At 39.3% G+C, this 144,179-nt stretch overlaps 4 protein-coding genes and 1 long non-coding RNA gene across 14 annotated transcripts; 2 read left to right on the top strand and 3 right to left on the bottom strand.

Moving 5' to 3' along the window:
* Positions 1-2,604: 2,604 nt before the first annotated feature.
* Positions 2,605-5,444, bottom strand: LOC133539278 (uncharacterized). Its single transcript, XR_009803289.1, has 3 exons — positions 5,420-5,444; positions 3,906-3,963; positions 2,605-3,839 (listed from the first exon to the last, which is right to left on the bottom strand). It is a non-coding gene; the product is annotated as an uncharacterized LOC133539278 (long non-coding RNA).
* Positions 5,445-29,214: 23,770 nt separating this feature from the next.
* tacr3l (tachykinin receptor 3-like) lies at positions 29,215-41,417 on the top strand. The gene is made up of 5 exons (XM_061911980.1): positions 29,215-29,621; positions 33,986-34,174; positions 34,244-34,394; positions 39,916-40,112; positions 40,209-41,417. Exons 1-5 carry the CDS (start codon positions 29,254-29,256, stop codon positions 40,429-40,431), a joined length of 1,128 nt encoding a protein of 375 aa, XP_061767964.1. The 5' UTR covers positions 29,215-29,253; the 3' UTR covers positions 40,432-41,417.
* A 9,236-nt stretch (positions 41,418-50,653) lies between these two features.
* Positions 50,654-55,226, bottom strand: si:ch211-145b13.6 (GPI-linked NAD(P)(+)--arginine ADP-ribosyltransferase 1). Of its 2 annotated transcripts, none has more exons than XM_061911969.1 (4): positions 55,069-55,226; positions 54,752-54,848; positions 52,540-53,210; positions 50,654-52,468 (listed from the first exon to the last, which is right to left on the bottom strand). In XM_061911969.1, exons 2-4 carry the CDS (start codon positions 54,809-54,811, stop codon positions 52,363-52,365), a joined length of 837 nt encoding a protein of 278 aa, XP_061767953.1. In that variant the 5' UTR covers positions 54,812-54,848; positions 55,069-55,226; the 3' UTR covers positions 50,654-52,362. The 2 variants fall into 2 exon arrangements, with proteins under 2 accessions (XP_061767953.1, XP_061767947.1); XM_061911963.1 differs by lacking the exon at positions 55,069-55,226 and adding an exon at positions 54,950-55,029.
* Positions 55,227-61,856: 6,630 nt separating this feature from the next.
* primpol (primase and polymerase (DNA-directed)) lies at positions 61,857-74,330 on the top strand. 4 transcript variants are annotated; one of them, XM_061911943.1, is made up of 14 exons: positions 61,857-62,046; positions 63,386-63,492; positions 64,729-64,989; positions 65,082-65,176; positions 67,163-67,301; positions 68,793-68,940; positions 69,027-69,299; positions 69,390-69,552; positions 69,627-69,724; positions 69,791-69,877; positions 69,985-70,093; positions 70,167-70,243; positions 70,388-70,434; positions 73,505-74,330. In XM_061911943.1, the coding sequence occupies exons 3-14, from the start codon at positions 64,816-64,818 to the stop codon at positions 73,733-73,735; spliced, it is 1,641 nt and encodes a 546-aa protein (XP_061767927.1). In that variant the 5' UTR covers positions 61,857-62,046; positions 63,386-63,492; positions 64,729-64,815; the 3' UTR covers positions 73,736-74,330. The 4 variants fall into 4 exon arrangements, with proteins under 4 accessions (XP_061767927.1, XP_061767919.1, XP_061767934.1 ...); XM_061911950.1 differs by lacking the exon at positions 63,386-63,492 and having other exon boundaries at positions 61,858-62,046; positions 64,745-64,989; positions 69,027-69,093; positions 69,175-69,299; XM_061911935.1 differs by lacking the exon at positions 63,386-63,492.
* On the bottom strand, positions 73,743-130,398 carry acsl1a (acyl-CoA synthetase long chain family member 1a). 6 transcript variants are annotated; one of them, XM_061911923.1, is made up of 21 exons: positions 130,295-130,398; positions 100,048-100,260; positions 96,253-96,367; positions 96,118-96,182; positions 95,932-96,033; positions 91,653-91,752; positions 91,400-91,575; positions 90,919-90,951; positions 88,521-88,572; positions 86,844-86,917; positions 86,626-86,703; positions 83,289-83,423; positions 83,073-83,207; positions 79,999-80,094; positions 79,825-79,897; positions 79,650-79,738; positions 75,315-75,431; positions 75,074-75,217; positions 74,881-74,982; positions 74,735-74,806; positions 73,743-74,543 (listed from the first exon to the last, which is right to left on the bottom strand). In XM_061911923.1, exons 2-21 carry the CDS (start codon positions 100,240-100,242, stop codon positions 74,403-74,405), a joined length of 2,094 nt encoding a protein of 697 aa, XP_061767907.1. In that variant the 5' UTR covers positions 100,243-100,260; positions 130,295-130,398; the 3' UTR covers positions 73,743-74,402. The 6 variants fall into 6 exon arrangements, with proteins under 6 accessions (XP_061767907.1, XP_061767896.1, XP_061767901.1 ...); XM_061911912.1 differs by lacking the exon at positions 130,295-130,398 and adding an exon at positions 112,066-112,199; XM_061911917.1 differs by lacking the exon at positions 130,295-130,398 and adding an exon at positions 110,904-111,055.
* Positions 130,399-144,179: the final 13,781 nt, after the last annotated feature.

The following is a 144,179-nucleotide window of genomic DNA, read 5'->3' as shown; positions in this document are numbered from 1 at the left end:
CCCTTTTCCGCTTGCTGCGGCTCCAAACAACAAACAAAACGCCAGACGCTCCTCTTCATTTTGTATAGTTTACTTATCAACTTCATCCATCCATTTTCTACCGCTTGTCCCTTTCGGGGTTGCGGGAGGTGGTTTGCTGGAGCCTATCCCAGCTGCACAAGGGCGGAAGGCAGGGTAAACCCTGGTCCAGTCGCCACCTCATCGCAGGGCCAACACAGATGGACAGACAACATTCACACTCACTTTCATTCACAAGGGCAGATTTAGTTTTGCCAATGCTAACATTACATTTTAACATCATGCTAGGTTTACTGGTTTAAATATTCAAAAACAGTGTGACTGTTCAAACTGTGTGAAATGTTAGTGGCCAAATAACATAAACATGTTAAATAAAACGTTTGCCTTGTTTGTAATGAATACTTAGTCTTATTATGCTACTGTATTTCATTATAGGTCATTATTATGTTTTTTTTCTGAGGTGGTACTTAGTGAAAGAAAAAGTTACAATATTGTCTTATTGAATATAAAGTAAGTATATTTAATTTCTATCCATTTCAAAAACGTAAAGCAATAACGATGTGGGAACAAATGAATGGCAAAATAAAGCTAGTTTGTTACAGTAACAAGGAGTTAGAAAAAGTAAGAGTGAGGTCAAAAAACTGTGTGGCTCAATTCCACCGCACCTGACTACTATTACCCATAACACCTTGCGTCCAAAACCATCTTACCACACAGATCCTTCCGCAAAATATGCAATTAAAACAGTTACGTCATCAAATTATTTAGACAAATGTAATAATCACAAATAATGTGAGCTTTATAATTACTCTTAAGCATTCAATATATACATTTTCGTATTATGCAAAGAAAAGAAAATAGTCCCCTTTTGGCTGAGTAAACATAAAGCCCTTCCATAAAATGTAAATTAACTTAAACAAAATTTAGGCTCCTACAATTATTATTTCTTATTTCTGGCGGGCATGGTGGCACCCTACCCTGTTCAGCGAACCTTGAACGCACCGTGAAAACTGTCAAGTTGTGTTGGTGACGAACCCCAAGATGCAGAGATGACGGCAGGTATTGAGCAGGAAAACATCATTTAATGTTAAAAATTTAGGGCAAAAACAAACCAGGAACTCGGAGACAGGAAACAGGATGGCAGGAACAGGAACTAGAAGACGAGGAACAAAAATGACAGCACACCTCAAACAGGTTCAGGTACAAACAGTCGGAGCTACAAGCCGTAATGATAAATAATCCAGCCCAGAGTGGAGGAAGAAGCAGGTCTAAATAGCAGCTGGCTGATTGACACCAGGTGTGGCCCCGTGCCAATCAGCCACAGCTGAGGGGAAAAAACACTCAGGGATAATAGCAGGAAATGAAGACAAAATAAGAGTGCTGACAGGAAATAAGACAAACACAGAGGAAAAACTAAAACATGACCAAACTGTCAGGTACAAACCTGACAAAAACACCTCTGTCTTGTTTTATAGAATGATCACTCAGTTCTAAGAAAGCACAGCTCGTAGGATCTTTTTTTTTTTCTTTTTTTTTTTTGTCATGAAAATGGAGGTTTTTGTGGTTAAAAAAAAAAAAAAATATATATGTATATATATATATATATATATAGATATATATTTTTTTTTTTAAATAAAAATTCTTCTGCGGCCCAGTACCAATCGGGCTTCTTCACAGCAGCTCAGACAAGGCACCAAGCAGTGAGGGTGGGGAACGTTTCCACAGACGCGGAAGGAGATTTTCACAACAAAGTTCTAAAGCTTAGTGAAGTGAAGTGAAGTGAAGTGAATTATATTTATATAGCGCTTTTCTCTAGTGACTCAAAGTGCTTTACATAGTGAAACCCAATATCTAAGTTACATTTAAACCAGTGTGGGTGGCACTGGGAGCAGGTGGGTAAAGTGTCTTGCCCAAGGACACAACGGCAGTGACTAGGATGGCAGAAGCGGGAATCGAACCTGCAACCCTCAAGTTGTTGGCACGGCCGCTCTACCAACCGAGCTATGCTTAGTGATACATAGAATAGAATAGAAAGTACTTTATTGATTCCTGGGGGAAATTCAGCAAATATCAGATGTATCAGATTGTAGGTGGGTTTATAGATGGATAGGTAGTACTTTATTGATTCCTTCAGGAAAATTAAAATGATTGTGTATATATTTCACTGTTTATTGCAGTTTTGTTGTGTTTCACTTGATTGTAAAATATGTCAATCGAAAGCGGGTGTGACATACATATTTTGTCAATATTCAGTGGTTTATCGTTCATATAAAAATGTAAAAATTCCATTCTGTTTTTTTTAAGGCGATCTTTCATAATGTTTTTAGCATTCAATCAGACTTTATTGTGAGGTTTTGTATTAGTGTTCCTAAAAATAGATATACCGGCCCCCAGACACATTTTTTTTCTCTAAATGTGGCCCCCAAGTCAAAAATAATTGCCCAGGCCTGGTTTAGAGAAACTACAAAGTGATTAAAAAAAAAAACATTTTTTACATTTCAGTGCCGTTGTGTATTTTCTTGTATATGGACGTTTAATTCTTATATCCTTGAATAAGTTATTAATACCAATGTTGAGGATGTTTGAAATGAACATAATCGAGGCACAAATGCTATACTTATTGTGAACTACCGCGATTTATTATTCTTGTCTACTTATTAGTGACTAACAAAACATACACATGATGTATGTTATGTGTATTAAACCAACATTGTATAATATATTTTATTGTTAACTACAAATGAAAGACCGGCCGGAATGTGCTGGCGTCATGTCACGAATTACAAGAGTCTCATTTGAGATACGTTCTGACAATTATTAAACGGGTATGTTTTTATTTTTATCTTATGCTTTAAACATGTTGATTATTTTAGCTTCTATATCTTTGATTAATTTGCTTGTCGGTGTAAACAGTCCCCAACCCCACCCCACTTGTAACTACTTGTTTTTTTGTTTGTTTTTTAATCTAAAGAAAAGGCCAAAGTCACAAGTGGAGTTTGCTTTAGGTCAGTGTTGTTTCAACTATTTCTAAAAACCGTACTTAAAAATGGAAGGATATGGGGCCACTTTATTATTAAAAATGCTAAAACCAATCCAATCCAACATGTTATCGTATTTGCGTTATAGGTGACCAATATAATTACTGTAGTGTAACATCTATTCATGTTTCTCATTAATAATGTTTTCATTACTATTATGTAGGACAAGCTCACAAAAGTCCACTTCAATTTCCGGTACTTTTTTTTCTTTTCCACGTTCTTTTTAAAGGCCTACTGAAATGAGATTTTCTTATTTAAACGAGGATAGCTGGTCCATTCTATGTGTCATACTTGATCTTTTTGCGTTATTGCAATATTTTTGCTGAAAGGATTTAGTAGAGAACATCGACGATAAAGTTCGCAAGTTTTGGTCGCTAACAGAAAAGCCCTGCCTTTACCGGAAGTCGCAGACTATGACGTCACCCGTTGAGGGCTCCTCACGTCCTCACATTGTTTTTAATGGGAGCCTCCAACGAAAAGAGCTATTCGGACCGAGAAAACGACAATTTCCCCATTAATTTGAGCGAGGAAGAAAGATTCGTGTTTGAGGATATTGATAAAGAAGGGCTAGAAAAAATAAAAATCAAGTAAAAAAAAAAAAAAAAGGCGATTGCATTGGGACAGATTCAGATGTTTTTAGACACATTTACTAGGATAATTCTGGGAAATCCCTTATCTTTCTATTGTGTTGCTAGTGTTTTAGTGAGTTTAATAGTACCTGATAGTCGAAGGGGTTTGTCCACGGGTGTCTCGAGGCCAGTGTCTGAGGGATGTCGAAGGCAGCTGTATGGACGGCATGAGCTCAGCTGATCTCCGGTAAATGGCGACTTTTTGGCACAATTTTCTCACCGAAAACTGCTGGATCCATGTTTGCTTGACCGCTCTGATCCATTGCAAAATTTCACCTCTGGGAATTTCAAACAAGGAATCGCCATGTGTTTGTGTGGCTAAAGGCTAAAGCTTCCCAACTCCACCTTTCTACTTTGACTTTTCCATTATTAATTGAACAAATTGCAAAAGATTCAGCAACAAAGATGTCCAAAATACTGTGTAATTATGCGGTTAAAGCAGACGACTTTTAGATGTGTGTGTGCGCAGCGCTCATATTTCCTAACAGCCTGTGACGTCACGCGTACACGCCATCATTACGCAACGTTTTCAACAAGAAACTCCCGGGAAATTTAAAATTGCAATTTAGTAAACTAAAAAGGCAGTATTGGCATGTGTTGCAATGTTAATATTTCATCATTGATATATAAGCTATCAGACTGCGTGGTCGGTAGTAGTGGGTTTCAGTAGGCCTTTAAAAGCCAATTATTTTGGTCTATCTCGAATAAATATCCCCGTGATGATCTAGAAAGGTTGATGTTAAATATGTAATCTATTACCTAATCTATTACTTTCAACAGCCTCATGTCGTACTCTGGCTGTCCAAAGTCTGAAGCTCTGTTTAGTCATGTAATGACTAAACAGAGCCCCTACATAGGGGCGGCATGGCGTAGTGGGTAGAGCGGCCGTGCCAGAAACCTAAGGGTTGCAGGTTCGCTTCCCACCTATTGACATCAAAGTCGCTGCCGTTGTGTCCTTGGGCAGGACACTTCACCCTTTGCCCCCGGTGCCGCTCACACTGGTGAATGAATGATAGGAGGTGGTCGGAGGGGCCGTAGGCGCAAACTGGCAGCCACGCTTCCATCAGTCTACCCCAGGGCAGCTGTGGCTACAGATGTAGCTTACCACCACCAGGTGTGAATGAATGATGGGTTCCCACTTCTCTGTGAGCGCTTTGAATATATAACAATAGAAAAGCGCGATATCAATTTAATCCATTATTATTATTATTATTATTATTATTATTATTCCTCTTGGCTCAATCACTTGGCTGTAATCTGCTTGCTTCCACACTTTGTCTTAGTTTGAATTCATTTTATAGCTTACTTTATTACTACCTACATACATTTCCATAAATAAAAGTACATTAGAATATACCCGGAAAGCTTGAATATGTTTTTTGGGCTTTTCTCTAGGCTTTCACTATTTAGTTGAATTGTTCACCTTTGACCGGCAACTAAATATAGACTACTTGTGTCATTGTATTTATTTATATAGCACTTTTCATACACATGCATGTTGCAACAAAAAATGCTTTACACCAGAAAAGAAGAAAGAAAAAATTAGAAGACGCACTGAGCACACAGCATCAACCTCGCTAAAGAATTTCACTCCCTGCATGTCTGATTAGCACCTGGTTGCAGTTGCCAATCAGGCTGCTATTAAGGCCGGCCTCGCCCTGATTTTTTAGCAGCATGCTTTGTTCATAACTGCTCCTCCTGTGTTGAAGACAATTAAGGTAAGACTTGTCTTACCTGTACATCGTCCACCTGTCTCCTGCATAATGGGGTCACAACTACCGCAGCTATGCGACTCCCTGACAGGTTTCTCCTACACTGCCATGATACCTGTGGCGGTGGGGGCGTGGTCACAATGACGGCATCAAGTAATTTGCTATGATGATATGATTTTCTTTTAAAGGGGAACATTATCACCAGACCTATGTAAGCGTCAATATATACCTTGATGTTGCAGAAAAAAGACCATATATTTTTTTAACCGATTTCCGAACTATAAATGGGTGAATTTTGGCGAATTAAACGCCTTTCTGTTTATGCCTCTCCGAGCGACGACGTCAGAACGGGACATCACATCGGTACTCAACGCCATTTTTCCCTACACATCACACGCATCGAGTCAAATCAGCTCTGTTATTTTCCGTTTTTTCGACTATTTTCCGATACCTTGGAGACATCATGCCTCGTCGGTGTGTTGTCGGAGGGTGTAACAACGCGATCAGGGACGGATTCAAGTTGATTTACGTAGAATGTGCATCGATTAGCACGGCATGCTAATCGATGCTAACATGCTATTTAGGCGAGCTGTGTGTACATATTGCAGCATTATGCCTCATTTGTAGCTATATTTACATCTTGCCTTTCCCTCCATCCACATTTAATGCCAAACAAACACTTAGCAATCGACGGATTTAAGTTGCTCCAGTGTCAAGAGATGCAAAAGTCCCCCGTTTGGTTTTTACCGGCGATGCTACGACAGAGATGGCACAGTGATGGCAAAAATGTGTGGATATCCTGCGACACTCAAAGCAGATGCATTCCCAACGATAAAGTCAACGAAATCACAAAGGTTAGTTTTGTTGATGTTATTGACTTACAGTATGTGCTAATCAGACATATTTGGTCGCGGCATGACTGCCAGCTAATCGATGCTAACATGCTATTTAGGCTAGATGTATGTACATTTGAAACTATATTTGCATCCAGCGTTTCTTTCCACCCACATTTAATGCGAAATAAACACTTACCAATCGACGGATTTAAGTTGATCCAGTGTCAATGCGAAAGTCCTGATAGGTTGGTCTGCACATTTTACCGGCAATGCTAACGCAAAGATGGCCGAATAGCGTCAATAGCTATTCGCTTAATAGTTTCAGTTTCTTCTTCAATTTCGTTTTCGCTATCTGCCTCCATACTCCAACCATCTGTTTCAATACATGCGTAATCTGTTGAATCGCTTAAGCCGCTGAAATCCGAGTCTGAATCCGAGCTAATGTCGCTATATCTTGCTGTGCTATTCGCCATTGTTTGTATTGGAATCGCTATGTGACGTCACAGGAAAATGGACAGTGGCTTAGGCAATTAGCGAAAATCAAGCCCTTTAAAGCTTTTTTTAGGGATATTCCGGGACAGGTAAAATTTTGAAAAAAAAATTGAAAAATAAAATAAGCCACTGGGAACTGATTTTTATTGGTTTTAACCCTTCTGAAAATTGTGATAATGTCCCCCTTTAAAAAAAAAAGGCCAAATATATATTTACATACATTTAAAACAAATCTGTAATCATACATTAGTGTTAACATAAGTTCTTTTTTATCATTTGGCCATATTTTCATATGTTGCTGCTTTTTGTACAAGTTACTTTGTTGACATTTGTAATGACTTTTTAAAGGCCTACTGAAACCCACTACTACCAACCACGGTCTGATAGTTTATATATCAATGATGAAATATTAACATTGCAACACATGGCAATACGGCCGGTTTAGTTTACTAAATTGCAATTTTAAATTTCCCGCGAAGTGTCCTGTTGAAAACGTCGCGGAATGATGACGCTTATGTTGACGCGTGCTTGTGACGTTATTGGTTGGAGCGGACATTTTATCCCAGCACCGCTCACGGCGAAAAGTCATCCGATTTAATCGCATAATTACACAGTATTTTGGACATCTGTGTTGCTGAATATTTTGCAATTTGTTCAATTAATAATGGAGCCGTCAAAGAAGAATGCTGTTGGTGGAAAGCGGTGGATTGCAGCCAAAACACAGCCGGTGTTTCTTTGTTTGTTGTGAAGCTTTAATATGGAACAGAGCGGTCAAGCGCACATGTCTTTCTACCGCATGTCGACCGGCAGGTTACGGAGAGAAAATTGTGGTAATAAGTCGGCTCTTTTCGGAGACATGAGTGGAGCTTGCGTCCTCCTGCAGCTGTCAAAGAGGCAGCTGCGACTTTCTTGGCTCCTCCATGGCTTCCATCAGAGACACTGGCGGTCACCACACCCCTCCGACTTTGAGGTATGACTGTATAATCTCACTAAAACACTAGTAACACAATAAGCAGATAAGGGATTTTCCAGAATTATCCTAGTAAATGTGTCTAATAACATCTGAATCGCTCCCACTGCCGTCGGCTTTTTTTATTATTATTATTTTTTTTTTTTAGTGCTTCACTCTAACTTTCCTCATCCACAAATCTTTCATCCTCACTCAAATTAATGGGGAATTTGAGGCTTTCTCGGTCCGAATCGCTCTTGCTGCTGGTGGCTATACTTATAAACAATGTGAGGATGTAAGGAGCTCTACAACCCGTGACGTCACGCGCACATCGTCTGCTACTTTTTTATTAGCGACCAAAAGTTGCGAACTTTATCGTCGATGTTCTCTACTAAATCCTTTCAGCAAAAATATGGTAATATCGCGAAAGAGCAGGGGTCTCAAACTCAATTTACCTGGGGGCCACTGGATGCAGAGTCTGGGTGAGGCTGGGCCGCAAGAAAAGATTACTTAAAAAATATATTTGTGAATTATATTTATATAGAGATTTTCTCTAGTGACTCAAAGCGCTTTACATAGTGAAAACCAATATGTAAGTTACATTTAAACCAGTGTGGGTGTCACTGGGAGCAGTGACTAGAATGGCGGAAGCGGGAATCGAACCTACAACCCTCAAGTTGCTGGCACGGCCACTCTACCAACCGAGCTATGCCTATGCCTAAATGTCTTTTTTTTAATTTTCAACACAGAATAAAATCAAAATATAAATGAAACAAAATGCGAATTAAGTAATGTGAAACAAAGCAAATTAAACAATAAAAACAAAAACAAATAACGGTTTGAATTGGTCCGGGTTATCGGGGACTGTTATTACTGACGGACAGGTGTCGCGGTGTGACTGCGGCCAGGCACGTAAGAAAACCCTCGTCTCCATGGCAACGTTTCTGTCGCATTCACTCATTTGCCGATTTTCCACTAACGCAGGGGTAGGCAACCCAGAATGTTAAAAAAGCCATATTAGACCCAAATAACAAAAATTGTCTCGATCTGGAGCCAACGGGGGGTTTTCGCCGTGGAGTTTACGGTTACGTTAGCACATTTAGACCCAAACGGCCTAACATCACGACTAACGTGTTACATGTCCCGATTCGCCCAGCGACTCTCTGTCGGAGTATCAGCACTGAGGTCCAATGCACCACAGTTTTGTATTGTCACTCGTTCCTTCGGCGGAGTGCTTCGGAAGCTACCGGTCCGCTCATCTCCCCGGCGCCAAGATGGCGCTGCTGTAGTGGCTGCTGTTGGCAGGAGCTCTGTGCTCTTCTGTCATCCTTTTGTGTTTCCCTCTTGTTTTCATGTGTTATATTTTTTTGCCTTTTGGTCCGGGACCCTTTGGGACTGTGTGACAAGGTGTGGCATTTCCATGACCTCTGTGGTGCTTTTTTGTGGACTTCTGGATCTGCCTCCCGGGAGCCTTTTGGCCATGGAGACCAGCTGCTGGGTGTCTGCCACACCGTAGTCGGTTTGGAGGGACTGGAGGAGATGCGGATGAGGGGACAGGGCTGCAGAGCTAGCACTGAGCGCTGGGACGGAGAGGTTTCGCGGTGTCTTGGCTGGGTGAGCAGGTGTCGGACACCTCAGTCACCTTGGACGTATCCTCGCTCATCCATTCGGACTGGACATTGGCCGAGAGTGGAGTCGGCTGTCTTGGTTGCTTTGTTGGGTCTGCTCCTGTCTCTGGCCATGCTCCCTCCACCCCAGCGGACGATGGCGTGGAACACCCCAGAGGCCACCACAGTGTATATGTTTCTTTTACTTTTTATTCATAGCTGAATGTAGAAGTGTCTGGTTGTATCTGCTGCTTTAATGTCTTCTGTATTCTTTGATGTTTGATGTTTCCCTCTTACACACAGGTAAGAGGGATGTGTACTATGGCTATGAGTTGTTTTTATCCCTTGGCCTCACTCTGCACCCCCTCTCCAGGGCCCAGGCTAAGACCGATTTTTTAAATTTTATTTTAATCTTAAATTTTTTTCTCCCATTACCCCCCCTTGTTTACCTGTATCTCATCTTTTTTGTAAGGGGCGCTGGAAGCCGGCAGACCCGTCAGCGATCCTGTTTTGTCTCCCTGTAATGTTTGTCCGATCTTGAATGGGATTGTGCTGAAAATTTTAATTTTCCTGAAGGAACACTTCTGACGGAATAAATAAAGTACTATCTAATCTAATCTAATCTAAGAGAGAGACACACACATACAGTGACAGAGAGAGAGAGAGCAGGCGGGCGAGGGAGGGACGGAGGGAGGAAGAGCGCATGTGGCTCTAGTGGAGAAGCGGCAAAACGTTTCTCTGCTTGCATGACACAAGTGACGTCAATGTTCGGCCCTCGAGAGCCACATACCACACTGTGATTGGTAGATTCCTTCAGCTCCGCACACAATTATTCAATTATTGTGCAGAAATATGGGGAAATACATATCACAGCAACATAATGCCTTTATTTCTTTCACAGTAAAGAGCAATTTGTATCATTTTTACAGTGGGATGTAGAGACCACACAAATCCACTCTTTATTAGGTCAGGATTATTAAAACTAAAAGACATCGTAGAATTGCATAATCTATTAGTGATGTTCAACGCTAGAAATAAAGTTCTTCTAAAGGACTTGCAAAAGTTATTTGTGTTCACATCTGAAGATGAGAACCACAGAAGGCCGTACGACTTTAAACATCCAAGAGCGCGAATAAATTTGAAACAAATGTGCTTGTCTGTTGCTGGTGTGAATGCATGGAATTCTCTAAACCAGTGGTCCCCAACCTTTTTGTATCCGCGGACCGTTCAACGCTTAATAATTTGTCCTGGGGGGTTTCTTTTTTTTTTCTTTTTTCTTTTTTTCTTCTTTGTCATAAAAAAGGGACGTTTTGTCATGAAAAAGGGAGGTTTTTGCACTAATTGTAAGTGTATATTGTGTTGTTTATGTTGATTTAATTAATAAATAAATATATATATATATATACATATATATATATATATATGTAGGTGTGGGAAAAATCACAAGACTACTTCATCTCTACAGAACTGTTTCATGAGGGGTTCCCTCAATCATCAGGAGATTTTAATGGAAGCATTCACATACAATGGTTTATATAGGGCACAGAGTGGGTGGGTACAGGCAGGCGTAGGGACGTGGTGATTGGCTCATGTGTTACCTAGGAGGTGTTTCCGTCTGTGGCGGCATTTTGAAATGATTTCACTGCGCTTGTTGAGGGATGATAGATCTGGATGATATATAATAAACAGTTTCTCTTTTAAGCATAGGTTGCATCTTTTATTACCACTGTTGTAAGGTGTGCTGGATGCAAGAATTTGCCATGTTATTGAATATTCAACATTATTGTCTTTGAGGTTCCAAATGTGTTTGCTGAGTTCTGTAGAATTCCGCGAAGTCTGGTTTCTAAAGGAGGCGTTGTGATTATTCCATCTTGTTTTGAACGCTCCTTCGGTTAATCCTACGTACGTGTCGGATGTGTTAATGTCCTTGCGTGTTACCTTTGCTTGGTAAACGACTGATGTCTGTAAGCACCCTCCGTTGAGAGGGCAATCAGGTTTCTTGCGACAGTTACATTCATTATTGGTTTCAGAGTCGTTTAGTCTGGGGGTGGGCAGTCCTTTTGCAATTGCTTTGTTGTGGTTTGAAATGATTTGTTGTATATATATATATATATATATATATATATATATATATAATTTTTTTTAAATAAAACATTCTTCTGCGGCCCGGTGGTTGGGGACCACTGCTCTAAACAAAGACTTAAAAAGTTGTAAGAATATCTATGAATTTAAAAAGAGTTACAAAAAGAGAAAACTGGAATAATATCAATCTGAATTTTGATTTAGATTGGACGTGTCATTGTGAAAATGCTTAAACAAAAATTAAAAAGATTGTTGGAGTTCGGGTGTTGGTGGAAGGAACAGTTATGAAGTCATCTAAAACCGTGGTTCTCAAATGGGGGTATGCGTACCCTTGGGAGTACTTGAAGGTATGCCAAGGGGTACGTGAGATTTTTAAAAAATATTATAAAAATAGCAACAACTCAAAAATCCTTTAAAAATATATTTATTGAATAATACTTCAACAAAAGACATGCACCTGGGGATAGGTTGATTGGCAACACTAAATGGACCATAGTGTGTGAATGTGAGTGTGAATGTTGTCTGTCTATCTGTGTTGGCCCTGTGATGGGGTGGCGACTTGTCCAGGGTGTACGCCGCCTTCCGCCCGATTGTAGCTGAGATAGGCACCAGCGCCCCCCGCGACCCCAAAGGAATAAGCAGTAGAAAATGGATGGATGGATGGATAGACTTTAACAAAATATGAATGTAAGTTCATAAACTGTGAAAAGAAATGCAACAATGCAATATTCAGTGTTGACAGCTAGATTTTTTTGTGGACATGTTCCATAAATATTGATGTTAAAGATTTCTTTTTTTGTGAAGAAATGTTTAGAATTAAGTTCATGAATCCAGATGGATCTCTATTACAATCCCAAAAGAGGGCTGTGAACGGCTTCCTGCCGCCATCGTGTGGGTTGCATGGACATGTTTGACTCTTTATTCTGCAATAAAGCTGCTCGCAGTGTCGGTCGGTCGGTCGCTCTTTCAGCTCCTCCTTCGCTGCTCGCGCCGGTCTCCTTTTCAGTCGTCCGCGTCTTCTTGGGATGGTCTTCGTCGCTTTGTGGCTCTCGGTGGTTCTCGCTCGTTTTGTTCTCCTGCCGGTTCTCCTACTCCTTCTCCTCGATTGCTCCTCCTTCTCCCCTTTTATAGAGCAGGAGGAGATGCACAGATTGAGAGCCGGTGTGTGTGTTATGCACCTGGTTCTGATCACTGCAGTGTCGCTCCAGGCGGGCCCCGCCTCTCTGTTCTGCTGTATAATCCGCCTCCTGGCCACCATCTTGAGTAGGACCATGGTTTGCCCTACCCTGCTGTCGGTACGTCGGCTTCGTCTCTCCACAAGGGCAGTTTAAGTTGATGATTACTTCTATGTGTAGAAATCTTTATTTATAATTGAATTACTTGTTTATTTTTCAACAAGTTTTTAGTTATCTTTAAATATTTATTTCCAAATAGTTCAAGAAAGACCACTACAAATGAGCAATATTTTGCACTGTTATACAATTTAATAAATCAGAAACTGATGACATAGTGCTGTAATTTACTTCTTTATCTCTTTTTTTCAACCAAAAATGCTTTGCTCTGATTAGGGGGTACTTGAATTAAAAAAATGTTCACAGGGGGTACATCACTGAAAAAAGGTTGAGAACCACTGATCTTAAATAATTTCTGTTAAAAAGGGGGCAGATAAATATAAGAATAGTATTCTTCCATCTGCTCCTTTCTGATCATGGAAATGTATAACAAACAAAAAAACCATGAAAGTGTCAACTGCATATGTCTTGTATATATGCATTTTCATGATAAAAAAAAAAGATGAAGCGCCATTCATATAAAACTCGCGGGCCGCACTAACATTAAACTTTCATATTACGGTGGGGGCCGCGTGTCTGAGACCCCTGGGCTAGAGCTTCCAACCCCATTGTCGCATCCACGTCAGACACAAAGAAGAACAGAGGAGATTTTGCGTTTGTCCGCAAGGCAAAAAGATTTACGGCTACCCGGCCGTAAATGCACCATATTTCCTCCACCACCTGTGGATGCTGAGAACTGAAACATGAGTTGCCCTGAGAATGCCTGTGTAAGTATAGTTTGTGAGTGACACCCTCGCGATTGACATACACAACACAGTCGTGTTGCTTATTTTTACCAGGACATAGCGGCCTCTGAGAAACAGCTGTACAATTCCTAAAAACACTGGAGCGCTTGTGTGGAATAGAAGAACTTAGAACAGTGCAAGCACATTGGCAGATCCTTACACTTAGACCTAGACTTAGACTTAGACTTGGACTTCCTTTTTATTGTCATTCAAATTTGAACTTTACAGTACAGATAAGAAGGAAATTTAGTTGCATTAGCTCATTGTAGTGCAGGATAAAAAAAGAACTAAGTTGCATTGCCATATTCACCATCTATAGCAGGCCTGAGCAATTATTTTGACTCGGGGGGGGGGGGGGGGGGGGGGCACATTTAGAGAAAAAAATGTGTCTGGGGGCCGGTATATCTATGTTTTTAGGAACACTTTAAACCATGGGTGTCAAACTCTGGCCCGTGGGCCAAATTTGGCCCGCTGTGTAATTTCATTTGGCCCTTGAGGCAATATCAATTTAACATTCGAACTGGCCCGCTGCTGAAACACCACAAATTCTCATACTTTCCAACCCTCTCCTTTTTCCCGGTATACTCCCGAAGTTCAGTGCCCCTCCTGAAAATCTCCCGAGCCATCCATTTTCCCCAATTTCTCCCGATTTCCAACCTGTCGTCCACGTCCGCTTTTCCTCCATACAAACAGCGTGCCGGCCCAGTCACATAATATATGCGGCTTTTACACACAGACACAGGTAAATGCAAGGCATACTTGGTCAACAGCCGAGGGTGGCCGTATAACAACTTTAACACTGTTACAAATATGCACCACACTCTGAACCCACACCAAACAAGAATGACAAATACATTTTAGGAGAATATCCGAAACACCGTAACACAGGATAAACACAACAGAACAAATAACCATATCCCCTTGCAGCACTAACTCTTCCGGGGCGCAACAATATACACCTCCCCACCACCCAACCCCGACCACCTCAACCCCCCATGCACTTTCTCTTGCCACTTCAAGGCTTGAATGTTTGATTCATTCCTTACTGTTATTTCATTTTCAAATGTATTAGCCTGTTGAAAAAGTTTAATTTGATAATTACCTCAGAAGGCTGCAAATACAAAAGAGGCATTGAATTTTTATATGCCATTGATATTTTTGTATTATTATTATTATTATTAATATTGGAAACTTGATTTTGCATGTCACTTTAAAGTTATATAAGCCTTGCTTGTTCAATATTCAATGCAAAACTTGTTTGGGTCCCTATTAAAAGGTTCATTTGTTCAACCTTGGCCCGCGACTTTGTTCAGTTTTAAATTTTGGCCCACTCTGTTTTTGAGTTTGACACCCCTGCTTTAAACAAAACCTTACAATAATGTCTGATTGAATGCTAAAAACGTTACGACAGACCGCCTTAAAAACATAGTAGAATTTTAAATTTTTCTACGAACGATAAAACACTGAATATTGACAAAATATGAAAGTCACTCCCCCTTTCGATCGACATATTTTACAATCAAGTGAAACGCAACAACAATGCAACAAACAGTGAAATAGGAATGTGAAGGGTATAAAATGAAACAACCTACAATCTGATACATCACTAAGCTTTAGAACTTTCTTGTGAAAATCTCCTTTCTCGTGGAAATGCTTCCCGCCCACACTGTGTGGTGCCTCGTCTGAGCTGCTTTGACGTACATGACCATAGTAACTAATTGGATGACCATAGTAACTAATTAGATTACCATAGTAACTGGTATAACATAGAATGCTTTGTATAGTAGAAGACTTACGGTCATTAGAAAACATCACTGCACATCATAACGGCAGCTACTCTTTCCATCTTAAACATCCCCCAAAAATATTTGACAATGTCCCACGGGCCAGATTCAAAAGCTTAACGGGCCGCATGTGGCCCCCGGGCCTTAATTTGCCCAGGTCTGATCTATAGGCTATTTTGTCCTGAAATGTGTAACGCGGATAAAAGAAATAGCCCAAAAACAGGAGTTCACTATAATAGTAACGGGAGAAGTCTTGTTCTCAGGCCAAACTGTGGCCCCTACAGCAATTGAATCCTGCTATAGAGCAAGAAAAGCAGCCCAAAGCTCCGATATATTTATGCGAAACAGAGCCAGTTTTGGACGCGAAACACTATTCATCTACACTATTTTGCCAAAAGCATTTGGCCATCTGCCATCACTCACATATGAACTTGAAGATCTATCCCATGGAATTGTCCAAAATGTTTTGGTATTCTGGAGCATTCCAAGTTCCTTTCACTGGAACTAAGGGGCCAAGCCCAACTCCTGAAAAACAACCCCAGACCATAATTCCTCTTCCACCAAATTTCACACTCGGCACAATGCAGTCTGAAATGTAGCGTTTTCCTGGCAACCATCCATCCAATTTCTACTGCTTATTCCCTTTGGGGTCGTGGGGGGCGCTGGTGCCTATCTCAGCTACAATCGGTCGGAATCTCCTGGCAAACTCCATACCCAAACTGGTCCATCAGATTGCCAGATGGAAAAGCGTGATTCTAGAGTCCAGTGGCGACGTGCTTTACACCACTGCATCCAACGCTTTGCATTGGAATTGGTGATGTAAAGCTTAGACATAGCTGCTCGGCCATGGAAACCCATTCCATGAAGCTCTCTGCGCACTGTACGTGGGCTAATTGGAAGGTCACATGAAGTTTAGAGCTCTGTAGCAACTGACTGTGCAGAAAGTCTTTGCACTATGCGTTTCAGCATCCCCAGACCCCTCTCTGTCACTTTACCTGGCCTACCACTTGGTGACTGACTTGCTGTTGTTCCCAAACTCCTCACTCTTCTTATAATAAAGGTGACTTTGGAATATTTAGGAGCGAGGAAATTTCACAACTGGATTTGTTGCACAGGTGGCATCCATGCTGTAAATCACTGAGAGCAGCAAATGTTTGTAGAAAATGGAAAAAGATCGGGGAAAAATACATTTGTTTTTTTAATATGGTTTCTTTAGGAGGACAAACATGACACAAACATTCCTAATTGTTAGAAAGCCCACTGTTTAATGTTTGTGTTTATGCTTCACTGATGACAGTATTTGGGTCAGCCCCGTTTTGTCCTACTAATTTTGGCGGCCCTTTAACTCACCGTAGTTGGTTTATGTGCCACAGAAAGACGTGTTTTATGCCACTGCTTTTGTATAATTTTGTCCACCAAATGTTTTATGCTGTGCGTGAATGCACAAAAGTGAGCTTTGTTGATAATGTTCCATGGTAACGTGCTATTTAGGCTAGCTGTGTGTACATACTGCATCATTATGCCTCGTCTCTAGGTATATTTGAGTTAATTTAATTTCCTTTACTTGTGTCCTCTGTGTATTTAATTTATATTTGCATGTCTCATGACACATGATCTGTATGTAATATTGGCTGCGTATCTGATTGCGTGCCACGTTGCGCCAGACCACAGCAAACATTACCATGTGGTTCCAGACCACGGCAAACGGGTTGCATAACCCTGGCTCAGCCCCAAATCACCCATCTTGTGACTCTCCGACTTTGAGCAGCACTTTGTGGGCTTGTCCCGTAGCCACTCCTTTCCCTGATGTTTCGAGGGGGTCAGTATTAGCTTCATCATCTGCATCCTCATCTACCTCGAGGAGGTCCTTGAAGATTGGGGGCATTCCCCAGAGATCATCGTCCATCATATCCGCCCAGCTCTTAGTAGCTCGCAGAGGATGTGCGGCGGCTGTGGTTGTAGGAGGGAGGAGCCACTCTGAGCCTTCTTTCCAGTAGCTTTTCTGGCAGTAATGCACACTTAGGACATGACTGGCAGTCCGCCAGCAATGTCTGGTCATGTTAAGTGCCTACGTAGGCTATGCACACTGTTCTTGCGTAAGATGTAAGGACAAAGGCGGGATGCAGACTCTTAAGCCTTCGTGTCCGGTCCTTTGGCGGGGACCAAAACCGCAGACATGACGTCGGAAAATGGGCTTATTGGCTACTGCGGGGTGGTAGCCCGAGTTCGCTGAGCACATGTGTGTGGGGCATTAAAATTGCTCCACACACGTGTCTGGTTAGCAAGCAAATGCTTACTGGACCGACAAGGCCGCCTCGACACGAAACCTTCCGGGTGTAACGTTACTCTTGGCTTGGCTGGACCGATTATTGAATACAAAGTAGCTAAAAGGAGACAGCTCGTCACGACACGGTTCAAAACTAGTGAACAACACAACAACAATAATTGGTTGTCCATAACTAAAGTAGATAACTAAGTTTGTGATTGTCGGGAGGCGTGGCCGGAAGACCGACAGCGAGGCGGGCTACGCCGGGGCCGACTCCGAGATGGCGGCGAGGAGGCTTGGCCGGAGGACCAGCGGCGAGGCAGGGCGCGCCGGAATGAATGTCAGGTGCGTGGATCGCCCAGCTGGGCACAATTGTGTAATCCCCTCTCAATGCGTAAAAGGGCAGCAGTGAAGGAGGACAAGGGAGCAGAAGGAGGCGGAAGACTGTCACATTTGGCGCCCAACGTGGGTGGACCACTGGAGGCGGGGGAGTAAGATCCCCTGTGCGCTCTCGTAGGTGCTCTCGCCGGCCTCACAGCAAGCAGCCGACATCAGTGCCATCTCCTGCAGGTGTTGGCAGACCAGGCGGCAAGTGGCCCCCCACAGAAAAAGATGTGAAAGAAGAAAAAGACAAAGAAGATGAAGAGGAAGAAAAAGAAGAACAGGTGAAAAAGGAGGAGAAGACCGGGGGCAAAGGTGGACATGGCGGTTTTCACTTCCCACTCCCTCAAGGGTCTAGGGGGGAGTAGGTTTAATCGGTCGGAGTCCCGGCTTGCGTCTGACGGTGGAGGACTCTGGGGAGGCGTGGCCGGCGAGTGGCCCCTCACAAGAAGATGTGGATGAAAAAAAAGACAAACAAAAAGACAAAAAAGAAGATGAAGAGTAAGAAAAAGAAGAACAGGTGAAAAAGAAGAAGAAGACTGGGGGAACAGGTGGACGTGGCCGTCTTCACTTTCCGGTCCCTTAAAGGAGGAGGGGGTGTGTATGCTCAGCCGGTCGGAGTCCCGGCTTGCGTCTGGCGGTGGAGGACTGTGGGGAGGCATGGGCGGCAGACCGACAGCGAGGCGGGGTACGCCAGGGCCGACTCCGAGATGGCGGCGAGGAGAGGTGGCCGGCAGACCAGCGGCGAGGCTGGGCGTGCCGGGATCGGCGCCGTAATGAACGTCATGTTTGTGGATCGCCCGGCTGGGCACAATTGTGTAATCCCCTCTCGATGTTTAAAAGGGCAGCAGCGGAGAAGGACGAGACATCAGAAGGCGGAAGAAAACCAAAGCATGCAGAACAAGAGCGCACAACAGGCAAAGACAGACGACGTGGTGCCGAAAAACGAGCAGGTGAAGACGGTGATGAAAAGCGACCCAACGCAAGACATCGACGAAGGTTTATTGAAATCGTAAAAGGAAGTCACAAACCTGCTCGACGTTATGTCCCTATTTGGTGGTCAGTGGAGCCTGGACAGGGCGAGTCTGTCACAGTGACTTCACCTCAACATCTTGTCTTTGAACAATCCACTGTTAGCTGGCACCATGCAGCTCAAGGGGCTTAGTGTAGTTCCCCTACGGAAAGAAAGCGAGAGAGGGGTCACCTGTGTTATCAGGAGCGGGTCATCTTGACAGAAGTTGTGTCATTGGTGCTTACGGACCTAATGATTTGACGCTATGGCTTTGTTTAAAAGTTAGCATGGAATTGATCTACCGGTCTTTCTAAACAATTGTCAAAATTTTCTTGACGAGAAGCTAGGGTTTGGGAGTTTGCTCTTGGAAACAAGATGGACGCATAGGTGAAGTGTTGTGTGCCTGGCTATTTCTTTCCGTTGAAGACCTTGAGGTCACTCTGATAACAAGGCATCTGCCGATTACATCGAGCGTTGCCTTGGTGTATCGAAATATTCGGAAGACAAAGTAAGCCGGTAAAGGTACCCAGCAGATGGCTGTCACGATTGATGTGACGGACAGGGCTCTAGGCCCTCAGATCGTGGTGATTTCTGAACTAAATTCCAAAGTCGGAAACATCTCAGAGAAGCTTTCCGCTCTGCAATGCAAAAATTAAGATCGATTTAAAGATCGTGAACGAATAAATATAGTAGACCATGAATTGCTTAACGTGGACCCCGACTTAAACAAGTTGAAAAACTTATTGGGGTGTTACCATTTAGTGGTCAATTGTACGGAATATGTACTGTACTGTGCAATCTACTAATAAAAGTTTCAATCAATCAAAGACATGAGTTGGAATATATCTACTCTTCCTAACCTGAGCATCCTAATCTGCATTTTGCCTTTGAACTCATTTGGAGAAATAAAACTCCTTAAAGGCCTACTGAAACCCACTATAGGATAGAATAGAATAGAATACCACTGACCACGCAGTCTGACAGTTTATATATCAATGATGAAATCTTAACATTGCAACACATGCCAATACGGCCTTTTTAGTTTACTAAATTGCAATTTTAAATTTCGCGCGGAAGTATCATGCTAAAATATCGCGGTATGATGACGCGTGCACGTGACGTCATGCATTGTAGAGGATATTTTGGTCCAGCACCGTTAACAGCTATAAGTCGTCTCTTTTCATCGCATAATTCCACAGTATTCTGGACATCTGTGTTGCTGAATCTTTTGCAATATGTTAAATTAATAATGGAGACGTCAACGAAGAAAGATGTAGGTGGGAAGGAGTGTGTTGCGGCCGCCTTTAGCAACACAAACACAGCCGGTGTTTTGTTGTTTACATTCCCGAAAGATGACGGTGAAGCTTTACCATGGAACAAAGCGGTCAAGCGAACATGTTTCCCTACCACATGTCAACCGGCAGGTTTCGGTGAAAAAATGGTAATACGTCGGCTCTTACCGTAGACATGAGCAGAGAGCTTGTGTCGTTCCTCCTGCACCTGTCAAAGAGGCAGCTGCGGACTCTCTTGCCTCCTCCCACCGGCTGCCCCCGACCGTCGGATGCTTCCAACGTGGAGGAAGCATTGGCTGCCTTCGTCTTGTCGAGAAATGTGGCATCCCTCGGAGACACTGGCGGTCACCACACCCGTGGCCACACCCCTCCGACCTTCAGGTTGTACAAGTACAACCATATAATCTCACTAAAACACTAGTAACACAATAAGCAGATAAGGGATTTTCCAGAATTATCCTAGTAAATGTGTCTAATAACATCTGAATCACTCTGATGTCTAGATTTTTTGTTTTTTTTTCTAGTCCTTCACTCTCACTTTCCTCATCCACAAATCTTTCATCCTCACTCAAATTAATGGGGAAATCATCACTTTCTCGGTCCGAATCGCTCCTGCTGCCCGGTGGCCATGATTATAAACAATGTGAGGATGTGAGGAGTTCCACAACCCGTGACGTCACGCGCACATCGTCTGCTACTTCCGGTACAGGCAAGGCTTTTTTATTAGCGACCAAAAGTTGCGAACTTTATCGTCGATGTTCTCTACTAAATCCTTTCAGCAAAAATATGGCAATATCGCAAAATGATCAAGTATGACACATAGAATGGAGCTGTTATCCCCGTTTAAATAAGAAAATCTCATTTCAGTACGCCTTTGAATAAAAAGGAGAAACATGCTGAAAGTACATAGAGACGGCAGACTAAAGGTGACAGATTTTGATTGTTTGAATTAAATTGGTTAAAATCAAAGACCAAAAATGTGGACTCCTTTCAGTACCCAACAAAATATTGTAAAGGAGAACTCCAATTTTGACTGTAGTTCATGCAGAGGAGTTTGAAGTGCTCAGCCCGACTCGAATCAGCTGCTAACTACTCTGACTTTGTTGGATAAATGTGGGGGGGAAAGGAGGCAGTACACAAGTGGAACGAAGGTAAATAACATAAAATATTACTTATTTACTTTATGACATGTTGTAAAAGTAGTCAGTGACACTCCATTTGTATTAGCTTCAACCTGAGTGAACAGGGTGCTAATGCTAAGAAGCTAACACTAAATCTGATGTGTCCGTGTTGTCGGCGTGAGATAAAAGCTGACATTTATTATTTATGTATATAATATATTATTTATAGAGGAAATAGACCACAAAGAACCGCCTGACCCTGATAGATCTTCATTTACTGAGTGAACAACTTTCTGACTGTTGGACATTGTGGACAAAAGCCTGACTTGTTATGAGCAATTCAGGACATTTTATTTTTTTCAATCATATCGTTTTGTATATTTTTGCTTTGTGTTTAATTTACTTACATTTTAGTAAAATAAAGCTGACCTAAAAAACACACACTTCTACAGGGCCTGTTAAGTATTTTTTTCCGTTTGACACCCATAAAAATGACCACAAGATGGCGCCATAAACACCCTAATTTCCCAAAGGAATATTTAAACGAGTGGCAGTAAAAGAAAGTCAATAAATAAAATCCAAAACATTTTCTCTATCAGCCAGACCGAAATATTAGGCACAAACCAATGCGTTTCAATAATAGACTTAGATTTAGACGAACTTTATTGATCCACAAGCAAAATTTTTCCACACAGTAGCTCAGTTACAAAGGATGGAAAGGATAATGCAGGTATAAGTAGACAAAAAAATGTACCATAGTAGCAATATAAAATATAACATGCATGTAACATTTACATATTATATATACAATATATAATATATGCTATATTACATACAGTATATGTATATACATATATATATATACATACAGGACTGTCTCAGAAAATTAGAATATTGTGATAAAGTCCTTCATTTTCTAAACATGAAAATGTCATACATTTTGGATTTACTACACATCAACTGAAAATATTGCAAGCCTTTTATTGTTTGAATATTGCTGATTATGGCATACAGCTTAAGAAAACTCAAAAATCCTATCTCAAAAAATTTAAATATTTCCTCAGAGCAAGTAACAAAAGCTGTATGCCATAATCAGCAATATTAAAATAATAAAAGGCTTGCAATATTTCAGTTGATGTGTAATGAATCCAGAATGTATGACATTTTCATGTTTTTAGTTGCATTACAGAAAATAAAGGACTTTATCACAACATTCTAATTTTCTGAGACAGTCCTGTATATATATATATATTTTTTTATTTTTATTTTTTTATTTTATTTATTTATTTTTTTTAAATTTTTTTTAAGGAAATTAAAATAATGAAAAACATTGACATTACCTATATGTTCATTATTGATATGCATCATACTGAGAGTTGTTTCTAATATTCTGGCCACTTTAACATATTGGAAAGGATTCACTGTATTAATAACGAATACCTCCTCCCACCGCAGCCCCCGTCTGATTAAAGCACTCCTGAATGATTGATGTGAAATTAAGGAAGAATTAGGAATGTTGGTACTAAACTTCAGAGGCCGCGACCTTTTTAGAGGGCTTGGATTTGAACACTGACATTTGAGATGGGGAGTGGCCAAAAAGAAGTAATGAGATGCCGCCGCATGAGAGGAAACACACTGTATGGCCTTTGACTTTGTGCGTGTGTGTGTGTGTGTGTGTGCGTGCGTGTGTGTGTGTGTGTGTGTGTGTGTCTCAAGTATTACATGCTTATAATTACAGATGTCTGATAATATCCGACTGCCGATATTATCAGCCAAAAAATGCTTTAAAATGTAATATCGGAAATTATCGGTATCGGTTTCAAAAAGTAAAATGTATGACTTTTTAATACGCCGCTGTACGGAGTGGTACACGGACATAGGGAGAAGTACAGAGCGCCAATAAACCTTAAAAGCACTGCATTTGCGTGCCGGCCCAATCACATAATATCTACGGCTTCTCTCACACACAAGTGAATGCAACGCATACTTGGTCAACAGCCATACAGGTCACACTGAGGGTGGCCGTATAAACAACTTTAACACTGTTACAAATATGCGCCACACTGTGAACCCACACCAAACAAGAATGACAAACACATTTCGGGAGAACATCCGCATCGTAACACAACATAAACACAACAGAACAAATATCCAGAGACCCTTGCAGCACTAACTCTAACGGGACAGTACAATATACAATCCCCCTACCCCCAGCTCAACCTCCTCATGCTCTCTCAGGGAGAGCATGTCCCAAATTCCAAGTTGCTGTTTTGAGGCATGTTAAAAAAAAATAAGGCACATTGTGACTTCAATAATAAATATGGCAGTGCCATGTTGGCATTTTTTTCCATAACTTGAGTTAATTTATTTTGGAAAACCTTGTTACATTGTTTAATGCATCCAGCGGGGCATCACAACAAAATTAGGCATAATAAAGTGTTAATTCCACGACTGTATATATCGGTATCGGTTGATATCGGAATCAGTAATTAGGAGTTGGACGATATTGGAAAATCCATCCATCCATCATCTTCCGCTTATCCGAGGTCGGGTCGCGGGGGCAACAGCCTAAGCAGGGAAGCCCAGACTTCCCTATCTCCAGCCACTTCGTCTAGCTCTTCCCGGGGGATCCCGGGGCGTTCCCAGGCCAGCCGGGAGACATAGTCTTCCCAACGTGTCCTGGGTCTTCCCCGTGGCCTCCTACCAGCTGGACGTGCCCTAAACACCTCCCTAGGGAGGCGTTCGGGTGGCATCCTGACCAGATGCCCGAACCACCTCATCTGGCTCCTCTCGATGTGGCGGAGCAGCGGCTTTACGTTGAGCTCCTCCCGGATGACAGAGTTTCTCACCCTATCACTAAGGGAGAGCCCCACCACCCGGCGGAGGAAACTCATTTCGGCCGCTTGTACCCGTGATCTTATCCTTTCGGTCATGACCCAAAGCTCATGACCATAGGTGAGGATGGGAACGTAGATCGACCGGTAAATTGAGAGCTTTGCCTTCCGGCTCAGCTCCTTCTTCACCACAACGGATCGATACAACGTCCGCATTACTGAAGACGCCGCACCGATCCGCCTGTCGATCTCACGATCCACTCTTCCCCCACTCGTGAACAAGACTCCTAGGTACTTGAACTCCTCCACTTGGGGCAGGGTCTCCTCCCCAACCCGGAGATGGCACTCCACCCTTTTCCGGGCGAGAACCATGGACTTGGACTTGGAGGTGCTGATTCTCATTCCGGTCGCTTCACACTCGGCTGCGAACCGATCCAGTGAGAGCTGAAGATCCCGGCCAGATGAAGCCATCAGGACTACATCATCTGCAAAAAGCAGAGACCTAATCCCGTGGCCACCAAACCGGATCCCCTCAACGCCTTGACTGCGCCTAGAAATTCTGTCCATAAAAGTTATGAACAGAATGGGTGACAAAGGACAGCCTTGGCTATTGGAAAATCAGATATCGGCAAAAAAGCCATTATCAGATATATCTACTTATAGTCATAGTGTATTATCCTGAATTCAGCATTTATTATATTTATTACATATGGTGTCATCATCTTTTTGGGAAAATTAGAAAAATGAGATATCATATTCACTTGATTTTCCCGCTAATAATGATATTGGATACAGCCCTCTCTATATGCCGATCACATGCTGTATGTAGGGCCCCCGCGATCTGTAGGGGACCCCGTTTTGCGCGATGAAGCGCAAGTAAAACGTCAATTAATTAATGACAGAGCGCTTCATGTGAAATTTTACCGGTTTTGGAGTCCAAGCCCCTTCCTGCTCCGTCACTGATAAAAACATGATGGCACTGTTCCATCTCAAGTTAGTTGGGGCGGTATGGCTCGGTTGGTAGAGTGGCCGTGCCAGCAACTTGAGGGTTGCAGGTTCGATCCCCGCTTCCGCCATCCTAGTCACTGCCGTTGTGTCCTTGGGCAAGACACTTTACCCACCTGCTCCCAGTGCCACCCACACTGGTTTGAATGTAAAAATTAGATATTGGGTTTCACTATGTAAAGCGCTTTGAGTCACTAGAGAAAAAGCGCTATATAAATATAATTCACTTCCCAGTTGAAATTAAGTTTATTAAGATTCCTGTTGGCTGGAGCAGACATATTATCAGGCATTTCAAAATAAAACACAACAACAAGCATCATATTAGCTCAGTGTTCAACACACCAGTTTGTCTTAATTTAAATAGTAAATGGGTTATACTTGTTTAACGCTTTTTCTACCTTTTTTAAGGAACTCAAAGCACTTTGACACTATTTCCACCTTCACACACACACATTCACACACTGATGGCGGGAGCTGCCATGCAAGGCGCTAGCCAGGACTCATCAGGAGCAAGGGTGAAGTGTCTTGCTCAAGAACACAACGGCGGTGACTAGGATGGTAGAAGGTGGGTATTGAACCAGGAACCCTCAGGTTGCTGGCAGAGCCGCTCTCCCAACCGCGCCATGCCGTTACATATGCATACCGTATTTTCCGGACTATAGGGCGCACCGGATTATAAGGCGCACGGTGGTCGTCATGGGCCGACAATCTATCAAGCGGTGTGGCTTCAAAGTCGTACTAAAGCATTTTGACAGATGTTTGAGTGCCGTGTGTAATGTTCTTTATTTTCAATCGAACATTTAAGGTTTTGGTGTTTACAGACGTCAGCTTTCAGTCTACACGCATTGCTTATGTGTGACTGCCATCTACTGGTCACACTTATCATTACACCATGTACCAAATAAAATTGCTTCGAGGTCGGTAAGCACAACCAGGATTATTCCGTACATTAAGCGCAGCGGGTTATAAGGCGCACTGTCGATTTTTGAGAATATGAAAGGATTTTAAGAGCGCCTTATAGTCCGAAAAATATGGTACATACAAACCCCGTTTCCATATGAGTTGGGGAAATTGTGTTAGAAGTAAATATAAACGGAATAAAATGATTTGCAAATAATTTTTAACCCATATTCAGTTGAATGCACTACAAAGACAAGATATTTGATATTCAAACTCATGAACTCAATTTTTTTTTTGCAAATAATAATTAACTTAGAATTCGTGCCAAATTAATTGGGAAAGGGCATGTTCACCACTGTGTTACATCACCTTTTCTTTTAACAACACTCAATAAACGTTTGGGAACTGAGGAAACTAATTGTTGAAGCTTTGAAAGTGGAGTTCTTTCCCATTTTTGTTTTATGTAGAGCTTCATTTGTTCAACAGTCCAGGGACTACGCTGTCGTATTTTACGCTTCATAATGCGCCACATATTCGATGACAAACAGGTCTGCACTGCAGGCGGGCCAGGGAAGTACCCGTACTCTTTTTTTACGAAGCCACGCTGTTGTAACACATGCTGAATAGGGCTTGGCATTGTCTTGCTGAAATAAGCAGGGGCATCCATGAAAAAGACGGTGCTTTGATGGCAGCGTATGTTGTTCCAAAACCTGTATGTACCTTTCAGCATTAATGGTGCCTTCACAAATGTGTAAGTTACTAATGCACCCCCATACCATCACAGATGCTGGCTTTTAAACTTTACGTCGATACCCGTCTGGATGGTTCGCTTCCCCTTTGGTCCGGATGACACAATGTGGAATATTTCCAAAAACAATTTGAAATGTGGACTTGTCAGACCACAGAACACATTTTCCACTTTGCATCAGTCCATCTTAGATGATCTCGGGCCCAGAGATGCCGGCGGCGTTTCTGGATGTTGTTGATAAATGGCTTTCGCTTTGCATAGTAGAGCTTTAACTTGCGCTTACAAATGTAGCGACAAACTATATTTAGTGACATTGGTTTTCTGAAGTGTTCCTGAGCCCATTGTGGTGATATCCTTTGGAGATTGATGTCGGTTTTTGATACAGTGCCGTCTGATGGATCCAAGGTCACGGTCATTCAACGTTGGTTTCTGGCCATGCCGCTTATGTGGAGTGATTTCTCCAGATTGAAAATGATTTGCAAATCATTGTATTCTGTATATATTTACATCTAACACAATTTCCCAACTCATATGGAAACGGGGTTTGTATATCCATATATATTAACATTACTATATATACATACGTACATGTATACATTGTCAATATTTTATCAAATATAAAAGTTGTGTCAGGAAAGTTTGCAAATGTTTGCTTTATTGATATTGAATTAGTTTTTTTGCGCTGAAAACATAAATTATCGAACAATTTATTTCCCATGAATTTTGTTTTAGTAAACAGTAAGTTAAATTTAATTTTGATTTAAAAAAATATAAAAGTCGTTTCACATACAGTCAGTTGTCCCTCGCCACACTGCGCTCCAAATATTGTGGTTTTACTTTGTCGATTTGAAAAAAAAAATACATATATTCTACATATTTTTGTCCTAAATTAAATTTAATTTATGTCTTGTATGTATTACAGTGTGGTATTTTGGTCTTATTTTCACTGAGTGGGACAATGCTAACAACACGGAGGCTTATCATGGGTGCTGAGTGTACATCAATGAGAAATAAAATGTACTTTTTAGCCCCCGTGACCCAACTTCGGATAAGAAGATAGATGGATGGATGGAATTTAGCAAATGGCTGCCATGAATCCATCCATCCATCATCTTCCGCTTATCCGAGGTCGGGTCGCGGGGGCAACAGCCTAAGCAGGGAAACCCAGACTTCCCTCTCCCCAGCCACTTCGTCTAGCTCTTCCCGGGGGATCCCGAGGCGTTCCCAGGCCAGCCGGGAGACATAGTCTTCCCAACGTGTCCTGGGTCTTCCCCGTGGCCTCCTACCGGTTGGACGTGCCCTAAACACCTCCCTAGGGAGGCGTTCGGGTGGCATCCTGACCAGAATCAAAGAGGGCAAATTTTAAAGATACTCAGTACCCACTATACATATATATATATATATATATATATATATATATATATATATATATATATATATACTGTATGTATATGTATATACCATATATGTATATATATGTTTATACATGTGTGTATTATATATACGTATATATATACATATCTATATGTATACTGTATATAATATGTGTGTAAATATGTTTATACATGTGTGTAATGTATATATATGTGCATACATACATACATAAACACATATGTGCATATATATGTATATTGTGTGTATGTATATAAATACATTTATGTATGTATGTATGTATGTATATATATACTGTATATGTGTGTATATATGTTCATACATGTGTGTAATATATCTATGTATATACATACATACATACACACATGTGCATATATATGTATATAGTGCATGTATATAGTGTGTGTATGTATATACATGTATGTGTATATATTTTTTATGCATATGTATGTATGTATGTATATATATATATATATATATATATATATATATATATATATATATATATATATTTGTTATTTTTCTGACGCACACCATGTTTCCTTCCCTTCAGTATTCTTTTTGCAGATGAAGATCATTTAAGATGCACATTTGTATTTGTACTTCTTATTAGTTTGAAATGAATAATTTATTTAAAAAATGACTTTATATTTATATATATATATATATATATATATATATATATATATATATATATATATATATATATATGTATATATATATATATATATATATATATATATAAGGGACAAGCGGTAGAAAATTGATAGATGGATGGATGGATATACATATATATATATATATATATATATATATATATATATATTTATTTATTTATTTATTTATTAAAGTCATTATTATTTCGATTCATGTAATGGGTGACTTCTTGCATTGCCCCGAATGCAGAGAAGTGTCTCCAAAAAATTTAATTTTTTTCCTGCACCGCATCCCCATGCAGCGAGGGAGGGGATTGTCTGTATTTGATGTAAATGTCAGGACAGACAGATTAGTACTAATGTGTTGCCGCAGATGTGACAAAGTGGTTCTTGTAGCACGACAGAGAACATCCCCTCCAATCATGGCCTCAGACCCGAACGGCTCCATTTCCAGCCGCAGCCCGGCCAACCAGTTCGTTCAGCCGGCATGGCGAGTGGCGCTGTGGGCCCTGGCTTACTGCGCCGTTCTCGGCGTGGCGCTGCTGGGCAACGCGGTGGTCATCTGGATCATCGTGGCGCACAGGCGGATGAGGACCGTCACCAACTATTTCCTGCTCAACTTGGCGCTGTGTGACGTCTCCACGGCCGCCTTCAACACGCTCGTCAACCTGATCTACGCGGCCCACGGGGATTGGTACTTCGGGGAACTTTACTGCAGGTTCCACAACTTCTTCCCGGTCGCCGCGGTGTTCGCCAGCATTTACACCATGACCGCCGTCGCCATTGACAGGTACACACACCTCTCTCCATTCTGATTCACTGTTTATTTGGACAATAATGATATACTTTCAATTGCAACTATTTACGATCTAAATCAGGGGTGTCAAACGTACGGCTTGGCTCGCGGGATGAGTATAACAATTGGTCGACATTATTGAATGAAAGAAACTGCTGTTCTTAATGTGTCCACCGGATGTCGCAATAGCAATTTTTTGTATCTTTGTAGATGATGCTACATATGTAAAAAAATAAATAAATAAACCACATGATGTTAGTGTACCAGTCATGGAAAATGAGCAAAGTACTTAAATAACTTTCTGTAATTAGATTTTGATATAATTTTTTTATTTTGCCCCGAAAAGGGAATAAGCGGTAGAAAATGGATGGATGGATTGAAAATTAACACCAAATAGTTGACTGATGAACATTAACACATAATTTATTCATAAAGTATAAATAACAACAAATAAAAATATAAAACAAAAACAACATCATAATTTTTATATTTTCAGAATGTGCTTATTCTATTTTTAAACAAAGAAAACAATCTGAAGTTGTCTTTATTTTTAAGTTATCGTGCCGTGATTTTACCAGTCCGGCCCACTTGAGAGTAGATTTTTCTCCATGTGGCCCCCCATCTAAAATGAGTTTGACACCCCTGATCCAAAGAAATAACAGAGCATATGACGCCAAAACGGCAATTGCAACATGAAGACAATGTTATCATATAAATTATTCAGAAAGTATAAATAACTAAAAAAAAAAGATAGCGTAGAACTAACCGCAACATGTAAGTGTAAATAACCCCGACAAAATTATTTGTACATTTTCAGAATGTGCTTATTCTATTTTTAAACAAAGAAAACAATCTGAAGTTGTCTTTATTTTTAAGTTATCGTGCCGTGATTTTACCAGTGCGGCCCACTTGGGAGTAGATTTTTCTCCATGTGGCCCCCCATCTAAAATGAGTTTGACAGCCCTGATCTAAATGCTCTATTGCACCTTCATTTTACCCTTTAATTACGTGTTTGTTGTTGTTAAGATGTCTACTTTATTAGTCCACTCCTATCTGCAAAAATTATACGGAGGGACAAATAGTACAATATTTAAAAAATCACTACTTAAATGTCGTATCACATAATAAATACGTACATGTTATTAAATGTGTCACTCAAGTCTTTTAATGTAAAATAATATTTAATCATATAAATAATGACATCTATATTTAATTGGTGATTTCATTATTTTATGTTTTTTTATTATGTCAAGATTCAATTATATTTCTGGAAATTTCATGATTGAATTACTTATTTGATTATTTTAATGATTTATGCAATGATTCAATTATTTCATGATTAAATTAAATGTTTTATTAGTTGACGATGTATTGAATTATATCATGTATTAATAGAATAATTTCATGACTGAATGTTTTATTCAGTTGTTTCATTATTCAATGAATTATTTAATGTCATAGCTCTAAAATTTAATGAATTAATGTATGATTTTACTATTTATTGAATTTCACGATTTATTAGATTATTTCATGATTTGTTCAATTATTTCATGAATTAAAGACTGGTTCAATTATTTCATGATTTATGTGATTGGGACATGATTTGTTTAATATGCCATAATGATGTATTTAACTATTTCATGACTTAACTAATTATTTAATAACTAGTAATTCATTATTAAATGAATTATTGTATTAATTCATCCATCCATCCATTTCCTACCGCATGTCCTTTTCTGGGGTCGCGGGGGGTGCTTGAGCCTATCTCAGCTGCATTCGGGCGGAATTCCATATTTATTCAATTATTTCATGGTTTCTTGAATTTCTTCATGATTTTTTCAATTATTTCATGATCTAAAGCAGGCGTGTCAAACTCATTTTAGATGGGGGGCCACATGGAGAAAAATCTACTCTCAAGTGGACCGGACTGGTAAAATCACGGCACCATAACTTAAAAATAAAGGCAAATTCTGATTGTTTTCTTTGTTTAAAAATAAAACAAGCACAGTTTGAAAATGTACAAATCTTTTTGTTGCTTTTTTTGATTTTACACTTACATGTTGCGGTTAATAGTATCATATCTTTATTTGTCATTATTTGTACTTTCTGAATAAATGATGGGATCATGTTCATCATCGGTGTTAATTTCCAATCGATCAAAACAAAAAAAATAATATCAAAGTCAAAATGCAGAATTTCATTTATGTAGTGTGCTCATTTTCCTGGACTTATTTTTTTTTTCTACATATGTAGCATCATCTACAAAGATACAAAGACTTGCTATTGCGACATTTAGTGGACGGATTTAGAACAGCATTATATTTCATTCAAAAACTTCGGCTCATTTTTATACTTAGCAAAGTCATCCTGCGGGCCGGATAAAACCTGTTTGCGTACCTGATCCGGCCCGCGGGCCCCACGTTTGACACCCCCGATCTAAAGACTGATTTAGTTATTTCATGATTTAATGATTTATCTAATTATGTCATGATTTTATTCATATTGTGCCGTAATTATTTATTCAATTATTTCATGATATAATTAATTATTTATTTAATCATTCCACTATTTATTTGATTGTTTTCATGATTTAATGAGTGATTTATTTATATCTATTTGACCCGTCATCCACACAACCTGCAAAGTATGCCAACACAACGTTCTCCATCACCAGTAAGGGTCCTAAAAATCTATTTTTGTTATATACATATATGTAATCTACTATTCAGGAGAAAGTAAAAAGGTTTTTTTTATGTAACAATTTTCACAAGTAATTTTATTACCAGTCGGCGAGGGATTACTGTAACATAAATATATTGAGATTATGTAATAATATTATTTGTATGATACTGGTGATACAACATTCCTGCCCTTGGACAAATGTAAGGATCCCTTCTTAAAACCTAACATAGCTCTCACATGGGTGAAATACTTTTCATCTTCAACCGTATACTGCGTAGGTATTCACCTATAGTACAGGGGTCACCAACCTTTTTGAAACCAAGAGCAACTTCTTGGGTACTGATTAATTTAAAAAATTAACTGATTAATAATAATTAATAAAGTACTATCTAATCTAATGCGAAGGGCTACCAGTTTGATACACACCTAAATAAATGGCCAGAAATAGCCAATTGGCTCAATTTACCTTTAATAAATAAATCTATACATCTAAAAAAAAATGGGTATTTCTGTCTGTCATTCCGTCGGAAATTTTTTTTTTTCCTTTTACGGAAGTTTTTTTGTAGAGAATAAATGTTGAAAAAAACACTTAACGGTTTAAAAGAGGAAAAAACAAACAAAAAAAAATTTAAAATAAATTTTGAAACATAGTTTATCTTCAATATCGACTCTTTAAAATTCAAAATTCAACCGAAAAATATGAATAGAAAAACTAGCTCATTCGAATCTTTTTGAAAAAATTTAAAAAAAGAATTTATGGAACATCATTAGTATTTTTTTCCTGATTAAGATTAATTTTAGAATTTTGAGGACACGTTTTAAATAGGTCAAAATCCAATCTGCACTTTGTTAGAATAAATAACAAATTGGACCAAGCTATATTTCTAACAGAGACAAATCATTATTTCTTCTAGATTTTCCAGAACAAAAATTTTAAAAGAAATTCAAAAGACTTTGAAATAAGATGTAAATTTGATTCTACAGATTTTCTAGATTTGCCAGAATATTTTTTTTAAATTTTAATCATAAATTGGAAGAAATATTTCACAAATATTCTTCGTCGAAAACACAGAAGCTAAAATGAAGAATTAAATTCAAATGTATTTATTATTCTTTACAATAAAAAAGATAAAATTACTTGAACATTGATTTAAATTGTCTGGAAAGTAAAGGAAGGAATTTAAAAGGTAAAAAGGTATGTGTTTAAAAATCCTAAAATCATTTTTAAGGTTGTATTTTTTCTCTAAAATTGTCTTTCTGAAAGTTATAAGAAGCAAAGTAGAAAAAATAAATGCATTTATTTAAACAAGTGAAGACCAAGTCTTTAAAGTATTTTCCTGGATTTTCAAGTTCTATTTGAATTTTGTCTCTCTTAGAATTAAAAATGTCAAGCAAAGCGAGACCAGCTTGCTAGTAAATAAAAAAAATAAAAAAAATAGAGGCAGCTCACTGCTAAGTGCTGCTATTTGAGCTATTTTTAGAACAGGCCTGTGGGCGACTCATCTGGTCCTTACGGGCTACCTTGTGCCCGCGGGCACCGCGTGGGTGACCCCTGGCCTAGTATATGTACTCAAGATGACTTTACATAACTATTATGACCCGGAAACTGCTTTCAAGCTCAAGTGTAGAAACTTTCCACCCCAGTGTGAATATTCCATAGCATATTCCATTTGAAGGTACATGGCCATCATCCATCCTCTGAAGCCTCACCTGTCAGCCAAAGCCACCCTGGCTGTGATTGTGCTCATCTGGAGTCTGGCCGTGGTCCTGGCCTTCCCGCTTTGCTACTTCTCCACAACCCGAGTCCTGCCTCGCAGGACCCTGTGCTACGTGGCGTGGCCCCGCATGGCAGACGACGCCTTCATGTGAGTGCGGGAACTAAAATCCCGCAACAATATGGATCTTCACGAAGGAATGCGTTGATTTCTCTGCAGGTATCACATCGTGGTGACTGTTCTGGTCTACGTGGTGCCTTTAGTGGTGATGGGCATCACTTACTCCATTATTGGGGTGACCCTGTGGGGAGGGGAGATTCCTGGAGACACATCTGATATTTATCATGGACAGCTGCGGGCTAAAAGGAAGGTAACTGATCTTTACCGCTGCTGGACTCTTTACACGTGAGTACAATCTTTAACACGCACACACCACCATGCTTGACTGCAGGTGTGGTGTTCCTGGAATTAAAGGCCTTATATTTTCTCCAAACATATTGCTGGGTATTGTGGCCAAACAGCTAAATTTTAGTTTCATCTGACATCACATGGACAAAGGTAAGACCTTCTGGAGGAAAGTTCTGTGGTCAGATGAAAGAAAAATTGAGCTGTTTGGAATGGCTAAATTAGGCTAGAAGATTTTGAACAGTAACATAGGAAAATAAAACACTGTACTAAAATAATGAGTCAAAATAAATTGCACATACAATGCAATTTAACATTCATGTACTAAAATAAAGATCAAAGCACAGATTGAATAATGATTAAATGAAAATGTACTTACAAACCCCGTTTCCATATGAGTTGGGAAATTGTGTTAGATGTAAATATAAACGAAATACAATGATTAGCAAATCAGATTGTTGCCCTACGTACAAAACCCGAAACCAGTAAAGTTGGCACGTTGTGTAAATCGTAAATAAAAACAGAATGCAATGATTTGCAAATCCTTTTCATCTTGTATTCAATTGAATAGGTTGGAAGGACAAGATACAAACCCCGTTTCCATATGAGTTGGGAAACTGTGTTAGATGTAAATATAAACAAAATACAATGATTAGCAAATCATTGTCAACCCATATTCAGTTGAATGCACTACAAAGACAAGATATTTGATATTCAAACTCATAAACTTTATTTTTTTGTGCAAATAATTAACTTGGAATTTCATGGCTGCAACCCGTGCCAAAGTAGTTGGGAAAGGGCATGTTCACCACTGTGTTACATCACCTTTTCTTTTAACAACACTCAATAAACGTCTGGGAACTGAGGAAACTAATTGTTGAAGCTGTGAAAGTGGAATTATTTCCCATTTTTGTTTTATGTAAAGCTTCTCCGCCGTCGTATTTTATGCTTCATAATGCGCCACACATTTTTGATGGGAGACAGGTCTGGACTGCAGGCGGGCCATGAAAGTACCCGCACTCTTTTTTTACGAAGCCACGCTGTTGTATCACGTGCTGAATGCGGCTTGGCATTGTCTTGCTGAAATAAGCAGGAGCGTCCATGAAAAAGACAGTGCATAGATGGCAGCATATGTTGTTCCAAAACCCGTATGTACCTTTCAGCATTAATGGTGCCTTCACAGATGTGTAAGTTACCCATGCCTTCGGCACTAATGCACCCCATACCATCACAGATGCTGGCTTTTGAACTTTGCGTCGATAACAGTCTGGATGGTTCGCTTCCCCTTTGGTCCGGATGATACAATGTCGAATATTTCCAAAAACAATTTTAAATGTGGACTCATCAGACCATATAACACTTTTCCACTTTGCATCAGTCCATCTTAGATGATCTCGGGCCCAGAGAAGCAGGCGGCGTTTCTGGATGTTGTTGATAAATGGCTTTCACTTTGCAGTGTAGAGCTTTAACTTGCACTTATAGGCTACGACCAACTGTATTTAGTGACAATGGTTTTCTGAAGTGTTCCTGAGCCCATGTGGTGATTTCCTTTAGAGATTGATGTCGGTTTTTGATACAGTGCCCTCTGAGGGATCGAAGGTCACGGTCATTCAATGTTGGTTTCCGGCCATGCCGCTTACGTGGAGTGATTTCTCTAGATTCTCTGAACCTTTTGATGATATTATGGACTGTAGATATTGAAATCCCTAAATTTTTTGCAATTGCACTTTGAGAAACGTTGTTCTTAAACCTTTTAACTATTTACTCTCGCAGGTGTACCTCGCCCCATCCTTTCTTGTGAAAGACCGAGCATTTTTTGGGAAGCTGTTTTTATACCCAATCATGGCACCCACCTTTTCCCAATTAGACTGCACACCTGTGGGATGTTCCAAATAAGTGTTTGATGAGCATTCCTCAACTTTTATCAGTATTTATTGCCACCTTTCCCAACTTCTTTTTCACGTGTTGCTGGCATCAAATTCTAAAGTTAATGATTATTTGATTTTAAAAAAAAAAGTTTTATCAGTTTGAACATAAAATATGTTGTCTTTGTAGCATATTCAACTGAATATGGGTTGAAAAGGATTTGCAAATCATTGTATTCCGTTTATTCCAACTCATATGGAAACGGGGTTTGTACTTGTTTGTGTCTTAATTGTTTATTTTGGCCTCGACTACGACCTACATGCCTCCGATTGCAACGAGAGAATCACTGATCTAATGTTAAAGTATCAGATCGGGCCTCAAAACCGGATCGGATCTGAGGCCAAAAAATCCGGATCAGAATCGGAGGCTGAAAATGTTGATAGGACATGCGACTAATAATGGTAATATAGTGATAGTAATATATTACTATAGTGTAAACAAAATACGTACATGAAAAATGTTAGAAAAGGTTTGATGAAATGAAATTACTGAAAAATCAAGGTAGGTATGAAAAACACTAACAATTGAAGTGGAATGTTAAATTGTTTTTAGTGACATCTAGTGGTCACACTAATTCACTAAATTAAGCTCATGATGAAGTCAATTCAATGATGCAAACACGTTTTTTACTGGATACTTTAACACAATTCTGCCATGGAGACTTTGTTTGTGTGAGTGATTTGCGACTCTAATTATTTGACACCGTGTACTAAGTGCACTCAGACAAGTGCACTCAGCGTGATATGCAGGGATTAAGGGCATCACAGCTGACATGATGTAAGACTCCATCCAGACAGCTGTGGGATTAATGGCAGAAGAGGACATCTCATTGATGAATATTATATGTCACAGTTGCAGAAATATTCACTTCATCACTCGTTTCCACGAAATACATTTTTAAGACAAATCTAAAGAGAGAAAATGACGTTGTCAACGTAGTGCACCTTTTATTGTTACTATACATACTGTATGTACAGTAAAATGGAACCAGCTCATAAAATAAATGAAACAATAATTGCAATTTAAAAAAAATAGTGCAAGAAAGAAAAGAGTATGCAAATATAGGTTGTATGTATTTTGGAGTTCTTGTGTTACCAAGTTTATAACATCACACCATGTACCAAATAAAGTTGCTTCGAGCTCGGTAAGCACAACCAGACTTAATGCGTACATTAGGCACCGCTATACACACTATATTGCCAAAAATATTTGGCCACCTGCCTTGACTCTCATATGAACTTAAAGTGCCATCCCATTCCTAACCCATAGGGTTCAATATGATGTCGGTCCACCTTTGGCAGCTACTACAGCTTCAACTCTTCTGGGAAGGCTGTCCACAAGGTTGCGGAGTGTGTCTCTAGGAATTTTCGACCAATCTTCCAAAAGCGTATTGGTAAGGTCACACACTGATGTTGGTCGAGAAGGTTTGGCTCTCAGTCTCCGTTCTAATTCATCCCAAAGGTGTTGTATCGGGTTCAGGTCAGGACTCTGTGCAGGCCAGTCAAGTTCATCCACACCAGACTCTGTCATCCATGTCTTTATGGACCTTGCTTTGTGCACTGGTGCACAGTCATGTTGGAAGAGGAAGGGGCCCGCTCCAAACTCTTCCCACATGACTGGGAGCATGGAATTGTCCAAAATGTTTTGGTATCCTGGAGCATTCAAAGTTAATTTCACTGAAACTAAAGAGCCAAGCCCAACTCCTGAAAAACAAGCCCACACCATAATTCCTCCTCCACCAAATTTCACACTCGGCACAATGCAGTCCGAAATGTACCATTCTCCTGGCAACTTCCTAAACCCAGAATATTTAGGAGCGAGGAAATTTCACGACTGGATTTGTTGCACAGGTGGCATCCTATGACAGTTCTACGCTGGAAATCACTGAGCTCCTGAGAGCGGCCCAGTCTTTCACAAATGTTTGTAGAAACAGTCTCCATGTCTAAGTGCTTGATTTTATACACCTGTGGCCGGGCTAAGTGATTAGGACACCTGATTCTGATCATTTGGAGGGGTGGCTAAATACTTTTGGCAATACATATGCTGGGGATTAAAAAATGAAGGTGTGGAAGTCGCTTCCTTCCGGGTTCTTTGGGCCACCACTCCTTTTCAGGGTGAACAATAATGTTTATTTTACAATAAACACCAGACCGTGCAAAGTCTTTATGTGCTTTCCAGCAATTGTCTTTCCTCGATTGAGCACATGAATGGTTTCCCTAAGAGTGGTCTGTCTTGCTCTCGCTCCCCTCGTGCCTCGCCAACCGCCATCAACCACCCCTCCTCACCTTCCCGACTGCTGCCTTTAAAGGCCTACTGAAACCCACTACTACCGACCACGCAGTCTGATAGTTTATATATCAATGATGAAATATTAACATTGCAACACATGCCAATACGGCCTTTTTAGTTTACTAAATTACAATTTTTTATTTCCCGCGGAGTTTCCTGTTGAAAACGTCGCAGAATGATGACGCGTGTTTGTGACGTTATTGGTTGGAGGGGACAGATTAGCGCAGCACCACTTACGGCTAAAAGTTGTCTCTTTTCATCGCGCAATTACTCTGTATTTTGGACATCTGTGTTGCTGAAATTTTTGCAATTTGTTCAATTAATAATGGAGAAGTGAAAGGAGAAGTGAAAGTAGAAAGATGTAGGTGGGAAGCTTTTAGCCTTTAGCCACACAAACGCATGGTGTTTCCTTGTTTAAAATTGCCGGAGGTGAAGCTTTACTATGGATCAGAGCGGTCAAGCGAACATGGATCCCGACTACATTTCGACCGGCAGTTTTCGGTGAGAAAATTGTGGAAATAAGTCGCCTCTTACCGGAGATCAGCGGAGCCAGCGTCCTCCTGCAGCTGCCGGGACTTCTCTCAGAGACTCTGGCGTCAAAACACCTGTGGCCACACCCCTCCGACTTTAAAGTACTATTTAACTCACTAAAACACTAGCAACACAATAGGCAGATAAGGGATTTCCCAGAATTAGTAAATGTATCTTAAACATCTGAATCACTTTCACTTGCCCTCGCCTTTTTTTTTCTTTCAAGGCCTTCACTCTAAATTTCCTCATCCACGAATCTTTCATCCTCTCTCAAATTAATGGGGAAATCGTCGCTTTCCCGGTCCGAATAGCTCTAGCTGCTGCTGGCTATGATTGTAAACAATGTGAAGATGTGAGGAGCCCTACAACCCATGACGTCACACGCACATCGTCTGCTACTTCCGGTAAAGGCAAGGCTTTTTTATTAGCGACCTAAAGTTGCGAACTTTATCGTCGATGTTCTCTACTAAATCCTTTCACCAAAAATATGACAATATCGCAAAATGATCAATTATGACACATAGAATGGACCTGCTATCCCCGTTTAAATAAGAAAATATCATTTCAGTAGGCCTTTAACAGAGCGACAGGTGAATAGACAAACACTCTCAGCTGTGTCATGTACGCACCTGTCGCTAATCTCGAAGCCGGTTCTGCCACACCCCGCTTCTGCAGGTCCGCAGACCACGCCCACCGCAGAAGGATTCAAGACTGGGCTAACCCTGCTTCTTGCCCCGCAGATTGTAAAGATGATGGTGGTGGTGGTGGTGACCTTCGCCCTCTGCTGGCTTCCCTATCACGTCTACTTCCTGGTGACGGGCCTCAACAAGCGCCTGAGCAGGTGGAAGTCCATCCAGCAGGTGTACCTGGCGGTGCTGTGGTTGGCCATGAGCTCCACCATGTACAACCCCGTCATCTACTGCTGCCTCAACAGCAGGTAGGTGCACTCGCATCTCCTACACGCGCACGTCAGGCACCATACTAAATCCTCTGGGTCTGGACCCTCGGGCACGGGGGGGCTGGGCCGGTTCAGGTTCCGGGCCGGCTTCAAGCGAGTGTTCCGCTGGTGTCCGTTGGTCCGGATGTCGAGCTACGACGAGCTGGAGCTCCAGAACCGGAGGCTGCGCCTGGGTCACCAGAGCAGCAGGTGCACACTCTCCCGGGTCGACAGCAGCATCCTCAGTAAGGACAAGAGCGTCTGCTCTCGTGGAAATCGGTCCAAGTGCAAACCGGAGCCTGAAAATAAACATAATTAATTCATTAGTTTTAGTATTATTATTACATAAAATCATGTTTTGTTTATTGGCGTATTTGTTAGTTAAATCAAGTTTTTAAAGGCCTGCTGAAACCCACTACTACCGACCACGCAGTCTGATAGTTTATATATCAATGATGAAATATTAACATTGCAACACATGCCAATACGGCCTTTTTAGTTTACTAAATTACAATTTTAAATTTCCCGGGAGTTTCGTCTTCGAAACGTCGTGTAATGATGACGTGTACGCAAGACGTCTTGTTTTTAGGAAGTATGAGCGCTGCGCACACACACAGCTAAAAGTCGTCTGCTTTACCGGCATAATTATACAGTTTTTTGGACATCTGTGTTGCTGAATCTTTTGCAATTTGTTCAATTAATATTGGAGAAGTCACAGTAGAAAGATGGAGTTGGGAAGCTTTAGCCTTTAGCCACACAAACACACGGTGATTCCTTGTTTAAAAATCCTGGAGGTGAAACTTTCCTATGGATCAGAGGGCGGTCAAGCGAACATGGATCCCGACCACATGTCAACCAGCAGGTTTCGGTGAGAAAATTGTGGTTAAAAAGTCAGTCCTTACCGGAGAAAAGCTGAGCTTGTGCCGTCCATAGCTGCCGTCGACTCCCCTGAGACACTGCGCGTCAAGATACCCATGGAGACACCCTTCCGACTATCAGGTACTATTAAACTCCATTAAACACTAGCAACACAATAAAAAGATAAGGGATTTTCCAGAATTATCCTAGTAAATGTGTCTAAAAACATCGGAATCCGTCCCAATCCAATCGCGTTTTTTTTTTTTTTCTAGTCCGACGCTATCAATACCCTTGGACAAGAATCTTTCATCCTCGCTCAAATTAATGGGGAAATTGTCGTTTTCTCGGTCCGAAAAGCTGTTTTTGTTGGAGGATCCCAATAAAAACAATGTGAAGATGTGAGTAGCCGTCAAACATGTGACATCATCGTCTGCGACTTCCGGTAGAGGCAGGGCTTTTCTCTTAGCCACGAAAGTTGCAAACTTTATCGTGGATTTTCTCTACTAAATCCTTTTGGCAAAAATATGGCAAAATCGCGAAATGATCAAGTATGACACATGAATGGACCTGGTATCCCCGTTTAAATAAGAAAATCTCACTTCAGTAGGCCTTTAGTCTAAAGCAATACGTTTGTGAAACAATGTAGTGTAATTAAAGGCCTACTGAAATGAGATTTTCTTATTCAAACGGGGATAGCAGCTCCATTCTATGTGTCATACTTGATCATTTCGCGATATTGCCATATTTTTGCTGAAATAATTTAGTAGAGAACATCGACGATAAAGTTCGCAACTTTTGGTCGCTAATAAAAAAGCCTTGCCTGTACCGTAAGTAGCAGACGATGTGCGCGTGACGTCACAGGTTGTAGGGCTCCTCACATCCTCACATTGTTTATAATCATAGGCACCAGCAGCGAGAGCGATTCAGACCGAGAAAGCGACGATTTCCCCATTAATTTGAGCAAGGATGAAAGATTTGTGGATGAGAATAGTGAGGGTGAAGGACTAGAAGGAAAAAAAAAACAACTATCAGACTGCGTGGTCGGTAGTAGTGGGTTTCAGTAGGCCTTTAAGATTACCGTATTTTTCTGATTATAAATCTCTCTGGAGGGCAGCACGGTGGGACAGTGTTTAGTGCATTTGCCTCACAATACGAAGGTCCTGAGTAGTGCTGGGTTCAATCCCGGGCTCGGAATCTTTCTGTATGGAGTTTGCATGTTTTCCCTGTGACTGCGTGGGTTCCGTCCGGGTACTCCGGCTTCCTCCCACTTCCAAAGACATGCACCTGGGGATAGGTTGATTGGCAACACTAAATTGGCCCTAGTGTGTGAATGTGAGTGTGATTGTTGTCTGTCTATCTGTGTTGGCCCTGCGATGAGGTGGCGACTTGTCCAGGGTGTACGCCGCCTTCCGCCCGTTTGTAGCTGAAATAGGCGCCAGCGCCCCCCGCGACTCCAAAAAGGGAATAACCAGTGGAAAATGGATGGATGGATGGATGGATAGTATTTATTATTATTACATAAAATCATGTTTTGTTTATTGGCTAATTTGTTAGTTAAATCAAGTATTTAATCGAACACAATACGTTTGTGGAACAATGTACTGTAATTAAGATTATTGTACTTTTCGGAATTTCAATTAATGTTTATTCATAGAGCCCTAAATCACAAGTGTCTCAAAGGGCTGCACAAGCCACAACGTCATCCACGGTACAGACGCCACATAAGGGCAAGGCAAAACTTATTCCACTGGGATGTCGGTGACAATGACTATGAGAAACCTTGGAGAGGACCGCATATGTGGGCAAGCCCCCCTCCCCCCCATTCACATAACAGACTAGGGGATTATAAATCACTCCGAAGGCTAGCACAGTGGAACAGAGTTTAGTGGATGTGCCTCACAATACGAAGGTCCAGAGTAGTGCTGGGTTCAATCCTGGGCTCGGAATCTTTCTGTGTGGAGTTTGCATGTTCTCCCCGTGAATGCGTGGGTTCCCTCCGGGTACCCCGGCTTCCTCCCACCTCCAAACACATGCACCTGGGGATAGGTTGATTGGCAACACTAAATTGGTCCTAGTGTGTGAATGTGAGTGTGAATGTTGTCTGTCTATCTGTGTTGGCCCTGCGATGAGGTGGTGACTTGTCCAGAGTATACGCCGCCTTCCGCACGAATGCAGCTGATATAGGCTCCAGCACCCCCCGCAACCACAAAAAGGGAATAACCGGAAGAAAATGGATGGATGGATGGATGGATGGATAGTATTTATTATTATTACATAAAATCATGTTTTGTTTATTGGCTAATTTGTTAGTTAAATCAAGTATTTAATCGAACACAATACGTTTGTGGAACAATATCCTGTCATTAAGATTATTGTACTTTTCGGAATTTCAATTAATGTTTATTCATAGAGCCCTAAATCACAAGTGTCTCAAAGGGCTGCACAAGCCACAACGTCATCCACGGTACAGACGCCACATAAGGACAAGGCAAAACTTATTCCGCTGGGATGTCGGTGACAATGAATCATTGGTTTTATTGGTTGACGTGTGTGTGTGTGTGTGTGACGATTGCTGATATACGCCTAGTTTCTTACGTGAATGAGATAAATAATATTATTTGATATTTTACAGTAATGTGTTAATAATTTCACACATCGGTCGCTCCAGAGTATAAATCGCACCCCTGGCCAAACCATGAAAAAAAATGTGATTTATAATCCGAAAAATATGGTATCTATGTTTATCATCTCTTTTGTTTACATGGCGAAGGTGCTGTTTATAGTTAGTGTTTATATGTAATATATTTTCATGTCTTATCTAATAGTGATACAATATGCTTAGGATCAACAACTGTTGGGATGTCAACCAGAATATAAAAATGTTTTGTACTAATAGTTAGGGGTGTCACGATACAACTTTTTTCCTTCCGATAAGATACCAATATTGGCAGCGTGAGTGTTGGCCGATACGGATATTTATCCGATACGATATCAATGATAGTACTTGTCATTTTGTAGTACTGAATGTTGGATCAAGAGGAATTACTCAAACAGAGAACAACCATTGTGGCATTAAAGTAGATACTAATCATTTTGTAGAGTGGAATGTAGTGTTGTCCCGATACCAATATTTTGGTACCGGTGCCAAAATTATTTCAAAATTTTTCAGTACTTTTCTGTACCTTTCTAAATAAAGGAGACCATGAAAAATTGCATTGTTGGCTTCATTTTAACAAAAAATCTTACGGTACATTAAACATATGTTCATTATGTGGCGGTATAGCTCGGTTGGTAGAGCGGCCGTATCAGCAACCTGAGGGTTCCAGGTTCGATCCCCGCTTCCGCCATCCTAGTCAATGCCGTTGTGTCCTTGGGCAAGACACTTTACCCACCTGCTCCCAGTGCCACCCACACTGGTTTTAAATGTAACTTAGATATTGGGTTCCACTATGTAAAAGTGCTTTGAGTCACTAGTGTAAAGCGCTATATAAATATAATTCACTTCACTTCACATTATTGAAAGTTTGTCCTTAAATAAAATAGTGAACATACTAGACAACTTGTCTTTATTAGTAATTAAGCAAACAAAAGATCATAATTTAGCTGCTTACATATACAGTAACATATTGTGTCATTTATCATTCTATTATTTTGTCAATATATTAAGGACAAGTGGTAGCAAATTAATTTATTAATCAACTTGTTCAATTACTATTAATATCCGCTTGCATTCTCTTTTAACATGTTCTATCTACGCTTCTGTTAAAATTTAATAATCACTTATTCTTCTGTTGTTTGATAGATTACATTAGTTTTGGATGATACTTAAATATAGGTATCGATCCGATACCAAGTAGTCACAGGATCATACATTGGTCATATTCAAAGTCCTCATGTGTCCAGGGACTTATTTCCTGAGTTTGTAAATATAATATATATATTAAAAAAATAAATGAAAGATGGTGTTGTGATGCAAAAAATAGACTAGATGTCAGGTGTAGATCCACCAATGGCGTTTGTTTACATTTTGACGCCAGTGAGCTACTTTGTGTAGTGAAACATGTTTAGCTATCCCTCGTCCTTTATTACTTTGTTACTTTATTTGTCGCCATGGAGACAAGGATTAGTGCTTTAGAAGTAGCTAAAACAGGACTTTTGCCGCTAGATAGTTAGCCATGTCTTAAAACACCTGTTCCAGTGGGCGTTTCAGTGTTACAAATTCACCTTTATCGTTAGTTTTCAAGCCATAATGTGTCCGTTCTCCCTTTTCTGTCTACACACTGTGTCTGCTTGTAAGTACTCTGTGATTGTGCACTGCCGAACAAGCTCGTCTGCTCGTAAATCACCAATGATACGACGTGACGTGGGCGCAAGGTACTTTTTAGAGGCGGTACAGTACCGAATATGATTCATTAGTATCGCGGTACTATACTACCACACAACCCTAGTGAAATGTTAAAACAGGCAAACAATGGTGGGTATGTAAACACTAAACTTTATTACAGATTTATGCTTTTTAAGCAAACTTGCCAACCCTCCCGGATTTTCCGGGAGACTCCTGAAATTCAGCCCCTCTCCCAAAAACCTCCCGGGACAAATTTTCTCCCGAAAATCTCCCGAAATTCAGGCGGAGCTGGAGGCCACGCCCCCTCCAGCTCCATGCGGACCTGAGTGCCGTGTACAAAGGGCGTGTCTGCCCAATGACGTTATAACTGTAGAATGATTGAGGGCGAGTTCTTGGTTTCTTATGTTGATTTATTGTTAGGCAGTTTCATTAAGCTCTTCCCAGCGCGGTAAAACAACACACAACAACAGCAGTCCGAATTCGTCGACCGTAAAGCAGTTCGTCTGCCAAACAGCAATGTGTTGTGACACTCTTAAACAGGACAATACTGCCATCTAGTGTACATGCATATGGTTAAAAAAACAAGGATGGAATATTCAACCCTCAACTCAACAATGAGTAGATGAGTGTTATGTGTGTGGAAATGTGTAAATAAATGAACACTGAAATTCAAGTATTTCTTTTATATATTTATATATATGAAAAACTTGACTTGGTAAATCTATGAATCTAGCGGTAAAAATACTCCTCCCCTCTAAATCACGCCCCACCCCCAACCACGCATCCGCGCCATCTCCCGAAATCGGAGGTCTCAAGGTTGGCAAGAATGTTTTTAAATAGAGTGTTAACTTGTTTTGGAGACCTCTAGTTGTCACGATAATTCATGAAGTTGAGCTCATGGCGCAGTAATTTGAATGATGCGGACACACTTGTTACTGGATATTTTCTAACACGCTTCTGCCGAATATTCACTTGACATGTGGTGTTTAAACCGCAATATTGTTCAAATGAGGACACTTTATCTATAGCTAGCTTGTGTGCTATTGTGTGCTTTGCTGTTGTGTAGCTGCTAGCTCTTAGTAGCCAACTATGTTTGCCTTTTGTAAATGACTTGACTAAAATAGAAGATAAGACCAGCCTTGTGTGCGAATTGGAGGACATTTGGATGTTAATTGGCTGCCCAGAATTTGCACAAGTAAACAAGCTTGTATCGGACATTTTAGATGCAAGCCGATATCATCCAATACTTGGCTTTTGTTTGTACCAGATATCGGTACATCCCTATTAGCTGTAGTGTTTATCATGATTGATAATGCTTCTGTTTAGGCTTTGATGAGAAATCCTAATAAAAAAAATGCCCCAGTTTCTGAATAACCACTTAATTCTGCAACACATCTTTATTTATTGTTGGATTTATGAATGCACCTGTGAATATGTGTCATACATTTTGACGCCATAAAAAAGCAAGAATCACAGACAGTAGATAGTAAATACAACAAACTGTTATAAGGCTGCGGCTGTCATTTATTTTAGTAATCGAGTAATCAATCGATTAGTTTATTCGGTCAATAGAGTTATCAGATATAGTACACTTTATAGCCTCAAAGCGTATTTCAGGGGGAAATTATTGAAATGAACGAAAACATTTCTGCTTGCCATAATTGTCTTGTTTTTTTTAAAATCACTTTTAACATGTGAGCATTAATTTAAAAAAATGGAAAAATAAAAATAAAAATGCTGACAGACAGCTATTGCGGGATCTGTGTCCGCGTATTTAAAGTTCCGGTCACTCCAATGCAATCTGGATTTGATTACACTCAATAAAGGATCAGTCGAAGCAACAGAATATTAATAGCTTTTTTCATGTTGATTAATCACTGCAGGACTGATACTTTATGATACACAAGCAGTGATTTGACTATAATTTGCCAGACATTTGACTCACATCAATAAGCACATTAAAGGAGCTGTGTTGACTATTATTTTATGATTTCTATGAATATTGTACGTATTTAAAGTCGTTGTAAGCTCTCCAAACAGCTTCCACACACACTTATAAGCACTTTCTTTGCTCTTAAAACGCTTCATATATTCATAAACAGACGTAGTTTTAATATGAAAACTTAAACGGGTACTTAAATCTAAATATATTTTTTTAGATCTTTAAGATGGAAACTGTAGCTGCCATTATGATGTGCAGTTATGTTTTTAAATGACCGTAAGTCTTGAACTATACAAAGTATTTCAATGGTTGGAATCCGCTCTTTTGCATGATATACCAGTTGCTATGGTCATCTACAGTAAGTCAGTGGTTCTCAAATGGGGGTACACGTACCCCTGGGTGTACTTGAATGTATACCAAGGGGTACGTGAAATTTTTAGTAAATATTCTCAAAATAGCAACAATTCAAAAATCCTTTATAAATATATTTATTGAATAATACTTCAACAAGATATGAATTTAAGTTCATAAACTGTGAAAAGAAATGCAACAATTCAGTGTTGACAGCTAGATTTTTTTGTACACATGTTCCATAATTATTAATGTTAGGGATTTCTTTTTTTGTGAAGAAATGTTTAGAACTAAGTTCATGAATCCAGATGGATCTCTATTACAATCCCCAAAGAGGGCACTTTAAGTTGATGATTACTTCTATGTGTAGAAATCTTCATTTATAATTTAATCACTTTTTTATTTTCCAACAAGGTTTTAGTTATTTTTATATCTTTTTTTCCAAATGGTTCAAGAAAGACCACTACAAATGAGCATTATTTTGCACTATTATACAATTTAATAAATCAGAAACTGATGACTTAGTGCTGTATTTTACTTTTTTATCTCTTTTTCACACTCGGCTGCGAACCGATCCGTGAGCGGCCGGAATGAGAATCAGCACCTCCAAATCCGAGTCAATGGTTCTCTCCCGGAAAAGGGTGGAGTGCCATCTCCGGGTTGGGGAAGAGACCCTGCTCCAAGTGGAGGAGTTCAAGTACCTAGGAGTCTTGTTCACGAGTGGGGGAAGAGTGGATCGTGAGATCGACAGGCGGATCGGTGCGGCGTCTTCAGTAATGCGGACGTTGTACCGATCTGTTGTGGTGAAGAAGGAGCCGAGCCGGAAGGCAAAGCTCTCAATTTACCGGTCGATCTACGTTCCCATCCTCACCTATGGTCATGAGCTTTGGGTCATGACCGAAAGGATAAGATCATGGGTACAAGCGGCCGAAATGAGTTTCCTCCGCCGTGTGGCGGGGCTCTCCCTTAGAGATAGGGTGAGAAGCTCTGTCATCCGGGAGGAACTCAAAGTAGAGCCGCTGCTCCTCCACATCGAGAGGAGCCACATGAGGTGGTTCGGGCATCTGGTCAGGATGCCACCCGAACGCCTCCCGAGGGAGGTGTTTAGGGCGCGTCCAACTGGTAGGAGGCCACGGGGAAGACCCAGGACACGTTGGGAAGACTACGTCTCCCGGCTGGCCTGGGAACGCCTCGGGATCCCCCGGGAAGAGCTAGACGAAGTGGCTGGGGAGAGGGAAGTCTGGGCTTCCCTGCTTAGGCTGCTGCCCCCGCGACCCAACCTCGGATAAGCGGAAGAAGATGGATGGATGGATGGATGGATGGATCTCTTTTTTTCAACCAAAAATGCTTTGCTCTGATTAGGGGGTACTTGAATTAAGAAAATGTTCACATTGGGTACATCCCTGAAAAAAGGTAGAGAACCACTGATCTAAGTCACAGCAGCTCAGACGAGGCATCAAGCAGTGTGAGTGGGGTGTGTTTCCACAGAGTGTTTCCAGGGACTGACGTAGAAGGATTTTTTTACAACATAGTTCTAAAGCTTAGTGATATATCAGATGTATCAGATTGTAGGTGTTTTTTTTTGTTTGTTTTTTTACCCTTGGCGTTCATATTTGAAATGAAATGAAATGAAGTATATTTATATAGCGCTTTTTCTCCAAGTGACTCAAAGCGCTTTACATAGTGAAAACCAATATCTAATTTTTACATTTAAACCAGTGTGGGTGCCACTAGGAGCAGATGGGTAAAGTGTCTTGCCCAAGGACACAACGGCAGTGACTAGGATGGCAGAAGCGGGAATCGAACCTGCAACCTTCAAGTTGCTGGCACGGACACTCTACCAACCGAGCTATACCGCTGGTTTTTTGCATTTTTGTTGCGTTCTGCTTGATTGTAAAATATGTCGATCGAGAGGGGGTGTGACATTCAAATGTTGTATTATTGTTTATAGTTAATATTGTAAATCCCACATTCTTTATTTTCATGTACATTCTGGGTGTCTCATTTAGTAAAAATGATACAATTCCATTTTGTTTTTAAAGCTTTCAATCAGAAATTATTGTGAGGTTTTGTATTAATATTCCTAAGAATAGGACCCAAGCACACATACTGTACAGCAGATTTTCACATTTTACATAGATACAGTATATGTATGAATGTATATATATATATATACATATATACATATATGTATATATATAAGCATATATATGTGTATATATAAGCATATATATGTGTATGTGTATATATTTATACATGTGTGTGTATATATATGTGTGCTTGTACATATATACATGTGTGTATATATATATAATTTTATTATTTTATATATGTATATATGTATACATATGTGTTTGTGTATATATATAAATGAGCGTGTATAAATATGTGTATATATATATATATATACATATATATATATATATAAATATATATAATTTCATTCTTTTTATTCAAATATACATATATATATATATATATATATATATATATATATATATATATATATATATATATATACATATACATATATATATATATATATATATATATATATATATATATATATATATATATATATATATATATATATATATATATATATATATATATATATATACATGTAGATGGGGACTTGTCCAGGGCCTTCCGCCCGAATGCAGCTGAGATAGACTTCAGAACCGCCCGCGACCCCAAAAGGGACAAGCGGTAGAAAATGGATGGATATATATATATATATATATATTTGTGTATATATATATATTTGTGTGTATATATATATATATATATATATGTATATATGTATATATATATATATATATATTTGTGTGTATATATATATATATATATTTGTATCCATAATATATATATATATATATATATATATATATATATATATATATATATATATATATATATATATATTTGTATCCATAGATAGATAGATAGATAGATAGATATACCGGCCCTCTGACACATTTTTTTCTCAAAATTTGACCCCCTAGGCCTGCTGTAGAGCGTACCGACATATAAGCCGGACCCACCTCATTTTTGGACAAATTTTATTTTGTACATATATTGGCCGCACATGTCTATAAACCGCAGGTGTACACATTGAAACATGAACATTACCAAAAGACAGTGCCTGTAACATGCCATACAGTAGTCACTGAGCGCGGTCTACATACTCCGTTAGACTTTTTGGGGCCTATAAATGTGGCGCCACTTTCCTTTTTCGATAGCCTATGTCGATCGTCTTCGGTTTTGGGGTCATTTTTGCTCCACGATGAGGGTGAGTCCATTAAGAGCTAAATGGCTGACTGAATGGATATGTTAGTGCGTTTGATGTAGTGCAGGGGCGCTCACACTTTTTCTGCAGGTGAGCTACTTTTCAATTGACCAAGTCGAGGAGATCTACCTCATTCCTATTTATAATTTATATTTATTTATTTATGAAAGAGACATTTTTGTTAAAAAGTTAATTGTGTTTAATGATAATACAAGCATGTTTAACACACATAGATTCCTTTCTTTCATGAAGACAAGAATATAAGTTGGTGTATTTGATTCTGATGACTTGCATTGATTGGAATTAGACAGTGGTGCTGATAACGTCCGCATTTTCAAATGGAGGAAAAAAAAAGTCCTCCTTTCTGTCCAATACCACATGAAAGTGGTTAGATTTGGCATCTCATTTGTCCAACTTGCATACTCGTTTTTAAACACTTTGTTATGAGAGTAGCATATGTGTGTGGCCCTTTAATGTCTGGCAGCAGGTGAGTGACGTCAGTGAGTGTGCGGGTGGGCAAGCAAGTGAGAAAGCGGTCGCTGAGGGCGGGGGAGAAATACATTGGCATCAAACTCCGTAGCTTGCTAGCTTGTGCACGCTAGCTTTCTGAGACTCTTATTTTGTTAGCACAGACAGGATGAAACAGGTCTTTTATGGTGAAGACAGGAACTGTGCTGTCGGTCTTTAGAGTTTTGACAGTAGGTACGGAGTCTCTAGAAATAAAATGTGTTTCTCTGCGTCCGCCCTGTTAGTGATTTTTTTCTTAAATATGAGCTCGCAGCAGCCAGCGTCATCTCACAAGATCCTCGGGTGCCGAGAATGTCAAACAACTGACGAAAGTGAAGTCTTGGTATGATTGATGATTGCTCATTTTTATGTCTATTTTTTAATGCCTGGCTTGAGATCGACTGACACACCCTCCGAGATCGACCAGTCGATCGCGATCGACGTAATGGGCACCCCTGATGTAGTGGGAACAATCTCATTGGTCCACCGTCGCCAGTTGGGCAATTACACTGGTCTTATGTAATGAGGCTAAATTTGTTGGCGGCACGTGAAGCTTGTGAACCCGGAGAAATCCATAAAATAACCACAACATTGTATAAAGTGCACGGTTAACAGGTGGGGATTAAAGCAAAGCGGGTTATACAGTAGGTAAGGTTGCAGAAATACAACCCTGCGTGTGGCTAAAGCTCTAAGAAGTGGGACTATCAAGGACTAGCTGCAGTGTGCTCAAACAACCACCAGGTAGCATATGTGAGCACATAATACTGTATCATCTTTTACTCGTTTGAACTTATCAGGTCGTTAGTGCATTCTTTACTCACGCTTTAAGTGAGGGATGAGGAAAAAAATAACCCGGACCCACTGCAGTCCGGAAATTACGGTACTTTAGATCGCAAGAAGTGAACCGGGAAGTGGCGAGGCAACACTGTACTAAGCGAGGATGCTAATTGGTGTTGAGTCAGCAGTTTAAAGAAAAAATCAGCAAGGTCACAAGGGCCAACACCAGCCCCCGGGGGGCACCGACGCCGGCTGCGGCCCCCTTGCCAACCGGGGCCATCGTCGCCCTGCAAGGACGAAAAAGAGCTTGGTTATCCCATTAAAGTTGGAATGTTGCAAAGGCGGAGAAAGCAAATACCGTGAAAAACCGTAGCAGTTGTGCAAAGCCTCCATTTTGGAATGTTTCAGAACGACCTCCTGGTAGTCGTTGACTTGTTTGACGTCCACCACCGTGAACTCCTCCGCGGGGGACAAGATGGCGGTGTCCTCCTCCAGGCCGCAGAAGCCCTCCAGGCTGACGAAGAAGCAGGTGGTGATGTTGAAGTAGACCCCGTCCTCCATGTCCTCCTTCATCGACAGGTCGGTGTGCACCGTGGTGAATCTACCGAACCTCACTCTGGCGCCTATCTCCGCCACGTAGTTGCCGTCGGACATGCGGTAAACATTCCTGCACGCCGCCGGCTTCCGCAGCCTCATGGCGTCGGTGAGCAGGAAGTGCAGGGACTTGAAGTGGAAGTCGCGCTCGTAGGTGCCGGCGTTGGCTCCTGTGGTCTCCACTTCGTGGTTGAAGGCCTCCCTGAAGGCGTTCCCGTTGGCGTAGGCCAGGAGAGCGGCGGTATGTTCCTTCACACCGCCCGGGAGGAGCCTGGTGCATTTGTCGCTCCATGCTGCCCGGAGGCCCGGGTTGCCGCTCAGCTCTTTTCCCAGCACCTCTGGGTGGATCAGGCGCTTCATGACCTCATCCCTGCACCCTTGGTAGAGGTCGTCCACAGCATCCGGGGCCATGTTTAGTTGTTTCGCTGCACCCGCCTGGCAAAACAAGATACAAAAAAAAAGAAAAAAGCTAAACTAAATACTAGGGCTGTGAATCTTTCGATTCAACTCGATTCAATTTCGATTCTCGATTCAAAATATATACTTTTTTAATATGCTAGTTGGCGACTTGAGCACTAATTGCTAGCTGGTAACAGGAGTGCTAATTGCTAACTTGTACCTACAGTGGTAATCGCTATCTGGCAACTAGAGTGCGGATTGCTAGGTGGCAACTAGATTTCCAGCTGACAACCAGAGTGCTAATCGCTAGCTACAACTAGAGCGCTAATCGCTAGCTGAACCGACTCATTGAATGTACTTAATAACAGAGTACAATTGTGTGAATGCCACAAGGCACTCATTATTTATTCATCCATGCATCCATTTTCTACCTCTTATTCCCTTTGGGGTTGCGGGGGGCGCTGGTGCCTCCCTCAGCTACAATCGGGCGGAAGGTGTCGTACACCCTGGTAAAGTCGCTACCTCATCGCAGGGCCATCATTATTTATTATTGTTTTTAATTTAAACCTACAAGTGCACGCCACTGACATTTATAAATTACACAAAGGTGTTGTTTGATTAAGGATATTGTCTTCAAAGATATTTAAATGTGTAGAAAAATTGCAGAGAGAAAATAAAAGAATAAATATATATTGTTTAAAGCAGGGGTCTCAAACTCAATTTACCTGGGGACCACTAGATGCAGAAACTGGGTGAGGCTGGGCCGCAAGAAAAGACTTCTTAAAAAAAATCTAACATGCACTTTTTAATGAATTCACCTTTTTTGAATGGCTTTCCCGCCCTAGCAACATACTTACCATCTCTCGCAATCTTTGGGTGTATATTGTAGCCCGGAAGAGTTAGGGCGACATGGGATTCTGGGTATTTGTTCTGTTGTGTTTATGTTGTGTTTCGGTGCGGATGTTCTCCCAAAATCTGTTTGTCATTCTTGTTTGGTGCGGGTTCACAGAGTGGCGCATATTTGTAACAGTGTTAAAGTTGTTTATACGGCCACCCTCAGTGTGACCTGTGTGGCTGTTGATCAAGTATGTCTTGCAGTCGCTTTCTGTGTTTACAGAAGCCAAATACAACATATGGCTGGGCTGGCAAGCTTATTACACAGGTTGTAGAGGACTCTAAGGGCAGTGCCTCCACGGTACCCCCTAATACTGTTGATTAAGTGAACTTCGGGAGAATGATTACCCTTGGAGGGAAACTGAAAATTGGGAGACTTCCGAAAAAAATCGAGGGTATACAAGTATGACGCTGTAAAGCGCCATTCATATAAAGGTCGCAGGCCGCACCAACATTACATTTTCATTTTAAGGTGGGGGCCACAAAATAAGGTCTCGCGGGCCGCGTGTTTGAGACCCCTGGTTTAAAGTCTATAATCAACCAAAGACCTCCTTCAGTACCTCTGCACACCCCTAGAGTTAAAGACCAGTGACTACTACTTGTATAAAACTCTCATATTGCATGCTTTAAAGTTCTCCCAAGATGACTTTAATTACAAATACATGGATGGAACTTCAACTCACCGCGCCGCAGACCACAACCACGGTGACGAGTGCGAGGGACGCTTGCTTCTTGTCCCACATCTTCTCTCCTTCCTCCCTTTGGTGTCTGCTCAAAATGCTGCAACGCAAGTTGAAACTTCAATGTTTTTTTATTCCTCAAATGTTTTCTGTTTTTTTCTCCCACTCCTTAAAAGTAAGAAACGACCATGCTTGCTTAACTTGGCTTCTAGTTGAAATTCCTTCAACGTGAGCTCAGCCAAATTGTTATCTCGGTTCTTCAGCATCACACAACATTCATCATCCCCGTAGCTGAACGACTGAAGCAAAACGAAGCTTACCTCTCTTTGTAAAAAAAAAATTAAAACAATTAAATATATATATACATATGTAAATATATATATTAACGTAAAAGTGTAAAATCAGGCAATCAAGTCCATGCACATGTCCAAGCAAACGACACGATGTGATATACACTCTGTGGGAAGTGAAAAAACATTATCTCTCTGGGCAACTCCTTTTTCCTTTCCTGTGGAAGGAAATAACCATTAGCCGCCTCTATGTCTCATTGGCTGCAGCTACTGGCTGACTCTTAACCTTTTTCAACCTCATTCTGTACTCACTGCATATATTCCAACATTCCATTCTCGTGGTGGTCCGGGGTCATTGTGACACCTACAGAAGCAGTTAGAAATCAAGCACGAATCGACCAGTTTGCAGCTCGGATAGGGAATAGGGATTATTTTTCCACCAAGTACCACCTCAAAAGAACACTTGTACCACCATAATGAGCAACATTAAAGGCCTACTGAAATTAGATTTTCTTATTTAAACGGGGATAGCAGGTCCATTCTATGTGTCATACTTGATAATTTCGCTATATTGCCATATTTTTGCTGAACTGGATTTAGTAGAGAACATCGACGATAAAGTTCGCAACTTTTGGTCGCTGATAAAAAAGCCTTGCGTTTACCGGAAGTAGCAGACGATGTGCGCGTGATGTCACGGGTTGTTTATAATCATAGCCACCAGCAGCAGGAGCTAATCGGTCAGAGAAAGCGACAATTTCCCCATTAATTTGAGCGAGGATGAAAGATTCGAGGATGAGGAAAGTTAGAGTGAAGCACAAAAAATAAAAAAGGCGACGGCTCCAGGCGATGGCAGTGGGAGCGATTCAGATGTTATTAAACACATTTACTAGGATAATTCTGGAAAATCCTTATTGTGCGTATTGTGTTAAAAGTGTTTTAGTGAGATTATAAAGTCATACCTGAAAGTCGGAGGGCTGCGGTGACTGCCAGTGTCTCTGAGAGAAGCCAATTGAGGAGCCAAGATCACAGCTGCCTTTTTGACAGCTGCAGGTGGAGGCGCATAATCCGCTCAAGTGTCCGGTAAGAGCCGACTTAATATCACAATTTTCCCAACCAAAAACTTGCTGGTTGACGTAGAGAAACATGTTCGCTTGACCACTCTGTGTTAAAGCTTCTCAACAAACAAAGAAACACCGGCTGTGTTTCGGTTGCTAAAGGCAGCTGCAATCCACCGCTTTCCACCAACAGAATTCTTCTCTATAGTCTGCATTATTAATTGAACAAATTGCAAAAGATTCAGCAACACAGAAGTCCAAAATACTGTGTAATTATGCGATGAAAAGAGACGACCGGAAAACCGGCCATATTGGCATGTGTTGCAATGTTAATATTTCATCATTGATATATAAACTATCGGACTGCGTGGTCGGTAGTAGTGGGTTTCAGTAGGCCTTTAAAATACAGTGGCGTAGTAGGCCCAAGTGTTCATCAAAAACAAGGCAGAGGTTTTATTTAACAGGCATTTTTAATTAACATGTGTGGCCACTACATTCCACGCATTGTGAACAGTAACACTGTGTTTGAATATTTAATTGATAATTTGGCGCACCACTAGATGAAGCCCGTGTACCACAGTTGGAGAATTGTTGTTTTTAAGGTGATAAAAAAATACATCATGAATGCTGATGTAAAATTACAAACACCAAAAACCAGTGAAGTTAGCACCTTGTGTAAATCATAAATAAAAACAGAATAGGATGATGTGCAAATCCTTTTCAACTTCTATTCAATATACTACAAAGACAAGATATTTAATGTTGTATACCTATCGATCCATTTTGTACCGCTTGTCCCTTTTGGGGTCGCCGGGAGTCGCTGGAGCCTATCTCAGCTGCATTCGGGCGGTAGGCGTGGTACACCCTGGACAAGTCCCCACCTCATCACAGGGCCAACACAGATAGACAGACAACATTCACACTCACATTCATATACTAGGGCCAATTATATATGTGTATATATATATGTATGTGTGTGTGTACAGTACATGTACTGTATATGTGTGAGTGTGTACATACACAAATATTTGTGCGTTTGTTTATATATGTTTACATATAATCTATATAGATTTCTCTTTCTCGGGGGCCACATTGGATTTAAAGAATTTGTCTGCATATGTACATTACACATACTGTACGTACATATATGTGTGTGTGTGTGTGTGTGTTTGTGTGTGTGTATATATATACATATATATATACACACATATACATATACATATATGTGGGTGTGTCTATATATACGCATATATTTATGTATATATATGTATGTATATATAAATATATATATATATATGTGTGTATATATGTATGTATACATATATATATATATATATATATATATATATATATATATATATATATATGTGTGTGCGTGTGTGTGTGTGTGTGTGTGTGTGTCTATATCAATCAATCAGTCAATGTTTATTTATATAGCCCTAAATCACAAGTGTCTCGAAGGGCTGCACAAGCCACAACGGCATCCTCGGTTCAGAGCCCACAAAAGGGCAAAGAAAAACTCACAACCCAGGGGGACGTCAATGTGAAGGACTATGAGAAACCTTGGAGAGGACCCCGACCCTCCCCGACACCCCCCCCCCCCGTCCCCCGTCCCCCCAAGGGAGACCGGCTGCAATGGACGTAGAGTGGGTCTAACGTAATATTTTGAAAGTTCATTCCATAGTGGATCTAACATAATAGTGAGAGTCCAGTCCACAGTGGAGCCAGCAGGAGACCATCCCAATCGGAGACGGGTCAGCAGCGGAGAGATGTCCCCAACCAATGCACAGGCGAGCGGTCAACCCTCGGGTCCCGACCCTGGACAGCCAGCACTTCATCCATGGCCAACGGACCTGTACCCCCCCCACACACACACGAGGAAGAGGGGGGCAGAGGAGAAAAGGATAGAAACAGCAGCTTAACTGGTCTAAAAAGGAGGTGTTTTTAAAGGTTAGCGTATACAAATGTGTTTTAAGATAGGACTTAAATGCTTCTACTGAGGTATATACATATATACGGAAGGCGGAGTACACCCTGGATAAGTCGCCACCTCATCACAGGTAAGTTATATATTTACTTTTGCATTTCATTGCCCATAACTCTGACGCGTTCAAGGACCCTCAAATAAAGTTACATACGGAGGCATCACTAGGGTTTTGAAAGACGGGGGGAGACTTAACTCCCAGGAGATGCACTGATAGAATGTAATATTGATGATATATTATTGTTTGTACTGTTTTTCCACTGTTAACCCGATGCACGTGTGTATCAGCTCATCTCTACTTTACACTCTGAAGTAAAGTTAAACTTGACAGATTTTGAATCATATTCAGGCGGATAATGACAGGTTATCTTGCCACTTTGTATTATAACTGTGTTTTAAAAAGCTGGTTTTAATCAAATCCATGCATATTTTTTCTATTGCACGTTAAACTAAGTGTGTGTGAGGAGCAGCGACATTGGGTTTTGGGTGGAATGGGGGGGCCCTAGAGGTCTTGTGTATGGGTCCCCAGAATTTGGTGTTGAGTCCCTGCCCACAGCACAGTAAATTCCCTCACCTGATGACATTACATAACACCGTTTTGTGTCTCGCGTGTTTCGCTTCCTGACCTTTGCTGAACTTCCTTTGTCCTCTGCTACCACAGGACAACAATATCACATTTGCTAAGTTTGCAGACTTTTTAGCCAGCTTCTCACAGTGTGGGGAGGAGTAGGATCTCACGTTGATTGACAACATCCCACTTCCTCCAAATGCAAGCTGCCTGTGGTGATGTTTAGCTGTCTCTGGTTTTTGCAAGTTTTTTTTCAATGCATTGTTATCATCATGCCTCTTTGCTCATATAAAAGGAAATAACTAATAATTGGTTTTTTTTTCTAAATATTGTTTTTATTATTTTATAAGTCCGTACATATGCATTGCACAGGGGCGCCCAATCTTTTTCCACTGAGGGCCATACTCTGACAAACCAATGGAGGCAGGAGCCATTTTTGCAGTTTTCACCTTCGAAATCAGTACAATAAATAGATCTTTTGCAAAATAACTACAAAATGCAATTTGGGTCAACTATTTCTGTGAATGCTGAGAGTCAGCACGCAGGCCAGGAAGCATCAAGTGACAATCATATGTGCAAAATGAGCTAAAAAAGATATCAAAAACATGCTTGCAGAGAGCATTAGTGAAATGCCAAAATATATAACACTGACACTGAGCCAGATTAGTTAAAAAATGGTACCATGCTCATGTTAGCTTGCTAAAATGCTGACTAAGTGTCAAGTGCCAGAATAAATGATCCGCATATACCATGAAAATCTCTTTGAAATGCCAGCCTGCTAACCTTAGGTTCGACTTGTCCAGGCTGTACGACGCCTTCCGCCCGATTGTAGCTGAAATAGGAATAGAAGGTAGAAAATGGATGGATGGATAACCTTAGGTCGCATAACGTAGCTACAAAATTAGCTAAAAGATTGATTGAATTATATATTTTTATTTCAAATATGTAAAAAAAACAAGAGCAAGCCTGATCCAATACAGTGCTATAGCTTTAACAGCCATTATAACTAAATGAAAACAATGGAGAGTAAAAAACGAAGACAAATGGGTGTTGAATTTTCTTTTTTTTTTTCTTCTTCTTTTTTATTTACACATTTGAAAAGGAGTGAGAAGAAGTTTAATAACAGGTATACTAACAGGTATCATTCGTCAAGAAACAAAATATTTTGCTTTTTTTGTTACAAATACTGTAGTATGGTACATGGTAATTGGGATTGGTTATATATTGGATATATTTTATTTAACTATAATGTAATCATTTAATATATCGGTATATAATATATATATATATATATATATATATATATATATATATATATATATATATATATACATATATATATATATATATATATATATATATATATATATATGTATATATATATATATATATATATATATATATATATATATATATATATATATATATATATATATATATATATATGTATATATATATATATATACACAGTATATATATAGTATGTAAATATTACATATTCGGTCCTTGGCCCTGTACTCTTCAGCATCTACATGCTGCCGCTGGGTGACGTCATACGCATATTACGGTATTAGCTTTCACTGTTATGCTGATGACACCCAACTCTACATGCCCCTAAAGCTGACCAACACGGCGGACTGTAGTCAGTTGGAAGCGTGTCTTAATGAAATTAAACAATGGATGTCCGCTAACGTTTTGCAACTTAATGCCAAAAAAACGGAAATGCTGATTATCGGTCCTGCTAGACACCGACCTCTATTTAATAATACAACTTTAACATTTGACAACCAAATAATAAAACAAGGTGACTCTGTAAAAAATCTGGGTATTATCTTCGACCCAACTCTCTCCTTTGAGTCACACATTAAAAGCGTTATTAAAACGGCCTTCTTTCATCTCCGTAATATCGCTAAAATTCGCTCCATTTTGTCCACTAAAGACGCCGAGATCATTATCCATGCGTTTGTTACGTCTCGTCTCGATTACTGTAACGTATTATTTTCGGGTCTCCCCATGTCTAGCATTAAAAGTTTACAGTTGGTACAAAATGCGGCTGCTAGACTTTTGACAAGAACAAGAAAGTTTGATCACATTACGCCTGTACTGGCTCACCTGCACTGGCTTCCTGTGCACTTAAGATGTGACTTTAAGGTTTTACTACTTACGTATAAAATACTACACGGTCTAGCTCCAGCCTATCTTGCCGATTGTATTGTACCGTATGTCCCGGCAAGAAATCTGCGTTCAAAAGACTCCGGCGTATTAGTGATTCCTAGAGCCCAAAAAAAGTCTGCGGGCTATAGAGCGTTTTCCGTTCGGGCTCCAGTACTCTGGAATGCCCTCCCGGTAACAGTTCGAGATGCTACCTCAGTAGAAGCATTTAAGTCTTACCTTAAAACTCATCTGTATACTCTAGCCTTTAAATAGACCTCCTTTTTAGACCAGTTGATCTGCCGCTTCTTTTCTTTCTCCTATGTCCCCCCCTCCCTTGTGGAGGGGGTCCGGTCCGATGACCATGGATGAAGTACTGGCTGTCCAGAGTCGAGACCCAGGATGGACCGCTCGTCGGGACCCAGGATGGACCGCTCGCCTGTATCGGTTGGGGACATCTCTATGCTGCTGATCCGCTTGAGATGGTTTCCTGTGGACGGGACTCTCGCTGCTGTCTTGGATACGCTTGAACTGAACTCTCGCGGCTGTGTTGGAGCCACTATGGATTGAACTTTCACAGTATCATGTTAGACCCGCTCGACATCCATTGCTTTCGGTCCCCTAGAGGGGGGGGTTGCCCACATCTGAGGTCCTCTCCAAGGTTTCTCACAGTCAGCATTGTCACTGGCGTCCCACTGGATGTGAATTCTCCCTGCCCACTGGGTGTGAGTTTTCCTTGCCCTTTTGTGGGTTCTTCCGAGGATGTTGTAGTCGTAATGATTTGTGCAGTCCTTTGAGACATTTGTGATTTGGGGCTATATAAATAAACATTGATTGATTTATTGATACATATGTTGTATTTTATATTGCTACTATGGTACATTTTTTGTCTACTTTTTACTTGCATTATTCGTTCCATCCTTTGCAACTACACATTTAGCAAATAATCATTGTGACGATTCAGTGTTAACTATTAAAAAAAACACTGAAGTAAAATGTATTATGCTTGCTTGTGTTTTTTTAAACATTTTTAAAAAGCTTTTATTTGTCAAGTACGTACCCGGAAGCGGAGCCGTTTCCGGTTACAATGGCGGCAAAAGAAATAAGTTAAAAACGGTCGACTTGTTGTCGTGTTTCTTTTCCCAAAACAGCCTGCTCAGGTGCAACTAAACGATTCGGCTTTAGTACTAACACATATTTACTTCACCTTTTGGACAACAACGGGACTGTCGAGTGTACCGACAAGATTGGTGAGTTTTTAACGTAACGCAGTTCAAACATATATTACTAACTGTACTCTTAATGCCAAATATTAACATGGCTTCTTGTCTTGCTGGCTAATTATTGCAACGACAATTAGCCGACAAGATATGACAATGCTCTCCAATATTTTATTTAACTACGTTTTTTCGGTACGTTAGTTAGGTAGCTATGTATGTATTTTACATATTTTTCATTATTATTGAGAGTATTAAATCAATGTGTACACATAGTGGGTCTACTGAAAATGGAGTATATGGTTATTGATACAGTATAGTCACGTCAATATGCATGCCTACTTTATTATCCACCCATCCATTTTCAATCGCTTGTCCCTTTTGGGGTGGCGGGGGGTGCTGTAGCCTATCTCAGCTGCATTCGGACGGAAGGCGGCGTACACTCTGGACAAGTCGGCACCTCATCACAGGGCCAACACAGATAGACAACATTCACACTCACATTCACACACGAGGGCCAATTTAGTGTTGCCAATCAATTATTATTTATTTATTAATTTTTATTGTTATTACTTATGGAGTATATCAGAATCAGACATACTTTATTAATCCCCGAGGGGCAATTAAAATTTTCATCTTAAAGGGGAACATTATCACAATTTCAGAAGGGTTAACACCAATAAAAATCAGTTCCCAGTGACTTATTTTATTTTTTGAAGTTTTTTTCAAAATTTTACCCATCATGGAATACCCCGAAAAAAGGCTTTAAAGCGCCTGATTTTCGCTATCTGTAAATCCACCCGTCCATTTTCCTGTGACGTCACATAGTGATGCCAATACAAACAAACATGGCGGATAGTACAGCAAGATACAGCGACGTTAGCTCGGATTCAGACTCGGATTTTTAGCGGCTTAAGCGATTCAACAGATTACGCATGTATTGAAACGGATGGTTGGAGTGTGGAGGAAGATAGCGAAAACGAAATTGAAGAAGAAACTGAAGCTATTGAGCGAATAGCTATTGAAGCTATTCGGCGATCGCCTTCTAACCAATGATTGCATCTTTTGACCTCTGGAGCAACTTAAATCCATCGATTGGTAAGTGTTTGTTTGGCATTAAATGTGGGTGGAGGGAAAGGCTGGATGCAAATATAGCTACAAATGTACATACAGCTAGCCTAAATAGCATGTTTGCAGCGATTAGCTGGCAGTCCTGCCGTGACCAAATATTTTTGATTAGCACTTAAGTCAATAACATCAACAAAACTCACCTTTGTGATTTCGTTGACTTTATCATTGGAAATGCATCTGCTTTGAGTGTCGCAGGATATCCACACATTCTTGCCAATTCTGCCATGTTTGCATCGATCAGCATGCCGTGCTATTCGATGCCCACTCCACGTAAGACAACTGGAATGAGTCCCTGACCGTGTTGTTACACCTTCCGACAACACACCGACGAGGCATGATAACTCCAAGGTACGGAAAACAGTCGAAAAAACGGAAAATAACAGAGCTGATTTGACTTGTGTGTGTAATGTGTTTGAGAAAATGGCGGATTGCTTCCCATTGTAACATCACAGATGAAAGGTCATCGCTCCGACAGCGAACAATTGAAAGGCGTTTAAATCTCCAAATTTACCCTTTTAGAGTTCGGAAATCGGTTAAAAAAACATATGGTCTTTTTTCTGCAACATCAAGGTATATATTGACGCTTACATAGGTCGGGTGATAATGTTCCACTTTAATCCAATTCAAGATCAGACAAACAATACAGTGAGACAGAACAGGATTGCTGATGGGTCTGCCAACTTCCGGCGCCCCTTACAAAAAAGGTGAGATACAGGTAAACAAGTGGGGTGGGGGATGGGAGGAAAAAAATGAAAATAAAAAAATCACTCTAAGCCTGGGCTGCTGGAGAGGGGGTCCAGACTGAGGCCAAGGGAAAAAACAACTCACAGCCATAGAACACATCCCTCTTACATGTGTGTAAGAAGGAAACATCAAAAATCAAAGGACATTAAAGACATTAAAAGAGCAGAACTGATGCAACCAGCCACTTCTACACGGCTGTGAATAAAAAGTAAAAGAAACATATACACTGTGTTGGCCTCTGCGGTGTTCCACACCATCGTCTGCTGGGGTGCAGGGAGCATGGCCAGAGACAGGAGCAGACCCAACAAAGCAACCAAGAGACTATTGTGACTAAATTGAGGACAGGAAGTGAGCAAAAGTTTTAGCAACTGCTATGTAAAGAAAAAGGGGTAGGATTAAATAAACTCTGCTTTTCCCTGCTCCTTTTCGAACATGTTGAATAGAGAAACTGGAAATGGTGATGTATCATGTTTGCACGTTGGAAATAAACTCAAACTACACTATACTAAATAATGCATCTCATTTCTAACCTATGGTGTATTTTTATTGGCTTCTAGTAGAGCTAATACAAAAGCTGTATGAAAAAGTCAGCCTGTACAAAGAAAATACCATTTGACACAGCCAGTTTTGTATTACCCTAACAATATGTTTATTACTATGGTAGTAAGTTGCAGTCGTATTCTAACTATACATCATTCAGTTTGATGCAGTGAAGTTCTACACCACTGTAAAAAACAACCACAATAATAGACGGATTATTAAATGAATGTGTCTGACATTTCCATAATCTGTAATTATCTTTGAAAAAGCACGATTATTGATTCAATTTTGCTCCCAAAGCCATATGTTTTGACAGGTTGAAAGAGAACATGGGTTGATGATCACCACCCAGAGTTAATTCAAGAGGTGAATAATAAGCTGGCGAGGATGAGCAAGTGGGGACAGCGGCTGAAGAAGGTGGAGCAGCTCGCCGAGACATTCCAGAACAACCCCGTGGTTACGCCCTACAAGCCTCGACTGTTGCCTTGTCAGCCTTCCTCCGTCTGGAAGCTCTTCCCTCGTCAAACTTTGGCGATCAGCTTCGCTCAGACCTGCAAAGAGGTGACGAGGAACTTGTTTCAATCGTATATAGTTGAGAAGATACACTGTGGAACCCATGATTGTGTTACATACATTACGCTTTTTTTTCTCAGCCTGTACATGTTTTTGCACTTGAAAAAGAGAAGGCACTTCAGGGGCAAAGGATCTTCCTGGTTACCAGTTATACTGAGTTATGGCATTACTACAGGTAATATACATTCGTACTGCGAGAACAGATTTAGACAGACTTTATTGATCCACAAAGAGAATTGTTTGATCAGTATAGCTCAGTTACAAAAAGAAAATATAAAATAACACTCTCAAAAGCCCTATAAAATAAACAATAACAAATATTGTCATGGAATATAATACGGGTAGACTATATAATGAAATAGATTACACAAAAGTCACGTAGCTACAAATTGACAAGGAACATAATTACAGATAAACAAGGAATGAATAAAAGTAAATTCAATGTAACTGTACACTATATACAAAAATACATTACAATGCAATAATATTATGCAAGCAGTATCATGAAGAAACCAGTATGACAGAAAGGTAGTTCAATCTTTACTTTGTTCTATGGGCAGATTTTATTGAACAGTTTCACACCTTTCACCTACAAAGAAAGTGTACAAAGATGTTAAAGGGGACCTGCACTTTTTTTTTGGTATGTTGCCTGTCGTTCACAATCATAAGAGGCAAGAACACTCATGTCTTTTTTTTAATGATTTTTAAAGATGTTAAAATGGGATCTAATGGGAGTCATCATTATAGCCTTCAAAGCCCTCTAAAAGAACTTCAGAAGTAACAGACATGTTCATAATAATATGTAATATATATAATATTTAACGTATTTTGGTAATTTTAAGCATTGCCGGAACTAATTTCCTTGACGTTTTTATTTCCGTTTCCATAGCAGCGCACTTCTGACTTCTGGCAACAAGTGTGTTTGTTCTTTTTCCGACAACAAATGCAAATGTGTTCTAATCATGGCAGACTTGGTGACAGACGAAGACAACTAATTTTTGGACATGAGTCTTCACAAACTTATCTTTTTGAACCTGAATATACGGAGGATGAACTGCTGCTTATAGAAATGAGCACAAAGGAAGGGTGAACCGTCGGAGCAGACGGAAGCCGAGAGAGTGAGGTTTAACCTGACTTGACGTGTCAAATATAAAACTTGGAGCCCAGCTATTTTGACAGAAATATAGTGCTTAACCAAAATCAACTGAAAACTGCCCTGGCCAGCTGGACCAAACATACAACTGTCCATTGCGCGAGTCACCAACATTGATCACGATACATGCAGCACCTCATGCTTGTTATACAACTTCATTTGCTGTTGAGCTAGCTGTATACAAACAAAACATGAAATGTGGGCTAATACTTTACAGATACTGTGATATGATTGTTCATGTTATTCAGTCAGCACAGATAGGTGTCTTATTGCATTGTGTTTTGCATTCCATTTCAAATTCAAACGCGATTCAGGTGTTGACGTTGAAGCTAGCTTATTTCTCACCGTAGCTAGCTCACGGCTAATACCTTAGCACACTGATGTGTTCGTACGCTTGAAAAACAGTTTCTCAGTGTTCGCTCTTACAATAACAATGTCGCTACTGCTTGGTTATTATACAGGTTACGGAATGTAAATGACGTATTGACAGTTTTTGGGTGAAGTAGAATTGATTATTACCATTAGCTGCATTGCTGAATGAGCCATTTTTACATGTTAAAATGCAAAAAAACCGTGTTTTGTTGTCTCTCATAAGTATTGTGAACGATAGGAAAAAAATAAAGTGCAGTTCCCCTTTAACTGGTCTATAATAAAAAAAATTGTACACGTTTATCATGAAGTGAACGATATATAGACCTCATTCTTCAGCACATCAACTTTGTTTTTATTGTACAGCAGCCAGGGCATATTTTCTTTAAATTTTTTAAATTTTATTAGTTGATTTAAACAGGGACAACGCACATTAATCAACATTGCTGTAAGTCCTGAAGTTTTCGTTACAAAGCTAGGGCAAAGTGCTGCTTTTGTCCTCTTCTACTTAATTAGTAGGCTTTCATTAGAACAACGGTGTTAGGTCTCTCAAAAATAATGAATGATGTCATACACAAAGACAGTTACATTTTGAGGTTCTCGTGAATTGCATGCGATGCTGACACTTTTTGTTCCCAGGACCTACACTCAGTCCTTGATGCACTGCTATGAGGTGATACCAGAGGGCGCTGTTTGCAAACTTTACTTTGACTTGGAGTACTACAAGCCCTCCAACCCAGAGGCAGATGGGAACAAGATGGTGTCATTGTTAATCCAGGTTGGAAATGTATTTCCATTTTCATATTAACATGATTTTATTGAAAAGCTTGATTCATTCACTTTTGTTTCGTTCAAATAAGGAAAAAAAGTAAATATTTGAATATTAACTTAAATGTGTTAATTTATGTAAAAGTAAATTAATACAGAGTAGTACAGTAAGATAGGGCAAGATTATTTATGGAGCACAATATGTAAGTAAGGCAATTCAAAGTGCTTTACAGAAAAATACAAAAAGTTAAAGTACCAATGATTGTCACACACACACTAGGTGAAGCGAAATTTGTCCCATCCACTTGTTCACCCCCTGGGAGGTGAGGGGAGCAGTGGGCAGCAGCGGTGTCGCGCGCGGGAAACATTTTGGTGATATAACCCCCCATTCCAACCTTTGATGCTGAGTGCCAAGCAGGGAGGTAATGGGTCCCATTTTTATAGTCTTTGGTATGAGTCGGCCGGGGTTTGAACTCACAACCTACCGATCTCAGGGGGACACTCTAACCACTAGGCCACTGAGTAGTACAAGAGGTCAAACTCATCATAAATATTAAAGTTCAAATAGGCGCCAGCACCCCCCGCGACCTCAAAAGGGAATAAGCGGTAGAAAATGGATGGATGGATAGATCAGGGGTAGGAAACCTCTGGCTCTCGAGCCAGATGTGGCTCTTTTGATAACTGCATCTGGCTCTCAGATAAATCTTAGCTGACATTACTTAATAAACGATAAGTAATGAATAATTACAGTGTTAAAAATAACGTTCAAAATATAAAACATTCTCATGCATTTCAAGAAGTCGCATTAATGGTAAGAAGTATGTTATTTATTATTGGTTAGCTTCAGAATAACAATGCTGTTAAAAATAATAACAGACTTATTACACTCTAAAAATGTTGGTCTTACTTAAAAATGCACGCATTTAGTTGTATTCAGTGTTTAAAAATATTATATGGCTCGCAAAAATAAATGTAAAAATATTTGGCTTTCATGGCTCTCTCAGCCAAAAAGGTTCCCGACCCCTGGTGTAGATAATACTTTCTGCTGTCATGTGCACAATTAAATAAAAATACTCCTCCGCATCTCTGGTTGAAGTTCCACAGAAAAGTGGAATTGCCGGTTTAACAATCAGGTGTGACAATCCGCTCACTGACTCTGATGGCTGAGTTTGATAAATAAAATAAATTCATAAAGTGGTGCCACACACCGATTCATGAAATAGATAGAATAGTTAATAAAATGTGAAATAATTAAATCAATTGTGAAATGAATAATATAAATGTGAATAATTAATTAATAATATTGAAGCTATTAAGTAAATTGTAAAATAGTCATAGATGCATATCATTTGCATCAAATATTTAATGGAATTTATTAACATTTATTTAATAAACATTTCTCCATGCTTTTGTCCTCACATGTGATGTCTACCAAATTCTGTTCAAATGTAAATATTACGCACCATATCTGATTACACAAATGTTTTTTTTCTGTTGACAGTATGTCTGCAAAAAGTTTGAGGACATTTACGGAATTGAATGCTCTGCAGAAAACGTGCTCAGTCTGGACTCAAGCACAGATGACAAGTTTAGTCGACATCTCATCTTTAATCTCCACAATGCAGTTTTCAAAGATAACACGCATGTCGGTACGTTAGTTGCAGAACACTGCTCTTTAGGGCACACTGTTTAAAAAAGAGAAATCAAATATTCATATTTGGACTGTTCCTTTTAGGTGCCTTCATTCATGCCATTCTTCAAATTCCAGGCCGAAGTTGTTTGAATGGACACAGGGAAGCAGGGTTTGTTTCACTTTGGTGGACGTTTTTATCCTCTGTCACATTTTTTCTTTGTGTACATCAACGTATCATTTCTCTCAACAGCAGAACATGTGCGGAGTCGACAAGTCGAAGTCCACAGAACAAAAGACACAAACAAGAAGAGACAGACCTCAGCTTCCTTCAGGTGAAAGACAAATATGGCCGCCATTCTCTCTTTGTTGATCTTGGTAAGGTCCAACAGTATTTTTCACTCTTCAGCATAAAATATTATCACAAAATCAATTAACATGTGCTTTTATTTCAATCGCGTCAAACAGGCGTTTACACAAAGAACCGAAACTTCCGTCTTTACAAGTCATCCAAAGTAGGAAAAAACGCAGCTTTCACCTTAGCAGATGACAACAGGTTCACTGCAGAAACCAAGAACAGTGTTTCTGCGGAGGAAAGGGTTTTTTTGGCGTCCTTAGTGTGCAACGTGAGGTATGCAGAAATTACTTTATTGTAAGAAAAAGTATATCAACACACCCTGAGCAATTTTTCTGGTATTAAACCAGTTTCACAGGCCAGAGAATTCTTACATTCCATGTCTCAGAAGCTAAGGACTTAAGGACCACGAGGGATCAGAATCAGCAAGGCTCGCTGCCTGATCCAGGTGATGTTATATTGTGATGTCACAGTGCTTGTCATTGATTTGAACGGTCCAATTTGTTTGTGGCAGGCTTACTCTCGGGCTGCCTGAGGTCTCCTCACCACGAAGTGGACGACTTTGTATTAACGATGGTTAAAAAGGACGGCGTACAAGGAAGTAGGAGAATACAGCGTCTCGTGTCATCCATACAATATCAATGCAGTGGAACCTCTATGTTGGAATTTGACCAAACATGTCAGTCAAACCTGCACTCACCTCCGCAGGCATCCGACGATGGTACTATTTTGCAGCTGAGCAGCTGCTCGTCTACGACATCGCCAAGTACCGCTGGTGTGACAACGTTGGAAGGTTCCACAAAAGCAACAACATAATGTACGTTAGTTTTTAACAACTAGGAATTCTGCTTGAGCCACCGGTTTCATTTAAGTCTGCTACTCGTGCGTAGGATTGTGGTGGATCTCAAAGAGGAAGTGTGGTACCAGAAGTGTCACGATCCTGATTGCAGGAACTATAGATCTTCAAGTATGTTGCGGAATTTTTAACCAAGCACACACACACACACACACACACACACACACACACACACACACACACACACACACACACGTTTGTTTTTGGTAAATTTATAATCATGCGCTTAAGAGAATATTGATTATTCTGTTATAGGTTTTCCGCTGCCACAGGAGATATGCATCAGCTATGCCATGATGCTGGTCAGTATTTGTCATTTTGATCGATTCACATTTATCTGTCACAATACAGCCTCAATACATATTTTAATTATACATATTTATTCAAATTAGTCAATTTGGAACTATAATAATATAGTAATATTATGTGTCGTAAACGTATTAATTTATGTCGTTTGATAGGTGAATATAGCGTATACTGCATTAATAACAAAGTAATTAGGTATGTCTCTTGTCTAGTTAATAGTCCCTCTAGTTTGTCACGTTTCAAGTCTGTTAGGTCAATACTGGTAAAAACAGAAACTTAATGAAGGACACATTATAAAACAAAAAAAGCACCCTGAGAGCACAGACCTTTGCAAGACCCTAATTTCCTAATAGTACAAAAAAACCTCGTAAATCCAGATAGTGATCTGGATCAACTCCAAAATATCATCGCTTGTTTCCTGAAGGTTAGATGAAAATCCACCATAGTTTTTTGAGCCAGCAGTTAGAATTAAAGACACAGCGTGAACACTCTTGTGTCTCCACTATCTTTGTCTCTGCAATTTCACTTATACACTCAAACGAACGGAAGTGCAAACGTTAGGTAAGGTAGTGGAAATGATCCAGTTCAGACCCAACATCTAAATAGTTGTCCTCAATCCCGTTTTGGATATTTCCTTCTAATGCTGACAAAATTAGCACTTACTTCATAGTTCATGGCCCAATAATTATGTCTACAGATAAAATGTTCCTCCAAAATAAACACAGTATTGATTTTAGGCATTTTTCCTAAGTTTCAGCATGTTTTGGAACGCCGACTTCAAGCTCAGCCTACTGATGTCACCTACAAAATACTGGAGGCAGTTTCATATTGTATAGTATGTATTTTGGTAGCATCCTTCTCCATAATCATGATATTTTCACATAGAAATCCAAGGAATGATCAAATATGTCCTCCAAAGGCATTGTTGCAGGTTGTATCTGTACAACTTAAGGAGGTGTTAGCCTGTATACATTTCTAAATTATGTCAATGAGGAAAGAATGGAGCTCTTCGGTCACAATGAGCAAGAGGAGTATAATTTGCCATTTTAATAATTTTGACTGAGGAAGAAGGATTTTGGTTGGAATTTGGATACAAAAAATATTACATCCTGAAAATCATTAGCACCCTCAAGGGAGAAAGACTGAGTCAGATCCTTCAGAAAAACAGAAAGAATAGCAGACCCGGCTATCGAAAACAAGAGAAAAAGAAGGTAAACTGCTAGTATTTTATTTTGCGTCCTCTTCTACTGATGTTTTCCTTGTCATGCTTTGGGAAATGCTTAAAGAGCATGAGGAAACACAGGTTATGGCGTCTATGAAGGAGCAGGGAAGTCCGGGAATGGCGAGTCTTTTTTTTTAAAACATGCAATGAATTGATAAAAACAATAGTTAGCATTCTTTTATTCACAATGTCTATGCAAGGAAATGGGCTCCAGTTCTGTAGATGATTTCACATTACACCAAGCGGGAATGGCATATCGAGTCTGGCGATGGAAAGAGGTCGTTCCGAGTACAGTTAGTGTTGTATATACCGATAACACAAAAAGTAGTTGATATTTAGCAGTGATTGGCAGTAACAAGCTAGATGTAGCTAAGCTACGTTGCTTAACTTAATTTTCCAGTACCTTGGCGGTAGCATTGATACTTTTTTAACGAGTAGCTTTTCTTTTGGCTTAACTACCTTTAGACCCATGTAGCGAAATAGCTTACATCAAAGCTACAAGCAAGAGAAAAAATGAACTGCAAATCCAGGCCAAAAAAAATATGGAGAAAATACAATGACCTGGATGAAGGAAAACATCCATACATACAGACAAAATCCATGATGATTGGTTGGTGTTATCCTATGATGTGTCACAAATGGCTACGGTTAGCGCAAAACATTACAGAAGATAAGGCGGGTCATCAAAACCAAGAAGCAAAATCATAACAGACACGCACTCATGTCACATGATGACGAGGGAGTCTGAGAGACAGGGACGCTTCAAGCTGACCACTCAAAAATGAGGGATTCTCTCCCGCAGATAAGATTTTTCCTTTAGTGATGAAGATGACGTGCAGGAAACCAACAATAATGTGTGTCTGTGGCCATATTTAGTTTAATGTGTGCGTTCACTGAAAGCAATGCCCCAAAATCTTAGTTTTTAGTTGTTTACCATGTAAACCAAAATCATAGCTGCTCTCTTCATCTACGACGTCCACAAATTTAGGAACACACATTAAGGTGAGTTGAGTTTATAAAAAGTTTTACTGCACACAACCATTACCAACTGTTCTCAAACAACACACAAGTCATTGTTTTTTTGTCAAGATACTGTAGGTAGAGAACATGAATAACATAGGGGTGGGCCAAAGAAAAGGCAAACTAAATAAATACAGCAGGGTGCTGGCACCCTTTGACGTAGTTGTAGGGTGCCCTCAGCTAAATGGCGGATAGTTGATAGTGATGGACTCTTATTGGGTTCATTTGTAAACTCTGTTACTTTAACATTATAGATGTGGGCCCATAGATAGAAATGCTGTTAAATGTAGTTTTGATGGTGCAAGCTACTTTAGTAAATTATTGTACCTTGCTACAATTCTCTAGGGATAGCTTACACTGTAGCTAAGCTACATCTAATCAAGAGTTACTTGTAGCTTAGCTTGCTACATTTTCCAAGTAGCTTGCCCATCACCACTATAAAGGGAAATGACTGCCAGATTCATTTTCAGGAGCAAACAATTCATTAACAGAACTTGTTCGTGAAAATTCGGTCATCTGGACGCTATGGGTCCTATAAGGATGAAAATCCTCCAATAACTTTTTTTGCTAACTGACTGACAAACCAATGGAAATATTTCCATGACCTCCTGGCAGAGTTAATAAGATGCCGCAATTGCGATTCTGTCATATTTATACATTTGTTGAGAACATATGTATACAGGTTGTACTTGTCCATATACTGTACATCCATTACGATGTAAAAAAAGATATGTTCGGATTTTATAGGTAAAAATGTTTTAAACTATCTTCCTAATCATTTCGTTACATCAGAGCATTACATTTTGTTTTGTGCTCCCTGACAGGATGAGGAGAACCAAGCATACATGATGGACGAGGTGGGCAATATTGAACCCAGTCAGCCACCAAAGCAGGTATCCCAGGAGATGAATTGGGATGAGGAATCAGATGACGTGTGGGGAAAAACTGACGACGACCAGCAGTTCTCAAACTGCCTTGACGACTTTGAACTAAACAGCAGCGAAATCTCAGACGAGCTCCTTCTCAGCTGCATGGACCATTTCGATTCGCAGTAGAAGGTAGTCGAAGACACATACTTTATTGCAAACTGAAGTCACATTTGTACAAGCAGACAACTTCACACTTGTCCTTTCGGTGTTACACAAACACAATATAATTTTAACTGTGTGCACAATTCCACATGTCATAATTTGCCTTAATGTGATAGGAACAGCATTCTTTTTTTTCATCAACCGCACAACTGATCAATGCTTGGATCAGAAGCATTCATCTTAATAACTCCACCTGCATAAAATCGGTTAGTCCTCTGACAACCCACCACATAGAAAGGGGAATGCAAATATATTAAACAGTACTCTGAACTCTTAGTCGTCACAATATGAGGCACAATTCAGTTATTATTCACCAGAAACACAATTTATCCCTTAAAAGACTTAATTAAATATGAACTATAATAGCAAACCAAAACATGAAACAAAGGTGGATTATTTTCCAGATGTTCAGTTTACAGGAGTCATACTGTATTTGACAATTGTACATTATAAATTTTATCCTGGGATAAATAAAACCACTAATATGTCAGGACAGTCAAGTGTTACAGAAGGAAAATTCACTTTCCAGTTGTCACCATTCTGTTCCTTCAAAACCAAATACTGCAAAAAAATGTCCGGATTGTCACTGTCAGATATGTTCCCGTTCAACTGTCGCCCTCCACACAGACTTTTACACCTTAACGTTGGCGTAGAGTTCGTCTATCTGTGCTCTAAAGTAACTCCGAAGCTCCGCCCTCTTTGCCTTGAGCGTCGGCGTCAGCAGGCCGTTCTGGACAGAGAACATCTCTGGGTGCAAGGCGATGTCTCTCACCTACAATGAAGGATATATGAACACAATACAACTAAAAAAAGCCCTAATTTTTTATTTTTTTTATTTTTTGATAGCTCATAGAAAAAATAGTTTTAGTTCTGAGCTTTACTAAGTCAAATATTATTTTGAAATGTAATTTAAATACTGCTTGATGATATGTTCAATCTAATAAATCTTAATATAACAATAACCTGTTCAAAAGACTTGAGTCCACCTTCTTTGCCCAGCTTCTGCATGTCTTCCAAAATAGCGTTCTTAACATCCTGCGAGCGATCATAACAAACATTAGCTTGAATACAAAGTGAAAACCAAGTCTTCCGGTTGGCAAACAACTCACTTTGCTCTTGCACAAATCCAAATAGGAGCCTGTAATGCCTCTTCTTTTCAGCCAAATGGTCAAAAAGTCCGGATCGGGCACTACTATCCCCACCAGGCATGCCTTTTGAAAAAAAAAAAAAAACAAGATCAAGTCAACACACTACTCAAACAAGTTTTATTTAGTTTGGACTGGTAACGTGATGACAACTGGCCTGCAAGCTGTCACCGTGCACAAATATCTGAGCCACGGGGTCACTGCGGTTGTAGATGTTTTCAATTTTCTCAGGTGCGATGTACTCTCCCTGCGCCAGCTTGAAAATGTGCTTCTTCCTGTCGATGAGCTTCAGAGTGCCGTTCTGCCAAAGTGGGGTGGAGGGGGAAAAAAACATGAAAAGTGACGCACTTGTGTTGTCCTTTGGAGAATGCATGCGAACTTTGATGTGTTTGGCTTACAGGAAGCCATTTGCCAATGTCCCCCGTGTGTAACCATCCGTCCTTGTCTATTGCCTCCGCCGTTTTCTCAGGGTCGTTCAGATATCCTAGGAATACGTTTGGACCTTTTACACAAACCTGACAACAGATTGGATAAGGAGACCGTTTAGTATTTGCAAACATCTAGCGCAATAGTGAACCTACAGCCACAAAAAAAGGACACAACTCTAATTGTACGTTTGTTTTCCAAATAGTAAATGATGTGTTAAGGTACTTATTTTGTTTTGTTGGTTTATTGAAAATATATTTATATAGTTTTAAGTACAACTAAATTGTTAATATAGGGTGGTAATGGACCACAGTCTAAACACCCTGACATGATTTGGATGACTTGATTCCAGTATACAAGCGGATAAGAGATATACGGTGGAACTTTAAGCAAAGGATTTGTCCGTTAAGGATCTTCGATGAGTAAGATCGGCTGATAAATTACCAATATAATTTTCAATGTATTTATGGTGAGTGCCATAGACATCCATCCATTTACTACCGCTTGTCCCTATAGACAGTATTACAATATCAACACAATATTTAAACTAATTGTGTATTCTCTTTTATTACATACAATTGCTAGAGCAAAACAATGTCAATAGTACACAATCATTAAACAAAAGCTAAAGCTACTATCTACTACTCATTTAAATATTTAGTTTTTTGCTCTGAGTCATTTCTGTGTTCTTTGAATTATTCCCTGAGTTTGTAAACATAAACAAATAACAAAAATGATTTGTTGTCAACCTCATGTCGACATAATCACTCTAGTATCGAACATATACTGATACTAACTTTGGTATCAACACCACCAATTTATGAATCAATCTGCCCTCCTTTATTGTGTTGTGTACTGACTGTGACAATGCTAACACACCCACAGATTATTATCCTTTTTAGACTTTTCATCTATTAATTTCCTGTTTATAACTGCTTACTCTCTGCTGTAATGCGGTTCCACCATACTTTTTAAACTTAGCACATATTTCTTGATGTTGTTGTAAGCCAGCTTCGCGGTGACCTTCGCTATTAGCATGACTGCGTGTGTAACATGTTTAGCCCCGTCCTCCAGTGATACTAAGAAATACAGTTCATTTGCCGTAATGGAGGTGATTTTTATAGTTTAAGGGAGTGGCTCCACACTATGAATGCAGATACATATACATATTTATTATTAGCTGCCAGTTGCTAAAAATAAATACTTGGTCACCCAGAGGGGATCGGCGTTTGTGATCAACATTAAAAAACATTGGTGATCACATACTAAAAAGACGGTTCATACTTTTCTGTGGTCGATCAATTGACACGTCTCTACTTGAAAGTCTTACATATGGTTACATTTTGGAAAAGCAGCATTACCCAAATACAAATTGTGTACATCCAACTGTTATAACACATTACTCGGCTTAACAGGCGTGCAGGTTTTTGTTGTAAGAATTGTTGGTTGGAGAAGACTCGGAATGTAGCAGCTTTTTGTGAACCCATCCATCCATCCATCCATCCATCCATCCATCCATCTTCTTCCGCTCATCCGAGGTCGGGTCGCGGGGGCAGCAACTTAAGCAGGGATGCCCAGACTTCCCTCTCCCCAGCCACTTCGTCCAGCTCTTCCCGGGGGATCCTGAGGCGTTCCCAGGCCAGCTGGGAGATATAGTCTTCCCAACGTGTCCTGGGTCTTCCCCGTGGCCTCCTACCGGTCGGACGTGCCCGAAACACCTCCCTAGGGAGGCGTTCGGGTGGCATCCTGACCAAATGCCCGAACCACCTCATCTGGCTCCTCTCGATGTGGAGGGGTAGCGGCTTTACTTTGAGTTCCTCCCGGATGACAGAGCTTCCCACCCTATCTCTAAGGGAGAGCCCCGCCACCCAGCAGAGGAAACTCATTTTGGCCGCTTGTACCCGTGATCTTGTCCTTTCGGTCATGACCCAAAGCTCATGACCATAGGTGAGAATGGGAACGTTGATCGACCGGTAAAATGAGAGCTTTGCTTTCCAGCTCAGCTCCTTCTTCACCACAACGGATCGATACAGCGTCCACATTAATGAAGACGCCGCACCGATTCGCCTGTCGATCTCACGATCCACTCTTCCCTCACTCGTGAACAAGACTCCAAGGTACTTGAACTCCTCCATTTGGGGCAAGAGCTCCTCCCCGACCCGGAGATGGCACTTCTCGGACTCGGACTTGGAGGTGCTAATTCTCATCCCAGTCGCTTCACACTCTGCTGCGAACCGATCCAGTGAGAGTTGAAGATCCCGGCCAGATGAAGCCATCAGGACCTCATCATCTGCAAATAGCAGAGATCTAATCCTGCAGCCGCCAAACCAGATACCCTCAACGCCCTGACTGCGCCTAAAAATTCTGTCCGTAAAAGTTATGAACATAATCGGTGACAAAGGGCAGCCTTGGCGGAGTCCAACCCTCACTGAAAACGGGTCCGACTTACTGCCGGCAATGCGGACCAAGCTCTGACACTCATCGTACAGGGAGCGGACCACCACAATAAGACAGTCCGTTACCCCATACTCTCTGAGCACTCCCCACAGGACTTCCCGGGGTACACGGTCGAATGCCTTCTCCAAGTCTAAGTCCACAAAGCACATGTAGACTGGTTGGGCAAACTCCCATGCATCCTCAAGGACCCTGCCAAGAGTATAGAGCTGGTCCACAGTTCCACGACGAAAACCACACTGTTCCTCCTGAATCCGAGGTTTGACTTTCCAGCGTAGCCTCCTCTCCAGTACACCTGAATAGACCTAACCGGGAAGGCTGAACAGATGACTTTGAATTTGCTGATCTGTGACTGCCATCTGGTTAGCTGCTATATTCTTTTGTCACTTGTGACTAAATGTTAAAAATGTTTTCCATTGCATTACTGTTTTATTATGTTTGGCACTTATGAGAATTAAAGGGACTGTTTGCAACCTTTTGACGAATGCCCAGAGGGCGCCAACTTGTAATAATTACATCACGCACATTGTAACTACTCCCCACGTAACACATGCGCATTAGCTTTGTGTGTTGTCTGCTAATGATAGCAATTTGTTTCGCTACTACCCTTTTTGTTTTGTTGTTTAACCTTTATTTACCAAGGAGAGTCCTATTGAAATTATGAATCTTTTTTGCAAGGTAGCCGTGCCACACACATTCATTCATACATTAGCTATCATTGAATGTATGACCCAGGGGCCCCAAACTGCGTGCCGGATCCAGCCCGCCAGCGTCCAAAATCCGGCTGGCGGGAAGTCCCAAGTCCCAAAAAGATTTTTGTATTTTTTCTTTGTATTATTATTTGAAAAAAACTGTCTTTTCCAATCAATTTTCTAACGCTTGTTACTCTCTGGGTCATATTGTCTAAAAATGCATTTTCCCATTGATAATGTGACATCATCAGTGTCGGGCGAGCATGCGGCAAGTGCGCAATCTTTCAGTCAATTAGTGCGCGAGGACTACATGTATATAGATAGATAGTACTTTATTGATTCCTTTAGGAGAGTTCCTTCAGGAATATATATATACAGTATATAATATATATATATGTACATACATATATATAAATACATACATACATATATATATATACATATATATAAAAATATATATATACGTATGCGTGTGTATGTGTATATATATATATATATATATATATATATATATATATATGTATGTATGTATGTGTATATGTGTGTGTATATATATATATGTATGTCTGTATGTGTATATGTGTGTGTGTATATATATATATATATATGTTCATGTATATATAATATATATAATATATATATACACATACATATACTATATATATATACACACTCAAACACATTTTTTTTAACCCAATGCGGTCCCCCGAGTCAAAAAGTTTGGGGACCTCTGGTATAACCTATTGTAACAACAACAACAACATGCCTTCAATTTGTTATTTGCTTTTCTAGGACTACTTTTATATTAATCCCTCTGGCTGGTAATCCATTTTTTCCTCCAATATAATTGGTGACTTTGAAAAATGTTGACATTCCAAATGTATATTATATGTTCTGTTGAACCACAAATGGTCACAAACTAGTTGGTGGTGTTCTTTTTATATTATTTAGTTTGACAAATGTTACTTTGAGCATGTTGCAAACAGGCCCTTTAATGTAGTAAAAAACTGAGTATTTGTGCTATCTAGTGGGTAAGTTGGTAAACTACATTTTGAGCAAACCTTTTGTATAAACTAAAGCAGGAAATCCTTTTTGTTGGCCTAAGCTCAAATAACAGGATGAACAGTATAAGCGAACCAAATGAAAGCATTGACTCATAACCTCTCCTTCGTTGTTAGCCGCCAAGTAGTTCATATCTGACACATCCACCAGTTTGATGGCATTGCAGGGCAGAGGAGGTCCCACATGGCCTGCAAATGAACAATACATACTTTCTGTAGCATTCAATAACAAGAGCAATCAAGTTGATGTTATAAGAAGCTGCTATAGAAGTTACCTGCAGTCCAGTCCCCAGGCATTGACATGGAACATCCTGCTGTGCACTCCGTCTGTCCGTAGCCTTCGTAAAACTAGATTTTTATTGACAACCCAGTGTATGTTAATGATGACAGTTGCTGCATTTGCATGACTCAAATGCAAATAGGCACGACTGTTACATGGTGTGTCTCACCTGACACCCCAGCGCCGCTCGTAGGAAGGTAAGAACAGTGGGCGACACGGGCGCAGCGCCCGTAAGCATCATCCGCACGCGACCACCCAGGCTCGCCTGCCAATGGGAGTTAACATGAGAAGCACCTCGTTAGCAATGTTTAGTGCTTCCTTGCCATCATGTCACGCTCCTGCGTAACACTTGGCACATACAACCCATGTAAAACTATATGGAATTAGCAGACATGAAGGATGTTCACTCAGATGTAAAATTGTGTTTAACTATAGCAGATAAAAGATATGACATAAACTATTAACTTTCAAATGGCAAATTTCTGGTTTTAAGAAACACTAAAATAAATCAAGAAAAAAAAGTTATTAACACTTACAATTTTTTATATATAATAAGAGACGTTTCTATTTCCAAAATGTCCACATAAACGTGTGTTTATTCAAGATGCAGCCCCGTTACATAAATGACTGTGGAAATGTGCATGTTTTCTTCAAGCAGTTGTCTACATAAATCTCATTGGAACTGTACCAAATAAAAGTTCCAGCATCATCACCTTTCCCTATGCACATTCACAATTCAGCACTAAATAGGAATTTCATCCTGTCATCCATACTCCCCGACAGGCCTGGACAATTAATCGAATTTGGGTTTCGACTTCGATTATGGCTTCTCATGATTACAAAAATATAATAAATTACTTGCATGCAAATTCCTGAGCTTGTAACAATGAAACAGATGAGGAGCGAATGGGTGGAAAAAAGAGCACGTCTACTAGAAGTTTGGGATGTTACCATGGTTGCTACTTGTTATTTGACAGCACAAGTATGCTTTATCAAAAATCACTAAACACAACAAAAAAAGTTAAGTTAATTGATTTTCACATCTACGTAACCGCGGACGGAGTCACATAATTGGCCAAAAAAACGGAACCGGCTGTTTAACGCAGAAAGTCATGGAAGTTTACATAAATGTGAGTAAAATGTTGTTATTGTGAGGTGAGGGAGCATTTTTTTGGGAAAATAATGTGTCAGGTAGCGCCCATTCATCCACGACACACTCAGTGGCCCTACCCTAAACTAAACTATGTCGAGACCGTTGCTTAAAAGAGTGACTAAACTACGAGGCTAAAGCTAGCAGGAACAATCCATACACCCATAACACATTTGCTTGTGTTGTTGTGAACTGTGAACATCATCGATGTAAGAGAAATGTACAAACAGCAGTCGCAGCTTTGTTTTTGTTTTTTTATCAGCCTCAAGTGAGTCGCCTCTTTACTCGTGAACCTGAAAACAGCAGCACAGCCCCCCACCCCCTTTACAATAGTAGCGTGGGGCGACATATCCGGTCTGACTGTGTTAACAAAACACTGTAAAATGTTCAAAAAACTACCTTGCACCAGCATAATGTACTCAAAGAACTTATTGATACATGTACACAATGCTTTGACCTAAAATACTGGTATAGAATGTCCAAATATGTATTGGACCAAAGAATGTGAGTATTTATGCATTTAATAAAGAAACATTTTGTAAAATTTTATTTGACACAAAAAGCACATCTCTATGGTGGTAACATAAGTGTAAAAGGTAAAAAACGAAATTTATCAAATTTAAACGCAAGAACGTAATTGTATTGATTGTTATATTGCTATTGTTATTTTAATGTATTGTTCTTGCTATTATTATGATTTAATTGTGATTTAGTCATTACTAATTTAAGTCTGTTTTTTAAACTATGTTTTAAGTTCAGTTTTAGTGGTAAAATAAATACTCATGTTTTCAATTAATGAATGATCATGTAATTAACCATGATTACAATATCTATCAAAATAATTGTGATTATTATTTTTGCCATAATCGCCGAGCCCTACTCCATGATTGCTTTTCCTAAGCACATTGCAACCCTCTTTTTTTCTGTTTAGTTGTAAATGACGTTGAGCCTTTCTTCCAATTCGGTCACTCCAGTTTCCGCCCATTTGTTCTTCCTTTTAGAAAATGGATGGATGGATGTTCTGTTTTCAAGACATATTACTTTTTGCAGTTTTCTGTCTTGGCACTTTGGTGTATTCCTTGGTCTACCAGTATGCTTGCATTTTACAACCTTCTCATGTTGTTTGTACTTGGTCCACAATTTAGACACAGTTCACTGTGAACAATTTTGCAATATTGTGTGAAAATTTACCTTCTTGCTTTGTTTTAATTGACATTTCTCGTGTTGGAGCCATGATTCATGTCAATCCACCTGATGCAACAGCTCTCCAAGGTGTGAACACTTTTTAAACAGCAGCCTAATGAACAGGTTTAAACTGACACAGGTGTTTGTACAGGGTGATTCCATAATTTTTTCCATTTTGCAGAGCTACATGTTAAACCTTAACCGACTACCACAATTTATCTTCAAAATGTCTTTCAGGCTCGGGATCTTTCTGTGTGGAGTTTGCATGTTCTCCCCGTGAATGCGTGGGTTCCCTCCGGGTACTCCGGCTTCTTCCCACCTCCAAAGACATGCACCTGGGGATAGGTTGATTGGCAACACTAAATTGGCCCTAGTGTGTGAATGTGAGTGTGAATGTTGTCTGTCTATCTGTGTTAGCCCTGCAATGAGGTGGCGACTTGTCCAGGGTGTACCCCGCCTTCCGCCCGATTGTAGCTGAGATAGGCGCCAGCGCCCCCCGCGACCCCAAAAAGGGAATAAGCGGTAGAAAATGGATGGATGGATGTCTTTCAGTATTTTTTAAAGCCCAAAAGTTGCCATTTGAAATGACCATAGTTTTGTGTCATGTATCTAATCTGTTTTTTTCTTCAAAATGAAACAACTGAATTAACATCTTCCAAGTCTGGTAAGTCCATATTTTTTTAGCCAGGGTTGTTATTGTGGTTTGAAATTTTCAAGATAAATAGTAAATTGTTCAAAAACAAATGTTTAAATGTGTTATCCCGTGGTTGCCATTGGTCACAGAGTACACAGCAAAACTACCAGAATCTATTTTAGACTTTTTGGAAGTATTTTAAAGACATATATTTACAGAAGTTGACAGTTAGCTGTATTTAAAAAAATACATAATTACACAAGATGAACGTTACCTGTACTTTTTTAAAGATGAGCTTGTCCCACATACTATCGTTTCTGACCACACCACTATTTAGCTCCGCCTCTTTCCTTCTGAAAGCCATATCTAGCATCCATCTTTTTAGTGGGGTGTTGGCTTGACTAAATATCTGTAAAAAAACAATTGCATATATTATTGTGTAAGAGCTTTTAATTAAAGCCAGATGAGAGAAACGTAAATTTGGACCAACTTTATCGAACATGCGGTTAAGGAGCCGCGGCACTACAGGGAAAAAAGTTGGTCGGAGTTCTTTTAAATCATCCATCAGAAGCCGAATGTCGCCTTGGAAGAATCCAATACGAGCACCGTGGATGAGGATAACACCCTGAAAGAGCGTGTTGGACACAAGCAGACATTTTGTTATTCAAACAAACATAAAATACAAATCAATAGCTGTAAACATACATTTTGAAACCAACAAATACATTAGAGCCGCTAAAGTCTAATACAAACTGTTGCAACTCTGATTTGGGCAAAATAAAAGACTAGAGGTGTCAAACTCATTGTCATTGTGGGCTTCAGAGGGCCCGAATGCAACTGTCAAACAAGTAACCATATATATTATATTATACAATTATCTATATATTTGTTTATCATCACTGTTAACCAATCAAGTGATTAAAAACTTGCTTTGGAATCACAAGTCAAGGTAACTGGCAAATATTAAAGATTACCTCACATTTATTTGTAATGGGTTGCAAAGACCAAAAAAAATGAATAGCTTGTTGCATCAAATAATAAAATATTCAGTTAAGACATTTTTGTCTCTCAAAATTGTAATATATATATATATATATATATATACATATATATGTGTATAAAGCAATAAAGATTAAGTGTCTCATTATTTCCACGCTTTTGCGGGCTACATGAAATGATGTGGTGGGCCAGATGTGACCCATGGGCCTTGAATTTGACACCTGTACAACAGCCAATGAAAAAATTAGTTCCATTGGTAAAGCTTCATTACTACACAGTTAGTAACATGTTAGCATTCTTATACAAGCATTACAACAATTGATCATGTTTTAGTGCTGTCAGTTGATTAATTGGTTTAAATCAGATTGAGCACACTTTTGTATTTGGATTAATCATGATTAATCCCGGGTTATTGCTTGCATAATTTTAACTAAATCAAAAAAGACCCTAAAATTTGGACAAGAAAGCAAATTTTATTGCCAGACTTTCAACCAAGAGCTTTTTTTTAATGTTTTTATGTCATTTAATTTGTGTCTTTATTACAGAGCTTCTTTTTTTTTATGTAACTGAAATATTTTTACATCAAATTATGCTGACAAATTCATTTACTACAAAAGTTGTTTAAAATTCCAGTTTGTTAAAATACAGTGTTTTAAAACACATCTTGTAAAAAATCATTTCAGAAAAATGTGTTGCTTCAAAACTCAAAACCACATCCCAATAATTAAGACAAAAGTAGTTGATGGTGTCTCAGAACCAGCCATAATTTCTGCACTGATTTTTTCAAACTGCATTTTTAAAAACTAAAAACTAAAGCACACATTTCTTCACTAAAAAATAAATATATTCAGTTCAAATTATTCAAACACAAACAATACATAAATTCAGTGTAAAAAAAAAAAGTGGTAATAAAGACAAATTGACCTCCATATGTTTTACTTGTCATTTATTTGGCCAAAATTTGGTATTCCAGTCCAGGTTTATTTTGGAAAGAAATTGGCCAGCAAGAAGTGAACTGAAAGACTCCTCACTCATCTTTGCACTGACGTGCGCATTGACCTGATCACTGTCCGAAACACAACCTGTGCCACCTTTCAAGTATCTGGCCAAGGTCTAGGTAAAGCAGTGCTTCTCAATTACTTTCTGCTGCGCCCCCTGTAGGAAGACAAAAATATTTTGCGCTACCCCCCACTCACCACCGTGACTATAAATAATATATTTTGCCTATAAAACTGTTATAAGTACATCTCTGCATAATATTGTATCCTTATTAACATTGAAGAAAACAACCCAGCAGTCTTTCCTCGTCTCTCACCGTAGTCACAGTGAAGCCAAACGCTACAAAGATTACACTTCGTCATATTCAAATATGGCAAAAAAAAAAAGCGTTGTTCCATGAGTTCGTGCACAACCCCCCCTCCCCAAATAGTGGGGGCCTGCCACAATATTTGAGAAGATTGAGGTAAAGGAACATGTACAGCAGGGGTGTCAAACTCAAATACAGAGTGGGCCAAAATTCTAAACTGAACAAAGCCGCGGGCCAAAGTTGAACAACTTAACCTTTTAATAGGGACCCAAACAAGTTTTGCATTGAATATTGAACAAGCAAGGCCTATATAACTTTATAGTGACATGCAAAATCGAGGTTTGTTGGTAGCGGGGGTGTATATTGTAGTGTCCCGGAAGAGTTAGTGCTGCAAGGGCGTCTGGGTATTTGTTCTGTTGTGTTGATGTTGTGTTACAGTGCGTATTTTCTCCCGAAATGTGTTTGTCATTCTTGTTTGGTGTGGGTTCACAGTGTGGTGCATATTTGTAACAGTGCTAAAGTTGTTTATAAGGCCATCCTCAGTGTGACCTGTATGACTGTTGACCAAGTATGCATTGCATTCACTTGTGTGTGTGTGTAGAATCCGCATATATTACGTGACTGGGCCGGCACGCTGATTGTATGGCGGAAAAGCGGACATGACAACAGGTTGTAGAGGACGCTAAAAGCAGTACCTTTAAGGCACGCCGCCGACATTGTTGTCCGAGTGGAAATCGGGAGAAATTCGGAAGAATGGTTGTCCCGGTAGATTTTCAGGGGGGGCACTGAAATTCGGGAGTCTCCTGGGAAAATCGTGAGGGTTGTCAAGTATTAGAATTAGCGGTGAATGCACCGCCGCTGTATAATACCGGCGGGCCAGCTCTAATGTTAATTTAATATTGTCTCAAGGGCCAAAATAAATTACATGGCGGGCCACATTTGGCCCGCGGGCTAGAGTTTGACACCCATGATGTACAGTCAAAATAAATTGCATTCCAAATGCAATATTTTATGCAGTTAACTCGTTATTTTTGACAGCTTTTTTTTTTCTTTTTAAATAGTTGCTTGCTTCATATAAAAAAATAACTGAGCAGCTAGGACAGAGTTGTATGTATAATTTCCGGTTCACATTCTTAGCTTTTGCCACTAGTGGTACTATCTATGTAGTGGCATCCCAAAAAAGCATTAATTTGCACTATTTACTGAGGTCTTGTGGGAAATGCGCAGGTTTAGAGGCATTGGACTTTAAAGGTTCCACTGTTTGTGGTCAGTGAACGTGTCACGGTCATGATGTAAAAGTGACTTTTACCGAGTTTTAGCACTCTCATTCGTGTTTTTGCTGTGACGCACGTGAAAAGGGTAGATGTAGTGGAGTCAGTGGCATACCTGCACAACCCTTTCAAGCATGTGAGCTAGCGGAAGATAGGATATGAGAGCATCATGGTTGTTCAGCATGCAGTGCACCTGCAATGGACACACAGAAACACGTGCAGGTTTCCTGGTCAGGCTCTGTACTTCATACCTCCACCACTCGCTCAAACATATGGGCCAAAGGGAGGAAGGAGATGAGCACATCCTTGGAACTGGTTGTCAATTTGCCCTAACCCGTACACAGAAAAAGAAGAAAAGCAAGAAAGTGATCTTGATAGGCATGGAGGAGCAGTGAAAGCAACCACAGTTACCATCAAGTTACCATTTGCAGTAGATCTTGATATTTATCCATCCACACAATGTGTTTACCTCTGTCATTTTAAGAAAGGCTGCAGTGTTGGAGATGACATTTCTATGCGTGATCTTTGCACCCTTGGGGTTTCCTGAAAGTACAAACAAACTGATTTAGGACGGCATTTGTTCCCTGTAAAAAGTCTTTAAAAGACTTCTATTCGGGGCGCAACTACCTACTTTTTAAGTAGGACAACCTGCTTTTAATAAAAGTTTAAGAGCATGGGTAAAACAACCAAACCCATGAAAAACAAGAATAACAGATACAAGCAGAAAAGCAAAAATAGTACAATAACAATAAGTTCCACTTCATGTTCACTTTCAATATGGTATAAAGTACCAATGAAACATTTGATATGTGGGCCAATCCACCAAATTGGTGCCATTTGCTCATTGTAACTCCTAAAACAAACTTGTTTTCCCATATCTAAATAGTAGTATATTAAAACGGTTTTGTTGCTTAACAGGTTTCATAAAGAACACAATTCAAGATGTCTGAAAAGGATTAGAAAGAGGCAGCAATTATTTAATCTTACACTTTCTGAACAACACATAAACAAATTAAAATGTATTATTCAGTCAACATTTTTAAAATTGGATAATACACATACTGAACTTTTAAAAATGTATACTGGCTTTTATTTTATTTTTACACAAGTTTAAGCTACATTGCATTTATGCTAATAGAACGTTGGCCCTAAGCACATAACAGTGATTCAACAACAACAAAAACTGCTTACAAATAAACAACCAACATCAAAATGTTAACCTTTCTGTGTAGTATGTGACTTATGGAATATACTGTGCCACATTTTTAGGGTAACAGGACTGAGTGAAAACTTAGGGACATGACTAAAGCAGCTTTAGAATTTGAACAAAATGTTTTTGGAAAGTAAAATTTGTGTATTTTAAAGACTAGAAGTTACACTAATGTGCAAAAAAAAATGTTTTTAAATTGATTAAATGAATTAATTTAATTAGAATAAGGCTTTTATTTATATTTTGCTGCTTCCAATAATTATTTAATAAGTATAACTAATAAAAATGTATCGAATCCAGACCACATAATGTGCCCGGAACTTTAAATATGAGGACATAGTTTCAGTGCGGCTGCTGCAATGAGCGCACATGAGAGCGGTGGTGGGTGTGCAGTGATCTGTGTGCAGGCAAATAACAAAAAGTTTTTTGTTATTGTTTTTTAAATCAATGCACACACGTGACCCCTAAAAGGGACACGCAGCAAAAATAAGAATGGATGGATGGATGTTAAAAGTGCAATTCCAATCTTGATGATGTGCATTTATTTAAAAAAGAATGAATGTTATGGTAAGCAGGAAAATGTTTAACTATTTTCAATAATATACGCAATGAAGCTATAAAATACTTTTTTATCTAAATACTTGTTTAATTGAACTAACAAACTACTAAATTAATCGATAGCTGCACCCCTCCCCAAGTCAAATTTTAAGACGCTTAAAAAATCCAGTGTTCAAGGTAGTTGATATAAATCTTTTAATCATATTTAATTTTAATTAAAATAAAAAGTATTTACGGCTAATTTTATCGTATATTTATGAATTCTAATTTATTTATTCGTGAGGGTGCAAATGGCTAAGATCCGGTGAAATGACTCATGTCCACAATTTTGACCGGTAGTGTATATCTACAATTGTAAAAGCTTCACAAAGTGTGTACCTGTTGTTCCAGATGTAAAGCAGATTAGTGCGAGGTCCTCTGGTTTTGGTGGCTGTAATCATATTACACAAGATAAAACCTACAAGGCACACATCTACAATAGGTTCACATAGTTGGCGACCAAAAACCAATTTGTATTTAAAGTAGGGCTGGGCGGTTATATGATCGTGATCGCGTTTAATTTGAGTTTGATCACGGTGATCAGCTGGTAGCATATTTCCTCGATCAAACATGCCGGAAAAGTTCGTTAGCAGTTATCGCAGTAATAAACAGCAGGCAAGCAACGATGGTTGGTATAAAAATATTTTAAATGGGATGGAGTGGATTGTTTGACATATATAAAAAAAAGATTTAAACCATTTATCATTACTAAGATGTTACTGCTACCTCAGTTCACTTGACACTTATGGTATTTAGAGTAGAAAATGTTGGAGGCACATCATGTCTTTCCATCTGAAGTTTCCACAAATGAAGACCATGAAAGACAAAGTTGAACTTATACTTGCATTGGTAAATACCGTATTTGATTGACATAACGAGTGCCGTGCTGCTGTAATCGTGACGTTAAATGAGAAAAAGGATAAGTTTGTTTGCAGTTTATTTCCTGCATCTACAATTCATGTCTGCAGTGTTTTTACGGTGTGAAGTTCATATTTTGTCTCAATTTAGCTATAAATGTCTGTTGCTCAGCAATGTTTGCTAGCGACATCAAGATTTAGTATATAGTATATCTATCCATCCATTATCTACCGCTTGTCCCTCTCAAGGTTGCGTGGGTGGCTGGAGCCTATCCCAGCTGCGTTCAGGCGGAAGGCGGGTTACACCCTAGACAAGTCACCACCTCATTGCAGGGGATTTATTCAGTTTATCAACACTATTAAAGAGATTTTCTTGATGCTAACAAATATCACCAAAGACGCTATAATGTGGTCATCCGTGTCAAATGAAGCACTTGACTGCACGACGACGACAAAGCTTTAAGTTTCTGATATGAAAATCGACAACCAAAACAAGGTGGATTGGACCACCAAACACAATATTTATTACTAGGACTTAAAATGATGTTAGATTATTTGCACAACAAGGTCTAGTTATATTTAGTCATAGCAACCAAAAAAGAACACAAACTAATGCGATCTATTGTCATTTATTTGCGTTTAGTTCTACTCTCAAACACGACTAATACAACTTGATTGCATCACAGAAAGTTTCTCAAACAAATCAAATGTTAAAAACAAACATTTTCCAAAGTGATTGCTGCAGACACAAGTGGTTCGATTGTATTCCACAAGATGATGAAATTGATATTTGTAAGAGTTGTTTCCTTTGACGCACTTTTGTTTTTTTCCCCTGACTTTATTACCATAATGAACCACTTCTTTCGCGATTCTATGAAAGCTATTTCCTATCTTTCTATTTGAACAACTGGAAAACCAAAGAACAAAACAGCAATATGGCATTTTGTGCTCAAACTTTACACTCACTTTTTTTAATGCTATGCTCAAGCTGCTTGACCATTGTTTGAATTAAGAAGAAAAACAGATGTGAAGTCATTTGCAACCCCCCTATTTGATCAGAAAAGGCATTTTTATATCTAAATATAAAAAAAAAAAAAAAAAAAAAACCCTGCAGACAGACACTTTGTCAGTTTGTTGATTACTTTTTGTTTGTGGATAAAAACAAATATTTTGTTCCTGAAATATTCATTAAACTTGTGTTATGTGTTGGTATATATTACTTTACAGTACCTCAAATTCAAACTGCTCTTAAATGTATTTTCATTCAATATAAGATACAGAATTTGGGTTTTAAAAATTCCACAATGTGGGTCACCGCTTGTTTATGGCCAAAATACTGGTGGGAAGCACTGATGTCTACAAGTATTAAGGAATACAAATAACAATTTACCATTTCAAAGTGTTGTTTAGTAAATGTTAACTTGAAGTAAGAGTCTTAAAGTATTCATTACAACACTGTGACATTGTTTATTACAAAATACAAAATAACTGACAGGCAAATAAGTTGTTCTCTTTACCCCCACAAAACGTACAGAAAAGGAAGCAAAACCGTTGCCTTAAAACCAGGGTGGGTTACCTGTACAGTTGCACTTCTCGTAAGCACAATTATACTGTATGAACAAAATGACTTGTCAGGTGTGAGCATATACCACTACCTCAACAAAACATGGCGAAAATGTTTGTTACCAGATACTGCAATACTAAAGAGTAGGAATGCAGCGATACTCGCTGTACTGCACGGGACAATCTGACTTTGATTAAGAAAAATAATTGTGACATTAACCGAGATCGGATGATATGAAAAAATAATTGCCATCATTTTGTTGCCATATCGCCCAGCCCTAATTTAAAGTCACGTTGACCAAAGAGCTCCTACTCACCACAGGATCATGGTAGTTTGCTTTACCCAAGTCCTGTAAAATATAAAAATTGTAGCGTGAGAACACTGAGGCCTCGTCCGTGTAGATGTACTGTCATCCAGATCGGTGGTTCTCAAACTTTTTTCACCAAGTACCACCTCAGAAAAACACTTGGCTCTCCAAGCACCACAATGACCTACATTTAAACACGTAGCATAGTAGACCTAAGAGTCATTTAAAACAAGGCCAATGTTTTATTCAACTAGTATATTTGATATTTTTGGCTGCTGTAACATTACACAGTAATGAACAGTAACACTGTTTTTGAATATATAGAAAAATCAAACACTACTTGAATCAAGTTTTTCTTTGGCGTACCACGAGGTAGAGCCTGCGTACCAGAGTTTGAGAATCACTGATCTCAATCATAGTCCTGGTCAGAAGAACAATATAGTGGTGCTATGATATCATTAGGATATCAGACCAAGCCAGTTATTCTCACCTCAATACACTTAAGGCTCAGAATTTCTACTCCGTACTTTTGCCCTCGCGTCACCAGATCGGCGTCAAAGGGTTCCATGAGCACAATCGTCTTCACTGTTCGCCCTTTTTCCTCGAAACAATCGAGAATCATCTGAGCTTTTTCAGGTACGTCGCAAATCACTGTGCTGATGGAAGCTGAGGAACACGCAGAAGATAAACCACTGTCTTTGAAATATCGCACGCTGTTGGGTCCTGACATGTTCAGTACATACCTCTGTCGATTATAAAGCCAATAGCCTCTGCGCCGAGTGTGTCGTACAGTGGAACGGCTACGAGGGAGTAGGTGTAACACGCCAGCTCTGAAATGGTCCACTAAAAACATTAAAAAAACATTAAAAATTATAATTTTGTATGATTTTTCTGTTCAATAATTCCATTCCCCTCCTGCATGATTAGTGGTAGTTGTTAGTGCTCACACTTCTTGTAATTGGTCAACCATTTTATTAAATTACATTTACTCCTACAACCTTCAATAGATAGCCAATACTAATAGTGTGTTAAAAATTGTTTATTTTTTTAATTATTTATGTTCTGCAAGTACTGCAAATTCCAATAAATATACACTGATTAACAATTGTATATCTCAATCTTAAAGAGGAACTGCACTTTTTTTGTAATTGTGCCTATTATTCACAACACTTACTGTATGTAAGACAAGAACACATATGCTTTTCTTTTTTATGCATTCCAACCTGTAAAAACATCTAACAACCTTTTATATACAGTGGGGCAAAAAAGTATTTAGTCAGCCGCTGATTGTGCAGGTTCTCCCACTTAAAATGATGACAGAGGTCTATAATTTTCATCATAGGTACACTTCAACTGTGAGAGACAGAATGTGAAACAAATATCCAAGAATTCATATTGTAGGAATTTTAAATAATTTATTTGTAAATTATGGTGGAAAATAAGTATTTGGTCAACCATTCAAAGCTCTCACTGATGGAAGGAAGTTTTGGCTCAAAATCTCACGATACCTGGCCCGATTCATTCTTTCCTTAACAAAGATCAATCGTTCTGTCCCCTTAGCAGAAAAACAGCCCCAAAGCATGATGTTTCCACCCCCATGCTTCACAGTAGGTATGGTGTTCTTGGGATGCAACTCAGTATTCTTCTTCCTCCAAACACGACGAGTTGAGTTTATACCAAAAAGTTCTATTTTGGTTTCATCTGACCACATGACATTCTCCCAATCCTCTGCTGTATCATCCATGTATCCATTTTGGTATAAATTCAACTCGTCGTAATTGGAAGAAGAAGAATACTGAGTTGCATCCCAAGAACACCACACCTACTGTGAAGCATGGGGGTGGAAACATGCTTTGGGGCTGTTTTTCTGCTAAGGGGACAGGACGATTGATCCGTGTTAAGAAAAGAATGAATGGGGCCATGTATCGTGAGATTTTGAGCCAAAACCTCCTTCCATCAGTGAGAGCTCTGAATGGTTGACCAAATACTTATTTTCCACCATAATTTACAAATAAATTCTTTAAAATTCCTACAATGTGAATTCCTGGATTTTTGTTTCACATTCTGTCTCTCGCAGTTGAAGTGTACCTATGATGAAAATTACAGACCTCTGTCATCATTTTAAGTGGCAGAACTTGCACAATCAGTGGCTGACTTAATACTTTTTTGCCCCTCTGTACATGCTGTAAGTATACATGCAATTTATTAACAAGCACATTGATTGATTGATTGATACTTTTATTAGTAGATTGCACAGTACAGTACATATTCCGTACAATTGACCACTAAATGGTAACACCCGAATAAGTTTTTCAACTTGTTTAAGTCGGGGTCCACGTTAATCAATTCATAATAACATTGAATATTTACATATTTTGATCATTTTAAGCACAGTGTGGCGCATTAATTTCAAAAACGCATCCTGACCTTTGCTTTTTCTTTCAACATCGCTGGTTATTTGTCACTGCACACTTCATGAGAGCCAACTAACATAATAAAACATCACTTAGTGCACAATGTCTGCTAGGATGTTCATATATTCTCGTTTGGATTAAGAATGACTCATATAATCCTCATAAGAAAAAATGGGGATGGAGCCAAGCGTGTTTTCATATCTTTCTCGCCCTTTCTAGGTCTAAATTGGATGCCAAAAGTGACCAATTTGTTGGATTATATTCTCATCTTTCTACTATCAAGAAGAGAGGCATAATCTATGATCTAGAATAAACTTTCACAAGCTCCGAGGTGAGGAAGAAATTCGTTAGCTCATGATGTCAACATAGCAGCAACAATCTAGTTTGCTCTTTGTGACAATGTGCCATTATAAATAGTACGTCTGTGTTAGCGCTTATAATAACAATATCACTAATACTTGGTAAATGTTAAAGTCACACAATGTATATGGAGAATGGTTTCCACATTTTGGATGTTTGTTTAGAAGGATTTATGGGCGGAATAGAGGACATTCCATTAACTTCCTTGTAAGCAGACTTTTATTTACGTGTATGTACAAGTTAGAATGCATTAAAAAATATACATCTGTCTTCTTGTCTCATAATGATAGGCAAAGTTCCCAAAAAAGTGTAGTTACCCTTTAAACTACTTTGCACATTCAATTACATCATAATTATCGATTTTTTTAGACACTATTAAGTGTGTGAATGTGAGTGTGAATGTTGTCTGTCTATCTGTGTTGGCCCTGCGATGAGGTGGCGACTTGTCCAGGGTGTACCCTGCCTTCCGCCCGATTGTAGCTGAGATAGGCGCCAGCGCCCCCCGCTACCCCGAAAGGAAATAAGCGGTAGAAATGGAAGTTTGATATAAACTCACTTTGTGGATAACTGTGATAGCAAAGAGTCAAAATGTGATTATAAAACTGGCAATGGGACAGGTCATTCGTTATACCTGTCTCTCTCCTGAAAGCGCAGTACAATATGGCTAAGATGACAATACCAGTAATCAAATAACTTTTTGTATTCTGCAAAGTGAGCTGCAATTATGTTTTATATAGAGCTTCTGCCATCGTTCCGCTACAAATGTTCTCCTAATATTAGTATTGCTGCCAACTCGTCTGGATTCTGCGCAAGACTTCTGCGAATCACACTTGTCCACCAATGTCCCGACTCGATTTAAAAAAAAATTATCAGCTCACATTTTTGCAATAGTTTTCTTAAAGCAGCAGAATACTCCTTTTCTATTTTTTTTATTTATTTTATTTTTCAAAGTAGGTCCTTTAAACAGAACACACCTGTCATACAGAAGATCTATGACTAGTGTTTTTTAAAGTCTTTTTTTTCTAATAGTAAGGAGCTCCTGTCTTGTCGCATAAACATTTTTAATACATGACTTTTTAAATGTTATAACTTTGACCATTCATTTGTTGGGATAACAGCACACAAGTATTTCATTACATGCACAAAATAAAAACATTTAAATACTTAAGGTACATGTTATGCTGCCTGATCTTTGGCGTTCTGAAGATATGACCCCGATATAGGGATGTAACAACATGAATATTATCACAGTTATCATTATTGAAAGTGTACAAAAAGTACACACTGAAATATTTTGACTAAGGTTGTTTTTTTAATATACACACTATTAGAAAAGCCACTATTTCGCATGTTTTGTGTTTCTTATGCTTCACTGATAGTGTTTTAGTCATAGTATTTTATTTGTTTTAATGGCTAAGCTTTTATTGTTTGGAACATTGATTTATACTGTAGCACCCTAGGATGTACCGTACTTAAATGAAACGTGTGTGACAAATAAAACCTTGTGTTATTATTAATTATTTCTGGCAGGCGTAGTGGCGTCCTACTTTGTTCAGTTGTCCTTGAACACACCATAAAAAACCCTCCGTCTTGCATAGAATGATCACTCTGTTCTAAGAGAGCACAGCTCTAGCTCTAGGTTTAATGTGCACAATTGAATATCGTAGTTGTTCAAACAGTAATGTGTTTACATACGTTTTGAATGGAGTATGTCGTTTCGTAATGGAGACGTTAATGTCTCTTGTTTTCAGGTTAGCATTTAATCAAAGTGTACTTGCAAACATGTCTAAAATTAGTTATACATTTTGATGATCTTTTTGTATTTTGTCCCGTTTTTAGAAATGTAAACTGATTTGTCTAGTTACTGTAGTTTTGATTCCAACATAGATTTTTGTTTTTACAATATAAAGCATGTATAAAAGTGTATTCTAAAACTCCAAACGCTCCCATACACAGTTATCAAATTGATAAGGGTGCATTACAGGAACATTTTATTATTGTAAAATGGTATGAAATTTGATTAGTCGGTGGCAATCATTTCGTTATAGCTGAAATGTAAGCATTTTAATGCAAACATTTAATAAACAATGCAATCAGTCACTTAAAATTTGGTAGGGCAGCGGGACCTGATAAATTATTTTTGCCATATGGATATATATTATAGATTTGACTAAAAATCAACAAATGTAATGTGTGTGTGCATTTGTGAAAGGATTAACATTAAAAGTGAAACATCTGAAAATGCCACCTCTGGTCTGTTCTGGGCAAAGATGCCAATAAATTGGTCTCCTGACTGAGCGTGTCCTCTGTGAAGCAAGGCAGAGCCCAAACACTCGGCCCGGTCTGCAACCTGTGGGACACAAAAACAATACTTCCTTGAGTGAGTCACGTTCAAGAACACCCTGTTGTAAAATTTGAGCGGCTGACATCTCACCTCTCTGTAAGACTGCCACTCGTAAGGCTGGTTGGGTTTTCTCGAGCCTAAACAGGGTCCGTTATCTGCCGGTAGGGAAAGCAGGGCTCATCTTTACGGAGCGACACGTTTGTTAGGATGGTCTTTAAAACTCACTTGACATTCTGAGCCCCCGAAGGAACACCTCGTATATCGTTGTTGCGTCACTGTAGTAGTGTGTCAAGTACTCTTCGCTGCTGTTCAGCACCGACCTTCTGGCGCCTTCCTCACCCTGAGAGGAAGAAAAACAAAATATGTTTATCAATCAATCAATCAATCAATGTTTACTTATATAGCCCTAAATCACTAGTGTCTCAAAGGGCTGCACAAACCATGTTGCTTATTGCTTAACAAAGTTACCTTCAGGAGCATCAAATTTACACTTGCATTCAACTTGTTCAGAAAAGGAGCTTATTTAATGTTACCCCCTTCATTTGTGTTTTACCAATTACTCTTAACTACTAGTGTTTAACATGTACCAGGTTAGTATTTTCTGTAGGCAAAATGCATAATGATCAAGGTGATAGAGATTGTAGAAATCCTATACCAAATAGAAATGTGAATTTTTTGGGCACCTAACGAATCGATCCGATTTCGATTCCTGTGGTGACGATTGGATTCAGTAATGATTCTCGATTCAACATGATTCTCGATTCAAACTGATTCTTGCGATGTATTATTTATTTGGTATAAGGATTACGATGGAACTTTTTCAAAACAGATTACAGGTTAGAAAAAGCTCCTTCTGGTTGCATGGAATTGGCCTTAAAATGTCTTTAAAAATGTACTAATTAAAAAATTATATATATATATATATATATATATATTATGTGTATATGAATGTTCTCATTCATCCAGGTCATTGTCCTCTCAGAGCATTCAATAAATCGCATTTGGACTGTTTGGTTTGTCTTAGAAGATGTTTCGCCGCTCATCCCGATTCGGCTTTATCAGTTTGTGCTCATAGACTTGGTCAGATCTGGTACAGCGGGTGGTGCCAAAACCCCAAATATTTATACTCTTAAAAAAAAAAACAGGAGGGTGTGCCTGGGCAAGTATGGTTTCGCCCTCTTGTAGTGAGAAAAACTACTGTTTTGATGCAAAAGAGCAATTCTAACTGTCAAAGTCAATGACAGTTGTTGAAGTGTAATTTCCCCTCGTTAGCATTGAGGTATTGTGTGGCAGAAGGATCGCCTACTTCCAGTCCAAAATAGTCGGAATCCCCACGTCTGTATTCAATTCAGTTGTAAACTAATTTCATTCTGGTCACCTTTTGTGACCAGAATGTTTCTTACTCCTTTTATCTGTTGGAGGCTAAATTGCAGTCTTTTAGGACTGGTAGAAAGGACAGTGCTGTACGTCGGAGACAGGTGGTGTCGCAGACCTCCTCCTCTGTTTTCAGGCATGGTTTTTCAACCTCATACCATCTGTTCTCCCTGTCCAGAATATGTACATTTTTATTCTCAAATGAGTGCTGTTTCCCCCTGAGATGCAGGTAGACAGCTGAGTCTTGCCCAGAAGAGGTTGCCTGTCTATGCTGTGCCATGTGTCGGCGTAGTGGTTGTTTTGTTTCCCCAATATGTGAATTAGTGCATTCATCATTACAGTGGATAGCAGACAACAGATTGTTTTTGTGGGTGTGGGGTGTCCAGTTTTTAGGGTGTACCAGTCTCTGTCTCAGGGTATTTAATGGTTTGAAGTGTACTCTGTTGTTGTGTTGGTTAAAAAATATTCTGAGTTTCTCAGATAGACCTGATACATATGGAAAGATAATATTTTTGCGTCTGTCACCTTTTTCCTCCTCATCCACTCTGTTCTTGTTATTTATGGAAACGGATGCACTTTTCACAAACGACCAGCAGGGGTAACCACAGGTTTTGAGGGGTTCCCTAATATGCCTATGCTCTTTCTCTTTGGCCTGTGGGCTGGTAGGAACTTTATCAGCTCTGTGTTGTAGGGTTCTGAGAATGCTCAGTTTTTGTTCTGAAGGTGGTGTGAGTCAAAAAGTAGGTAATTTTTAACCAACACAACATCCAAGTACACTTAAAACTAGGAAACACCCTGAGACAGAGACTAATGCATCCTAAAGACCAAAAAAACGACAAAAACAATCTGGTGTATGCAATCCAGTGTAATGATGAATTAATTCATAATTACACTAAACACTGATTCATATATTGGGAAAACAAAACAACCACTAAGCCGACGCACGGCACAGCATAGACCGGCAAACTCTTCAAGCTAAGACTCAGCTGTCTACCTGCACGTCGGGGAGAAACAGTACTTTGAGAAAAAAAATGTACAGATTCTGGAGAGGGAGGACAAATGGTACGAAACAGGAGTGAGGGAAGCCATCTATGTCAAGGTTGAAAAACCATCCCCGTACAGAGGAGGTGGTCTGCGACACCCCCTGCAGTGACAGCACTGTCCTTTCCACCATTCCTAAAAGACTCTGCAATTTAGCATGCAACAAATAACAGTAGTAAGAAACATTTGTTTACAACTGAATGGAATGCTTACACAGGGGATTCCGACTATTTTGGATTAGTAGAAGTCGACCCACAGCGATTGTTCTGCCCCACGATACCTCAATGCTAACGAAGGGGAATGTCACTTTAAAGAATGTTGTTGGCTTTGACATGTTCGTTTGCAAAAAATAAAAACAAAAGATCTCGATCTTGATTTGAAATTTTTAACAGGTATGATTTGACATATTTAACTTCCATGATTTGACATAATTAACATTAGAGATGTCCGATAATATCGGACTGCTGATGTTATTGGCCGATAAATGCTTTAAAATGTAATATCGGAAATTATTGGTTTTTGTTTCATAAAGTAAAATGTATGACTTTTTAAAGCGCTGCTGTACGGAGTGGTACACGGACTTAGGGGGAAGTACAGTGCACCAATATACCTTAAAGGCACTGCCTTTGCGTGCCGGCCCAATTACATAATATCTACGTTTTTTTACACACCTATGTGAATGTTAAGCATACTTGGTAGACAGCCATACAAGTCACACTGAGGGTGGCCTTATAAACAACTTTAACACTGTTACAAATATGCGCCACAATGTGAACCCACACCAAACCAGAATGACAAACACATTTCGGGAGAACATAAGCATCCCTTGCAGCACTAACTCTGACATTATTTTTTAATGTAGGAAATATTTCACTATAAAATATCTCTTACATGAAAAGCCGTCTGTCATTATGCATTTTCTTGCGTTTGAGTTATTCCAGACGCACAAATGCGGCGGTGATGAAATCCACAGCCTTGTGCACAGAATTAAGTGTCTACGTGAATATGTTTCTGTTGTTTACAATGTAATTCAGAAAAGGTGTTAGGGATTATAGATGTATGCTGCTGGTTACACACATTGCACACAAGTAAGGAGCATGATGACATGAATGTGCATGGGAAAAGTTCAGTATGGAAAGTCCTCATTAAATAAGTCGGTCTGCACCACTTTAATTGTACATGTAGTGACAGTAGATCACAGGCAACACGCCCACTCATAGTTTATACTATTTAATTTTTTGCACATGCTGTTTAACACGGTATATTTGGACCTTTTTAAAACAGGCCCTTAGTATAATAAAAAATTTACCGGAATGTGACTTTATTACCGAACTGTAACTTTATTACTGAACCGTTACCCGCCTACTCCTGTCATATGGGCGTGAAGACAACAAAAGAAACAAGAGGTATACATCTGGATATTTTTAAGCTTTCTATCAGTATCGTTGCTGTCGTTCTGCCTAGAATGGAAATTATACTGTTAGCTTGCCAGATCTGGAAATTAAGTTCCTGGACTCCACATGGAAAACAAACTGCTGGATTATATTTCAGTCATTGTCCAAACACACACCAGAAGTCTCATTCTGAGAAGAGAAAAACACATACTGCCATTTCCACGGACTGTATGTTGAGGTCACACGGTGGTTTGAGAGCTTTTGGCCGCGTGGCGAGCCAGTATGTGGTAAAGGCGGCGAAGACACCCATGCCCAATAGCGTGTTGCTTGGAAAGCCTCGTATGTACTGCCGAACGTCGTCCAGATCTGGAAGCCGCAGCTGTCTCAGGACTTCCTGAGCCTGCATGGCTGTTGTCCACTGAGCCTGCAGTTAGAGACGGAGAGGAAATTTCAGTTTAGTGCTCACTCTTCACCACTTTTGTACAAGAAGGCTATTCTATGAAAGAAAACAGAGTGCAAAAAAAAAATGTTTCTTTGCACCTCAAATGCTAAAGGCTGAACTATTTTATAATCCATTTCACAAGCGTCTCTCTCTGACTGTTCTGACCTCATGTTTCCATGTCAGTGTCCTATTATTTCACAATAAGGCTGCCTGGAGGTTTGGCTAACTTCCCTCAGCTTACGTCATGTTGGAATTTTTGAGACAGCACAATAATCGAGAATGAATCAAAAGCGGCTCTGCTGGTTGCAGCCATGTAGTAGTAGTTACGACTGAAGCAAATAACACAACTGTCGACAACTTATGCCTCAAAAACGATTTCCTATATCAAGTAATATTAAAAACCAGATAGCTTTAGCCCTAACCTTTTCGTCCAGCTACTTTAAAAAAAAAAAAATGTCATCAATCTTTTCTTACAAACATACAAAACGTGAACATGTTTTGCAATAAACTGACAGTTTCTGCCAACAAAAAGATCTTTGTCATCAACAGATAAGTATAAATACAATATATACTCTTGTGGGATAGAATTATTGAAGTATTTTAGTAGAGATTGACCTGCATGTTTTTTTCAAGGCTGATACCGATTATTAGTGGTGAAGTAGGCTGATAATCAATATTTGGAGCCAGTATTAATTTACAGTAAAAGTGACGTGTTGGCGACAAAATGTATAATAATATTATTACAAGCTCCAACACTTAACTTTGTTTAAATCCCTGAAGCATGTTTATTAAAAAAAAAAAAAAAACGAGTAAATAAAAATACATTAAAACAAAAATTATCCCTGGAAAAAGTTTGATAAAATCTTCAATAAATAAATAGCTCCCTGAAGTTTTGTATCCCTGAATTAAGTTGAATCCCTGCCACAAAGACCGCCTGGAATCATTTCTATGCCTTAATAACATTAACTGTGATTGATGAAATGATTCCAAATTGACAAATGTTGACATTACCAGACCGGAAAATGGCTCTGCCTCCAAACCATGCGTGGTTTGCGTAACCAATCAGATGGCGCCGTGGGCGGGACAATGTTGGACACAGACCGGCGCTGCTGCATCTGATTGGTTGTGCAACTTTCCGGAATTTGTAATAAACATTTAAAATAACCAGTTTTAAATGGGTCCATTGAATTGTGATGATTGTTGCTTTTTAAAAGAGGCAAATGAGGTGGCAACTTGTCTAGGATGTACCCCGCCTTCCGCCCGAGTGCAGCTGGGATAGGCTACAGCACCCAATGCGACCCGAGAGGGACAAGTGGTAGAAAATGGATTAATGGATATAACTACTCATGATCAATATTGGAAACAAATTACAGCAAAAAAAACAAAAAACAAATGCCGATATGCAAACATCAAATATCGGCGCTGATATGGGGGCGATCCCTATTATGAATTTTAACTGGCTTAGAGCCTTTAGGATTTTTCTAAATTGCTATTGCGCCAATTCATGCGACTGTGAATTGAATAGCTTTATTTGATTAGGACAGGGGTAGGGAACCTATGGCTCTAGAGCCAGATGTGGCTCTTTTGATGACTGCATCTGGCTCTCAGATAAATCTTAGCTGACATTGCTTAACACGATAAGTAATGAATAATTCTGCTGGTAATCACAGTGTTAAAAATAATGTTCAAATTATAAAACATTCTCATGCATTTTAATCCAACCATTCATTTTCTATCGCACCTGTTCAAGAAGTTGCATTAATGGTAAGAAGCATTATATTTATTATTGGTTAGCTTTAGAATAACAATGTTATTAAAAAGAATAAGAAGTGAAGTATATAGCCCTTTTTCTCTAGTGACTCAAAGCGCTTTACATAGTGAAACCCAATATCTAATTTTTACATTTAAACCAGTGTGGGTGGCACTGGGAGCAAGAGGGTAAAGTGTCTTGCCCAAGGACACAACGGCAGGGACTAGGATGGCGGAATCGGGGATCGGACCTGCAACCCCCAAGTTACTGGCACGGCCGTTCTACCAACCGAGCTATTCCGCCCCAACTTATTACACCCTAAAAATGTTGGTCTTACTTAAATGTGCACGCATTTAGTTGTATTCAGTGTTAAAAAATATATGGCTCTTACGGAAATACATTTTGAAATATTTGGCTTTCATGGCTCTCTCAGCCAAGAAGGTTCCCGACCCCTGGATTAGGACAATGCATATTGATTAACATATGAGCAAAGCATCACAGTAAATATGCCAGAATTAGCTACAATAACTAAATTTCATCCATTTTCTTAAGACAGGCACCATAAAAACAGACAAACATTTACAGACAATATGATAAGTACATTAAAATATGACCTACAACAAATATTGACAATAAAACAATCAACATAAAAAGAACAGCTGAGTATTAACATTACACATGGGTACAAGACTGGCTTGTCTTTAACCACTGTTTTTTTTTTAAAGTTGAATAGTTCCTAATATGAGCCGGTAGTGTGTTCCATGCATGTGTGCCTCTAATTGAGACAACCATTTAACTAAATATAGTACTACGTCGTCGAATGTTTCAATCACCGCTGGTTAGCGCTCTAGTATTGACTCGATTGCAGGTTTTCTTCTTGATAAAAACTTGTAGTGGTGGAGGGGCAAGCTCATTCAAAACCCTAAAAACACAACATACATCCAGAATTTCTGATAGTTATCCAAATCTAAAATATTATACTTGCTAAGAATATTGCAATAATAGAGAAGAGACATTCTGTCTAACATTTTTAATGTCTTAAAGAGAGACTTGATGGGTCTTAAGGTGCCTTGTGTTGCATGAGACCAAGTTGTATAACAGTAGTTTATCTTTGTTAAAATCAATCCATCCATCCATTTCCTACCGCCTGTCCCTTTCCGGGTCGCGGGATTTCCTGGAGCCTATCTCAGCTGCATTCGGGCGGAAGGCAAGTCGCCACCTCATTAGAGGGCCAACACAGATAGACAGACAACATTCACACTCACATTCACACACTAGGGCCATCTTAGTGTTGCCAATCAACCTATCCCCAGGTGCATGGCTTTGGAGGTGGGAGGAAGCCGGAGTACCCGGAGGGAACCCCCGCAGTCATGGGGAGAACATGCAAACACCACACAGAAAGAACCAGAGCCCGATCCCGGGAACTCAGGACCTTCGTTTTGTGAGGCACATGCACTAACCCATGGGTGTCAAACTCTGGCCCGCGGGCCAAATTTGGCCCGGCGTGTAATTTGATTTGGCCCTTGAGGTAATATCAAATTAAGATTAGAGCATTATTATATTATACAGCGGCGATGCCTCTGTAACACTGCATTCACCGCTGATACTCATACTTGCCAACCCTTACGATTTTCCCGGGAGACTCCCAAAGTTCAGTGCCCCTCTCGAAAATCTCCCGGGGCAACCATTTTCCGAATTTCTCCCGATTTCCACCCGGACAACAATATTGGGGGCGTGCCTTGAAGGCACTGCTTTTAGAGTCCTCTACAGCCTGTCGTCACGTCCACTTTTCCGCCATACAAACAACGTGCCGGCCCAGTCACATAATATATGCGGCTTTAACTCACACAAGTGAATGCAATCATACTTGATCAACAGCCATAAAGGGTCACACTGAGGGTGGCCGTATAAACAACTTTAACACTTTTACAAATATGCGCCACACTGTGGAACCACACCAAACAAGTATGACAAACACATTTCGGGAGAACATCCGCACCGTAGCACAACATAAACTCAACAGAAGAAATACCCAGAACCCCTTGCAGCACTAACTCTTCCGGGACGCTACAATATACACCCCTGCTACCAACAAACCCCGCTCCCCCCAATTTTTATTTAAATTTTATTTGATATGCCATTGATATTTTTTAGTCATTATCGTTATAATTTGAAACTCGATTTTGCATGTGACTATAAATTTATATAAGCCTTGCTTGTTTAATATTCAATGCAAAACTTGTTTGGGTCCCTATTAAAAGGTTAATTTGTTCAACCTTGGCCCATGGCTTTGTTCAGTTTTAAATTTTGGCCCACTCTGTATTTGAGTTTGACACCCCTGCACTAACCTCTGTGTCACCGTGCTACCCAAGATTGTAAAAATCATGGCATTCATATATACTTTTGCTGATTCCAAAGTCGAAAAAGGTCTTATATTATTAAAATGTGATAAATTGAATTTGATGATACTTGTACATTTTTTAACATGATACTTAAAAGTACCAAAGACCACACCCAGATACTTAAAATGGTCCACTACATCCAAACATGTATCCATGACTAAAACAGATGGATGTGGGTTGTTTAGATACCTGGCATGTAAAAACATACAAATAGTTTCTTTTTGTATGAAGATGTAGACAGGAATGTTGGAGCCAATGCGACACATACGGTGCCTTGTAACTTCAATTTCCCCGCAGTTTTGAGCCAATCCTCGTCATTTTCTCCAATAAATGTGTCCTCGAGCAGTCGTGGGTAAACTATGTCCAATGTCTTGGAACATTAACAGAAGATTAAAATTGACAAGAACTTTTCGACTGTCAAACAGACGTTGACGCCAGAGTACACATCCGACGATAAGGGAGCCTTTAATGGTGTTTGTTATGCAAACTATGAACACATTTGTGTGAGTTGGTCAACCGTGTAAACATGGCAGCAGATGGAACACACTGTAGGTAACTGTTTGTTAAGAGAGTAGGTAAATACACGAAGATACACGTTATAAATAAACAATATATTGAAAATAACTCTAGTAGGCATAAAGAGTATCTCAAAAATGAGCAAACCACTCAACCGTTTTTACTGCGATACGTCTTTTCCAAGGAGAATACTAGAAATTAAGTTTATGTACTTTAGAGCAATAGCTCACGGACCAACTTGGTTATAGACTGTTAGAGATGTGGTGTTCGTAAACGAGTCGAGTCCTTTAAACGAGTGGTCCCCAACCTTTTTGTATCCGCGGACCAGTCAACGCTTAATAATTTGTCCGGCGGCCCGGGGGGGGGGTGTCCTTTTTTTTCTTTTTTTCTTCTTTGTCATGAAAAAGGGACGTTTTTGTCATGAAAAAGGGAGTTTTTTGTGGTTAGTGCACTATTTGTAAGTGTATATTGTGTTTTTTATGTTGATTTAATAAAAAATAAAATCAAATAAAATAAAAAAATTTTTATGTATTTATTTATTTTTTTTATAAAAAATTCTTCTGCGGCCCGGTACCAATCGGGCCACGGCCCGGTACCAATCGGGCCACGGCCCGGTAGGGGACCACTGCTTTAAACGGTTAATTGAAGTGAATGATGAAAAACGATTGGGAAGTGCAAGTAATTGGTTTGCCAACTATTCTTACTTGTCTCAATTATTTAGAATATCGGGTTTCTGGTTTTTTGATTTCAGGACTTCAATTAAGACAAAGACACCAATTAGAGGCCCATTAACAGTCAAAATTCTGATTAGAGCAGGGATTTTCAAACTATGGTACGCGGGCCCCATCTAGTGGTACACCAAAGAATCACTTAATCAAAGTACGGTATTTTATTTTCCTATATTCGAACACAGTGTTACTATTCAAAATGTGTAATGTTACATTGGCCAAAAAATATTGAATATACTTGTTATAAAAGCATCTGCCTTGTTTTTAATGAATACTTAGGCCTGTTATGCTCCTGTATTTTAATGTTGTGCTTTATGGTGGTACTTTGAGAGCAGAGTCTTTTCTGAGGTGGTACTTGGTGAAAAAAAAATTAAGAACCACTGGATTTGAGCATCAACCAGTCGTGTACAATGTTGAACTTTTTGACAAGTTTTACATATTATAAGATATTTAATTTGGATGATTTATTTGCTGTAAAGTACAATCATCAAAATTGTTAAGAAATTAATAATACAGTCTTGAGATAGTTTACTCAATGTGTCGTGATAACCAATTTTGGCCGCCGCTCGTTACCTAGGAGTGATGGTGGGCCCCGCAGCCAAACCACCGCTTTAGAGTAGTCATTGTGCAGGTGGTTTTAAAATGTCCCTTCAGAGTGTCTGCATTATTTTTAACTATGGAAGTTAAAAAATGTGTGAAGGCAAACATAACATTTTTAAAATACAGGCCTATTTTTCACATTTAAAATGTTTTGTTCATTAATCATTTAGTCTTTCAACAAATGTCCCTATTACAATTACACAAAGGGAAAAACACAACCACTTATTGCATCTCTCTCTTTCTCTTGCAATTTTATGACAAAAAAAAAATTAAAAACACTGCAAATTCCATCATAGTTTTTGGGGAAGGACCTCTGCGAAATGATGGCATTTCAAAAAAGGCTCACAAGATCTGGTTTATTACTGCCAGTGATGGGAAATGTATTCTGCACTTAACCCACAAACCCTCGTTAATTGCTGTTAATTGGTTCCTGGTCTAACCGTGGTAAATTAGTTCCCGCGAAGTATAAATGAATAATAATAATTTGAATATTTTCATAGATAGAGCATAACACTTTTTCCAATATTTTTATTTTACATGATTAGAGCTTTTTAAACATGAAATACCACCCACGCAGTCACCTTATACCGTTTTAATACACATTAGTAGACATAATAATAGAAAATAACACAAACTGTACTGCCTGAGACTGAACAGTGTGTTCAGATTGGTTTGATCTCATCTGGTGGCCAGTACCACTGTATTACTGATGGTTAATACAGCCATTTTGGTGCTTGAAAATGTCTAATTTTGTCAAAAACGATGAAGTGCAACGTGGTGACAGACCACTGCAATATGCAACTAATGCATTTTTGTTAGATTAATTGAAATCCTGTGCTTATTAGGTTAAGATTATACAGCACACTTCAAACGTTGATAGCAAATTTTTAAAAGCACAAGCTGAGGAAATATAATTTTCTTTCACGAATGCCTCAAAACATTGCAACATTGTTAAAAAGCTGCTGCAAAATCAGGGATTTTAGGTTGCAACAGTCACAAAACAAGTGTGCTTTAGAGTAGTCATTGTGCAGGTGGTTTAAAAATGTCCCTTCAGAGTGCCTGCATTATTTTTAACTATGGAAGTTAAAAAACGTGTGAAGGCAAATATAACATTTTTAAAATACAGGCCTATTTTTCACATTTAAAATATTTTGTTCATTAATCATTTAGTCTTTCAACAAATGTCCCTATTACAATTACACAAAGAGAAAATCACAACCATTTATTGCATCTCTCTTTTTCTCTTGCCATTTTATCACCAAAAAAAAACAACTAAAAACACTGCAAATTCCATCATAGTTTTTGGGGAAAGACCCCTGCGAAATGATGGCATTTCAAAAAAGGCTCACAAGATCTGGTTTATTACTGGCAGTGATGGGAAATGTATTCTGCACTTAACCCACAAACCCTCGTTAATTGCTGTTAATTGGTTCCGGGTCTGACCGTGGTAAATTAGTTTCTGCGAAGTAAGAATGAATAATAATAATTTGAATATTTTCATAGCTAGAGCATAACACTTTTCCCAAGTATTTTTTATTTTATATGATTAGAGCTTTTTAAACATGAAATACCACCCACGCAGTCACCTTATACCGTTTTAATACACATTAGTAGACATAATAATAGAAAATAACACAAACTGTACTGCCTGAGACTGAACAGTGTGTTCAGATTGGTTTGATCTCATCTGGTGGCCAGTACCACTGTATTAATGATGGTTAATACAGCCATTTTGGTGCTTGAAAATGTCTAATTTTGTCAAAAACGTTGAAGTGCAACGTGGCGACAGACCACTGCAATATGCAACTAATGCATTTTTGTTAGATTCATTGAAATCATGTGCTTATTAGGTTAAGATTATACAGCACACTTCAAACGTTGATAGCAAATTTTTAAAAGCACAAGCTGAGGAAATATAATTTTCTTTCACAAATGCCTCAAAACATTGCAACATTGTTAAAAAGCTGCTGCAAAATCAGGGATTTTAGGTTGCAACAGTCACAAAACAAGTGTGTGAAATCCTGGAGGGACTGATACAGTGCATTTGGAAAATATTTAAAAACACTTCACTTTTTCCACATTTTGTTATTATACAGCCTTATTCCAAAATGGAATAATTACATTTTTGTCCTCAACATTCTACAGACAATACCCTAAAATGACAATGTGGAAAGGTGTTTTTTTATTGCTAATTTATTAAAACTGATTTAACTAAACAAATCTCATGTACACAAGTTATTACAGCCTTAGCTTAACACTTTGTTGATGCACCTTTGACAGCAGTTACAGCCTCAAGTTTTTTTTTTTTATGCGTTTCCACAAGCTTTGGCACACCTACTTCAAGTTTGCCAACATGAACCTGAAATGCTCCCAGACCATGTGAAACAAAATTCTCTGGTCTGGTGAGACAAAACTTGAACTTTTTGGTTAGGGTGATATTCGACCAGGCACCACTCATCACCAGGCCAATATCATCCCTGCAGTGAAGCATGGTGGTGGCAGCATCATTCTGTTGGGATGCTTTTCAGTGGCAGGAACTGGGAGACGAGTCCAGATAGAGGGGAAAATAAAATGCAGCAATTTATAGAGACATCCTGGATGAAAACAATGCTTACCATCCAACCAGATAGAGCTTGAGAGGTGCCGCAAAGGGCGAAACTGCCGAATGATAGGTGTGCCTAGCTTGTGGCATCGTATTCGAAAATACTTAAGGCTGTAATACATGGGTGTCAAACTCTGGCCCGCCGTGTAATTTAATTTGGCCCTTGAGGCAATATCAATTTAGCATTAGAGCTGGCCCGCCGGTGTTACAGCGTCGGTGCTGCTGTAACACCGCATTCACCGCTAATATTCATACTTGCCAACCCTCCTAATTTTCCCGGTAGACTCCCGAAGTTCAGTGCCCCTCCCGAAAATCTCCTGGGGCAACCATTCTCCCGAATTTCTACCGATTTTCCACCTGGACAACTATTTGGGGGCGTGCATTTAAGGCACTGCCTTTAGCGTTCTCTACAACCTGTCGTCACGTCCGCTTTTCCTCCATACTAACAGCGTGTCACATAATATTTGTGGCTTTTACACACATGCACAAGTGAATGCAATACATACTTGGTCAACAGCCATACAGGTCACACTGAGGGTGGCCGTATAAACAACTTTAGCACTGTTACAAATATGCGCCACACTGTGAACCCACACCAAACAAGAATTACAAACACATTTCGGGTGAACATCCGCACCGTAACACAACAGAACAAATACCCAGAAACCCTTGCAGCACTAACTCTTCCGGGAAACTTCCAGCAAACTGACCAATAATTAACGTTTTATTCATGCCTTTTCTCTTGCTACTTCAAGGCTTGAATGTTTGGTTCATTCATTATTGTTGTTTTATTTTCAAATTTATTATTAGCCTGTGGAAAAAAATTGATATTTACCTCAGAAGATTGCAAATAGAAAAAAAGGCATAAAATGTTTATTTAGATTTTATTTGATATGCCGTTGATATTTTTTTAATTATTATTATTATTTGAAACTGGATTTTGCATGTCACTAAAGTTATATAAGCCTTGCTTGTTCAATATTTTATGCAAAACTTGTTTGGGTCCCTATTAAAAGATTAATTTGTTCAACCTTGGCCCGCGGCTTTGTTCCGTTTAAAATTTTGGCCCACTCTGTATTTGAGTTTGACATCCCTGCTGTAATAGCTGCTAAAGGTGCATCAACAAAGTATTGAGCAAAGGCTGTAAAACAGTATTTATATACACAGAATTTTTGTGTTTGTTATTCTTAATACATTTTCAATTGGGTATTGTGTGGAGAATTTTAGGAACCAAATTAATGTATTCAATTTTGAAATAAGGCTTGAACATAACAAAATGTAGCGATGTGAATACTTTTCGGATGAACTGCAATTGTTATCTTAGTAGATAAATCTTAGTATGTCTTTCCTACGCTAATCCTCGCAACTCAAATTCTAACTTATCCAACCGGAGACATATGCAAACAATGTCGAATCCTATTTAAAGTTATGCATTCCTCCATTTTACTCAAACAAACCCAAAAAGTACTAAATGCAAAATAGTCAGGTCTCTATCATACACCACTGTTAACAGGCCAATAAACTGAGAAGTTATCCAGTCTGTAACTCATAGCCAGTTTGTTCCAGATGCAAATTGGATGAGCCTGGGGTAAAAAAAATATTCCAAATATTTATATGCATGAATATTTTTACATTTAATGTTTCTCTTCCCCAACAAGTTCATCTTGTAAGAACCCAGAATGTAAGTACACAACGACCACAGCAGAAACAATTGACTTCTAACCTACTTCTATAATTAAATACCCAGCTTGTGACAAACAGGACCAGTGCATGCTGGGAGAAAGTCATTCAGGCAAGCTCTGGGTTGTATTATTGTCAATGTCAACACACAAAATAAGTTAGGGAAATTCTCATAATCGTCCTAATTTTTCCTCCTAAGCCCGACCATAAACCGTGGTTGTATTTAGAATGATTCAATAATAATAAACACAACTGTTGCCTAATGATCTACAGGGATTACTAAAACTGCAAAAATTAGCTCAATTTTTTAATTAAAAAAACAGTTCAAATAAAGTCAACATACTCACAGGTCCACAATGTGCAATGAATGAGCCCTCGGCAGTCTATGCCGAAGTGCACTGGAAGGACTCAATGACTTCTAATAGACCTCTGCGGGTTCTCACACTATGAATAGCACACACACACACACACACACACACACCCCTCCTCCGAGAGAGAGAGAAACTCGCACACAAACGCCACACACGTCACAGTCAAACCTACCAAAACCCAGAAAAATATGAATTTCTTTTTTCCGTACCTTTGCAACTATGTTCATGCTGATATACCTTAATACAACTTGTTGGACGACAAATTAGATTGTCTATTTGTCCATATCAACCCCCTAAATAAACAAGGAGTCTCATGTATTCCCACTAAAGCCCGGGTGCGGTCACCACTGCTGCTCACTGCTCCCCTCACCTCCCAGGGGGTGATCAAGGGTGATGGGTCAAATGCAGGGAATAATTTCGCCACACCTAGTGTGTGTGTGTGTGTGTGTGTGTGTGTGTGTGTGTGTGTGTGTGTGTGTGACAATCATTGGCACTTTAACCTAAAGGCCTACTGAAACCCACTACTACCGACCACGCAGTCTGATAGTTTATATATCAATGATGAAATATTAACATTGCAACACATGCCAATACGGCCGGGTTAGTTTACTAAATTGCAATTTTAAATTTTGCGACAAAAAATCCTGCTGAAACGTCTCGGTATGATGACGCGTGCGCGTGACGTCACGCATTGTAGAGGACATTTTGTTCCAGCATCGTTCCCAGCTATAAGTCGTCTGTTTTCATCGCTATCGTCTGCTACTTCCGGTACAGGCAAGGCTTTTTTATCAGCACCAAAAGTTGCGAAATTTATTGTCTAAGTTCTCTCCTAAATCCTTTCAGCAAAAATATGGCAATATCGCGAAATGATCAAGTATGACACATAGAATGGACCTGCTATCCTCGTTTAAATAAGAAAATCTCATTTCAGTAGGCCTTTAACTTTAACTTAAATATCATATCAGACTTCATTTGACAGATGGCTGAATCCAAATTGCAGATTATTTGCTGCCAGAACCATACACAAAAAATACATTCCTAAAAAGATCAACAAATGGCTGATTTCGAAGACTTTACTCTCACAAAAAAATGAAAATGTTTTTATCTTGAGAAAGTAGTTAAAATGAAATATACTTACAGTTATGTAGCTGAAACATAAGGAAAGAAAGGTCGTTATCATTGTTGTTTGCAGTCACCAGCTGTACTAACCAGTCAGCAAACACTCCTGAAAGAACATTTAAATTATACACACACACACACACACACACACACACACACACACACACGTGATGCAAAATAATTTTTACTATTTGCATGCTGGGTGTGTGCTGTACAGCTAAAATGTCCTTCTTCTAAAAGATAAACCAAAACACAACAAGTCATATTAAATTAATAATATTTAATAACAAACACAAGCAAGGAATAAGTCGACCGGAATATTCAACCTGTAAATTACCGGGATAAGTACTTATCAAAAGTGGCATGAAAATGTAATCAATCGCAAGATGTCAACAAACCACGTAAATTTTATCGTATCTCATATGAGCACTGTTATCATCCATTATCCCAACAAGTGCTTAAAAAACACTTGTGCAAGTTCTGAATCTTATAAAACTACTAGCACGAGGGGGCTAACAATGCAAGTAATGGGGATTCAACTATTTCACCTGTAAATCTCTTTAAAAAATATGCAAAAACCACTATAAACGCTCCATTTACTGTACCTGCCGTGACCTGCATATTAAAAAAAAACAACATCACCAGTGTTATAGTAGGAGCTAACATAGAGGAACTACTTTTCTGGTGTAGTGACACAACACCTCAGGCTTCTACCGAGAGCAGAGAGGTAATGCTAGCTGCTGGAGTTGCTGCTAAGTCGCCTTGGAGTTAATAAAAGTTTAAAACGTAGAAAATCCTTCCGCTACCGGCTAAAAATCTGAATCAGTGGCTCTCACCTCGACGACATAACTAGAAATACGTGGCAAGATGCGTGTTTCCTCCCAACTGTTTTTATCAGAGGAGTGAGGATTATGCTGAATTTACCAGATGAACAAGTCTTGTGCTGAAAGATACAACCGTCCCAGTGAGAGTGGACATTGTAAGTGACTGTATTGTTATGGTCTTATTTTCTTGATGAAATATTTAGCACAAGTTAGCACTGATGCTACATGACATTTACCATGAATTGATTTACAGGGACCCCCGACTTAAACAAGTTGAAAAATGTATTCAGGTGTTACCATTTAGTGGTCAATTGTATGGAATATGTACTGTACTGTACAATCTACTAATAAGTTTCAATCAATCAATCAATCAATCAAACAAAAATCAGCTTAGTGTTTCAGTATAGCTGGATCTGTTTACTACACAGCTTCTCAAACTTGTAGCTCATTCTTCTTATGCAAGTGATATAACTATAATAAGGATCATCATTTGTCCAAAGTAGTCCTCGTTAGCTCTCTATTTGCTATGCGTTCTGTGAAATGAACACGCTCTGGAAATAAATTGTAGTAATGCTTAAAATGAGCAAAATATGTAATATGTACATGTTACCATGATTGTGCTTTTACTACTATGTGTACAAAACATTGGAAGTTTTTAGAGGGTTTTAGAGCCTAAATAGGCAAATCGCCATTACCTGTATTGTTTGCCGCCTTGTGCTAGCAGTTTTTAACTGTCTACATTGCACAGAAAAGTGAAAAACGTGTGTCTTCTTTTTTCACAGAGATTGTGAATGATGTTTAAAATTTTAAAGAAAAAGTGCAATCCCCCTACAAGCAATTTTAATAAAGATTTTAGAAGCTTTTTCTGACATCTCCACCAGGTAAAAACAGCACAGCATACGGTAAACTAGCAAACATACTGTATTCAAACCAGCAGACTTTTTTAATTCAAGTTTTTCCTCATGTGTCACAAACATTGTCTAATCAGCTTTGACTTAAAGGGGACCCATTATGATATTATGTTCCCGTTTTTAAGTAGTTAGGATCTGAATACAGTAAGTCCCGAAAATTTGAAATAAAAGCATAGAGCCATGCCGGAAATATTTATAAAATAATCTTGCCTTCCTTCTTTATTTATCCTCCAAACGAGCCTTTTGGAATTACGTCAGCGTATATCATGTGGTAGAAGTTTAACCGAAGAGCTTTGCGCAAGTCTACCATTGCGGTTCCTCGCTGTACTCAATAAGCTTCCTTCTTATTCTATATCCTTGTGTTGCGGGGCAGACTGGCTCGTACATGCACATACATCCTCTGCTGTGGCCTTTTTTTAATACAAAGTAGTGTATGCAGTTGTCTCGATATGGTAGCGCTAAAAACTACAACATGCCCAACGAGGAGAAGACAGAGTTGAAGTAGAGGCATGTAAATAAGACCGACCCCAAAACGGCGCATCCTGAAGAGACATTCAGAAAGCGGCTAGAAGATGGTCTGTAATACATGGTCTAATCTAAAGAATAACCTCTACTGTAAATTCCGGACTTTGAGTCTCTCCTTTTTTCCTATGCTTTGAAGCCTGCAGCTGATAAAACGGTGCAGCTAATTGATGGATTTTTCTTCCCTAACAGATAAAATGTTTTAAATTCAACAAATATTTTTCAACAGACACTGAAAAAGTGTTGTGCTATCTTTTGGACGGACTCGCTCACTGGAGGTGCAGGTTGAACAATTACAGTATTTCCTTCTGTTTAGTGCTTTGAACCGGAAGTACAAGTGCAGTTCCGTCCATAGCGGGTCTACTTGTATGGATTCGTCAATTATTACTCCAAGCAACGTTTGTAAGTTTTACAATATAACTAAAACTATTCATACTTACTAAACCGTCCAATGCATGATGTGTTTAGGAGTGTTTTCATGCAGATTTGTACGTGCTATCATAATGTCCGAGGTTCAGGAGGAACAGTGTGGTTTTCGTCCTGGTCGTGGAACTGTGGACCAGCTCTATACTCTCGGCAGGGTTCTTGAGGGTGCATGGGAGTTTGCCCAACCAGTCTACATGTGCTTTGTGGACTTGGAGAAGGCATTCGACCGTGTCCCTCGGGAAGTCCTGTGGGGAGTGCTCAGAGAGTATGGGGTATCGGACTGTCTTATTGTGGCGGTCCGCTCCCTGTACGATCAGTGTCAGAGCTTGGTCCGCATTGCCGGCAGTAAGTCGAACACATTTCCAGTGAGAGTTGGACTCCGCCAAGGCTGTCCTTTGTCACCGATTCTGTTCATAACTTTTATGGACAGAATTTCCAGGCGCAGTCAAGGCGTTGAGGGGTTCCGGTTTGGTAACCGCAGGATTAGGTCTCTGCTTTTTGCAGATGATGTGGTCCTGATGGCTTCATCTGACCGGGATCTTCAGCTCTCGCTGGATCGGTTCGCAGCCGAGTGTGAAGCGACCGGAATGAGAATCAGCACCTCCAAGTCCGAGTCCATGGTTCTCGCCCGGAAAAGGGTGGAATGCCATCTCCGGGTTGGGGAGGAGACTCTGCCCCAAGTGGAGGAGTTCAAGTACCTAGGAGTCTTGTTCACGAGTGAGGGAAGAGTGGATTGTGAGATTGACAGGTGGATCGGTGCGGCGTCTTCAGTAATGCGGACGTTGTACCGATCCGTTGTGGTGAAGAAGGAGCCGAGCCGGAAGGCAAAGCTCTCAATTTACCGGTCGATCTACGTTCCAATCCTCACCTATGGTCATGAGCTTTGGGTCATGACCGAAAGGATAAGATCACGGGTACAAGCGGCCGAAATGAGTTTCCTCCGCCGGGTGGCGGGGCTCTCCCTTAGAGATAGGGTGAGAAGCTCTGCCATCCGGGAGGAGCTCAAAGTAAAGCCGCTGCTCCTTCACATCGAGAGGAGCCAGATGAGGTGGTTCGGGCATCTGGTCAGGATGCCACCCGAACGCCTCCCTAGGGAGGTGTTTAGGGCACGTCCAACCGGTAGGAGGCCACGGGGAAGACCCAGGACACGTTGGGAAGACTATGTCTCCCGGCTGGCCTGGGAATGCCTCGGGATCCCCCGGGAAGAGCTAGACGAAGTGGCGGGTGAGAGGGAAGTCTGGGCTTCCCTGCTTAGGCTGTTGCCCCCGCGACCCGACCTCGGATAAGCGGAAGATGATGGATGGATGGATGGATCATAATGTCCTTAGCATTAGCGATTATGCTAACTCGTTTACAAGTGTCTGTTAGTATTATTAACTTACAATTAAATTATTTTTCTATTGTTTCAGTTTCGTGATTTCACTAAAAGGTCACCGTGGAGTTATTGAGTATGTTTAGCTTACAGAGAGCTAGCTTTCGCACGAAGTCTGTTTTGTTAGATAATCCATTTTATTGCAGTGTTACAGGCACCGTTTGGAGGTGTGTAAATAAAATGTAACACAGTCTTTCTGTGTCAATAACTAATTTGACAACGTATATATTTGTGGCTTATAGTCCGGCGTGGCTAATATGTTGTAAAATATTTTTTCCTTCCAAAATTTATTGGATACCGGTGTGCTCTACAGTCCGGAAAACTTGGTACATGTTATGTAGACCACAAGGAAGTGTATTAAAGGTAGGAAACAAATCATAATATGACCCCTTTAAGCATTTATTTTTACCTGCGTCAAGGATACCACACTAAACTGTACCACATGTGCATCTTTTTTCAATAATGAACGCTGCCTTATCGTAAAAGATCAGCCTCAAATAACACACCACAGTTAAGACTCGAAGCAGTAAAACTCCAGCATATTTGCAGCATTATAGTACCTGAAAAATAAAGCATACAAATAAAATTATCCCGCAACTCTTTGGTGCAGATTTAAAGCTCTTTTTTTTCAAGCATACAATCCAAAATCCAGTTGATACCACTCTTTATTGTTTTTAGTTGATAGCTGAGAAATAATCAGGAATACTAACTCAGTTATTTTTATGGTTTCAATAAACATTAGATAAAAACAAAGCTAACGCCAAAATCTATTCATTTTTGTGGATTTTTTTTCCAAGTGGCTTCCAAATGTTGACAAGTTAGGTAATTCAAGCAAAAGCACACAATTGGGTTCGCTTATGTCAACAAATATAAAAGTTAGTGTGTCTTTGAGCATGGTGTGACAGTGGTCACATGCGTGCCATGCTTGGCTGAGAGTTATTGAAGGCAAAAGGTACTTTGACAAGCGCCAACACCTCCGCTCTCCATACTTGGCCTGACAGTATCGCGAGCCAATGGCAGAGCCAGTTTGCAAGTCACCCCATAGCCCTTCACACACACACACTACACACACACACACACTTAAACAGAAAGTAGGGGAGAGGGAACGGAGGGCCGGTTGGGGCATTTAACACGTGACACAATTTCAAGACCAGTTCAACTCGAACACAAACCCACTCAGATTGAAACCACAACCAAAAGTTCTGGTGTATTGGAGGTACTGAACAAGGACTGTCAAAGGTCAAATTGTTGCAAACCATCACAGTTCAGTAACAGCAACAAGTAAAAAAGATAATTGGAAAAAAAAAAGTTTTATCATGTTCCACAAAACATTGACTCTTTGTTCTACAATTGAAATATGTGGTTTGATCCACAGGTTTCTGAGCAGCAGACTGGCTTTGGAGTACAAAGTTTGCGGTCAATATTCGTTTCCACAGATTTGGTGATTGTACGCATTGGAGGTGGGAAAAATGATCCGTTCTCTGATGCATCACGATTAGAACATGGACGGTTTATGAACCGATGGACAAATGTCCAAATATGGAATATTTACGGATGTTAAATAAAGTAATACAGACAGTTCTAGAATGCAGTTCTAAATAACCATGGGAGAACCATCAGCTAATATTCTTTTCATGTAATGTGTGATGCTAGCCAAGGTGCCAATCTTTGCTTGAACGTGAAGTTATGAAACAGGAAAAATAAGAAATGCTTTGCACACTTCAACAGAAGGCTAATAGAAACTAAGAATAGGAAATTAGAATAATAAATCAGCGGGGACAATAACATTCATGTGCTATGACAACGCGTCTGTCAGAATGATATAAATTCAAATAAAGTCCAGTGGCGATGTGCTTTACACCACTGCATCAGACGCTTTGCATTGGACTTGGTGATGTATGGCTTAGATACAGCTGCTCGGCCATGGAAACCCACTCCATGAATCTCTCTGCGTACTGTACGTGGGCTAATTGGAAGGTCACATGAAGTTTGGAGCTCTGTAGCAACTGTCTGTGCAGAAAGTCGGCGACCTCTTTGCACTATGAGTTTCAGCATCCGCTGACCCCTTCAGTTTACGTGGCCTACCACTTCGTGGCTGAGTTGCTGTTGTTCCCGAATTCTTCCATTTTCTTATAATAAAGCCGACAGTTGACTTTGGAATATTTAGGAGTGAGGAAATTTCACGACTGGATTTGTTCAACAGCTGGCATCCTATGACAGTTCCACACTGGAAATCACTGAGCTCCTGAGTGCGCCCCATTCTTTCACAAATCTTTGTAAAAACTGTCTCCATGCGAAAGTGCTTGATTTTATACACCTGTGGCCGGGCCAAGTGATTAGGACACCTGATTCTGATCATTTGGATGGGTGGCCAAATACTTTTGGCAATATAGTGTAGTGCACATTGTGTCCAGGTGAAAGAGGAATATTTTAGTTTCATTCAGTGTCCTTTGATTTAATTAAACTCGTTTTCAGAGCACAATTCTTGGACTCCAACATTTGGGATAATCAGCCGAACAGATTGGGGAGGGGGGTGGGGAAAATCAGTGAACACGTCTCCCTTCACAGGATAATCAGTCAAGGTAATCTTTAAAATACATCAGATTATCAGGACTTTGCAAACCGCAGTTGAAAGGGGGACTGAAGATCAAAATTGAACTGCTTATATTCATTAGTGTAATGAGGTTTAATGATAAAAACGCTGGAGGTGGTTACCTTTGAAGGTATAATACAAAATACAGATTGTTCATCTTGCTGCCGGTGTAGACCAACCTAAAGAAGAATTGTTTAGGTTGCGGTTGTAGCCTCACTGCCACACTTTTCCTTGGCAGCATCCACGACAAGCACATGCCGACGGGTCCTGACATCCCAGATGAAATTGTACACTTCCAGTCACACGGTCAGAGTGGGGAAAGACAGTTGCGGGCGGTACGGGATTTGGTTAACTGGGCCAAAGGTCATGCACTCGTCATCTGCTACCAACAGAGCGTGGGGGTGAGGTTCTCACACAAAACTATTCCGCATGAGTCACTTCAAGGAAAAGACAGTTTGTTGCGTGCGCGTTCACATGTACACTTCACATGTCTTCTGAGTTTGACAAATAATTACACACTAAATATATCCTTAATGCCTGATAAACACAAAAAAACGTTCAGAGTCAAGGTCAAGAGAACCACAGGCGAATTGATTGACGTGGACCACGACTCAAAGTTGAAAAACTTATTTGGGTGTTACCATTTAGTGGTCAATTGTACGGAATATGTACTGTACTGCACAATTTACTAATACAAGTTTCAATTCAATCAATCAAAGAATAATTAGTTCAAACAGCTTTTAAAGCCCGAATGTGAATGAGTCAAACACTGCGATTATCAAACGTATCCATTTGTCCGTGTGTAGGGATGTAACCGTATGAACATTTCATATCACGGTTATTGTCACCAAAATGATCAAGGATCATTATAATCGAGGTATTGTACTCAAGTACTTATACACACATTTGACCAAGAGATAAAATTAACAGACACACTGTTAGAAAACCACTTATTTTGCATGTCTAGTGTTTTTTATGCTTCGCTGCTAGTTTTTTGTGCTAGTATTTTATCTGTTTTAATGACTAATATTTTGTTATTTTGAATATTAATTTGTACTGCAGCACTATAAGATTTATATCAATGAAAAGAGCCTAACACATAAAATATACTTTTCAATCAATGTCAATCAATCAATGTTTATTTATATAGCTCTAAATCACAAGTGTCTCAAAGGGCTGCACAAGCCACAACGACATCCGCGGTACAGAGCCCACATAAGGGCAAGGAAAAACTCACCCCAGTGGGATGTCGGTGACAGTGACTATGAGAAACCTCGGAGAGGAACGCATATGTGGGACGCCCCCGCCCCCCAGCCCGCCCTTCTATGGGAGACCGAAAGCAATGGATGTCGAGCGGGTCCAACATGATATTGTGAAAGTCCAGTCCATAGTGGATCAAACATAACAGTGAGAGTCCAGTCCATAGTGGAGCCAGCAGGAGACCATCCCAAGCAGCGTATCACTTTATTATTTTTAGCGGGCGTTGTGTCCTCCTACTCTGTTCAGCGGTCCTTGAACACACCGTAAGAACACCTCAGTTTTGTATTACTCTGAGTATAGAACAATCATTCTATGACAGTGGTTCTCAAATGTGGGTACACGTACCCCTGGGGGTACTTGAAGGTATGCCAAGGAGTACGTGAGATTTTTTTTAAAACATTCTAAAAATAAATACAATTAAAAAATCCTTTATAAATATATTTATTGAATATAACTTCAACAAAATATGAATGTAAGTTCATAAACTGTGAGAAGAAATGCAACAATGTGTTGACAGCTAGATTTTTTTGTGGACATGTTCCATAAATATTGATGTTAAAGATTTCTTTTTTTGTGAAGAAATATTTAGAATTGAGTTCATGAATCCAGTTGGATCTCTATTACAATCCCCAAAGAGGGCACTTTAAGTTGATGATTACTTCTATGTGTAGAAATCTGTATTTATAATTGAATCACTTAATAATTTTTCAACAAATTTTTAGTTATTTGTATATTTTTTTTTTCCAAATACATCAAGAAAGACCACTACAAATTAGCAATATTTTGCACTGGTATAGAATTTAATAAATCAGAAACTGATGATGTAGTGCTGTATTTTACTTCTTTATCTCTTTTTTTCAACCAAAAATGCTTTGCTCTGATTAGGGGGTACATCACTGAAAAAAAGGTTGAGAACCACAGATCTATGATACCACAGCTTGTAGGATCAATGTGCACAATTGAATAGCTTAGTTGCTCTGACAGCTATGTGTTTAAAAACAAGTTTAGATTGCGGTATGACATTTCTTAATGGGGAAATACGTTAATGTCTCTTGATTTCATGTTTGCAGTTTATCAAGGTGCAGTTATTAATCATTGTTTTTCAAACATTTTATTTAAAATGGTAATACAAACCGTCAGGAGTTTTACCGCGGTTTTCATTAATACTTTTTATCGTATCATTTCGCCGAAACAAAGCATCCCTTGTGTTGGTGACTCAGTCTCTATGATTTTTTCAAAATTGATTATGCCTGCAAACTAAGCCATCATGGGACCAAAGAGAAACACTATTAACTTCAAGAAAGAACTTGTAGCAAATAGGGTTGCCACGATACCAGAATTACTGTTGACCTTAACAGTACCTGGGATTTTAGGCTTTCTGCTTTTGAGAATTGATGCACCTCGCTGGAGAAAATTAGTTGGAAAGTACTCAGTAGGGATAATACAGGGGGAAAAAAACGGTGTCTTTGTTATTTCTGCGTGTTGGTAATTGACCATTAAGTAGAATAACAAGGTTTTCATTGAACAGCAACATAAAAAAATAGTGTAAATAGAAAGGCCGACCAAACACTTTATGAATCTGCTTAGGGCAGGGGTTGGCAACCCAAAATGTTGAAAAAGCCATATTGGACCAAAAATAAATTTTAAAAAATCCGTCTGAAGCCGCAGAAAAATTCAAAGCTTTATATAGGTGTTTAATGAAGGCAACACATTATGTAAGTGTCCATATTAGCTTTATTAGCCAACTACTAAAGGCTGACGCAAATCTTTGTTGGCAGAAATGTTGCATTTTAATTTTTATTTCATTTTTGCAACATTGGAAAACAGTAAAATGGGGGCTTCTCACAGAATGAGATTACTTCTGGAAATGACTGTCTTAGAACGGCCAAAAGTATAGATGTATGTGTCCAAGTTAAAGGAAACAGCAAGCTGTTTTCTTCTTATGGATTTATTTCAATCCTTTCAAGCTGGGTAACGTTTGCTGGGGTCTGGAACAACATGGCGCACAAACAACAATCAGAAAAGCTGCCTATATTACAGGGGTAGGGAACCTATGGCTCTAGAGCCAGATGCGGCTCTTTTTACGACTGCATCTGGCTCTCAGATAAATCTTAGCTGACAGTGCTTAACACGATAAGTAATTAATAATTCCGCTGGTAATTACAGTGTTAAAAATAACCTTCAAATTATAAAACATTCTCATGCATTTTAATCCAACCATCCGTTTTCTATCGCACCTGTTCAAGATGTCGCATTTATGGTAAGACGTATTATACCTATAATTGGTTAACTTTTAGAATGACAATTTTATTAAAAAGAATAAGAAACTTACTATACTCTAAAAATGTTGGTCTTAATTAAAAATGCACGCATTTAGTTGTATCCAGTGTTAAAAAATATTATATGGCTCTCACGGAAATACATTTTGAAATATTTGGCTTTCATGGCTCTCTCAGCCAAAAAGGTTCCCGACCCCTGCTATATTACATACAGATAATGTGTCTAGAGCCATACAAATATAAATTAAATACACAGAGGACATAAGTAAAAGAAATTAAATGAGCTCAAATATAGCTACGAATGAAGCATAATTATGCAACATGTACATACAGCTTGCCTAAATAGCATGTTAGCATCGATTAACTTGCAGTCATGGATTGACCAAATATGCCTGATAAGCACTCCAGCAAATCAATAAAATCAACAAAGCTCACCTTTGTGCATTCACACACAGCATTAAACGTTTGGTGGACAAAATGAGACAAAGAAGGAGTGGCATAAAACACATCTTTCTGTGGCAGCATCGGAGAAAGTTGTACTTGTAAACAAACTACGATGAGTTCAAGGATCGCTGAAATTGGTAGGACAAAACTGTGCTTGCCATGTTTAACATAAACAGTGGGATTTCTAACAATTAGGAAGGTTTGTGTCATGTTTGAAAATATATTAAAACAAAAATATATATATTTTTCTTCTTCTTTTTCCATTTTCACATATCTCTAAACGAGGTCCAGGGAGCCACTAGGGCGGCGCTAAAGATACACATGTGGCTCTAGAGCCACGGGTTGCTGACCACCAGCTTAGGGCAAATCATTTGAAGTCAATACACTGTATGTGTATATACTTTATATGTATATACTATGCAGGCACCTCTCTGTCTGCAGAAGAGTGTCACGTGACAAGTTGTACAGTCACTAATATCAGGAGGAGAAATTTTATTTGACCAAATACAGTGGGGCAAAAAAGTATTTAGTCAGCCACCGATTGTTCAAGTTCTCCCACTTAAAATGATGACAGAGGTCTGTAATTTTCATCATAGGTACACTTCAACTGTGAGAGACAGAATGTGAAAAAACATCCAGGAATTCACATTGTAGGAATTTTAAAGAATTTATTTGTAAATTATGGTGGAAAATAAGTATTTGGTCAACCATTCAAAGCTCTCACTGATGGAATGAGGTTTTGGCTCGAAATCTCACGATACATGGCCCCATTCATTCTTTCCTTAACACGGATCAATCGTCCTGTCCCCTTAGCAGAAAAACAGCCCCAAAGCACGATGTTTCCACCCCCGTGCTTCACAGTAGGTATGGTGTTCTTGGGATGCAACTCAGTATTCTTCTTCCTCCAAACACGACGAGTTGAGTTTATACCAAAATGGATACATGGATGATACAACAGAGGATTGGGAGAATGTCATGTGGTAAAATGAAACCAAAATAGAACTTTTTTGGTATAAACTCAACTTGTTGTGTTTGGAGGAAGAAGAATACTGAGTTGCATCCCAAGAACACCAAACCTACTGTGAAGCATGGGGGTGGAAACATCATGCTTTGGGGCTGTTTTTCTGCTAAGGAGACGGGACGATTGATCCGTGTTAAGGAAAGAATGAATGGGGCCATGTATCGTGAGATTTTGAGCCAAAACTTCCTTCCATCAGTGAGAGCTTTGAATGGTTGACCAAATACTTATTTTCCACCATAATTTACAAAAAAATTATTTAAAATTCCTACAATGTGAATTCCTGGATTTTTTTTTTCACATTCTGTCTATCACAGTTGAAGTGTACCTATGATGAAAATTACAGACCTCTGTCATCATTTTAAGTGGGAGAACTTGCACAATCGGTGGCTGACTAAATACTTTTTTGCCCCACTGTACTTACCTCTCACTTTAAAAATTCCAGCTTTGTAGTTAATGTCATCTCTACTGTGACCTATTGTGTATACAGCAGCTGGCTAGGTATGCTGTGTACACTGTACTGTATATGCAAACATTGCTAAAAACAAGTGGCTGCAGGTATAAAGTCATTACAGACGGCCAAAAAGGGCAGTGTCAAAGAAGGATTGGTACTTCTGCTGAAACACACAACCGCAGTTTGTCCTTCTGTTTTTTCTAATGAAAGCAGCGCCTGTACTCCGCAAACTGATGACTGAGTCACCTTGGTAAACAAACTATCATATTTAAATGTGCTTTGCATGCTGCTCAACAATACGTTCCTTTTCATACAATTTGAAAATCAGTTACACGCTGTGTCATGCCAGACTGTTAAAGCTACTGTTATTTGTATTTTCCAGTACTCAAAGGTGTCATTGTTCACTGCATGGTTAAAAAGAAGTTGAAGTACCACTGATAGTCACACACACACTAGGTAAGATGAAATTACCCTCTGCATTACACCCATCTCCTTGTTCCACTCCCTGGGAGTTGAGGGGAGCAGTGAGCAGCAGCTGTGAACACGCTCAGGAATCATTTTGGTGATTTAACCCCCAATTACGACCCTTGATGCTGAGTCCTAAGCAGGGAGGTAATGGATACCATTTTTATAGTCTTTGGTATTACTCGGCCGGAGTTTGAACTGTTACACTCAAGTGATTATAATTACCTTAAATTAGACACCTAGCGGCTTCACGGTGGTATATGGGTTAGTGTGTCTGCCTCACAATACGAAGGTCCTGAGTAATCAGGGTTCAATCCCGGGTTTGGGATCTTTCTCTGTGGAGTTTGCATGTTCTCCCAGTGAATGCGTGGGTTCCCTCCAGGTACTTGAGCTTCTTCCCACCTCCAAAGACATGCACCTGGGGATAGGTTGATTGGCAACACTAAATTGGCCCTAGTGTGCGAATGTTGTCTGTCTATCTGTTGGCCCTGCGATGAGGTGGCGACTTGTCCAGGGTGTACCCCGCCTTCCACCCGATTGTAGCTGAGATAGGCACCAGCACCCACCCCCACCCCAAAGGGAATAAGCGGTAGAAAATGGATGGATGGATGGATAGACACCTAGCTTTATCAAACTACAAGAAATACAGTATGGCCAAGCTAACACTAAGCTTAGCATTATGTCAACACTCACTTAGCTTCGCATTATCAAGCTAAAAGCGACAAAGTATGGCCAAGCTCATATTTTACTTCACTTTATTAAGCCGAAGAGTATGGCCGAGCTGAAACATAGCTTAGCATTTAGTGTACAAACCCCGTTTCCGTATGAGTTGGGAAATGGTGTTAGATGTAAATAAAAACGGAATACAATGATTTGCAAATAATTTTCAACCCATATTCAGTTGAATATGCTACAAAGACAACATATTTGATGTTCAAACTAATAAACTTTTTTTTTGTGCAAATAATCATTTACTTTAGAATTTGATGCCAGCAACACGTGACAGAGAAGTTGGGAAAGGTGGCAATAAATACTGATAAAGTTGAGGAATGCTCATCAAAAACTTATTTGGAACATCCCACAGGTGTGCAGGCTAATTGGGAACAGGTGGGTGCCATGATTGGGTATAAAAGCAGCTTCCATGAAATGCTAAGTAATTTACAAACAAGGCTGGGGCGAGGGTCACCACTTCGTAAGCAAATTCTCAAAAAGTTTTAGAACAACATTTCTCAACAAGCTATTAAAAGGAATTTAGGGATTTTACCATTTACGGTCCGTAAAATTATCAAAAGGTTCGGAGAATCTGGAGAAATCACTGCACATAAGCGATGATATTACGGACCTTTGATCCTTCAGGCGGTACTGCATCAAAAACCGACATCAGTGTGTAAAGGATATCACCACACGGGCTCAGGAACATTTCATAAAACCACTGTCAGTAACTACAGTTGGTCGCTACATCTGTAAATGCAAGTTAAAACTCTACTATGCAAAGCCGAACCCATTTATCAACAACACCTAGGAACGCCAGTGGCTTGGCTGGGCCCGAGCTCATCTAAGATGGACTGATGCAAAGTGGAAAGGTGTTCTGTGGTCTGACGAGTCCACATTTCCGATTATATTTGGAAACTGTGGACGTGGTGTCCTCCGGAACAAAGAGGAAAATAACCATCTGGATTGTTATAGGCGTAAAGTTCAAAAGCCAGCATCTGTGATGGTATGGGGGTGTATTGGTCCCCAAGGCATGGGTAACTTACACATCTGTGAAGGCACCATTAATGCTGAATGGTCCATACAGGTTTTGGAGCAACATATGTTGTCATCCAAGCAACGTTATCATGGACGGCCATGCTTATTTCAGCAAGACAATGCCAAGCCACGTGTTACAACAGCATGGTTTCGTAGTAAAAGAGTGCGGGTACTTCCCTGGCCCACCTGCAGTCCAGACCTGTCTCCCATCGAAAATGTGTGGCGCATTATGAAGCGTAAAATATGACAGCGGAGACCCCGGACTGTTGAACGACTGAAGCTCTACATAAAACAAGAATGGGAAAGAATTCCACTTTCAAAGCTTCAACAATTAGTTTCCTGAATTCCCAATCGTTTATTGAGTGTTGTTAAAAGAAAAGGTGATGTAACACAGTGGTGAACATGCCCTTTCCCAACTACTTTGGCAAATGTTGCAGCCATGAAATTCTAAGTTAATTATTATTTGCAAAAAAAAACAAAGTTTATGAGTTTAAAAATCAAATATGTTGTCTTTGTGGTGCATTCAACTGAATATGGGTTGAAAAGGATTTGCAAATCATTGTATTCTGTTTATATTTACATCTAACACAATTTCCCAACTCATGTGGAAACGGGGTTTGTAATTAAATCAACACTCACTTAGCTTAGCATTATCAAACAAAAGGCAACACAGTGTGGCTTAGCTAACACTTAACTTAGCCATGCTAAAAGTCTGGCCATGCTAACACTTAGCTTATCAATAAGTCCAATTTAGTCAATAGATTGATTGATACTTTTATAAGTAGATTGCACAGTTCAGTACATACTCCGTACAATTGACCACTAAATGGTAACACCCGAATAAGTTTTTCAACTTGTTTAAGTCGGGGTCCACGTCAATCAATTCATGGTACAAATATATACTATCAGCATAATACAGTCATCACACAAGTTAATCATCATAGTATATACATTGAATTATTTACATTATTTACAATCCGGGGGGTGGGATGAGGAGCTTTGGTTGATATCAGTACTTCAGTCATCAACAATTGCATCAACAGAGAAATGGACATTGAAACAGTGTAGGTCTTACAGTAGGATATGTACAGCCAGCAGAGAACATAGTGAGTTCAGATAGCATAAAATCAAGTAAATACATTAGAAGTACATTTGATTATTTACATTAGGTTATTTATAATCCGGGGAGATGGGATGTGAATGGAGGAGGGTATTAGTAAAGGGTTGAAGTTGTTTTAGAGCGGTTTTGAAGGAATATAGAAATGCACTTTCTTTTACACCTGTTGGGGGTGGATTCCAAATTGATGTGGCATAGAAAGAGAATGAGTTAAGACCTTTGTTAGATCAGAATCTGGGTTTAACGTGGTTAGTGGAGCTCCCCCTGGTGTTGTGGTTATGGCGGTCATTTATGTTAAGGAAGTAGTTTGACATGTACTTCGGTATCAGGGAGGTTTAACGGATTTTATAGACTAGGCTCAGTGCAAGTGGTTTTACTCTGTCCTCCACCCTGAGCCAACCCACTTTGGAGAAGTGGGTTGGAGTGAGGTGTGATCTGGGGTGGAGGTCTAAAAGTAACCGTACTAGCTTGTTCTGGGATGTTTGGCGTCTAAATTTGAGGGTTTTGGAGGTGATGGGGTACCAGGAGGTGCGAGCGTAATCGAAAAAGGTTTGAATGAGAGTTTCCAATAGAATCTTCAAGGTGCTTTTGTTGACCAAAGAGGAGATTCTGTAGAGCAGGGGCGCTCACAATTTTTCTGCAGGCGAGCTACTTTTCAATTGACCAAGTCGAGGAGATCTACCTCATTCCTATTTATAATTTATATTTATTTATTTATGAAAGAGACATTTTTGTTAACAAGTTAATGGTGTTTAATGATAATACAAGCATGTTTAACACACATAGATTCCTTTCTTTCATGAAGACAAGAATATAAGTTGGTGTATTTGATTCTGATGACTTGCATAATTGGAATTAGACAGTGGTGCTGATAACGTCCTTATTTTCAAATGGAGGAAAAAAAAAGTCCTCCTTTCTGTCCAATATCACATGAAAGTGGTTGGATTTGTCATCTCATTTGTCCAACTTGCATAATCGTTTTTAAACACTTTGTTATGAGAGTATCATATGTGTGTGGCCCTTTAATGTCTGGCAGCAGGTGAGTGACGTCAGTGACTGTGTGGGTGGGCAAGCAAGTGAGAAAGCGGTCGCTGAGGGCGGGGGAGAAATACATTGGCATCAAACTCCGTAGCTTGCTAGCTTGTGCACGCTAGCTTTCTGAGACTCTTATTTTGTTAGCACAGGCAGGATGAAACAGGTCTTTTATGGTGAAGACAGGAACTGTGCTGTCGGTCTTTAGAGTTTTGACAGTAGGTACGGAGTCTCTAGAAATAAAATGTGTTTCTCTGCGTCCGCCCTGTTAGTGATTTTTTTCTTAAATATGAGCTCGCAGCAGCCAGCGTCATCTCACAAGATCCTCGGGTGCCGAGAATGTCAAACAACTGACGAAAGTGAAGTCTTGGCATGATTGATGATTGCTCATTTTTATGTCTATTTTTTAATGCCTGGCTTGAGATCGACTGACACACCCTCCGAGATCGACCAGTCGATCGCGATCGACGTAATGGGCACCCCTGCTGTAGAGGAATCTCGTTCTTTGGTTGACCTTTTTGATTACCTCGGTTGCCATTTTATCACAGGAAAGATTAGCCTCTAGAATGGAACCTAGGTAGGTGATCTCATCTTTCCTGGTGATAACAATGTCACCCACTTTTATAGTGGAGTCACTGACTTTCTTAAGGTTGATATGGGACCCAAATAGTATGGATTCCGTTTTACCTAAGTGTGTGGATAGTTTGTTGTCAACGAGCCAGGTGCAAATATTAAGGAGTTCAACACTGAGGATTTGTTCCACCTGTGACTTGTCCTTGCCGGATACCAGCAGGGCCGAGTCATCCGCAAACAGGAACAATTCACAGTGGCATGCTGATGACATGTCATTTACGTATACTAGGAACAGTAAAGGTTCTAGTATACTGCCTTGGGGGACTCCACAGCTTACTGAGAGGGGAGGGCACATGGTGCCGTTCACCTCTACCACCTGTTTCCTCCCCTCCAAGTAAGATTCCATCCAACTCGATGAGGTTTTATCGAATCCGATTGCTCTGAGCTTATCCAACAGTATAGCGTGGTTAACGGTGTCAAAGGACTTCTGAATGTCCAGCATGACCATGCCGCAGTCCGACAATCTGTGACGTCACGCGCACTACTTCCGGTAAAGGCAAGGCTTTTTTAAGAGCGACCAAAAGTTGCGAACTTTATCGTCGATTTTCTCTACTAAATCCTTTCAGCAAAAATATGGCAATATCGCAAAATTATCAATTATGACACAAAGAATGGAGCTGCTATCCCCGTTTAAATGAGAAAATCTCATTTCAGTAGGCCTTTAATGTTTTCTACACCAAAGCGACCAGAGTGATGGGACAGCTTGTTAACGAGAGTTGTGGATATGCCGGTGAAAAAGTCTGCTTTTTTTTTTGACAAACCAGAAGATACCCAAAAACTAAAGTTGAGGATTGACGGTATGTGTCAACTTTACTTTTTAAAAACATGCTTTACATTCCTGTTCCCGACTATTTTCTACGTTAAAATGCCGTTCATACCTCCTGGTTGCCTGGCAACAGGGCTATGTCATCGGAGGACGTCCATGTATTCAACTTTTAAGCTTCATTTTGCATTTGCGATAACTTACGAGGAGTTTTCCAATGTTTTTCCGCACGGAAAATGAAAATGCAATGGCTGCAAGGCGCAAGTATTCTGATGTGTCATGCTAACTTATTCCAGTTTAATGAGCCGCGTTCATCGCTCCATGTGGACAACGTCGTGCAAAAATTCTTTCGGCGACGAATCAAAACAAATTGTGTTTCTACAGACCTGTGAAGGATGGAGGTCAGGAGACTTTTTCTGCAGCGACTTTTTGCCCAACGCGTGCGAGTCGACTCAGCCAATCAGAGGCAGTGTTGCTCATTGCATTTGCTTGAACTGAAAGCAGTGCTTCCATTTGTCGAGCCTTATATGGGCATTGCATTTCCCGCCCTTAACATTAGGTACAGTGTACCTTTTGATTGATACTTTTATTAGTAGATTGCACAGTACAGTACATATTCTGTACAATTGACCACTAAATGGTAACACTCGAATAAGTTTTTCAATTCATGGTATGAGTCCATCCATCTAAATATAATTTTTTTTTTTAGTTTGTGTGATGTCTAAATTAACAATGTTAATTAATCGGCGCACTGTTTTTTTTTTTTTAGTTTGTGAGAGGTCTAAATTAACAATGTTTATTAAAGGCCTACTGACACCCACTACTACCAACCACACAGTCTGATAGTTTATATATCAATGATGAAATATTAACATTGCAACACATGCCAATACGGCCGGTTTATTTTACTAAATTGCAATTTAAAATTTCCCGTGGAGTTTTTTGTTGAAAATGTCGCGGAATGATCACGGACTGTCAGGAGATATTAGCGCAGCACCATTTGCAGCTAAAAGTCATCTCTTTTCATCGCGCAATTAAATAGTATTCTGGACATCTCTGTTGCTGAATCTTTTGCAATTTGTTCAATTAATAATGGAGGAGTCAAAGTAGAAAGATGGAGTTGGGAAGCTTTAGCCTTTAGCCACACAAACACACGGTGATTCCTTGTTTAAAATTCCCGGAGGTGAAGCTTTACTATGGATTAGAGCGGTCAAGCCAACATGGTTCCTGACCATTTGTCAACCGGCAGGTTTCAGGTGAGAAAATTGTGGTAAAAAGTTGCCTTTTACCGGAGATCAGCTGAGCTTGTGCCGTCCATGCAGCTGACGTCGACTTCCCGCAGAGACTGGCCTCAAGACACCCGTGGACACACCCCTCCGACTATCAGGTACTATTTAATCTCAATAAAACACTAGCAACACAATAGAAAGATAAGGGATTTCCCAGATCTATCCTAGTAAATGTGTCTAAAAACATCTGAATCCATCCCAATGCAATCGCCTTCATTTTTCTTTAAACTTTATTATTTATTTATTTATTTATTTTTTCTAGTCCTTCGCTATCAATATCATCATCCACAAATCTTTCATCCTCGCTCAAATTAATGGGGAAATTGTCGTTTTCTCGGTCCGAATAGCTTTTGCTGCTGGAGGCTCCCATTATAAACAATGTGAGGACGTGAGGAGCTCTCACCCTTGTGACGTCATCGTCTGCGACTTCCGGTACAGGCAAGGCTTTTTTATCAGCACCAAAAGTTGCGAACTTTATCGTCGATGTTCTCTACTAAATGCTTTCAGCAAAAATATGGCAATATCGCGAAATGATCAAGTATGACACATTGAATGGACCTGCTATCCCCGTTTAAATAAGAAACATCTCATTTCAGTAGACCTTTATTCAGAGCAATGTTATTTATTTTTTTAATCAATATGTGTTTTTAAAACTGAACTATTTTATGCTCATTGTGGATTTTTTATATTTTGAATGATATGAAAAAATAACATAAAGAAAACATTAAAGTTGAATGTTTTCTTGATGTTTTTTTTTAGTGTTTTTCAACCACTGTAGATATTGTCTGGTGTGCCGTGGGAAATGATGCAACTTCACCTAATTAGTCAAAAAATATTATAATTATAATAAATATAATCCGCAAATAATGTGCCGTTGTCTAGTGCCTGTGCTGTATAGAGCTCAGCATGGTAACTTTGTAATACTCCATATCAGTAGGTGGTAGCAGTTAGTTAATTGCTTTGTAGAAGTTAGAACGCATCGGGAGACGGCATGCAGGTAAAAAATGTAAGTAACGCTTAAACCAAAAATGAAAAAAACAGATAGTAAAAGGCAATGAAGCATAGGGATGGCTATGCAAAACGAATGTAAAACTGAACTGGCTACAAAGTAAACAAAACAAAACTTACTCAGTGGCCTAGTGGTTAGAATGTCCGCCCTGAGATCAGTAGGTTGGGAGTTCTAACCCCGACCGAGTCATACCAAAGACTATAAAAAAGATGGGACCCATTGCCTCCCTGCTTTGCACTCAGCATCAAGAGTTGGAATTGGGGGTTAATTCACCACAAATGATTCCCGGGCACGACACCGCTGCTGCCCACTGCTCCCCTCACTTCTCAGGGGGTGATCAAGGGGATGGGTCAAATGCAGATAATAAATTTCACCACACTTAGTGTGTGTGTGACAATCAACTGGTACTTTAACTTTAAGTTAACTTAAAAACAGAATGCTGGACAACAGCAAAGACTTACAGCGAGTGGAGCAGAGATGGCGTCCACAAAGTACATCCGTAGATGACAAGACAATCAACAATGTCCCCACAAAGAAGGAAAGCGTCCGCACAGCTGAAATAGTCTTGTTTGCACCCAAAGGAAGGCATGCAAATGCTACAGGAAACCACCAACCAAACAGGAAGAGCCACCACAATAACAGCATAAGACAGGAACTATAGCACTATACACAGGAAAACAACAACAAATTCAAAATACTGCATAACAACCTGGTAGAGTTTCATTTTTAACGTTCTCTGCTGGTGGTGTGCCTCCGTATTTTCTTTATGAAAAAAATGTACCTTGGCTCAAAAAAGGTTGAAAACACTGCATTAAACAAGATGCAAAACTACCCTTCATTTTTAGACCACAGTAAACAAGATAACTAAATATTTTTTGCATAATCTAGCTAACTACTATAACAAACAATTAACACATAATCATCTTACTAAAATGGCAGTCAAATTAATAGTATAGGCTACAATATGAAAACTTTTATTGTTACTGTACGTTGTTTGTGTTTCATGTGAAGTCCTCCTCGTCCTGAAGTCTTATCTGAAAATCGTGCCCGTGAAGGTGCTTCACACTTGTTCTGACTTGACCCAATGATTCTTTCTGCATTACAGACCCCAGAATGAGGGCGACAACAACATGACTTTCACTTCCAAGAACCGGGAAGTAGGCAGAAAGAACAATAAGGCATGTGTTCCTCAACACTGCCAAGTTCACTCTATTTAGCCGTACATCCATCTGTCCATGCATCCCCCGACCCCCCACCCTCAATCACAAATATACACAGAGATCAGTAAAGTATTTTTGTATAATTTACTTCCCAAACAAAAAGTGTGAAAAATCTATCCCGGGGCATATTCTAAGGGTAGAATTAAAGGTGTACCGCACGGCTGACGTTAATAATGTGTAAATGACGCATTAGTGAGTGCATGGCAGACTCACTACCTGTATTGACACTGCACTGAAACTTCATTTTACCTGCAAATAAAATTGTCTTGGTGTTTAATTTAGTTTTAGTCATTGTCTTTTGACAAAAATGTATTTTAGTTTAGGTCCTATTTTAGTCATCTGAATTTACTTAGTTTTAGTCAACTTAATTCCTTAACATTTTAGTTGACTAAAATTACAGTATATTTTGTAGACAAATATATAAAGTATAAAGGATAACACCTCTCTGCGATGAGGTGGCAACTTGTCCAGGGTGTACGCCGCCTTCCGCCGGATTGTAGCTGAGATAGGCACCAGCGCCCGCCGCGACCCCAAAGGGAATAAGTGATAGAAAATGGATGGATGGGGTAACACATCTTTGGAGTTGTCTTAAATAGTTGTAGTAAAAACTTGTCTTGCTCATCCATGCGGACTGGACACTGGCCGAGAGTTGGTTGGCGGCCGAGAGTTGAGTCGGCTCTCTTGGTTGCTTTGTTGGGTCTGCTCCTGTCTCTGGCCATGCTCTTTCCACCCCAGCGGACGATGGAGTGGAACACCGCAGAGGCCACCACAGTGTATATGTTTCTTTTACTTTTTATTCATAGCTGTATGTAGAAGTGGCATGTTGTATCCACTGCTTTAATGTCTTTAATGTCCTTTGTCTTCTTTGATGTTTGATGTTTCCCTCTTACACACATATGAGAGGGATTTGTACTATGGCTATGAGTTGTTGTTGTTTTTTCCTTTGGCCTCAGTCTGGACACCCTCTCCAGGGCCCAGGCTTAGACCGATTTGTTTTATTATATTTTATTTTATTTTAATCTTTCATTTTTTTCTCCCATTCCCCCCACTTGTTTACCTGTATCTCATCTTTTTTGTAAGGGGCGCTGGAAGCCGGCAGACCCGTCAGCGATCCTGTTCTGTCTCCCTGTACTGTTTGTCTGATCTTGAATGGGATTGTGCTGAAAATTTTAATTTTCCTGAAGGAGTAAATAAAGTACTATCTAATCTAATCCAAAACCACTTTTATGAAGGTTATTGCACCCCAAAATCTAAAATCATAACAAGACTCGCTCTTCATGAATATATCAGTAGATTTCACAGAAAACCTCAATGTGTGTTATCATTTTAGCTGAAATTAACCTCTTAAGGCTCAAGCTGTTTGTTTACATGCTTTTTTTTATTTCTCTTAGCTATTTGGGCTTCCATCCATCCATCCATTTCCTACGGCCTTTTCCCTTTGGGGTCGCAGGGGGCGCTGGTGCCCATCTCAGCGCGGAAGGTACACCCTGGACATTGCAGGCTATTTGGGCTTATCCATCCATCCATCCATTTCCTACCGCTTATTCCCAATCAGGCGGAAGGCAGGGTACACCCTTGACAAGTTGCCACCTCATCGCAGGGCGAACACAGATAGACAGACAACATTCACACTCACATTCACACACTAGGGCCAATTTAGTGTTGCCAATTTACCCATCCCCAGGTTATTGGACCCTAATTAGAAAAAACACTAAAAATAATATTTTTATATGATTTACTTAGTCCATAAGTACACAAATGTGTACTTCATTTGTAAAGACATGCTTTTTTTTGTTTTTTTTTTCAAAATTCCATTGTATGTTATACTCTTCTGATACCACCAGATAGCAGTATAAGTGTCCATATGTCGGCATAAGACCCAAATTCAGTAGTTTACACAATTTTGTGAATAAGAGCTAAAAGGTGCTGTCCACGCATGTGGCCACTAAGGCCTTTAGTCTTGAATAGTAACAGTATTTCAGAAATTTTGGAATATCAGCTTTAACCTACTTTCTGTTTCGTATATGTTTGGATGGCTAACCTGCAGACAACGCTTCATCCATCCATCCATTTCCTACCGCGTATTCCCTTTTGGGGTCACGGGGGGCGCTGGCGCCTACCTCGGCTACAATCGGGCGGAAGGTGGAGTACACCCTGGACAAGTCGCCACCTCATCGCAGGGCCAACACAGATAGACAGACAACATTCACACTCAACGCTTCAAGTTGGTTGTATTTTAACCGGAGAAAATGGGGCCACAGGGTTTACAACGTGCCTTGTTGTCTACAGCGGCAAAGGTGAAGGGCGTCCATATGTATTTTCTTATCTTTCTCCCAGGCGTAGAAGACTCATTACATTGAGGTGTGTAAAATAAAGTCTTGTTTCCACAATTTAAAGTCAAAACACTGACTTACAATGACAGTGGTTCTGATTGGATCCACTCCGGGATTTACCCCTGCACCTCTCCCACATGCAACTGTGATTGGATAGATTCCTAACCTGTCACACCTGCCTGAAGACTAAATCAAATATGATCGGGTTTCGTCTCGGTCAACATTTTCGTCTTGTTCTTCTTGTTGGCTAAATCAGTGGTTCTCAACCTTTTTTCAGTGATGTACCCTCTGTGAACATGTTTTTAATTCAAGTACCCCCTAATCAGAGCAAAGCACTTTTGGTAGAAAAAAAGAGATAAAGGAGTAAAATACAGCACTATGTCATCAGTTTCTGATTTATTAAATTGTTTAACAGTGCAATATATTGCTCATTTGTAGTGGTCTTTCTTGAACTATTTGGAAAAAAAGATATAAAAAAAACTAAAAACTTGTTGAAAAATAAAGATTTCTACACATAGAAGTAATCATCAACTTAAAGTGCTCTCTTTGGGGATTGTAATAGAGATCCATCTGGATTCATGAACTTAATTCTAAACATTTTTCCCCAAAAAATAAACCTTTAACATCAATATTTATGGAACATGTCCACAAAAAATCTAGCTGTCAACACTGATTATTGCCCTATTGCATTTATTTTCATATTTTGTTGAAGTATTATTCAATAAATATATTTATAAAGGATTTTTGAATTGTTGCTATTTTTAGAATATTTTTGAAAAATCTCTAACGTACCCCTTGGCATACCTTCAAGTACCCCCAGGGGTACACGTACCCCCATTTGAGAACCATTGGGCTAAATGGTCGATTAATTTTGTCATTGTTTTAGTCAACTAGCATTTGTTTTGATTCGTTATCCTCATATTTTAGTCAAGAGAAAATATGTTGTTGACGATACTTAAGACGAACAATTTTTGTCAATAAAATTAACAGTTTTATTTTAAGATCCCCATTAGCTTTTGCAATAGCAGGAGCTATTCTTCCTGGGGTCTAATAAATTAAAAAACGCTTTGAGACACCTACAACATTATTAATAACGAAAGGGAGTACATACATATTTATACATAATAACACCACATTCAAACAGCTCTACATTATTTACACGTAATGAATCATGCTAATAGGATTACACGATAGCCATAGAAGTACCCTTGCCACTTCACTCTATTGCAGTTTTTAAAAATATATTTATCAAAAAAATCATGTTGTGGTGTTTTGTGTTGACTATGGCCTGTTATTAGTTAAAATATGCATATATATATATATATACTGTATGTATATATATATATATATATATATATATATATATATATATATATATATATATATATATATATATATATACTGTATGTATATATATATATATATATATATATATATACATATATATATATATATATATATAAGCAAATCTTACATATTTTTTGGCCTAATGAAGCATTTTCCTGCATAAAAATACATAAGTTAACTAAAAATAACAAATCTAAGGTTGCAATTAATTATACAGCAGCTCATCAGCATCATCAAAAAAATTATGAACAAGTCTCATCATTTTTATAGGTTAGTGGTTAAGAGTGCTCAGAAAACATTTAAAAAATAGATAAATTACTCTTTTTTTAAAATAATATGTTCTTGAATTAAAAACATTAAAGAGCTGTTATTGATATTATTATTAGTACAGTATGGATACTGTTGTTTTTATAAGTGTACAGTAAGTGTTGTGTCTGTGTGTCTTCTCAATTTCTATCCTAAGTGTTTTAAAGCTGGTGATGTGTTGGAGTGGCTCTACTTTCCTTAATTAGATTGATTAACATTCTATGATTTTTGTAAATACAATTTTAGAAACACATTTTTAAAAAGCTGACCTTTAGGCCAATACTGTGTGTATAAGTTGAAAGTTTGCTGCCAAGAGGAGTTTTTGTAACCTAAAACCTTATTTTTATTTTTATCTATATACCCAATAGTATATTAAGGGAATCGTGTTCAATCCAAGAATCGGAATCTGAATCAGAATCGTGAGACATCAAAATATTTCTCCCCTCTTAATGGTTGTGTTCAAGAACTGTGTTAGAGAAAGTCTATATTACTGTGTTGTATATTTTACAGTACAGTTCATGTCTTTTTTTCAGAGGTGAGTAGACTTGCCAAAAATTGTACTCAAGTAAGAGTACCGTTACTTCAGAGTATAAATACTCAAGTAAAAGCAAAAAGTAGTCATCCAAATATATACTTGAGTATGGGTAAGTATTCAGTGAAAAAAACTAATCAAGTACTGATTAACTGGTGAGTAACTTCTGATTGACTTAGTAGGCACAGCACTTGCATTAAAACCGTAGTTTATGTTTCTTGTCTGTGTGTTTGTTTGAGAGACAGAGAGACCCTACGAGAGCGTGGACTAAAAAAGAAGCACATTTTTCAGCCACTTGTGATGTTAAAACAGGGATTAAATTAGTATAACTTTGACTAAAACATAAAAAAACATCTACGACTTACCGCGATATGTCTTCTCTTGTTGGAAGTGGAATTCTTGTGAAATGTGAACATTTTTCTGACATGGAAGACAGCGAATGATAAACATGTTATATTTTCTAGTTTGTAAGTAAACATCAACATCGCCTCGTCTGACGTCATGTCACCTTTTACAGATTGTAGTTTGAGTGCGGTTATGTGTCTGCCATGTACAAACCCCGTTTCCATATGAGTTGGGAAATAGTGTTAGATGTAAATATAAACGGAATACAATGATTTGCAAATCATTTTCAACCCATATTCAGTTGAATATGCTACAAAGACAACATATTTGATGTTCAAACTGATAAACAATTTTTTTTGTTGCAAATAATCATTAACTTTAGAATTTGATGCCAGCAACACGTGACAAAGAAGTTGGGAAAGGTGGCAATAAATACTGATAAAGTTGAGGAATGCTCATCAAACACTTACATGGAACATCCCACAGATGTGCAGGCTAATTGGAAACAGTTGGGTGCCATGATTGGGTATAAAAGCAGCTTCCATGAAATGCTAAGTAATTCACAAACAAGGATGGGGCGAGGGTCACCACTTTGTAAGCAAATTGTCGAACAGTTTTAGAACATTTCTCAACGAGCTATTGCAAGGGATTTAGGGATTTTACCATCTACGGTCCGTAAATCATCAAAAGGTTCAGAGAATCTGGAGAAATCACTGCATGTAAGCGATGATATTATGGACCTTTGATCCCTCAGGCGGTACTGCATCAAAAACCGACATTAGTGTGTAAAGGATATCACCACATGGGCTCAGGAACACTTCATAAAACCACTGTCAGTAACTACAGTTGCTCGCTACATCTGTAAGTCCAAGTTAAAACTCTACTGTGCAAAGCCAAACCCATTGATCAAAAACAACCTGAAACGCCGCCGGGCTGGCTGGGCCTGAGCTCACCTAAGATGTACTGATGCAAAGTGGAAAGGTGTTCTGTGGTCTGACGAGTCTACATTTCAAATTATATTTGGAAACAGAGGACTTGGTGTCCTCCAGACCAAATAGGAAAATAACCATTCGGGTTGTTATAGGCGCAAAGTTCAAAAGCCAGCATGTGTGATGGTATGGGGGTGCATTAGTGCCCAAGGCATGGGTAACTTACACATCTGTGAAGGCACCATTAATGCTGAATGGTCCATACAGGTTTTGAAACAACATATGTTGTGATCCAAGCAACGTTATCATGGACGCCCCTGCTTATTTCAGCAAGACAATGCCAAGCCACGTGTTACAACAGCGTGGCTTCATAGTAAAAGAGTGCGGGTACTTTCCTGGCCCGCCTGCAGTCCAAACCTGTCTCCCATCGAAAATGTGTGGTACATTATGAAGCGTAAAATACCACAGCGGAGACCCCGGACTGTTGAACGACTGAAGCTCTACATAAACCAAGAATGGGAAATTTCCACTTTCAAAGCTTCAACAAATAGTTTGCTCAGTTCCCAAACGTTTATTGAGTGTTGTTAAAAGAAAAGGTGATGTAACACAGTGGTGAACATGCCCTTTCCCAACTACTTTGGCACGTGTTGCAGCCATGAAATTCTAAGTTGATTATTATTTGCAAAAAAAATTAAGTTAATGAGTTTGATCATCAAATATCTTGTATTTGAAATGCATTCTATTGAATATGGATTGAAAAGGATTTGCAAATATTTGTGTTCCGTTTATATTTACATCAAACACAATTCCCCAACTCATATGGAAACGGGGTTTGTAACTCACTTTAAAAATGTAGACTTAGTACTGCACTGAATGGTGTAAATCGGTCATGTAAAACCTGACCTATGATCAGTAATATTGGCTATGATTTTGTCATTGGGTCATCCCGTTTATTGCTCACCATTATGAAAAGGCACCTTCTTTTAAACCGAGATTGTACTGGGAAAAATTAGACACATAGGGGCCAAATAAATAGTTTTTAATGTGAGCTTTAAAGGCACATAAGTATGTTAAACCACTAAATCTTACCCTGGCATCCAAAGGGTTGTTGTCATTTTTGATGAGCTGGTCATGACAGACAGACGATGACAGCCTCCCCAATTGTGACTCGCCACTGAAAAGTGACGCAGAGTAACAACAATAAGAAAGAGAAAAAATATGATTACAAAGCCAAATCTCCTGTTGTGGTAATATTTCCGCTTCAAATCAGATGGGCAATACGAGCCCATCAACACGGAGCGAGAATGCAGTGATCACATGGTCGCAACAACAACAAAAAAACTTTTTTGCAATGTGTTGCTCCCATGAAATTCTAAATTAATGATTATTTGCAAAAAAATATATACGTTTTTCAGTTTGAACATGAAATATCTTGTCTTTCCAGTCTATTCAATTGAATATAAGTTGAAAAGGATTTGCAAATCATTGTTTTCTGTTTTTATTTACGATTTACACAACGTGCCAATTTTACTGGTTTCAGGTTTTGTACGTAGGGCAACAATCTGAGTACATTCAAGTCAATTCACAGAAGACGCTCACTGTTTATACTTTCAATTACTATTGTGACATTTGGATCTGTGGAGGCTTTCGTTTTCATGAGCAACCTATATCCTAAATCATGGGTAGGGAACCAATGGCTCTCGAGCCAGATGTGGCTCTTTTGATGACTACATCTGGCTCTCGGATAAATCTTAGCTGAAATTGCTTAACATGATAAGTAATGAATAATTCCGCTGGTAATCCATCCATCCATCCATTTTCTACCGCTTGTCCCGTTCGGGTCGCGGGGGATGCAATCACATTGTTAGAAATAACAAATTCATTGAAGTTGAAAAACGTATTCCAGTGTTACCATTTAGTGGTCAATTGTACAGAATATGTACTGTACTGTGCAATCTACTAATAAAAGTTTCAATCAATCAATCAACGTTCAAAATATAAAACATTCTCATGCATTTTAATCCATCCATCCGTTTTCTAGAAGTCCCATTCATGGTAAGAAGTATTCTTGGAAAGAAGTTTTTTATTTATTATCGGTTAGCTTCAGAATAACAATGTTATCAAAAAGAACAAAATACTTATTATATTCTAAAGATGTTGGTTGTACTTAAAAATGCACGCATTTCGTTGTATTCAGTGTTAAAAAAAATATGACGTGGCTCTCACGGAAATACATTTTAAAATATTTGGCTTTCATGGCTCTCTCAGCCAAAAAGGTTCCCGACCCCTGTCCTAAATCAAATATCCAAGAACCAAATGGGGCCACAAAACGCCTAAACGGTGTACTTTCAGCGACTCAATGAGTAAGTTGGCGTGTAAAGTTATTTGTTCTCCTGTCTGCTTTGCTGTCTGAGCTGCACTCAATGGGGGCCGTGTGAACTGACGCACTTCAGGCTGAGGGTGGCGCACCAAGCCAAAGAATTGTGTTGGGGGACCCTCACGGGTCACCACGGGTCACAGCGCAGTGCCTGACAACACACACACACACCGTCACACATGAGCATTTTCTGCATGGGGGGATTGCTTAGTTCCTCCTGTAAACGCACAGTAGATCTACTTATCTCCTCAATGTAACATTATTGTCCAAATAAACAATTTAGACCGATTAATCAACAGGTGCAGAATCCAGACATTAGCGCTTGTATTCTTTTCCCAGTGACTTTATTAAGTATACTGTATTGTCACTAACTTATACAGGTGTGTGTTTCAGTGCCATAACTACTTGTTGACATAGTCATGCCATTCAATTTATACACCACATTGCTACTATAAAAGCATCTTTTCAGGCGACAATGTGGCACAACATACATTATGATGTCCCTGAACTGCATGTAAAATATGTACTTGAGTGTTTTTACACCAGGACCGTCACAGTTAACACTTTAACTCATGTGATTAATCACAAAGCATTATCACATCAGTCATACATGCAGATTTATCGTACAATTTATTTTAACTGTGGATGGTTGGAAATATGAGTGAGGAGACTCTTACATGCGTGCTCACTGTCATATTTCACTTCAAAACAAACCTAGACCAGTGATTCTCAAACTGTGGTACAGGGGCTCCATCCTGTGGCACAGCAAACAATCAATTAATTAAATATTCTTATATATATGTTTATTGTTCTTCGGTCAATGGTCAACAAAGCAAACAAACAGTTGTACATTCATAGATTGAAAATAAAAAATGTTGCAGACCGAAAGGGTTTAGGCTGAAGTTAAACACTTATTGCGCCTAACGCTATAAACAATTTCAAGTACAAAATAAACTTCCGAAAATTATAAAATGTCCTTTGCACAACTTATTATAAATACACATTATAAACAACATTCTAAACAACATGAACATAGTTCAATTCCAAACCTTTGCAATAATTATATATACAATATATACAAACAATTGTACTTCTATTACTATATATATCTCATGTTTAGTTTTTAATTAACATTAATCATAGTATTAACTACAATGTTGATTCAAGAGTGATATATTTTTTCAAGACCTTGGTCTTAAATTGGTCTTATTCAAACTGCGTGCAATGTAAATACAACCTCTGCCTTGTTTTTAATGATTATTTTGGCCTACTAAGCTATGGTATTTTTATGTTGGTCGTTATGGTGGTTTTTGGTGAGCCAAGTGTTTTCTGAGGTGGTACTTGGTAGAAAATATATGAGAGCCACTGACATAAAGGATGCTTTAAATCAGTAGCGTCAAAATCATTTTAGGATCAGGGTCCACTTGGAGAAAAATCTACTCCCAAGTGGGCCGGACTGCTAAAATCACGGCATGATAACTTAAAAATAAAGACAACTTCAGACTGTTTTTTTTTTTTGTTTACAAAGAACAAGCACATTCTGAAATTGTACAAATCATAAGGGTTTTTTTTTTTTACACTTACATGTTGAGGTTAATAGTATTCTATCTTTATTTGTCGTTATTTATATTTTCTGAATAAAATATGTGATAATGTTCATCAGTCAACTTATTGGTGTGAATTTTCAATCTATCAAAATAACAAATATTATATCAAACTCCAATTAAAGTATGTTCCTCGACTGATGCACTAACGTGGTATATTTTGTACCTATGTAGAATTATCTACAAAGATACAAATAATTGCTATTGCGACATCCAGTGGACACATTTAGAACAGCTGTTTCTTTTATTCAAAGGTTTCAGGTTAATTTTTACACTTGGCAAATTCATCCCGCGGGCTGGATAAAACCTGTTTGCGGGCCGTACATTAGACACCCCTGCTTTAGATTAAACACGTTTTTTTTCTCCATCAAATCAAGTGAAATAAAAAATGTATATGGCATTCTGACAATATATTTACATATATTTTTTCCAAGTTAATTTGAATTATGCACACGGTAATTTACTGTGATTAATCATGATTATTCAGAATAAAAAATGAGTAGCACTTTTGTATGGGAAACGCATATTCACCCTTAACTAGTTATTAACATGCAAATTAGAAACATATTGGCTCTAAATTAGTCATTATTAAGTACTTATTAGTGCCTCATTCTGCATGGCCTTGTTATAAAACCAGTAAGCCATTAACTAAGAGTCTCAATACTCAGAATTATTGCTTCTTAGTAACCCTAACTCTAACCCTTATATGTTCCCCTAATGTCCAAATAACTCTAAATTAGGTCTTTGTTACTTTAATAAGCAGCTATTTAATGGTGAATGTGTTCCCCATACTAAAGTGTTACCCAAACGTGTAATTAATCTGTTTAACAAATTTAATGACATCATAAAAGTGTAGCCTATTTTATTGACCCAGGTTTGCAATTTGCAATTAGGACTCCACTATAAGTCGGTGATGACATTTTGTATTAAAGCAATATTTTTAATATATGGACCTCACTAATACACACTCTATTTTATGA

Source organism: Nerophis ophidion, linkage group LG01 (assembly GCF_033978795.1).
Source record: "Nerophis ophidion isolate RoL-2023_Sa linkage group LG01, RoL_Noph_v1.0, whole genome shotgun sequence".
NCBI classification, from domain to species: Eukaryota; Metazoa; Chordata; class Actinopteri; order Syngnathiformes; family Syngnathidae; genus Nerophis; species Nerophis ophidion.
This window is presented reverse-complemented; position numbering and strand designations above follow the sequence as displayed.

Coding starts and splice junctions, on each gene's coding strand:
- si:ch211-145b13.6 (XM_061911963.1), bottom strand. CDS start 55,014: ATGCTGAAGAACCGAGATAACAATTTGGCTGAGCTCACGTTGAAGGAA. Junction 53,211..54,751: donor TGGTTGTGGTCTGCGGCGCG/GTGAGTTGAAGT, acceptor TTGTTTTGCCAG/GCGGGTGCAGCGAAACAACT. Junction 52,469..52,539: donor AACTGCTACGGTTTTTCACG/GTATTTGCTTTC, acceptor TCGTCCTTGCAG/GGCGACGATGGCCCCGGTTG.
- tacr3l (XM_061911980.1), top strand. CDS start 29,254: ATGGCCTCAGACCCGAACGGCTCCATTTCCAGCCGCAGCCCGGCCAAC. Junction 34,175..34,243: donor ATGGCAGACGACGCCTTCAT/GTGAGTGCGGGA, acceptor ATTTCTCTGCAG/GTATCACATCGTGGTGACTG. Junction 34,395..39,915: donor AGCTGCGGGCTAAAAGGAAG/GTAACTGATCTT, acceptor CTTGCCCCGCAG/ATTGTAAAGATGATGGTGGT.
- primpol (XM_061911935.1), top strand. CDS start 64,816: ATGAGCAAGTGGGGACAGCGGCTGAAGAAGGTGGAGCAGCTCGCCGAG. Junction 64,990..65,081: donor TCGCTCAGACCTGCAAAGAG/GTGACGAGGAAC, acceptor TTTTTTTCTCAG/CCTGTACATGTTTTTGCACT. Junction 70,244..70,387: donor CAGGAACTATAGATCTTCAA/GTATGTTGCGGA, acceptor ATTCTGTTATAG/GTTTTCCGCTGCCACAGGAG.
- acsl1a (XM_061911906.1), bottom strand. CDS start 100,448: ATGAGGTCAGAACAGTCAGAGAGAGACGCTTGTGAAATGGATTATAAA. Junction 91,753..95,931: donor TTGCCCAGAACAGACCAGAG/GTGGCATTTTCA, acceptor TAATGTTTTTAG/TGGACCATTTCAGAGCTGGC. Junction 86,704..86,843: donor CCTTTCTTAAAATGACAGAG/GTAAACACATTG, acceptor TGTACGGGTTAG/GGCAAATTGACAACCAGTTC.